The sequence below is a fragment of the Curcuma longa genome, chromosome 21, assembly GCF_044706935.1.
Source record: "Curcuma longa cultivar G26 ecotype Majalengka, Jawa Barat chromosome 21, ITB_CL_G26_1.1, whole genome shotgun sequence".
Lineage (NCBI taxonomy): Eukaryota > Viridiplantae > Streptophyta > Magnoliopsida > Zingiberales > Zingiberaceae > Curcuma > Curcuma longa.
In genome coordinates, this window is record NC_133881.1 from 13,161,362 (window position 1) to 13,301,071 (window position 139,710).

A 139,710-nucleotide genomic window follows, 5' to 3' on the forward strand; every position below is an offset into this window, starting at 1 on the left:
TCATATTTTTATTCTATCATTGTGAAATTTATTATAAGAGATTTATTATAAAAGGGAAAAGATTTAACAGTGAGGTGCATGTGTTATAGGTTTGCTAAGCTCCTTTTAAGTAAATATATTGTATAGAGAAAAAAAATAATTTATTAAGATCTTTTGCCTTCTTGGATGTGAAGTCTTATGTGCATGTGTTATAGGTTTGGACTAATTAAAAAGATTTTTAACTTAAATTTTAAATCCAATCCGATTTAATTTAAATTTTATAATCTCTAATTCTAATCTAATATTTTTTACAGTTGGGATCCTTGTCACAACAGATTCCTATCACAAATTTGTGACGAGAATCTGGACCGTTCGATTTTAAAATAGAAGATTAAATCCAGACTATCACAATCACTCATTTAATTTATGGTCTGGATTTAATCTTAATTTTAAAAACGAATGAGGCAGATTTTCGTCACAAATTTGACAGGAGTCTGATGTGACAAACAATTTTTTTTTTGTATTTTTTAATAGACTCGGAGCATACCTTACCTTTGAAGTATTAGTACTCATTTATCGAGGCCGAGGCCCATTAATTGTCCGTTAGTTCGTGGCCACGTAATCAGAAAATCCAAAAGATACGCCTCTTCTATTTATTTATTTTTTTAACAAAACAAATCCATTGGCTTTTAGAAAATCAAAACAATTACTAAAAAACATTAAACAAGCAAAAATTAAAAGAGCACGTACCATTACAAACGGTGTTTTTTTTATTTTGAAAACATTAAAATACGACCTTTATTCCCAAAATATTCATATATCAAACCTATTATAGAGAGCCTAGATATAAAAATAAATTAATTCAATTCAATTAAAAAATTAATATATAAAACACTTTTATATATACAAAAATCAGACAATTTTAATCAATATATTTAAATTTAATTAAAATCATTTTAAAATAATCAGAATTAAAAATATTATAACAACCATTAAATTTAAATTTAGTTTTTATAGTAATTTTGATTTTTATAAAATAATTCTAATCAAAATTATTTAATACTGACTGTATAGTATTTTGACTAAATTATATGTTATAGTAGTTACTTTTGTAATTATCATATTATTGAAATAAGAGGTGTTGTGTTGGTTTGACATTTTAAAAAAGGAGAGCCACTTTTAATGATTAATAACTAACATAATAAAAAAAATAGCTCCAATTAAAAGAAACCACAAAAAATTCTGTCATTTCCATTTTTAGTACTATATTTTAGAAATTACACTCTTCAATAATTTTCTATCATAACCAACTCAATTATATCTAAAGGCTTTTTTGAAAATTACATTCACTCCTAAATCAGATTTCAGAGGCATTTTGCCTCATGTAATGAGATGAGTTTTTTAAATAATAAAAATTTAAATTTCATTTAATTATACTGTTTTTAAAAATCATCTATTATAATTTATTTATATTTTTAATTTATTTTAATGATCAATAAAAAAAATTTAATAGGACTGAATTAGCGACTTTAAAAAAAAAGTTAGATGTATTTTATATTTATTTTAAAAATTATAAAAAATATAATATTCAAAATTATAGGGTTTTAAAAATAAGTAAAGTATAAGGGGGGAAATGAATAGGCCAGCGATAGATAGTGGAGTAGAGAATAATTCAATGGCCGTCTCGATGCTCATCCTTAAGAAGGGGGATAGAAAAGTCATCGTGTCCGACAACGGCGGCTGCAGAGGGCCAAAGCGACGGTTGCAATCTGGATACCACGCTCGAGCTCATCGGCATCTGCTTCAGCGTCTTCGTCTTCCTCTACCTCGCCATCCACTTCTCCATCGCTCTGCTCGAGCGGTGGCGCGCAGCACCCTCCGGCGCTCGCGCCCGGAGGCAGAAGTCCGGGCTCGACCCCTCCGCCATCGCCGCGCTCCCCTCCTTCGCCTACCGGAAGGGCGCCGATGGTGGCGCCGAGAACGGCCAGGTGTCGGCGCCGGAGTGCGCGGTGTGCCTGAGCGCGCTGGAGGAGGGAGAGAAGGTGCGGGCGCTCCCGGGTTGCGCGCACGTGTTCCACGCCCCCTGCGTCGACCTGTGGCTGCAGAAGGACTCCACGTGCCCCGTGTGCCGGGCCGACGCCTGCCCGCCGCCGCCGCCGCCGATCCGAGGCGGCGCCGTTGTTCTGGACATAGGAGAGACGTCGGGAACGAACAAGGCCGAGATGGGATCCGCGGAGTCGATGTAATCCATGTGGTCAACGCTTCGCCATCTATAAGATTTCTGGAATTTAGTTCATAGCAAGTATAAAGTTCTTTGTACATTTTGTTTTAAACAAGCGATTCAATATTGAAGCTTAATCAGAATCTCCATTTGCCTGGAAAATGATGAACAAAACAAATTTCTACACCTTGTTTTAAGGGGCTCAGCTCAGTTGTTTCAAGAATACCAGGGCTCTTAAATTTCGACAAACAGTGTTTAACACTTCTAACCAAAGGTAGATCTCTCTGTTGTTTGGTCAAAATTTTACAAATCTATCAGCCATTTGCACAGTGCACTCTGTCTCTTGTTAAATTATTAACCTGATGATGATAAGAAAGAATTTCAGATTAGTTGATTTGTCTACATCATCTGTGATATATAATCTCATGAACTGAAGTGATGTAGACATTAGATCGTCAAATTTTCCTCTCTCATTCAAATTGGTGATGTGGCGTTGTTGGTAGCCAATTGGCAGATGATGTAGATGAACGAATAGAAAAGTTAACAGATAAAACAGAGGCATCAACAGATTATGCTGCATGAAAGGCTGAAGCATGGCGGGAAACTCATGATGCATGCACGTCTCAAAGATCTTTGGGGGTTTCAGCTTATCTAACTTCTCAATCTCGTTGGAAATTTGATGCCGTGCGAGTGGGATATGCTGATCCTCCTTTAATTTGTCCTTTTTTTGTTTTTTTTGCAAAAAATAGAAAATAACAAGTATCATGCAGGGACATAATTAGTAAGTGTTGTAAGTCGAGAAGGTGATCATCTAATGTAGCAGCTTGGATTTTGCTAAATCTATGGATTTGTGTGCGGTTACTTGCCTAGATTTCCAAACGAAGAAGATTTAGGCACTGCTCGATCAAAATATGCCAAAAAGGAAAAGAAAAAACGATCGAAGAAATGAAGGGGAGAAGATCGTAAGCCAAGATCCTCCTCATCTGCTCCGCCTACGTGCTTGCTTCCTCTCCGCAGTCATGGTGATGGAAGAACAGCACCCCAAAGTTGCGTGCGGCGGCGCTCCAGCGAGCCATTTGGCTGCTGCGGTGGCGGCGGTGTTCAAGTCGTCGAAGAAGGGAAAACCCAAGAAAACCCCGCAGCGCGGCTTCGGCGTCTCCGTCTCGCAGTTGGAGAAGCTTCGCTGTCTCGACGATCTGCAGACGAATGGCGGATCCGCCTCTTCCTCGATCCGATTTCCGCCTCCACCCGCCGCCGCCGCCGCTCCTCCGGTTCATGACTCCATAGCCTCTGTTTCCGCCATCAACGAGCAACAACAAGATCCACCGCCACCACTGCTGCCGCCGCCGCTGTTAGGTACTGATTTGTGATTTCCTCCATGATTTGTTGTCTACTATGTTCAGTCGAAGCTACCTTGTTTACTGAAACACTGCGTTTCATCTCTAGAGCAAACACTTCAACTTCATTTGTCGACTCGACAACTTCTGATCCATATCTCGAGAAAAGGAACAAAGAAAATGGCAGTTTTCTTAGCTTGGGTTCAGTTTCTGCACCAAGTCAGGCAAGAAGAGAATAAATGTCATCTAATCTTTGTTTCTCATGAACAATAGTTTGAGTAAACTGTCAATTTGCTGCAGAAAAACAAACGACCCTTTTATAATTTCTTGTTGCTCCCTAATCCACTTAGCAATGAGAAAATGTCACCTGAGAATAGAGAAGCAGCCGATAGGGAGGGACGTCGATCTCACTCTTAAACTTTAGAATCTCTTCTGGCTTTGGCTGAATCGATCCTTGGTGCATCCTACTGTTTCACCAATTGTTAGTTATTGCATCAAGATAATGGCAGCTGCTGTTGGTTTCATAATTTCTTTTGCTACTTCACACTAGTCTTTCTTTTGCACCAAGGTAATTGAAAGATCAAGTCACACCCTGTTGCTGAGTCAAATCTAATCCTGCTGAGAATTGCTACCAGTCACTAATAAGACTTTGCCATTGGCAATATGAGCCACGACCATACCTATCATTCACTCATGCTAACGCATGTGCACCAACCATGCTAATTCATGTGCATCAATTAGAATTTCAAGAATGTAATAATGATTCATAACTATCAATTAAAGTAAGATTATGTGAATCAGCTTTTTATTATGTCACGTGTGAAAAAAATATATATTATGTTATCCATAAATGGCCATTAAACAAACATTTATGGCAACAATTTAAGGGCATTATAAATGTTCGAAGCGATACGCCTCAATCTACTACGCATACGTCTGTCTAATTCAAAGCGCCGTTCATGCTACGCATCTTGAAACTTCAACAAAATGGACGAACCAATCGGTTTCCATCGAGCTCGATCGATTCAAATTAAACCTTAAAATTCCGAATCATTTACACTCGTTAGCTCTCTATATACGTAGTCAGTTAGCTGGCTCAACTAACTTTTTTAAACCAAATTATCGATCGACCGAACCAAACTTTCCAATGAGCTAGCAGTGTTAGTTAATACTAACTTGCCAACCTCTCTCCTTGCCTTGCCTGTTTTGTTGCACCTCTTAACCAACAGGACTCTGCCTCTATCTCCTCCATGTCCTCTAATGGATTCCTCGGCCTCCCTTCTCCTGCTCGTCTTCCTTCTGCTCCTCTCCTCTCTCCCTCAGCTCTCTGTGTCCGCCTCCTCCTCCTCCGACGTCCGAGCAGGCGCCGTAGACGACCCAGGCGGCCGCCGCCACGTCCATGTCCTGAAGCCACGGCCATGGCCGCACCGCACCCGGAGGGCGAGAAGGGAGACGAGCCGCATGCATGACGGCAGGTCGCGGAGCGGCGCGTTCTCAGCGATGCTACCTCGCGGCCTCGTTCCGCCGTCGGACTCTTCTTGGCGCCACAACGACTCGCCGGAGTCCGTCCGACTCTTCTATGCCGGCAAATCCACGTCGCCGGCGCCGCATCCGTAATCAACTACTGTAAGAAACGTCGACGGTGTTGACAAATTGGCACTGTTAGATTTTCCGGAGACATTCCTTGGCGTGCACTCCAGACGAGTGGCTCTCTGTTCTTGAGGAGTTCTTGTATAATTGAAAATATATTAGCTTAAACTTAATTTTGAGGTGTATTAGTTTTATTATTTTAATCTGATTTTAGTTCGTAATATTGCTGCAAACTTGGTAAAATTTTTGTGGGTTGGTAATTAACAAGTTACCTACTGTAGTAGTTCCAGTCAGTTTGGTGAATTGAGAAGAAGAGATCGGTTAACCAAACCGGACTCGAGTCAGGTAGGTTACGATCAATATTGTATTGTTTAGCCAGTGAACTACCGTTCAACTGATATTGTAGAAGTTTGAATTTTCTTATAAAATAAAAAGAATTTTATTTTAATCCGAAATTAATAGTGAAAAGTATTTAATGTTGGAAAAACTTGCTATTTATAGCGTCGTCTTCGGGGCTCAACCTCATCCTCTCTCTCTCTCTCCTTCTGTCAAATCTGCATCTCGCCCATCTTGAGAGCGAGAGTGGTCCCGGGCGATGGCGATCGAAAGCCAATTTTGATTCGACCGCTTCGATTTTTCGCTGCCGTCCGTCAGTCGAATTGGCGGAGGTTCGATCGGTTTCTTGCTCGTGTTTTCCGGTACTCAGAACAGGTAAAATGGCTGCGGTGGCGGAGAAGACGATCGGGGCGGATGATCCGTTCGTCGGACGCCAGCCGGAGGAATTGGCCGAGGCGGAATACCAGAGCGATGTGCGGAAGCTGGTTGATTTGCTTTCCACATTGAACCCGGCCGCGAAGGAGTTCTTCCCTTCCAAGTACGCTGCAGCCGATTCGGCCGGCTGCCAAAAACCCGACGGCCGGCTTTCGGCCGATGCGCCCAGTTTCGAGGCATCGGGTGGATTTTGTAATGGAAGCAGTAGGATGGACTCGAGCAGCGATGGATCGTCGAATAGTCAGCCAAATTATCGAGTAATTTCTTTTAATTTTGTTTTTCGTAGTTCCATTTATTTCTGATATGTACAATTGAATGGCTTTGTCATACGTCGAGGGTTTGGGTTAACACTTAAAATTTTGACTTCGTGCAATTGATATTTCGGCCCCTCCTGTTACATCCGCGATTGGGTGAACTTTCCTTTTTCTCCTAGTTCATTTTGTATAAAGCATAACAACGATGCTTAAGCAATTATTTTTAGTCTTTTATGGAAGTGTTCTGTCATCTTTGTTTCCCAGAGGTGGAATGTCTATAATCAGGGACGCAAGAAGAAGAATGATAGAGCTCGAAAAGATGGAAGGGAGGATAGCATTAGGCGTACTGTTTATGTATCCGACTTAGATCAGCATGTGAGTAATTTTACCAAAAAATGTCATATTCTTCTAGTTCATGCATTCTTATCACTTCAATCTATGTATTGGATTTTTTTTTTTTTTACATTCAGCGGGTGCTAATTATGTTAATGTTATGTATATCAGGTCACTGAAGAGAAGCTTGCTGAAATATTTGCTAACTATGGTCAGGTAAGTTTCTTGAATTGTCTATATGAAACATTTCTGACTTGCAGTACATGGGGGTTGATTCAAGTGACTACATTATTTGTTAATTATTTATCTATGTAGAAAATTGATGAACTCAAACTTTGCATGTCCATTTCTCTATCCCGATAGCAGCAGTGTTACTTGTTGAAGATAATGATGCATAATTATTTTATTAATCATTTAAAGACCATTTAAATTACCTCCTTTAAGATTGTCATGAAACAAATCTACTGAATAGACAGGAACCAGTATTCATGAAGGTATAATTAACCAGATAAAGATTCCACGGTTGTATTAGAGAGGAGTTTGTGAAGTCTTGTCTGATCATCGTATTTCCCTAATGTTGTATGCCCTACGGTATTTTATAAATCAAATTGTTGGGCTGTTAGCCTGGTAGGAAGCAAGTTATACATGGCAAAAAAATTTAATAAAGCATAAAAAAGTTAATGAAGTGGAGGTGTAATGCTAAAGTAAATGCGTTGAAGTCACTGTAAAGGATAAAATAAAAATTATATTCTAGAGTAAAAAGATGTAAATAAATGATAAAATGAGAGAAGATAGATTAAGATGATATACATATGTCCACAGATGACCAATAAATGTATAGTTAGACGTGTTGAATTAATTGGAAGAGAAAATGCAAAGTATCAATTAATGAATGATTACTTTGATTGATTTGAATATTATACATATTTGCATACTTGCATGGAGATCAATGGAGCGATGAGATTCATGTAGCCAACCCCAAATAGTTGGGATAAAATAGTTTATGTTGCCGTAGTTGATGGTATACATGAATAAACTAATTAAACTAAAGAGTAAAGACATTTTAAAAATTATTTGCAGAACCAAGGGGAGAGACAAAAACACTTTTTTATGATCAAAATAATCTAGGCAATAGTAGTGATACAAGCTAGTATAGAGATCAATTGTGGTATCACATCCGTAGGCATCTCTCTATAATTGCCTTGTATGGTTTTTGTCTTGTTTTTCAGTGATTTTTCTCTGAATATATTTTAGCTCTTGTTTCCAATGAGGGAAGGAGGTCGCTACAGTAACATTCCTCTGGAATTGTCTCCCTAGGTGGCCTTTCCCTTTGCTTCATTGGGAGGAAATGAGGGGAGCATGTGTTTTGGCTTCTGCCAAATTGAGCAAAAAGGCTGATTTGAGCAGAATACTAACCATTTTTGAAAAAAAAATAAGTTTAATTTGTTTTCTCTTTATCTTGATTTGAAATTAGTTCTAATACAATATGTCTTGAGAGTGTTATATAATCTGGGTCTTGGGAAAATTATGGACTTGAACTCACTAGGATGCTACAAGAACCAACATTCAATTTGGTATTAGTGAGGTGTTGTCATTACTTATTACGTTTTTGCAATTTGTTAATAGTTTTAATTCAATTTTCAGATTAGTGTAGACTAGGAAGGTAAACAACTAAGTGGAAGTGGACAAATAGTTTAAACCTTGGTTCTGCCAACTAATTCCTCTTTACATGAAATAACTTGCACTAGATTATTCAGCCTATAATTTAAAGTTGAATTTGCTTGTACATGGGAATTGTTAAGTCACAAAATAATATTCCAGAAATTATGGTACTTTTCATTCATTTTCATTCTAGGCAAAATAAGACGTAGGCATGATGCCATCTCTGTCACTAAATCAAAACTGTAGTAGATGCACTAAATAACATTATCTAGATGTTCACTGTTTGAGCTGTTTATACGGAGCAACTAAGAAACATTTGTAGTGTTGCTAATGTTATTCTGTATCTTGAACAGTTGATATAAGCTGTTCAGAAATATGTTTTCAATAGACTATTTTGCCCTTCAACAGCTATGGGTTGGTTTCACCTTCAAATTACTCATTAATGATGAACTCCCACTCTTTCTTATGCCAATCTTCTAATTTTTCCTACTCATTGGCTTTGCACCTCCTTAAGATGCTCTCTATACCTCAGACTTCAGAGGTATAGATCTTCCTGGAACATTTTCAACTTCTAAAATTTGCTGCCAAGGAATGTGTTCTGCTAAGTAATTTGTTTTTCCTTTGCTGCAAAATTTATATAATTTAATTTTTGAATGCTTTTAGATGCTGAATTGATCTAAAACTATAGTGAACCTACATATTCGCTAATCAGTGTGCGAAGTGAGATAAGAGAAACTGGTTTGGTTCCTATTAAAAAAGAAAGTGAGTGCTATCCATAATCTTAGTTTCTTATGTTATTGTTATTTTTTCAGTTGATGTCCCTTGTCTTGCTTTTTTTGTTTGGCAATGTAGAAATGCAGAGTAAAATGGCCAATCGTTTTATTGACCATCTTAAGACTGATGTGCCTCAGGTAGTTGATTGTCGTATTTGCAGTGATCCTCATTCAGTTCTGCGATTTGCCTTTATAGAGTTCTCAGACCGGGGTGCGTTAATTGAATTCAAGTTCTTTTCATGAAAATACATATGTCATGGAATTATGAAAACAATAGATATTTGCTTTAGCTGGTGCGAGGGCAGCTTTGAACCTTGGTGGTACCATGCTTGGTTACTATCCAATGAAAGTATTACCTTCAAAGACTGCTATTCTACCTGTGAATCCAAAGTTTCTTCCAAGGGTGAGCTATTCTTTCTATTTTTGTTCCATGCTTGGATGGCTACTGATTTTTATAAAGATTTTCCAATTTGCACCCAAATTGCAACTGTTTATTTAGATTGCTCTGAACATTATCAACTGTTGTGACATCTTGTAGTCCAAGGATGAAGAGGAAATGGTTGTTCGGACAGTTTACTGCACAAACATTGATAAAAGGGTAGGTCATTGTCTGTGCTCAGTATTTTGGTACCTATTTATCTTGATCTGCCATTACTACATTATGAAAAGAATATGTAGCAGAAAAATATTTGCCACCCTACAGTTTCAGTGGAATAATGTTTCATGAGCATTCTGTTATTTGCTACTGCAGTCAACTCAAACAGACGTGAAACTTTTGTTTGAGCAACTCTGTGGTGAGGTCAGTCTACGCCTACAAACTGGTATAAAGAATAATCATTGTAATTGTTACATTAATAGCGAATCATTCTGTTTTTGTTTAGGTTTCTCGTCTGAGACTCCTTGGTGATAATAGACACACAACCCACATAGCATTTGTTGAATTTGTTCAGGTAATATTTATGCATTCAGAATTCAAAGACTAATTTGATCGTTCACTCTGTTATATTATGTTTTTTCATAGTCAGTGGTTTTTCTTAGTTGCCTCATAGCTTCTTAAGTGAATCAGTTTCCTGTCATCAGTATCGAAAAGTTTACTCACATTACAGTTTGTTTGGTGTGATACCTACGCAACATGCAGGTTAGCATGGCTGTGTTTATATGATAGTTTGTAGAACTTAGCTACTAATAGAAGTATAAGGGGAATAATTGCACTTTGTCACTGTTGAAGCCACTGATCTATGGTGTAAACTTATTTACATATATAGTTAATATAAAATACTAATTAGTCTATTAAATATTTATTAGGATTTAAGAAACATATATCATATAATAATATTTATTCATTTTTTAGCTTTCTTATTAATTTTAAAGTATTTTTTAGAATGTACTTTAAATGTTTTGATAAAATGGACTTTATGGTCCCAAGCGAAGCTGAGCTTGACAAGACACCTCTGGGATGAAGGTTTGGGTTGAGTTGCCACTTGGGTAGCTCAACATTTGCCTGACACAACCCAAAATGGGGTGGGCCATGTATGGCCTGGCATGGCTCTTAAAAGGCTTAGTCAAGCACAGGCCCTGCTCGACATGGGCATGTCCCTTCCTTCAACACTCTAACCGTATGTCTTGTTTAAGTAACAGAGTTAAAGGTGAATGGGACAACCTGGATTTGGATGGACAATTTAAGATGGAATAAGCATATGGTTGTAACTTATAAGTGGTTTGAGGATATAGTAAAGCAGTCAAAGAAAAAACATATTATCAAAGGGCCAAGGGATAGGAGTAAATTAACTTTTAGGGTGGTCTGATTACTTAAATCGACGATATGAAGGAAAAAAGATATTTTCAAAAAATTACCTATATGGAGCTCCGTTATTTGAGTTTATCTTTAGAATTCTTTGCCTCCTATCCCTCATATCTTCCATCCAATTAATAGACTCTTAAAGTTTATATTGATTTACATTAGATCATAATTGTAGGATGAATATGCATGTGGTGAACAAGAATAGTTGGGAAATTAAAGCATTGCTTGTTCAGATGAAACACTACATCTCCAGAATTATCTTCTCTTGGAGTTCTTGTAACAAAATCTTTCCTTGATTTTTTTTCTCAACATCTAAACCTTTCGAAGTGTGTCAGACAATCTCTCGTATATGTAAAAATTTGGTGATTTCTGAAATGATGGTCTGATTTTGATACTGAATAACATCCCAATGGTGACAAAATTTAACAACATAATGGATTCAAGTACAGATGTTATTACATTTAGAGTTATATTTGTTCATCATTGTATTTTTGGATACCACTCCTGTTCATGGAACAGTGGCTGTCAATTTTATTGTGTGCCTGCTGTGTCTAAGTTTGTTCATGTTCTGTAAAATGTGTCAGGCCGAAAGTGCAATTTTAGCTCTGAACTGTAGTGGCATCATTTTGGGATCTTTGCCTATCAGGTATTTTTTTTCTTTTCCTGAATTTACTACTTGTTGCTGAAAAGCAGTTCTTCCAAACATCTTGCATATTTAGTCAGAATTGAGGGGTAATTTGATGTGCTACAGGGTGAGTCCTTCGAAGACACCAGTGAGGGCACGTGTGCCACGGCCGTCTTCCTCTTGTATCAGGCTTAATGACAATTCGTCCCTGCAATTCCTTGAATCTCATACGCTTCCCAATTAACTCCAAGAAAATCCTTGATGCTTGAACTAGGCTCCTTGTTCCTTCCATTTGTTCATCTAGGCTGTAAGTCGAAGCAGCTCGATTCTGAACAACTTAGTACTCCTTAGATCAACTTATTTATCTAAGTCTAACCAGTTGGCGCCTCTTTATTGAGCTAGATACTCTGATTTAATCCCTTACTGGTCCTCATCTATTAGCATCTTAGTTAGATGCTCAAGGCTGGTTATTTGTTTTGTTTTAATTATTGTGAAATAAATCTGTACGGTGGTGGCAAATGCCAATGCAGCCAGTACTTTTGTGAGTAAAAACTCAAGCTAAGTTCTTAAGTGATGGTAAAATGGAAAACGTCATGCATTTTCATTGATATTTTAAATGGTGTTTGTATGGTCTATAAGCTTAGGCTTTGTTGTTAATGTAGCAATCCATTAATTTGTTAGGCTCAAAAACTAAGTCAAGTTCACATTGGTTTATTCTTATAAATTTTCTTTATTAAATTCCCATTCACTTAAAGTTTGACATCCTTGTTGAAACAATGAAACTCAAAGTTGAACTCTTAAAATCTTACTTAATGGTGATTGTGAAACATATGAGTAAAATCATCTTGTCCCTAATTCATTAATTGGTTATTATCTATGTTTGATGGAACTTCCATGAAACATAACTTTTAACAAGTTCTCTATTTTGACTTATGATTGTTTTAAAGCTTCATTAGGGATGCACCATTGACAATTCTTCCAAGGAGAGTAATGATCACAGCCGTACGCGCGCGACTATAAGTAGCTAGAAATCTCATCTAATTAATTATACATCCCTTGAACTAAAATTATACGTACTTCAACTCCTATGTATTATATTTTGCATTCCAACCTGTTATTTGAAATTGTAAACTGCAAATATATATATATATATTCATGGTGGAAGGTGGAACAACCAGCAAGGAACCTCCATAATTATATACATTATTATATTGTCGATCAGTGTGGGAAGGGATATAAGTGAGTTGCACCCAATTCAACAGCTGTAGGACTCAAATTTCTCCATTATATCCAAGAATTTTCCCAAAAATTCATGACAGTTTCTCCAAGGTTTAATTCAATCGTCTCAATCATTAAAGCAAATTCAATCGACTCAATATATAGCCTCACCTTATCATCGAGGGAATTGTTGTATTGTACGGTTGAAGATCTATCTTGCTAAAAGGAATCAAGATCATCGTCTTGATTAACTATCAAGTTATTTATTTGTGTTACTGGAAAAACTTACATTAGTTACTTGAACATAATTAAATTCTATGGAGACCCGGCCCTCAATAAGATATTCTGAGTGTTTTGGAGGATGAAATTTTGGCCATTGATATGATGAATAAGAAATCATTGGCCAGTTTAGATACTGATGATGAATTAAGAAATCATTGAAATAATATCGACAAGGATAGTTTGCTTCCGACAGTCCTTAGATACTGCATGTGAAGCTGTAGATAAGGGGTACATATATGATCAAGTCCTCTGAATATATGGATTGTTTATAGAATTGATGATTTTAATTTAGATTGAATGATTAATTTGTGGCTTACAGGAATAACCTTCAAAAAGTAGCATTCATGATTCCTATTAAAGTATACTAACCGTTGAGTTTCGGATCATCCACTGTAAAATGTTGACTTCTTACATAATATCAACTCAATAAAGTAGCTAGTAAAGTGAATGCTCATATAGATTATAAAAGTGACGACAGTTGCCGTGAGAAAGATAATGACATTAATCACTAGGAACTACGTACTTATTCCTGCATTTGCAACACTAGTTTGACTTAATTGAGACTTGCAAATTTATTACGTATAGAAGGCTCATGCATGGCCTATATATATGTATATTATATATATAGCTTATTTAACCGTTGACTTTCCTGCAATTCACACGAATCTCTCCACTTGTTCCAGTGAGTGGGCTGATGTTGCCCATCTTGATCATGGCCGCCGTGAAGTCGCTGGAGAAGGCCGTGTTGTTGTTCCTGTACTGCCGCACCAGCGAATCCTGCGATCCGTTGTTGAAGAGCTCCTGGTCCGAGTGGAGGAGGCCTTTCCGCACCACCAGATTCTTGTAGTAGTCGTTGTCGAATACCACCGGCGTCTGGAGATCCAGCGGGGCCAAGTTGTCGTCGCCACTGCCCGAGGCCGACGGGCAGTTGCCCTGGCGTTGGGTGGCGAAGGCTGAGTCGATGTCGGTGTCGTTGTAGATGTGGTCCCGGAAGGTGACGCAGCGGGCCTGGCCGATGGTGTGGGCGCCGGAGAGCGCCGTCATGTCTTGGGCGGTGAGGCCCTTGTTAGAGAAGGCGGAGATGAGCTGGCTGAGGTTGGAGGCCGGGCTGGGGAGGTCGCTGTTGGCGGCGTTGAAGCTGGCTGTGGTGGCGTCCCGCCGCCCCAGTGGCACCGTCCACGTCGGTCCCCCGAGCTGTTAATTATAAATTGCAATTGGAACATCATGTAATTAATTTACTAAAATTGCCAAAGAAATTCATCTGCGCTTTTGTTTGCCGTTCGCTCAAAATTTTACATTTTTGGTATTGTCTAAGGAATGATCAAGGGTTGACTCGACAGGTTTGACTTTTTTTTAGCATGGAAATGGAAGGAAACAAAACTCCGAAACAGGAAACCGGCGATACTGGAAAAATCTAATTGGACAAACGAATCCAGTCGAACTGATCGAATCAAAAACAATTTTATAAATATAGTTACTATTTTTATGCATTATGTGTAGTGCATGTGTATTATATATATATAAGAACTGACCAAGACTACGCTGTCTCGGGCAGCAAGAGCAACAATGTCAGCGCACGAGACAGCGGAAGGGCAAGCGGATTCGACGTTCGTTTTGATTGTGTCGATGACGTCGTAGCCACGGACAGAGTTGTTATTTGGGCCGGCGGTCTTCTCTCCGATGAAATTCGACGTGGCGTCGTCCAACAGAATCGAGCCGTCACAGCCCTAAATACAGAAAATAGTTCGTTTTCCCATGTAACAAAAACACCTTTTTTTTTAAAAAAAAATACTAATCATTAAATAAATATTGCATACATTGACAAAGCAGTCATGGAAGAAGAGGCGGACGATGGATGCTCCCATCCTCTGCTCACTGTTGACGGCCTGCCTCATGGCCGACCGGACGATGCTCTGCAGATTAGGGCACGTGCTGCTATAGAACGTGGAGGAGAGCTGCCCGTTCGCAGCACGCGAAAGCAGAGCGAGGAAACAGATCAGCGCGACGACCAGGCAGCCGTTGGAGAACTTGGCCATGGCGCCCTGCAAGTGCAATGCGAGATCGATCGACGTCTCTTAATTAAGAGGAAAGAATTGAAGAGCTCGGCGATGCTCTTAAAAGGGCACTCTGGCCGCTCTATATATAGTGCTATCAATGCTCGATCGATCGTCATGCATGCCTCTGCATGGTGCAGTAAATTACGTGGCAAAAATCTAAGGAATTTTGACACAGGGCTGATTTTTTGACTTAATTGGTTTGTGGAAAACTTGCGTACTGTAAGGTCATCGATTGGAATCGTCGTTACAGGTCGACATCTTGGAACCATCGATCGGTAGTGGAGAAATCTGACTTCTTCGATATTGGTGATGAACAAATTAAAGTGCATGCAAAAATGAACATGGTGCATGGTGGGCATGCACGAACCATGATACCCTTGAAAATTAGCTAGTCAGCTAGCATTAAAATTCAATGTCGTTTTTAGCATCTAATGGTTGCATACTTTTAGTTGACAATGTGATTAGGATCAGATGTGACTTATAGCTAGCTTTAACAATGTTTTTAATTCTAATTAAAGGATAACTACTAGAATTTTCTTAAGTACTATTCAAAGTTGGAATCCAAAACTAACTTGGAGTCATAATCCTTTGGTTCACACACATTTAGTGAAGAGGAGACTTTTATACACAATATATGTTATGCATATATTTTAAACTTATACTTGAAATGTGATACTTAATTATGTTAAAGCATGCATGATATTTAATTTGTAAGTACTAATTAAAAGGTTTAGTGTCTGTGTTCAAGTAAATAATGATATCATCATATTATTAAAGTGTGGTACCTATATAGTTGCACTAAAGAATAATATCTACATCCACTATAGTGTAACACATGTAAATTTTAAAATTGATCTTCATTTTAATTTTATTTTTTTAATTATGGATAACTAGCTATAATGCAAGCCTACCTTTACCATGCATTTTTTTTAAAGATGTGTGACACGTATTATTATGAATTTTTAAAGTTTGCATATGTCACACTTCAAAGGTGCAAATTGACACACTTTAGTAAATATTATTGTAGGTGACACACTTCGATGTAACTAAGTGTCGATATTTTGTAAGTACCATGATTTAATATTAACTACTGTATAATAAAGTATGACATTTTAGAAAATCTAATTGACAGGTTCTGCCACTACAGTGTCATAGTTTATCTAGATAGAATGCCATGCTTAATCAGTATTAACAGTACTGCTATATTTTAGTTTTACTAAATATCTTACTTTACTAAGAATGAAATTAAGCTTCCAAACACTATCATTTTTCTTATAAATATGAATGAAATTAAGCTAGGAAGATTACTAAGAATTTAAGTACGTTGAAGCCTTAAATTTTGATTAAGCCCTTGGAGAGCTTTGAGCAGTACTTGATTAAGCATTTGATGGTAAAACAAAATTTTGTTAGTATTTTTTGAGTGCCCAAAAGCTTATATAATTAATAACTATGCACTCCATTAAATGGTATAATTCAATGACCTCCAATTGACTCAAAAATACCTCTAGTCTACTAAATGACCAGTTGTTGAAAGCTAATCAACCCCATCCAATCGACTACTCAAGCCTCTAGTTGATTACAATTAATTATATTATATATGATTAGTCAAATATTTCTAGAATAAATCGATCAACTAGACATGTTTTAGTCAAATGAAGGTGATTGTGATCACCTCCAACTAACTAGCAACTTGCACGTACAATCTCCTGTTACTTGGCTAACAACTCGTCATGAGCCTAAATAAAGGTCTGAGAATGAGCTAGCTAGTCAATCGACAATCCCCTAATCAAAGACTCTTACATAACAATTAGACATCAATGCATGCACCAAGCTATCTAATTAAGCTAATGTCCTATATATTTTAATTAATCTTTATATATAATACACTTAATACATAAATAAAAACACAAATAAAATCTAAATTAAATTTTACTATAACACATTGAAATAATACGGTGAAACTCGATCCAAAATTGCCATTTGATTTGTTAAGCGTTGGGAAAAAAAACAGTCGAATTTTGGCGAGCAATCATGCGCCAAATACGTCAAGGCTTCCATTAATTTAATTTCTCCAATTATTAGCACATTGTTCTTGCTCGACGGTAGGACAAAATTCAGACAGCCCAGTTTCAACCTTTTAGTCGACCATTAATCACGCCTAGCTAGATATCGACCTGCACCAGCTAATTATCATTATTATTAAGATTTGTCGTGGCGACAAAAAACAATACAGATAAACTTAATTAATTAGCTGGAAGAAGCATGAAGCGATCTACATCAGTACGTGGGATTGCAAAACTCTTAGTCATCACAAAGCAGCAGATACATGCCAAAGTAGCTTTCTAACACCTTGACTAACGCAGCATGCACGTGCTTTGGATGGATGCAGCAAGTGGCTAGCTAGTGCTGCTGCTGCTGCTGCTGCTGAAGAAGAAGAACAAGAGTCAGTTTGTTTGTTTTGTGCATGACCGCGAAAGTGATATATACTTTGTGTTTTCTCTCATCTCCGTAGACTAAATGCGGACGTAGTGTTCAATTTGTGTGGGCTGAACAAATCGAAGCTGTCCTTTTTTTTTTAATAATTCAGGTAGTTAGGTATATGACACATAAAAGCTCTAGAAGACATCTCATATTTTTGTATGAATTTCAACTGATATGGAGGAAAGCTACTGCCTCCACATGTCACGTGGCAGTTGAAATCGTGCCGAGCTATCAATCAAGCTAAGGCAAGCTAGACGAGGCTCAGAGATAATAGACTTAAACCTGCCGTGAACCCACACCTAGTCGAATTAACCAATTCGGAGACACATCACTAATCCATCTTGAACATAACCTAGGCCTCGACCAGTGACCTCTGCCTTAGTGATTGACCTCATATCCAGTTCGATTTCAGTGGCCATCCTCATATGCAGTTTGGTCTCAATGGCCGACCTCATATTCAGCTCGATCTCGATTGTCAACCTTCTCTCAATCTTGGATGTCAAACTCGGCTCGGTCTTGACAGCCAACGTCACTCGATCTCAAGTTGCCGACCTTAGCTAAGTCTCGGTTGCAGAGCTCAACCTTAGCTCGGTCTCAATGGTTGTTCGTATATCCAGCTCGGTCTCAATGGCATGATCTCATATCTAGCTCGGTCTCAATTGCTGACCTCCTTTCAGTCTTGATTGTCAACCTCAACTCGGTTGCGATTGCTGACCTTAGCTCGGTCTTAATTGTAGACCTCAACCTCAATTCAGTCTTGATTGTCAACCTCCATTTTTTTCTTCCGTCTTTACCTAGGCCCGCTTGACTAGTTCATCCGTAAAGACTGGTTCTCCCTAAAAAAGGAAAACATTAACACATATCCCGAAAGATGTGAGCAGCAGGAGCGGGTATCTCTGAACAGACCATATACGATCATGCGTATTTCGGAACATGCCGAAAAGGGAGGTGCGTGCTTTGGAGAATGGGCGCAAGAATCACTCTTTAAAAGTTCGCCTAAGCCTGTGGGAACAAGTATGCGCACATGAAACTTTAATTCTCCCCTAACCATTATTCTCCTTCTCATAAAATTCTAACTTGAGCATCAGAGTGACTTATCAGGATTCATTTTCGGTGTCATTCTAATCATCTTTTGGAGTACTTTTTAGATCTCTTCATCTCTTTTAGTAGTTTTCTCTGAGGAGCATGGATGTCAACTCATTCATTGATTGATAACTAGACTATCCACAGAAATTTGATCAAAACATCAACTATTAATATGCTTTTATTGGGAACGAATTATAGGACAAACCATATATTATTAGAAAGCCATGAATGTCTAATTATATTTCTAATAAAAAAATGATGCTTAAAAATAATATTCCTATGGGAAGTTAAGACCATTTTGATTGAAATCTATTAGACTGGAAATGCTATTCGGGAAACCTCATAATAGTGCTTAAGAAAGATTCATAATGGTGCTATGGAAAGTGTACTTAATGATGCTCGAGAAAGTGTACCTAATGGTGCTTTTGGTATTCAAGCGTGAATCAACAGATTCGATAGTTTTTTGCTGTATCAATTGGTATCAGAGCAAGGTTGATATTATGGAATCATGCCTCCAAGAAGACAACAACACGTCGATAACATTTTTAATCATGCTATGGAGTAGCGATTTTGAGAGATGGTTGACAGAAAGTTTGACTTGGTTATGGATCGGCTAAAAGAGAGGATGATAGCGATGTTGGAAAGCCAAAATAAAGGAAATCTGATCCAACATAATAATAATCACCGGGCAAACTCGGATGTGGAGGCTGTTTATGATGAGGAGGTTCTTGGTAGGCATTGCAGAGCAATCATGGAGGAGGATCATAGGCGTTGGGAAGAAGAAAATCAGAGACACTTCTTTTTAGCCTATTTCGGTTGTTCAGACACCCATTTCATCTATTTTAGAGAAGATCAGGCTCAAAAAAAAAAAATAGAGGTCTTCAAAAAATCTAGTGTCGTCAATCATTTTGAATCTATTGATGACACCACAAATTGCAAGGCTGATATCTACCATGATGGTGAAGTCACAATGCAGAGAGTAAGAAGGAATATGATGCATGTTTGGAAGAGAATAAACTTCCACATGATAAAGAATATCTGGAAACAGAAGGTGGAGGAATCACAACACAAGGCAGATATGGTCATAATAAGGTTTCTAATCTCAACTCCAAGGTGGCAAACAAAACTTTAGGTAAGCTGACGAGGATTCTAGTGAATCCAATGAAGCTGAGAAAGACCACAAGATAGATTATAGCACAAAAGATGCAACAAGAAGTGCCTTATCAGCGTTGTCAACCTCATTCTCTGAGCTTGCACCTATGGATATTGTGTTGGAAATGTGAATGGAAACAAGGCCCTCATATGGAGGGGTTTTAGTCCCACATTGATAGTTGAGGGGCAACTTGGTTGGTTTATAATGTATCACAAGCATTAATGTTATGAACAAATGCATGGGGAGAGGCTCTCTCTCATGCGTGGGTGCGCAGGAGGGGTGCAAATTTAGGGCTTGGATTGTACTACTCGCAAGACAACTTGTGCGAGCGCGACTTGCGCGCGTCAAATGTCGGACCCGTCAAGGCATAATTTGCCCAAGCAGATCAACCAACATTTTGTCATCCCGTTCCATTTTTTATAACGGTGGTTGTGGTGAAACGGTCGAGAGTTATTACTTGGCGTTGAAACGGCCAGAGTTAATTACCTACCGTTTCAAATCAAGCCATCAATTATACCATTAATCTCCAATTAATGGTAGATATGGTGCGAGGTTATAAAAGAGGAAGCGATGGGAGACCACAGAAGAGCATTCTCGATCCCTCGCTTCCTTTTCCTCTGCTTCCCCCACTGATAGCTTTTGGGTGTAATCGGTTCGCCAGTAACGATCTGTGCTTGATTGTTTTGTCGGTCCAGTCGTTATATTCTGGGAAACAGACGTTCGTCGTGACCTCTAAGCAACGCCGAAGGGGACGAATCTGTTTTAAAGAAATTGCGTTGAACGCAGGCCTCGACCACTCGGCGTCTCGGCAGTCGCCACTCGGCTCTCGGCACTCGGTAGTCGCCAACTCAGTGTCTCAGCAATTAGCCACTCGGCGTCTCGGCATCTCGGTAGTCGCCACTCACCACTCGGCTCTCGGCACTCGGCCATCGCCACTCAGCCACTCGGCAGTCAGCCACTCGGCACGACCACTCGTCTTGGCAGTCGGCCACTCGGCTCGATAACTCGAACTCGGCAATTCGGCGACTCGTCTCGGCAGTCGGCCACTCGGCTCGGTAACTCGACACTCGGCTCTCGCGACTCATCTCGGCAGTCGGCCACTCGGCTCGGCTTGGCACTCGGCAGTCGGCTCTCGGCTTGGCACTCGACGACAGTCGACCACTTGAAACTCGGTCACTTGGCACGGTAGTTGGTGACTCGACCACTCTGTTCCCTCCGACAAAAATTGACAAACATATATTGTCGGCCCTATTTCAAAATCGTTAAAAGGTGATGACAATGAAAATGTTGGTAGTCAACTTCACAAAGCTTTTAATATGGTGCACTTGCCAAAGCCTTTCTTGAAGTTGAGGTTGAAGAAGAAGATGACAGCGACCACGATTTAATAATAATGATAATTAGCTGGTGCAGGTCGATATATATCTAGGCGTGATTAATGGTCGACTAAAAGGTTGAAACTGGGCTGTTTGAATTTTGTCCTACTGTCGAGCAAGGACAATAATGTGTTAATAATTGGAGAACTTAAATTAATGGAAGCCTTGACGTATTTGGCGCATGATTGCTCACCAAAATTTCGACTGTTTTTTTCCCAACGCTTAACAAATCAAATGGCAATTGGATCGAGTTTCACCGTATTATTTTAATGTGTTATAGTAAAATTTAATTTAGATTTAATTTGTGTTTTTATTTATGTATTATGTGTATTGTAAAGATTCAAAATATATTAGGCATTAATTAGCTTAGATTGCTTGGTGCATGCATTGATGTCTAATTGTTAGGTAAGAGTCAACTACATAATGGCCTATAGTTGTGGAGCCTTTGATTAGGGGATTGTCGATTGACTAGCTAGCTCATTCTCGGACCTTTATTTAAGCTCATGCATGACGAGTTGTTAGCCAAGTAACAGGAGATTGTACGTGCAAGTTGCTAGTTAGTTGGAGGTGATCACAATCACCTTCATTTGACTAAAAAATGTCTAGTTGATCTATTTATTCGAGAAATATTTGACTAATTAATTAATCATAATATAATTATTTGTAATCAACTAGAGGCTTGTGTAATCGATCGGATGGAGGTGATTAGCTTTCAACAACTGGTCATTTAGTAGACTAGAGCCATTTTTGAGTCAATTGGAGGACATTGAATTATTCCATTAATGGAGTCGTTATTAATTATATATATAAGCTTTTACTGAGTTTTGGCACTCAAAAAATACTAACAAGATATTTTGTTTTACCATCAAATGCTTCAGCTGGTACTGCTCAAAGCTCTCCAAGGGCTTAATCAAAATTTAAGGTTTCAACGTAAATTCTTAGTAATTGATCTTCCTAGCTAGCTTAATTTCATTCATATTTATAAGAACAGTGATAGTGTTTGAAAGCATCCCATTAGTTTAATTAGATTGTTATACTCACGCTATTAATTAATTTAGGTGTATTGATGCATTTTATATATTTTTTTAATCTGGATGTTCCAATTTGGGTGTGCTATTTATCTTAATCCAGTACAATGAATTCTTAGCCAAGATTGACCAAATTCGAATATGAATTGAGTTAGAATTTGATTTTGAAAAAGTTAAAATAGGACTAATAGTCGATTGCTAGGTAATAGCAATCGACTGATCCTAAACATTGAATTTTGAGTCAGGAGGTTCAAACGCCTGAAAATGTATTTGAGTTGCTCGGGGTCGATTTGCAGATAATTCAACACGAGAGGGTTTCTTCCGTTCGCTGCGATTTGTGTGGACATCTTGAACTTCTTTCCTTCCTATATGAAGCAGATCAACCACCAATGAAGTAGATCTAGGTGAAAGAAAGAAAGAAATTGAGAAAATGTATTTGGGGTGCTCGGGGTCTGATTTGGCCGGATTCTTAAATCCGTCCGTCTATTATTTTGTAATAAGTAAAAGGATAAATAATCCTTCCTTTACAAAGTAAACAGTGAAATTTTTTTTTTCAGTTTTTTAAATCCGTTCTCCCAAGTAAACAGAGCAAACATCGCGCTGAAACCCTTCCACTTCCTCATTGAGCTCTGAAATCCTAAACTTGTCCCTGGGGCCATGGTGCCGCGGTAGGACATCCAGGTTGTCACTCAGGCACCCGCGGTTCGATCCCCAGCTATGGCGTATTTGCAGGAATTTTCCTCCAAATGGGGATCGCAATCAAAGGATGCTGGACATTTGGGTTGGCCGCTGTATGCGCTTTCCGATTTACCCTGGTGGCCAGTGGGAAGCTTCCGTGGGACCGAGCCAGTCACCTAGGGATCGAGTTAATGCGACTAACTGGGATTATCATTTTTTTTCTGAAATCCTAAACTTCACGCTCAAAAAACCATTCCTTTTCTTCTATTCGGCTCTATTCATCCTCATCCTCCGTTCGATTTCGAATCAATAAGGAGCAGCGACATCCTCTGTTCGACATTCATCCTCCGTCCGGTGCCTTCTTCTTCCTCCCTTCACCAAAGAAAACAGTAAATGGTACTCTTTTCCTTTTTTTTTTTATCTTATTAATATAGTGCATGCATTTCCTCTTGTTTTCTTCTTGTGATAGAATCCTGTTCTTACAATTTTGAACAGGAACCACTAAACTGATAGTGGTTGCCATTTTTTTTCTCCTGGTACAAACTTTCCATAAAGAATTTCCTAATAATTCCTTGTCTATATTGATTCTTATTTATAAAATCTCTGTTCTGCAGATCGAAGGATCATCTATATCGATCGTCAAATATACACTTGCATTTAATGTGTAAATGCAAATTTTAGTCCAATTCAAATCCTAGCTAGTTATTATTATTTTTGGTTTCATTTCAGTTTAAGATTTTATTTAGATGTAAGAATTAATATTGAAAATGATAATGAGATAAATGAAGTGGAACATGAGGATTCAGAATTTATTAATATGTTGAATAAGTTACTTGACTTAGAATGAGTTATATATGCAAGAGAATCGACAAATTGACATGGATAATAATAACAATAATGCAACATCCAAGGTGTTTAAATCATTGTTTGAAGAAACCAACTAAGATTTGTATTCAAGAGTAAATAAGATGAAGACATTTAGCTTCTTGGTAAACTTAATACAAATTAAAGTACTCAATTATTGGTCTAATCATTCTTTTGATATGCTATTAAAGTTTTTCCAAAGTTAAATAATGGAGTGAAATAAAATTAGTCGGAGGTATAAAAATAGAGTTCATGAATTTATAGATTTTACAGCTTATCACATAGCGGGTTATTAGATATTCTTGAATTTTATATCAAAATTTAAAGTTTAGAGATCTTGAAATAGTAAAGACTCATTCATCTACATGAATTTGATCAAACTTATTTGATATGAACTAATCATGATGAAGAGATTGTAGATCTATTTGAGAATACAGATGTAAGAATTAATATTGACAATGATTATGAGATAAATGAAATGAGACCTGAGGATCCAAAAGTTGTTGGTATGTTAAACAATTTACTTGACTTAGAATGAGTTATGCAAGAAAGTAAACAAATTTATATGGATAATGGTAACAATAATATTGCAACATCCGAAATTATTGTTTGAAGAAGCCAACTAAGATTTGTATTCAGGAGCAAAAAAGATGAAGATATTTAGCTTCTTGGTAAACTTAATGCACAATTAAAGTACTCAATTGTTGGTCTAATCATCTTTTTGATTTGCTATTAAAGTTTCACCAAAGTTGGATAATGGAGTGGAATAGAATTATGCAAATGTATAAAAATGAAATTAAGGATATTCTTGAAATTATCTAGAAGTACTTGATAATGATGACTCTGAGCATCAATTACAATTAGAAAATAGTATACTTATTGTTCATGATACTATTATGGATTCAGCCAATCAACAACCTCGTAGAATTAAATTGAATTCGGTAGAGATTCCAATAACAAAATTATAAGTTAATGAGAATAAGACTAGACATTCATATAATATTGTTGATAATGGTGATGATCCATTTGATGTCAACTTAAATTGTATTGCAAAAATTATTCTCACACTCATATAATATCTATTCGTGAAATTATTTAATTTTTAATAAGTTGGCTATTACATTATTGGTACAATACGTCCTTGTTATAAATTATGAAATTGTTGATACATTAGACAACTTACTTGACTTAGAATGAGTTATGCAAGAAAGTAGACAAATTGACATGGATAATAGTAACAATAATGTAACATTCGAAATCATTATTTGAAGAAGCCAACTAAGATTTGTATTCAGGAGCAAATAAGATGAAGACATTTAGCTTAATCTTGGTAAACTTAATGCAAATTAAAGTACTTAATTGTTAGTCTAATCATTTTTGTGATATGCTATTAAAGTTTCTCCAAAGTTGGATAATAGAGTGGAATAGAATTATGCAGAGGTATAAAAATAAAATTAAAGATTTTTTTAGAATTATTCAAAAGTACTTAATGATGACACTGAACATCAATTACAATTTTAAAAAAAGTACACTCATTGTTCATGATAGTACTATTATGGATTCGGCCAATCAACAATCTGATAGAACTGAATTGAATTCAATAAATATTCTAATAATAGAATTACAATTCAATGAGAACAACATTAGACATTCATATAATATTGTTGATGATGGTTGATCCATTTGATGTCAACTTAAATTGTATTGCAGAAAATTATTCTAACACTCAAATAATATCTATTCATGAAATTATTAGGTTTTTAATAAGTTGGCTATTACATTATTGGTACAATACGTCCTTGTTATAAATTATGAAATTGATTACAAGCTAAAACAAAAGTGCATAATTTTGTATTTTAGGCTTCTATATTATATATATATATGCTTGGACACTCTCGTCTGTCATCCATTTTCATCTTTTTTTTTTCTTATTCGTTTGAATGGTTAATTTCTAATCTGAATATAATAAATATTACTGAGCTTGATGGTATTGATGCAATTACTTTTGATATGCTCATGGTCAACTTAGTCTTTATCCCTTCACACACCCTCCTGCATTTAGAATGTGACCAAGGGGATTATATTTTTCTCATCGTTCATTGACTTGACAAATTAAATAAAGTCGGCATGATTTTTGCATGTAGCTAGACAGTACAAATGGGTTGCAATAGCCATTCATGTGGTTAAGAGAATTTGTTAACGGTTTATCAAATATCAGTAATTCTAGTAATTGCTATTTTCAATTCCAGAATGATAATGCTTCTTATAATTAATGACAATCTCGATCCCTAATTTATTATCCCCAAGTATTTGTAGTATGAGAAGGTTGCAATATCAATCTGGAGTAAAAATGATCCACCAATAGTTCTAGCTAATTAAGGTTGATGCAAATGATGTTGTAAAAGAGGATGCTTGCATCAAAATATATATGAAATCAAGGGCTTCCCTCCATTCAACTGCAGCAGGAATAGAGGTGATGTTTTCCTTCATCGTGGACTCTGAAGATTATCGTCTAAATAGTTTTTGATCTTTTATTGTAGTATTTTTTTATTAGTTATTTGACATTTAGTTTCTTTTATATATCATTTTTGTATAATTTAATATTGTGTGAAATTCACTTCTTATTAATTATTTAAGTAGTTTTTTTATTTTATGTTTTATTAAAATGATTGATAAATTGATAAAAATAATTTAACATTTTAAAAAATAATTTAATAGCTAAATGTATTTTCGCCGATAACTCAATTGAAAATACTAACTAAATATATATTAGCTAGTAAAATTTCTAAAAAATTACCAGCCAAATACATATTTAATTTGTATTTTTTAAATATTTACCTTTCATTTACTTTAAAAAATTATCGGCCAAATATATCTTTTAAAGAAGATATATTGGTCATTTATTTGGCCGATAATATTTTTTAAAAATAATGGTCAAAATAATAGTCGGGGAATAAAATTTATCGATCATAGATTACCGGTTAAGTCTCGACCAAATAAGAATTACCAGCTAAAAAAATCATTTTTATTGATCATTTTTCCCACAGTGAGTACTTGATCATTAATTAAAATCATTAAAGCAAATACAAATGACTCAATAGTCTCACCTTGCTAAAAGGAATCAAGATGATCTAGATTAACTATGAAGTTAATTATTGTGTTACGGGAAAAACATAACCTCAGCCCTTGGGATCCATGCAAAACACAATATAATTTTTCTACAAGTTTACAAATTTATAAAGTACTTGAAGAAGGGGTGTCCAAAGTAACATGCCCCCTACAGACTGATCATACTTAAGAGAAAAGATATATATTAGTATATGTATATATGTTTTGACTGTGGCTATCTAGTGATTTAAACCTTAATTTTTCTAATGCATATTTACGAGGATCACTTCCATTAGATACTTGAACATAATTAAATTCTATGGAGACCCGACCCTCAATAAGATATTCGAGTGTTGTGGAGGATGAAATTTTGGCCATTGATGATGAATTAAGAAATCAGTGATACCGCATGTCAAGCTGTAGATAAGGGGTACATGATGCTCCGTGATTGGAGGCAATTTAATTTCGTCCTTATCTGTGGAGAGAGTTTTGGACCTAATCCGATCAGGAGTCCAATTTGATCCGATCTGCTCCATCAATAAATTACAGATTAAGATGGACGGTGCTGTTATGATATAATTGTCTTGGATTGTTTATAGAATTAATGATTAAAATTTAGATGGAATGATTAATTTGTGGCTTACAGGATTTGTTGTTTCCGGTAGTTCCGGGAGTACGCAAACTGATACGGATCGTCGAAGTTAGTGTTCAATACTATCTCCGTAAACGATATTGCTCCGCTATGGTGCTAACGGATAGTAGCAATTCGTTCCCAAGATACAACGACAAATGTCTCGGAATAGTAGCACTCCAAATTTCGAGACCGACGAACCTTCTCGTAGGCTTTTTGGACTCCTAATGCACTAGATGAGATAAATATACAAGGAAGAGTAGAATCGATGAATTGATCGATGAAATTTCCAATCTGAAAGGATTTATTTATACCAAATGAAGAGGTTGAATACCCTTTGGGTGAGAGGATGTGTTCTTTGGGCTGGATCGATCTGGATCGTCCAATCTGGAGGATTGTAACCGTTCACATAACCCATGTTAATCTCATCCATCAGTGGCGGAATCTGGAGGATTGTAACCGTTCACATAACCCATGTTAATCTCATCCATCAGTGGCGGAGCTAGCCCCACTTTAATCTCATCCATCAGTGTCACAACCCTTCAGATCTCTCTTTTTGTCATCGGATCTGGATCTAATGATCCATTCGATCTGATGCTTCAGATCAAGTCTCATCCCAAGCGGTCAGATCGTGACTTTTCGCAATCCAACACTTTAGATTGAATCACATACAATCCATTACACCTCTTTGATCAACGGTTGCCATCCGTTGGCCCAGTCAGCAGTCCAGTTATCTCTCTTAGCCCACGCGGATGCCACATCACATGTGAACCTAACACGTTATCCGAGTGCCACATATGCACTGTAATGTTATCTGGAACATAAATTTAAGCTCCTCACGACGACGCGTACGAAGTGCAAAGTACGCCTACAAAGTGCCCATTGCGCACATGGCGAGTGGCGGGCTCACAGGTGCGTGCACCTGCTCGCCTCTGAAAAGAGAGCACATGATTTTTTTATGTAAACTTCATTAACACAGCATCATTAATAAGGTAACACAGCATCATTAATAAGGAAAGGAAACCCATCAAAAATTTTCAATGTGGGACTATTCCTCGTGCATTTCCTTATATATAATATTAATTAACAATTAATGTTATTTTGAGTTTGACTTTAAACAATTAATTTCTCATTCACCTTTAATCGATTTTGAGCAAATTAATAGTCTAAATCTATTTATGTAAAACGTAGATTTCGATTTTGAAATCAATTACGACTTTCATCAATTGATGGTATTCTGATTTTTCTATAAAATTGTATTAGTCCGTTAAGGCTCCAATATCCAACAAGATCAACCTCCAAAAAGTAGCATTTCATGATTCCTTTTAAAGTTTACTAACCGTTGATTTTCGTATCATCCACTTAAAATGTTGACTTCTTCCATAATATCAACTCAATAAAGTAGTAAAGTGGATCTTCATATAGATAATAAGAGTGACAGTTGCACTGAGAAAGATAATGACATCAATCATTAGGAACTCCGTACTTATTCCTGCATTTGCAATACTAGTTTGACTTAGTTGAGACTCGCTAATTGATTACGTACGTATAGAAGACGCATGCATGGCCTATATATAGCTTATTTAACCGTTGACTTTCCTGCAATTCACACGAATCTCTCCACTTGTTCCAGTGAGTGGGCTGATGTTGCCCATCTTGATCATGGCCGCCGTGAAGTCGCTGGAGAAGGCCGTGTTGTTGTTGCTGTACTGCCGCACCAGCGAGTCCTGCGACCCGTTGTTGAAGAGCTCCTGGTCCGAGTGGAGGAGGCCTTTCTGCGCCACCAGATTCTCGTAGTAGTCGTTGCCGAATGCCACCGGCGTCTGGCGATCCAGCGGGGCCAAGTTGTCATCGCCGCTGCCCGAGGCCGACGGGCAGTTGCGCTGGCGTTGGGTGGCGAAGCCTGAGTCGATGTCGGTGTCGTTGTAGATGTGGTCCCGGAAGGTGACGCAGCGGGCCTGGCCAATGGTGTGCGCGCCGGAGAGCGCCGTCATGTCGCGGGCGTTGAGGCCCTTGTTAGAGTAGGCGGAGATGAGCTGGCTGAGGTTGGAGGCCGGGCTGGGGAGGTCGCTGTTGGCAGTGCTGAAGCTGGCGGTGGTGGCGTCCCGCCGCCCCAGCTGCACCGTCCACGTCGGTCCCCCGAGCTGTTAATTATAAATTGCAATTGGAACATCATGTAATTTACTAAAATTGTCAAAGAAATTCATCTGTTTTGTCGTTCGGTCAAAATTTTACATTTTTGGTATTGTCTAAGGAATGAATGGTTGACTCGACAGGTTTGACTTTTTTTATCATGGAAATGGAAAGAAACAAAACTCCGAAACAGGAATACCGGCGATACTGGAAAAATCTAATTGGGCAAACGAATCCAGTCGAACTGATCGATCCAAAAACAATTTTATAAATATAGTTACTATTTATGCATTATGTGTAGCATGTGTATATATATATATATACATACGAACTGACCAAGACTACGCCGTCTCGGGCAGCAACAGCAAGAATGTCAGCGCACGAGACAGTGGAAGGGCAAGCGGATTCGACGTTCGTTTTGATTGTGTCGATGACGTCGTAGCCACGGACAGAGTTGTTATTTGGGCCGGCGGTCTTCTCTCCGGTGAAATTCGACGTGTCGTCCAACAGAATCGAGCCGTCACAGCCCTAAATACAGAAAGTAGTTCTTTTTTCCATGTAACAAAACACCTTTTTTTTTAAAAGAAAAATACTAATCATTAAATAAATATTGCATACATTGACAAAGCAGTCATGGAAGAAGAGGCGGAGGATGGATGCTCCCATCCTCCTCTCTCTGTTGACGGCCTGCCTCATGGCCGATCGGACGATGCTCTGCAGATTAGGGCACGAGCTGCTATAGAACGTGGAGGAGAGCTGCCCGTTCCCAGTACGCGAAAGCAGAGCGAGGAGACAGATCAGCGCGACGACCACGCAGCCGTTTGAGAACTTGGCCATGGCGCCCTACAAATGCAACGCTAGCTAGTTAGCTAGATGTCTCTTAATTAAGAGGAAGAAGAGCTTGGTGATGCTCTTGAAAAGGCAGTCTGGCGCTCTATATATAGTGCTCCGTGCTCACCATGCCTCTGCATGGTGATGTGCAGTAAATTACGTTGCAAAATTCTAAGGATTCTTGAGTCATGCGTGCAGCTGATTTTTTTACTTGGTTTTTGGAAAAATTGCGTGTAAGGTCATCGATTGGAATCTTCGTTAACTGTCAACATCGGTAGTGGGGAAAGCTGACTTCTTCATTGGTGATGGAGAAAGCTCACTTCTTCTTCATTGGTGATGAACAAAGGCATGCAATAATGAAGATGGTTCATAGTGGACCGGCACATACGAAGGTATTCTAAACATTCCAAGCTCCATCACACGCTTAAAAATTAGTAGTCGGCATTAATAATTCAATGTCGTTTTTAGCATCTAATGGTTGCATATATACTTTTAGTTGACAATGTGATTAGGATCAGATGTGACTTACAGCTAGTTTGGTCCATGCTGATAATTAATAATGTTTTTAATTCTAAAGGATAACCACTAGAATTTTCTTAAGCACTATGCAAAGTTGGAATCCAAAACTTTCGTAATAATTGGGAGTCATAATCTTTGGATAAAGCTACTGTTCATGAAGATTTCCATTCACCCAATCTCGGGTCGGCTTCGGTTGGCGATCATAATCGAAGATTTCTATTCACTCGACTATGAGTCAATGATGATGATGTAAGAGGATTTGAAAATTATTATTATTATTATTGATAATTTTTAAAATTATTTAATATTTAAAATATTTTTAATAATATTTTATCTTTATCTTTTATCAGATAGGATTATTTAGTTGATGTTAGCTTTTTATGATGTTAGAAAGTTATTGATAGATAATATTTTCAACAATGTCATTTATTTTCTCATTTTTTGATATTTTTTGAATTAATAGATTTTAGAAAATTAATTTCGACGTTCGTAGTCAAACTAACAGAATTAATACAGCTGGTACGATAATTATATTGTTATTCCGTCAGACATTAGTTAGTATCAGAGTTCTTAGATCCCATAAATGGTCGTTATGGTCATGATCATGATAGATAGAAAATCTCACATTATAATCGTAGCACCCGAGATAATATATTTTGAAGATCTACAGAGATAAGTTACGGAGTTATCCAAGCGTCTAACAACGCGAGATCTTGAAGATCGTGAGGTACGTGGTCGAAATCGTGACAGACAAGTTCCAACTGAGGAAGTTTCATACTGTGATCATAATACCCGAGATCTTAAAAGGTCGTAAGTTCTTTTATTTTAATTTGAATAAAAATTTTCTTAAGAAAGATATGAACGATAAGATTGACATAGTTGATGATCCAATTTATGACAATGATGAAGTGGATGATGTTGTCGATGAAGTTGGTGCCTGACATGTTGTAAATTTTGAAAACTGAGAATTCCCTCGATGAAATTGGCATCACAATACAACCCTAGAGCCAACAAGCAAGCTATGCAATTGTAGAACCACTATTTTTGCCCAATAGAGGAAAGCAATCCAATCTAACAGTTGTAATAGTAGGATCTCACTAAAAAATAATCATATTTAGCGATCGAAATTTTGGTCACTAATCAATTGTTAAACTCGCGTTAACGATCGAACAACAATCAAAAAAAAAATCACAAAAAAAATTCATTGTAATTGGATTTAGCGACCAATTTTGAATTCGGTCACTAATTAGTAACTGAATTTGAAATCGATTATTAAAATTAGCGATTGAATTCAAAATCGATTATTAAAATTAGCGATGGAATTTGACTTCGATCGCTAATTTTAATGACCGAATTCAAATTGGTAGTTAAAATTAGCGACCAAATATAAATTCGATCGTTAAAATTAACGATAGAATTCAAATTCGATTGTTAATGTTAGTGAAATCCATGATAGTCATCGTTAAATTTAGTGACCAAATTTGAACTCGGTCGTTAATGTTAGCGACCACCATGGATTTCGATCGCTAATATTAACGACCGAATTTGAATTCGATCGCTAATTTTAGCGATCGAAGTCGAATTTGATCGATAACTACGTCATTAATATTTTAAAAATTTCACCAACATCTCTTTATTTTTTATATTATATTTACATACCATTCATATCAAAACTCTATCACAAACAATCCATATTTACAATCCACATTCAAAATACATATCACAAACTTATCATACACAATCAATATATAAATGATATAAAGAAAAAAAGTTCTTATCGAAAGACTTAAACTTTTCATACATAAAATTAAATTGTGGCAGGAATAGTCATTGAAATACAAAGATCAAATAGAAAATAACAATGTTGTTTTCTTCATACTCAACTCTAGCAAAATAAACCAATGATAAACAACAACCACAACAACTTCACAGATAAGCAACTACATGAAACTGCACCTTGTCATCCCCTTAGTTGAAGCATGGTTAATTGAGGTTTGAGGAGATTGAGGTGTCTCATCTTTTGTTATTTTGTCTTCGAACACTTGAGGATTGTCGAATGACGGATCATCGATCATATGTTCAGTTGCTTCTTTACTGCAAGACTCGAGATGGAACTTAGGGCCTGTATGACCATTCTCATGCATCTGATGAATTTGCATTTGAAAGAGGAGCATCATCCAAAGTTGGATGTTGTCTCTCTTTCAGTGTCTAAAATTAGCATCCTTAAAGGATCGACCATCTAGAATTGATGATTAAGAATGTGATTGTTTGTTGTGCCCTTCTGTATAATGAAAATCAAGTTTCATGGCGAACTTGAATTCTCATAAAATTGTCACTCTTTGGTCCGGAAAATTTAGAAAAGTCAGGAAGATACTATACAATGAAAATTTAAGGCCAAATTTGTATGATTATGACTTTGTATGTAGAGTGAAAATAATCTCTATTGTTGGTGTCCTATTGTCTTTGTTAATCAAACAACCATCTGTTAACTAACTTGTGCCACATCAATCAAACAAACAACATCAAGACATAAGTTTCAATACTTAAACTATGCTCATGTTGATACTTTAATGTGTTGATAAAATTACAGCAATTGGGTTCATAACTCATCAGTAAAGAATTTCAAAATGTAACATGAGAATGAAAATTAGACAGACATCATGATGCAGATATTACAGGTCACAAAGAAAATTAATTGCTTAAATCATAATAGCAGAGAAAAACAAAATAACAACAACAATAATGATAATCTGACAAGGGAACTGAGGTAGAGCAATTTGCACTTTGATTATCCAAAGATGCTTCTAATCTCTACACGTTGCTCCGGTGTCAACCTAGAATGAAACTTCACATCGAACTTGATGATCAACTTCCCCTTCTTGCCAGGCTCTCGTGCAATGGGCATTCCTTCATTTTCAATCACCAATTCATAGTTAGGCTTGATTACATCAGTCATGTCAATCACTAAATTACGCCCATCAAGGGTTACCAGGTTTATTGTAGTCCCTGCTAGTGCATCGACCAGTGAGATCTTTTGATGAACAACAAGATCGTTGCCCTCCCTCTTGTAAACTTCATGAGGCTTCTCGTCGATGATAAAGACTAGGTCTGCAGGAATTTGGTTTAGTTCTTCATTCAATTCCCTTTCTCTGAAAATGTTACTTTTGTACCTTTTCTCCACCCGGGCGTGACTTCGATTGTCAATATTTCATGTTCTGCTACTGTTTGCCTATTTGCATGAATAGGAAAAGGAAAGGACTAGAAAACTGAATGAGGAGAAGATCTATCAAAATGTCATTATGGATCAACAGGCTGTAAAGAGTATCATTGCGATATATGTTGCATGTATTCGGTATACCAATGCGATCAAATTGAAAGCATATTTCAAGTATACAAGTGGAAGAAAATTGACATATAAATACACTCTACACTATATATGGTAGAAATATTGGTAATAGATTTGCATCCAAATGATTTTTGATCTAGCTACATGTATATGGTGCTCTCCAGTTCTAGCAAAATGTGGCATCTGAGAACCTCACCCTGAAGCACTAGGTTTGAGCATTTTATAGAGGGGGCACTGGCCAAGAATAAACAAGAGCATTTGGTGAGGTGATGGGATCGATTTCTTAAACCACCAGCTAGCATTAATATCACTGGTTACCAAACAAGTTCTCATGCACAATAAGTACACATTTTAGAGATGTCTAGTAAATTATGTCAAACATTAGACGCATGGGCATCATTGTGTAGAGCTTCTCCAATATTAGGCATGCTATCAGACATCCATTTGATCAGATTGCTTTCTTGATCTACATTGTGTGAATCTAGACAGTAATATTCTATCGAACTATTCAGTTAATGCCAAGTTGTAAAAGAGGGGGAAAGTTTTCTACCCATTAGGAGTTCTGACTTCTCTAGAGATCTTCATCTTCCTCTTTGTAGCAGTATAGAGTTCCTCAAGGTTTGCAGCAAAAACTATCATCAATTACCTGAATCATGTTTGGAGCAAAAACTGTGGCAATGTTGCTTGCATTCATCTTGTTTATTTGTTCTTCCTGAACAACGTCGACCATCAAATTGATAGCCCAATCCAATAGAGCAGCCTCTGCATGTCTAGCAGCAAACTCACAAGTCAGGCACAATCTTCCTCAATTTATACAAAATTTACGTCCCCCATTTCAAATTTTCTACTTGTAATTAGAATTTCTATGTAAACTACAGAGGAATGATAGATTAAACCACAATAGTATGTCAAAGTCTCTACGTATATGAAATCAATATAACAATAAAGGAAGGAGTGGATGTAATATAAAACCTTTACAAACGTGTGCTGGGAGCCAAGATGGAAGTAGTTGCAGTCTCAAGCATGGCAAGCGCATAACTAAAAACAGAGTGATGTAAATCTACAGGATTAAAATAGATGCTTACATTACATATCTGATCAAATAAAAACTAAAACTCAAGTTCAATGTGTTCCTTGGATTGTCACGATTACAGGTTAAAACTAAAGAAGTAAAATATAAATGTAGATATTAATCCATGAGGCTCGTTGATGGTAATCCTTTTTCTAGTAGAGCATCTAAAAGATTGTTGTAGTAGCTTATTCCTTCCTGATTAGGTCCTCCGATTTCACCTACGAACAGTGAAGCCTTAGTGTTCATGGACAAAATTTATTGACAAAAACAAACGTCATATATAAATAGTTTATCTATCGACAATTAAAAGTTACACAGTGGGCTCACTTTAAGTAGTACCAATTATTATTTTTAATGAACCATAAGTATAAAAATAAAATTAAAAATTAACATATCTCAATATATCTATTTATTAGGAGCATTTGGGTCTTGAGTCTCTTGTGAATCAAAACGATGCGACGTGGGAAAAGCAAAAGAGGACTTATGCCTGAATAACGATCAAAAAATTCTCGCATTTAATGATCGATTGTCATCCTAACCTGATTATCCATCGATCGCTCTGACTGCTCTACAGCTGTCCCGACCCGATCATCGATGTGTTAAGACCTTATGAGCTAGAACGGGGGTTGAATAGCTCAACTCGCTTTGACTTGATTTATGACAATGGAAATTTCTTGTGAACCAGCCATACTACGAACACAACGCTAACTCCAATAATTTTACTTGGTATCAATCTCCTTGAGGCGACTAATCCAAGGATCCACTCTCAGCTCATCACTTTTACTAAATGTTCTCTTTCTAAGATAAATCCCGAAGGTGGAGAAACCCTCTTATAGTAGGATTACAATATTTTGCAAGAACAATTAGAAAACACAAAGAAGAAGAAAAGAAGTTTTATAATGATCTTGATAGATTTGATTTTTCTTCTTTTAGGGATTGCTCTAAGTTGTGTAGTTGAATACCAGATGAATTCTTTAGCACATCAACAAGAAAACTTGGAGCAAGATGACATGAATAGTGCCCATAAACGGCTAACTCTCACCATTTAAACATATTCAACTTTTTTTGGGACCAGTTGATTGATTTTTCATACCAGTCAACTGATTTAATCAACGACTAATAATGACTTCTGAACCTTCTGAAATGGTATCTAGTTTTATCGAATTTTAAATGTCAGTCTATTAATTTTATGCATCAGTCGACTGTTATGGATAATCGAATCATCAGTTGAATTGATTTTTTTCTGTTTGCATCCGAAATATAATCAGTCAATTGATGTGAAGAATCAGTCAAATCAATTCTATTATGTTTGCTTCCGGAATAGACTTGATTGACTGATGTGAATAATTAGTCGAATCGATTCTATTCTGTTTGCTTCCGAAACAGACTCAGTCGACTGATATAGAGTATCAGTCGAATCAATTTTATTCTGTTTGCTTCTGAAACAAACTCAGTTGATTGATATGGAGAATCAGTTGAATCAATTCTATTATGTTTACTTCTAAAACAGAATTAGTTGACTGAAGTTACTTATCAATCAAATCAATCTTCAAATCAATTCGACTGACATGGGTATTAGTCGACTGGTATTTAGAATCAAACCTAAAAATTCAATATCAATCGATTGATTAATACCTTCCAGTCGACTAGCTAATATATTATTATCAATCAATTGATGGAAGGTTTTACTGAATTCGTTTAAATTACCTTCCGCGCATCTAATCCGTGATGCGCTCGATCTTTCTTCTCTTGCAAAGAGTCTGGTCATCGACCTTCTTGGACTTCATTTGCCTCATATCCAACCTTTTGACCTGTAAAGACTTTCTCTTGTCAAAAGTTCACTTCTCGACTTTCTTGAACTTTCCTTTACGATGTATTTTTTTACCTGTAAGGACTTTCCTGCACGCTTGATGCACAAGTGAGATTTTTAATACTTTGCTTTAAACTTTACTGATGTCAACCATCAAAACTATAACTCATGGGCACAATTGCATCAACATGATGGACTGGTCGGACTGAAGGAAAATAATGAAAATTTATGATATTAATTAAGAAAGAAAATAAAAGACGAATGATATGAAAAAATGATAAATGATGTTATTGCCTCTTTAATACTATTTTTCATGCATGTCTATTGTATCTCCACTTTGCACTTTATGTTCACTTTCTTTTTCCCTTGACCTCTAGATTCACAGACTTGAGGCGAATTTCGAGGTTTGATCAATAAAGTCAAACTATTATTCAGAGATATTCATCGATAGTTATGGAGACGATTTCTACAAAGTCCATTAAGTTTGTTTTATTTGCATAGTTGGCTACTTATACATTTTGTTATTTTAGCATTGTTCATTTCATTATCTACACGAGATCAGTTGTCAAGTCATGTCATGATATATTTGAGTCGCAGGTTTTGAAGTCGAACATTATATGCATCATTGAATAAAGTATTGTATATTTATGTTCGTACAGCTTGTATATCGTTGTTGGATATTATTTATGAATTTTTGATGTAGGAATGAATATTAATCTGAGCAAAGAGACTAACTTCCATAAAAGGATGGATTTTTAAGATCGAACAAACCCATCGTATTCATATATATATATATATCCCACCCACGTCCACTGCTGCCGCGATTTCATCGCCGTTCGGCCATCTCCAGCCGTCGGACCGGGCCCGATCGACGCGCCACTCGTCGACGCGTCGATCAGCGTCGGTCCTGCGGCCGGAGATGGCCGGACGGCGGTGAATTTGGTCGGAATCCGAGACCACAGTGATTGGCGTGGATTCCGACCAAATCGCTGTCGGAATCCGACCAAATTCCGGTCGGAGATCGGTCGGGGAAGGACCAGCGACGTCACTATGGTCTCGGATTTCGACCAAATTCGCCGCCGTCCGACCATCTCCAGCCACCGGACCGACGCCGATCGATGCGTCGACGAGTGGCGCGTCGATCGGGCCCGGTCCGACGGCCGGAGGTGGCTAGACGGTGAAACGGGAGCGGCGGCAGTGGGCATGGGTCGAGTGGTGCTCACGGGTCGCGGATGGGGATGTCGCGCAGTATATCATTTTTCTCTCTCTCTCTATATATATATATATAGCCTCACCTTATCATTGAGGGAATTGTTGTATTATTGTAGTTAAAGATCTATCTTGCTAAAAGGAATCAAGATCATCTTGATTAACTATCAAGTTATTTATTTGTGTTATAGGAAAAACTTCCATTAGATACTTGAACATAATTAAATTCTATGAAGACCTGGTCCTCAATAAGATATTGAATGTTGTGGAGGATGAAATTTTGGCCATTGATGATGAATTAGGAAGTCATTGATCGACAGTCTAGATACCGCATGTAAGCTGTAGATAAGGGGTACATGATCAAGTCTTATGTGGAATATACCATCTTATTATATATATATATATAGAGAGAGAGAATAAGATTAGAAGCATAATTAGAGCTTTAATATATAGGCAAATAATATTGACAAGGATAGTTTGCTCCGTGATTGGAGGCAACTTCGTCCTTATCTGTGGAGAGAGTTTTGCGCCTAATCCGATCAGGTGTCCTTTGATCCGATCTGCTCCATCAATAAATTATAGATTAAGATGGGCCGTACTGTTATGATCTAATTATCTTGGATTGTTTATAGAATTAATGATTAAAATTTAGATGAAATGATTAATTTGTGGCTTACAGGATTAACCTTAACCTGTTATCATCCACTGTAAAATGTTGACTTCTTCCATAATATCAACTCAAAAAAGCAGTAAAGTGGATCTTCATATAGATAATAAGAGTGACAGTTGCACTGAGAAAGATAATGACATGAATCATTAGGAACTCCGTACTTATTCTTGCATTTGCAATACTAGTTTGACTTAGTTGAGACTCGCTAATTGATTACGTACGTATAGAAGACGCATGCATGGCCTATATATAGCTTATTTAACCGTTGACTTTCCTGCAATTCACACGAATCTCACCACTAGTTCCAGTGAGTGGGCTGATGTTGCCCATCTTGATCATGGCCGCCGTGAAGTCGCTGGAGAAGGCCGCGTTGTTGTTGCTGTACTGCCGCACCAGCGAGTCCTGCGACCCGTTGTTGAAGAGCTCCTGGTCCGAGTGGAGGAGGCCTCTCCGCACCACCAGATTCTTGTAGTAGTCGTTGTCGAATACCACCGGCGTCTGGAGATCCAGCGGGGCCAAGTTATCGTCGCCGCTGCCCGAGGCCGACGGGCAGTTGCGCTGGCGTTGGGTGGCGAAGGCTGAGTCGATGTCGGTGTCGTTGTAGATGTGGGCCCGGAAGGTGACGCAGCGGGCCTGGCCGATGGTGTGCGAGCCGGAGAGCGCCGTCATGTCGCGGGCGTTGAGGCCCTTGTTAGAGAAGGCGGAGATGAGCTGGCTGAGGCTGGAGGCCGGGCTGGGGAGGTCGCTGTTGGCGGTGCTGAAGCTGGCGGTGGTGGCGTCCCGCCGCCCCAGTTGCACCGTCCACGTCGGTCCCCCGAGCTGTCAATTATAAATTGCAATTGGAACATCATGTAATTAATTTACTAAAATTGCCAAAGAAATTCATCTGCGCTTTTGTTTGCCGTTCGGTCAAAATTTTACATTTTTGGTATTGTCTAAGGAATGAATAGTTGACTCGACAGGTTTGACTTTTTTTTAGCATGGAAATGGAAGGAAACAAAACTCCGAAACAGGAATACCGGCGATACTGGAAAAATCTAATTGGACAAACGAATCCAGTCGAACTGATCGAATCAAACGCAATTTTATAAATATAGTTACTATTTTTATGCATTATGTGTAGTGCATGTGTATTATATATATATAATATAAGAACTGACCAAGACTACGCTGTCTCGGGCAGCAAGAGCAACAATGTCAGCGCACGAGACAACGGAAGGGCAAGCGGATTCGACGTTCGTTTTGATTGTGTCGATGACGTCGTAGCCACGGACAGAGTTGTTATTTGGGCCGGCGGTCTTCTCTCCGGTGAAACTCGACGTGTCGTCCAACAGAATCGAGCCGTCACAGCCCTAAATACAGAAAATAGTTCTTTTTTTTCATGTAACAAAAACACCTTTTTTTTAAAGAAAAATACTAATCATTAAATAAATATTGCATACGTTGACAAAGCAGTCGTGGAAGAAGAGGCGAAGGATGGATGCTCCCATCCTCTTCTCTCTGTTGACGGCCTGCCTCATGGCCGATCGGACGATGCTCTGCAGATTAGGGCACGTGCTGCTGTAGAACGTGGAGGAGAGCTGCCCGTCCGCAGTACGCGAAAGCAGCGCAAGGAAACAGATCAGCGCGACGACCACGCAGCCGTTTGAGAACTTGGCCATGGCTCCCTACAAGTGCAACGCTAGCTAGCTATCTTCTCTTAAGAGGGAAGAAGAGCTCGGTGATGCTCTTGAAACGGCAGTCTGGCGCTCTATATATAGTGCTCCGTGCTCGCCATGCCTCTGCATGGTGCAGTGCATTATACGTTGCAAAATTCTAAGGATTGTTGACACAGGCTTGCAGCTGATTTTTTTACTTGGTTTGTGGAAAAATTGCGTGCAAGGTCATCGATTGGAATCGTCGTTACGAGTCTACATCCGTAGTGGAGAAATCTGACTTCTTCATTGGTGATGAACAACGTGCATGCAATAATGAACATGGTTCATGGTGGGCACGAAAGAAGGTATTCTAAAAATTTCAAGCTCCATCACACGCTTGAAAATTAGTAGTCGGCATTAATAATTCAAGGTCGTTTTTAGCTTCTAATGGTTGCATACTTTTAGTTGACAATGTGATTAGGATCAGATGTGACTTATATAGTTATATAGCTAGCTCTAACAATGTTTTTAATTCTAATTAAAGGATAACAATGTTTTTAATAATTCAATGTCGTTTTTAGCTTCTAATGGTTGCATACTTTTAGTTGACAATGTGATTAGGATCAGATGTGACTTATATATATAGTTATATAGCTAGCTCTAACAATGTTTTTAATTCTAATTAAAGGATAACAATGTTTTTAATAATTCAATGTCGTTTTTAGCTTCTAATGGTTGCATACTTTTAGTTGACAATGTGATTAGGATCAGATGTGACTTATATAGTTATATAGCTAGCTCTAACAATGTTTTTAATTCTAATTAATGGATAACAATGTTTTTAATAATTCAATGTCGTTTTTAGCTTCTAATGGTTGCATACTTTTAGTTGACAATGTGATTAGGATCAGATGTGACTTACAGCTAGGTTGGTCCATGCTTATTAATAATGTTTGTAATTCTAAAGGATAACCACTAGAATTTTCTTAAGCACTATGCAAAGTTGGAATCCAAAACTTTCATAATAATTGGGAGTCATAATCCTTTGGATAAAGCTACGGTACTTGAAGATTGCTGTTCACTCTACCCCAGGCCGGATCCGAATCAGATCTGGCCCAGATCCGTAATCAGGTCAATGGGATCGATTATCCGTTGACCAGATTACACGGGCTTGAATCAAAACCGATTCAGTTCTGATTCAGGCCCCAAATAATTATTGTTCCAGTGGTTCAAATTGTCTGTTCAAATGGTCGATTCTTTTTTTCTTCTCTGTTTTCCCCTTGAATTTCATTTCCATCACCTTTCTTTGGGATTTTTTTCCCATCATGAGCCATTGCAAACCATGAACCATTGTAAATCATTAACTAAATAGTAATCAGTAGTAATTGTAACCATTTTAGACGGTTAAATTAAGAGTTGACATTTTAAGAATTCTCGAACCGAAGGTTTTGAACCGTTAATTCTGAATCGTGGTTGGGTCTACGTTCACACACATGTTGTGAAGAGGAGAATTTTATACACAATATAATATATATTGTTATGTTAGGACCCGTGTGAGTTAGAAGGGAAGTAAATAGCTCGGATTACTTCACCTCGATTTTGTGCTCGTCATTTAAATGGCAAAAAATTTGAATCAAACTTAATTAATGCCACATACACAATACCAAGATTTTACTTGGTTCACTACCTCCCAAGACGACTACTTAAGGTCTAGTCTTAGCAATCTATCACTACTGTTCTTTCTCCTTCTCGAATATTTTTTGGAGATGAAAAAAATCTCTTACAACAGCAAATGAATGTAAACCACTTTACAATTTGAGAAAATTTTACTTTGGATGATTTGTTGTTATTTTGGATTGTCTCTTGATGATAGAAATACAACATCAATTCATCCCTAAATTAAACAAGAACCAATATTCTTGATTTACCTCAAAATCCTCTTTTATAAGATATTGTTCAAGCTGATTTTTGCCTAACAGTCGATTGCTAGCCTTCACCAAAAGATTGCTTCATTGTAATTCGACCATTGACACCTACAGAGCGGCTCTTTCCACACAGTTTAATCACCATCAATTGATTACCGAGACACAACAATTGATTGATAGCCACTAGTCAAATGAACCAATCAATTTGAGAAGCTTATGTTTGTCCGACACAGTCTACCAATCGATTCCTATCACCTAACAATCGATTGGTAACTAAGCAGTTGAATAAACCATTCTGTTTGTTGCTACAGTTATCACACGTACAATCTGACCCGAGCCTGAGTGGGTTGAGGTTGTGGTCGACTGTCAATGCCTGAGCTCGAGTGGATTGGCGTTGTGGCTGACCATCAAAGCCTAAGCTCGAGTAGATTGACGCAGTGGTCGATTGTCATGTCCTAAGCCCGAGTGGATTGTGATTGACTATCGTGTCCCGAGCCTAAGTGGGTTGCAACCAATTACTATGTCCCAAGTCCAAGTGGGTCGTGGACGACTATCGTGTCTCGACTCAGAGTCCAGACCGAGTGCCTACTCGTCTGAACACTAACTCTGAGTCTTGAGCCTGAGTGGGTTCTCGAGTCCAACTCGATCGAACACCAACTCGAGTAGCCTAAGTGGGTTCTTGAGTTCCAACTTGGCGGACGTCGTGCCTGAGCTATCCTAGGGTTTGAGTTTGCTAGGCACGAAGGAGTCAGTACTTAGCATGTCTCTTGGCCGACCAAGCACCCCGAGCATTTTTTCGAGTATCTGAACCTCCTGACCACTCAGAATTTCATGTTTAGGGTTTGCAGTTTGTTTGCCAGTTAATCGCTACTACTTTATGCAACCTATCTTGCCCAACTTGATCTGCTAGAACTTCTATCCATGCCAAGCATCTGGTCTTCTTTGACCTATTTGGACTTCCAATCATCAAGTGCCCAGTCAAGTGTGATCCACTTGAACTTTTCGTTTCGTGTCAATTCTATATTGGACTTCCGATTACTGTGTCCATTCAATCATTATTGACTTGGATTTTTTTTCTCCTGTCAATTCTATGTTAGACTTTTAATCACTAAGTGTCTGATCAATCTTAACCCATTTAGACTTTCTACTTGTCAACTTCTTGTTGGACTTTTAATCACCAAGTGTTTAGTCAATCATATAATTCATTTGAATTTTTTATATCTTGTCAAGTATATGATCAATTTTACATTGAAAATCTTAAATTTTGATTAAGCCCTTGGAGAGCTTTGAGCAGACTTGAAGCTTTTGATGGTAAAACAAAATTTTGTTAATATTTTTGAGTGCCCAAAACTCACTAAAAGATTATATAATTAATAACCACTCCATTAATGGTATAATTCAAAGGCCTCCAATTGACTCAAAAATGCCTCTGGTCTACTAAATGACCAGTTGTTGAAAGCTAATCACCTCCATCCGATCGACTACTCAAGCCTCTAGTTGATCACCTCCATACAATTAATTAGTCAAATATTTCTCGAACAAATCGATCAACTAGACATTATTTTTAGTCAAATGAAGGTGATTGTGATCACCTCCAACTAACTAGTAACTATGTACAATCTCCTGTTACTTGGCTAACAACTCGTCATGAGCCTAGCTAAATAAAGGTCCGAAAATGAGCTAGCTAGTCAATCGGCAATGCCCTAATCAAAGGCTCCACAACTATAGGCCATTATGTAGTTGACTCTTACCTAACAATTAGACATCAATGCATGCACCAAGCTATATATCTAAGTAAGCTAATGTCCTATATATTTTAAATCTTTATAATACACTTAATACATAAATAAAAACACAAATAAAATAATACGGTGAAATTCGATCCAATTGCCATTGGATTTGTTAATCTAGCGTTGGAAAAAAAAACAGTCGAATTTTTGGCCAGCAATCATTCCCCAAATACGCCAAGGCTTCCATTAATTTACAGCCCAGTTCCAACCTTAGTCAACCATTAATCACGCCTAGCTAGATATCGACCTGCACCAGCTAATTATCATTATAATTAAGATTTGTTGTGGCGACAACAAACAATACAGATAAACTTAATTCATTAGCTGGAAGAAGCATCAGTACGTGAGATTGCAAAACTCTGTATAAACTCAATTAGCTAGCTGGAGCAGCAGATACATGCCAAAGTAGTTTTCTACCACCTTGACTAACGCAGCATGCACGTTCTTTGGATGGATGCAGCAAGTGGCTAGCTAGTGATGATGCTGCTGCTGCTGAAGAAGAAGAACAAAAGTCAGCTTGTTTTGTTTTGTGCATGACTGCGAAAGTGATTCATTGTGTTTTCTCTCATCTCCGTAGACTTAAAGCGTACGTAGTCATTGTGTGGAGATAAGCCATGCTAGTGTTCAATCTGTGTGGGCTGGACAAATCGAAGCTGTCCTTGTTTGCCAAATAATTTAATTATTGGTTCAACGATCCGTGGAAAATGTTGGACATGCATTTCGGCGTCTCTTCCAAAAACATTATTATTTGATTTGATTTGATCGTTGAATTAATTGTTTCTGCAGCAATATTAATCCTCGATGTAAGACATTAACCAACTATTCAAGATCGATCAAATGGAACAGGACCAGGAGCTAGGTTATATTTAATTTGCAGTTAGGTACGTTGGGAGCTATTATATACTTCTATAATATTTTCTTCCAGAATTAAGATCTAGTTTTTACAGAATTGTGCATTAATTAATTAATTAATTAGCTGGTCTGACCCTATATATATGTGGCTTGAGCTGACCGGCTAGGCTTGACACTGACCCATGCATGTTGGTGTTGACATTGTACTGTTGATCATCTTTGACTTTTTGCAGATGATTAATTCTGAAAAATTAAATAAAAAAGGCTCATATTAACTGTGATATTTTTGAAATTAATAATACCTAAAAGGATATTAATTATTGCTTGGCCAGATTAATTAAAAATCATAAAATTTAAATATTTCAAAATTTATGAATAAAAATCAGAAAACACACTACTTGCAATAACTATTGTCCTTCAAATTCTCACCTAATTAATTAGGCACACCATGATAAATTAATATCAGTCCTTCAATTAATCGCTCCTAAGTAACTCTTCAACAAGCTTAATAATTAATTAATTAAACAACAATTTGTGTCAATGAGTGAGTGATTTACAATACCCTTCAAACAGCTAGCCCCCGGGGATAGCTGAGTTGATTATGATGTAGTAGAGTTGCAGAAGAGGGCAACGGTTCGAATCCTGGCGAAGTCAGGCAATACCCTCCTGCGTCGCGACCAACTACAGTTTTTCGATTTACCTCCTCACAGATGGTCGTGGGGCCGACCGTGTGGGGTCGCTAAGGTGACGGATTCCACCTTTTGCAAAAATGATTTACAATACTCTTCAAATAGACTTGGCTTACACATACAAGGTTTTAGGAGTGTGCAAATTAAACTCGGGAATGCTTCTTTTGTAGTGTTGAAGATTCCAACTAAATTAATAAGATTTTGTCAAGCTAATTAAAATTAAAGTGTGGCGATTTGGACTGTTTCAACGATGGTATATATATATATATATATGTTGTTGCTTGTGAAGGGAGGAAAGAGTAAACTTTGAAAACTCTTTTAAAGAGAGAGGTTCAAAGTTTCAACTGCCCTGGAAACCATGACTGGGAAAATTAATTATATATGTGTAAGAACTTTATTAAATTTTATATTAGAATCCAATGGGAACTCACGTTATTGGTGTTGGATCCTTCTACTGTCGGGTGAAAATATTATTGGATATATTTGTCGAAGATAATAACAATTACACAATTTAAAATTGTAAAATATATATAAAAGATTTAGCTAGTCTTATAGTAAAAAAAGGGTTTGCAAATTAATCTTATATTGGATTGATTGTCTTACTCGATATGTAAAGTCACATGAAACTAAGATTGCTTCTACTCCCTATATATCATTTAATTTGTTGGCACCCAGCTTTCAAGTTTTATATATTTTACATGATGATCGGAAGTGATAAAGTATTTTGTAAAATATACTCTTAAATCTCGGTTGTCATTCTTAATATATAGCTAACTCGATCGAGAGACTTTAGATATTTTATAAAATTTTATCTACAACTTCAATACAAGAATCTATTAGGAACACAGTGCATTTCAGAAGTAATTTAAATATTTAAAGATGAATCACAAAATTTATTTAATAGTTTTATATTTCATAGATATAAAATAATAACACTAATTTTTTTCATAGATATAAAAAATAACATTAATTTTAGACACTTAAATCTAAAATTGTTTGATAAATTTTTGTCATAATATAGCAAAAAAAACAATTTAATTACATTGTTTGGTAATGAATCAAGATGTTCCAATTATAAATAGTCCTTAAATCTTAAAAAATATTAACTGTTATTTCAAATATTTATTGTAGCTCCACATATATATAATTGCTTGCATTACATAAATATATAAAATTATAGCATCCTATATAGGAATATTAGTATATAGAATTGTAATAAATGATAAATTGTTCAAGATTAATATTATACATCTCGTTTTAGTTGATACAAAAATATTTATTTATTAAAAAAATTATACATATTGTGATTCTCAAAGTGGATTGGAATTAAACTTCAGGATTTTTTTTGCTAAACAGTGAAACAAAATTATTAATAACATAATTTAAACACCTTCAAAGAAATATTACTCATTAATCAGTTGACCCTCCGGCAGTTTAATCTGATCTGCCCACTCGGCCACGTCAGCGGCCCCATCCCTCCCATCTTCTCCATCGCCGCCGCGAAATCAACCCTGAACGCCGCCGCGTTGTTGCTGTACGTCATCACCACCGAGTCCTGCGACCCGCCGTTGAAGAGCTCCTGGTCGGACCTGAGCAGCCCGCGCCGCAGCATCAGGTTCTGGTAGTACGCGTTGTCGAACTCGGCCGGGCTCGTAGGGTCCAGCGGCGCCAAGTTATCGTCGCCGGTTCCGCTGGCGACGGGGCAGCCCTGCCGGCGCTGGGCGGCGAAGGCGGGGTCGATGTCGGCGTCGGAGTAGATGTGTTGGCGGAAGTTGACGCAGCGCGAGAAGCCGAGGGTGTGGGCCCCGGAGAGCGTCGTCATTTCCCGCGCGCTGAAGCCCTTGGAGACGAAGAGGGAGATGAGGACGTCGAGGGTGCCGTTGGGCGGTGGGAGGTTGGTGTTTGCCGCGTTCAGGCTCGCCGTCGTCGCGTCCCGCCGCCCGAGTTGCACCGTCCAACTCGGCCCGCCGAGCTACACGTATACCAAACCTAGCTCCGTCAGCAAATGCAATGCAATGTTCACGGTGTATATTCTTCCAAAATGTCACAAACAAAACAAAAAACTTCTAAAATCATCAAAAGATTTTCTTTCAGGATCTTAAACTCTTATCATTTGCTCAATATTTAACGGATAATGATACGAAATATGCAATGCATATATAAAAACTAACTAATTACCAGAGTGGTGCCTTCCCGCGCGGCGAGGGCGAGGATGTCAGCGCAGGAGACAGTGGCGGCGCACGCTGCTTCCACTCTCGCCTTGATGCCATCGATCACTTGGTCGCCTCGCAACGACCCAGCGTTGGGAATCGCGTTCTTCTCGCCGATGAACATCCCAGTGTCGTCCAAGAGCACTGACGCGTCACAGCCCTAATCACATCCACACGACGGTCGATATGCATGTGCAACTAATTAATGAAGCCAGTGATCTGAGTTTCGCATGAACTTACATTGACGAAGCAATCATGGAAGAAGAGTCGCAGAATGGAGGCGCCCATCCTGCTCTCCGCCGCCACCGCCCTCCTCATCTCCGACTGCACAATGCTCAGCAGGTCCGGGCAGCTGCTACTGTAAAAGTTGGGCGACAGCTGCTGCCCATTACTGGCGAGCAGCACACTGCAGAACATGAACAAACCAAGCAATCTGCCAACCTCCTGCAAAGCCATCTCCGATCCTACAAAGCTTAATCAATCAAACACTAATTTGCAATACTCGATCTAAACAGACTTGGTTTATATATATCTGCCTTTAGGAGACGAGAATGGACTGTGACAAACTAGGGAATGCTTCTCTGGCCGTGTTGAAGGTTTCAACTACGATGGATATGTTTCTGTCAAGTAAATAATATTAATGCAGTGGACTGCTTCAATGATGATGTATAGTTTGCTTGTGAAGGGAGGAAAGCGTGGGCTTGGAAAGGTCTTCACTTTAGGTTGAAAGTTTCATCAACTGCCCTCGAAACAGTAGTGGTTGTTCATAGGAGAAGATTAAATGTATGTATGTATGGGAACTTTCTTAAATGTTGGCATGGCTTTGACTCGATCAAATGGCTTAATATATACACACACAACGAAATTATGAAGGAAAGAGATATTGGAAGGAAAATTTATTATCAAAGGAGAACAGCTATGATCTGAAAGTAACACCCAACCTAAAATTTATGAACTTGCAATTGAATTGTGAGACTTGACATTAAAAAAATCTTCTATATATTGACTTAACAATATAAAAGATCTTCCTAGTAGAAGATTCCCTTTATGATCTAGATAACATCAATTTAAAGAACATTCAAGGACATTACAAATGTCTTCGTATTGTCCAAAATAGAAAATGGAACAAAACAAAGAATAATGAGATAAGAATGCAAGACATCACTTTAAAGAATGCAAGACTCCACCAAAAGCTAAGCACTCATTATGCAATTCATTACTGTGAGAAATATTGATTTAATTATATTGCTTACTTTTTAATTTATTAATTATATAAACATTAATTATCTCAATTTTTAAATTAGAGAGTAAGCTAAATTACTGAGAGATATTCAAGTCTCTATCTTTTATGTTGATTTTATTGTAGAAGGGCTAGATCATATTATATTATTGTCTTACTCATTGGAAGTGGCAACAAAAAAAAAAAGAGAAAAAAATTAAAATCAAATGTAACTCATCGAGCACATAATGAGATGGAAAATGTAATTATTTCTTGATAATAAAGATTAACAAGCTTTTCACTCGTTAATTGAAGAGACCTTAACCCAAATAAGACCAAAGAAACCATGACGAATAATTAAACTTTGCTTAGAGTCAACTTCTTAGCTGGGAAGAATGGCATTATTCACTCGATATATCATTATGATATTGGTCCCACTTGAAATATGTGACCGAGATTAAGGATCGTATGAATGCTCAAGCAGCAATCTTAAGCCTTAAGCTTCCCCTCTATTGCTGCCAGTGTTACATGACAAAGGAAATTAAAATAATAATAATAATAATAAAGCTTAAGAGTCGACAGTGATTGAAACCTTCTGCAAGTGATCAATAGAGACAGATAGTAGTTGGAGATTGATTAATGAGGGAGGATAGGTTACAATGAATCGGCATAACTCTATCAATCAATTCACTAATTATTATTTTTTTCAAAAAAAAATAGTTCACTTAATTAGGCCCATTTTCTATATGATTGGTAGAGAGCTTTAGATAGAAGACTTCTAATAATTGTTCATCGTGTTTATCTCGGTCATATACCTGCCTGATGCTAATTCATTAACATTGCAATATGGTTTTCATCCAAGTTAAGCATGACCCTGCATTAATTATCTGCTTAACCTTAAATCTTCAAAGTGTAACATGTTTGAGTTACACTCCTGCCCATTTAGTTTAGTTTAACTAGCTAGCTAGATATCTTTATTTAATAAATAGTTTAATTTAGTTCAACCAATACCTCTATTTCATTTATTTATAAGTTTCATATTAGATTAAAGCATTTTAATCAAAATATACTTTATAAAAGGGACCTTTACTAGATTCGCGGCTAATTAAGGGCTCTCCATCTTATCCTTGTTCGCCCTTATTCTGTTCATACTTTTCTACAAAATTCCACTATTTACATTAACGTAATGTGGAAATGATTCCGTTTTCAAGATTTGAGATGAGGATATACAAACATGAAGATGGATATCGATCATTTTGAGACGAATTCCACAACTTAAATGACGTTGCAATATCATGATATCGATCTTTTCATTTATCCTCCTAGCTAGTAACTTCTGCCACACTGCAATATCATTTCCTGTTCATGATTCAGAAGGCAAGGGATCGTCAACCTCTCCATCCATTAGATATCTAGAAATTAAAATCGTGGGGAGCTCATGCATTTAGCTTTATCTTTCGCCTCTCCCCACGTCGATGGTACAGATCGATTTAATTAGATTCGATTTCTCCATCAATCTATTCACTTTACAGCAATCTTATCTTAATTTGCTAAATTAATGCGCCAGCTGAACAATAAAATCAAGCATAATTGACTTCCAAGTGCTGCTAATTAACTGATATATTCAGAGCTATTTGTGCATGTCCTCATCCTCTCATTGCTGTCTCTCATAGCCACGGAATGAAATCTTTGTCCTATTTTGTAAGAAAAATAACAGTAGTTGACCTCGAGTTGACTGTTATTTTGACCTTTCTACTAGTTAACATTTCTTTGATCTATCTAATTAAGCCAATCAATCGTGTCTCGGTTATTCTCACTGGCAACTACTCGTCAAAACAATTTAATCATTTAAACTTCCTGTCTTCCGAGAATGGTAGGGTAAGCCTGGTACTTATGTTCGCAGTGGCATCCATGGCAAGAACGTGGCCAGTTAATTACATGCACGGGCCTACACGGAGCCGTCGATATCCGGCACCAGCAGGCAATCTAGCAAAGTTGAAGCCGCAACCTCTTTTCAACCAGCTGCTGTTGCAAGATACAGCACTATGATACATAATTAAGTAGTCCACACTGTTCTTACTTTAGGATGTCTTTCAGTTTACACTAAGTCAGCATATGTTCAACTTAATGATGAAGCTAACAGTATATAAATAGCGGCCATGGCGAGTCCTCTGAGCTCATCTTAATTGTGGTGCTTGATTTGAAAGCCATGGCATCAGCCTCAGGCTTGCTCAAGATTTCTTTCTTCTTGGTGCTGTTGTTCTCGACTGGGAGAGGACAACTCTCCCCGTCGTTCTACAGCCAAACGTGTCCGACTCTGGCCGCCACTGTGAACTTACTGATGAGGACGGCTGTGCTTCTGGATCGCAGGATGGGAGCGTCCATTCTTCGACTCTTCTTCCATGACTGCTTTGTTAATGTAAAATTAGGAATAGCCTGCGTGTTTTCTTCAAGATTTGGTTACTGGTCGAACATGATGATCAGGGAATTATAAGTGTTTGAATTGCAAATTAACTGCAGGGTTGCGATGCGTCGGTTTTGTTGGACGACGCGGGGAGTTTTGTGGGGGAGAAGGGCGCCGGGCCAAACGCGAACTCGCTGCGCGGCTTCAACGTCATCGACACGATCAAGACGGCGGTGGAGCTGCTGTGCCCCAGGACCGTCTCCTGCGCCGACATCCTCGCGCTCGCTGCTCGCGACGGCGTTGTTCTGGTAAAATTCCCAATTAGGAAGGCGATGTTATTTTAATTTTTTTAAAAATGTTTTTTATATATAAAAATTATTTTTTTAAAAAAAAACATGCCTTTTCTGGTAGCTTGGTGGGCCATCATGGACGGTACCGCTGGGCCGCCGCGACTCCACCACCGCCAGTCTCAGCGCCGCCAACAGCAACCTCCCCGGTCCGGCCTCCAGCCTTTCTCAGCTCATTTCCGCCTTCGCCGCCAAAGGGCTCAACGCCCGCGACATGACCGCGCTCTCCGGCGCCCACACCATCGGCCAGGCCCGCTGCGTCAACTTCCGCTCTCACATCTACAACGACGCCAACATCGACGCCGCCTTCGCAACCCAGAGGCAGGGCACCTGCCCTTCCTCCGGCGGCGACAACAACCTCGCGCCGCTGGACGCGCAGACCGCCAACGCCTTCGACAACGCCTACTTCCAGAACCTTCTCTCCTCCAGGGGGCTCCTCCACTCCGACCAGGAGCTGTTCAACAACGGCACCCAGGATTCGCTGGTGCGGCAGTACGCCACCAACCCGTCGGCCTTCGCGGCCGACTTCGCCGCCGCCATGGTCAAGATGAGCAACATCGGCCCGCTGACAGGAAGCAGCGGAGAGATCCGAACCAATTGCAGAAGGGTCAACTGATGATCTGTCATGCAATAAAGATTTTTTGTTGTATGTGTTTTGTATCGCGACAAGTAATAAGGCTACGTGAGCTCTCCTTTTTTAAATAAAAAAAAGGAGCACCCATGAAGCTTGTTCCGTGATAAAGAAATTAATTAAAGGCAGAGTAATTGGGGAAAGTTGTTTGATTTAAGAGCTATATATATATATTATGATCAGCATTCAACTTTGAGTACTTGGATTTCTACTTCACGAGTAAATACAGATGAAGAGGTTGAGATTTGTCATTGTCGACACTTTAGTTCATTCAAGTATGATCTTAGTCACACGATATGATTAATTAGATTTATTGTTATCTGTCAAATCATTACACGTAAGATAAGTATGGAGGAGGAGGATGGAAGCATCCAACCCATTGCCACTGCAGCATGTTCCGCACGTTTACTGGGGCCCACTAGTTAATTAATGCAAATAATTTGACTTTTCTGTGGAATTATTTTAATGATTTGAAATTTGTTTCTTTAGTTTCTTGTCTTTAAAACTTAAAAAAACAAAAATAATATTAGTAACTTGTCAAACTTTGATAATACAAAATTGTATTTAATGTTTGGTGTTGATTAAGTTGAGGTAATATCTGAAATTTAAGCAGCAGAATTAAGTAGAATCCTAGCATAATAATGTTATGTTTAGATGGGGTGAGAAAAGTTTTATTAACAAGAGAGAAGAAGGAAAAGAAAGGGAAGGAAGGGAAAGAGAAGAAAAGAGAGGGGAATTAAAATATTTAGGTTTATGAAAGTAATATATATTATATTGTTTGAGAGGAAAGGAAGAAAAATGAAGATTAAATATATAAAGTTATAATAATACTTTCACTTTTTTAAAAAGACAACTTATGAAGACGGATAAAAAATTATAAAATTCTGTCAATATTATATATAAAAGTTGGGATATAAAATATTTTAAAATATATATAATATGTACTTTTTAGATAAAAGAAGAAAATTAGAATTATTTATCTTTGTTCTCTTCAGTCTTATCCTTGAAAAGATTTACGGTGAGGGTCAACATTGATGCCTACATCCTAGAGTACGAGCAGTTGGACATTTAAGGGTGATGACGCACGTTGTATAAGGAGCAACGATGCAAAGACAAAATATCTAAATAGATTAGTTAATTTAAAAATTAATATTTTAAAATAGAGATAAAATTAAAATAAAATATTTTTAAATTCTCCTTATCCTTCTTTATATCCCAAATTGAAGTGTAAAAAATTTTAACAATTCATGAGAAAGGGTACGTAGAATGTAGCATTTTCTCCCCTTCCTCTCCTTAACTCAATTCATCCCAAATAAAAATTAAAATTCTTCTTTTTCTTATTATACCCTCTCCTCTCAAATAAAGCACAAAACTTTCGATATGTTACTTCAGAAAACAAAAAAACTTGAAAGGTTTATTATTATCATTAAAATCTGCAATATTTTCTTTGAAGGAATAAGAAAGTTTAAGAAAAGTTTTTCCTTCTGTCTATAATTTTACACCATTGAAATCTGCAATATGTTCTACGTGTTGATCTCCCGGGCCGCCTTGTCGCTTACGCGAAGGAGGTTGTAAGCCGCCGCTCCGGCGATCGTGCCGGCGGTCGGCCCCAGAATGTACACCCATGTCCCCCTCCACTGGTCCAACACGATCGCCGGTCCGAGGGTCCTCGCCGGATTCATCGACGCCCCCGACGTCGGCCTGCAGCACCCAACACGCCGATCGATCGATCGACACCATTTCATTCAAGAACAGTCTTTGATTTTGATGGTTAGGGGGGGTCAGATACTCACCCTGCGATGAGCACGTTCAACAAGACGGTTGCTCCGACCACGATCCCGGAAAAGCCTCCGATCTGCAGAGCAAAGATCAATTTGAGACCTAGACATGGATTCGATCGAGTTCGAATGTAATTCTGCGGCGGAAGTGGTTGCGGGTGCTCACTGCTCTGTGATCCGTGGCGACGCCGGAGATGACGAACATGAGGGCGAATGAGATGATGAACTCGAGAACCAGAGACTGCAGGTCGGAGCCGGCGGGGACGGTGCCGTAGAAGAGCTCGCGCTTGTTCCCGCCGAACAAGAGCTTCAGCGTGCCGCTCGCCAGCGTCGACGCCAACACCTGAGCCGAGACGTAAGCAGGCACCTACGAGATTCGGATGCGTCAGTGAAATCTACCAATTTTTTCGTCCATGGATATTTATAGCTAGCAGAGTAGGACGCCGGCGGACATTTTTCCAGGGGAAGCGGCCGGAGGCGGCGAAGGCGACGGTGACGGCGGGGTTGAAGTGGGCGCCGGATACGTGGCCGAGGGAGTAGACCAAGGCGGTGACGGCGAGGCCCCAGACGACGCAGATGCCCGGGAAGGTGACGGCGCCTTTGGTGGTCAGATTCACGACGACGGAGGCGCAGCCGGCGAAGATTAAGAAGTAGGTGCCAAAGATCTCGGCGAGGACCTAAATTAGAAGGAATACGGCACACTTTTTTCTCCAAAAATGAGAAGGAACGATTTCCAAAAATGACAAGGATTTGCACCTTTTGGTAGAAAAGAACAGAGAAGGCGCGGTCTTTGTCTGAAGAACTGAGAGGAGTCTCACGCTGTTCTCCGGCGTTCTCCGCTCGAGCGGCTCCTTCCTCCATGGAGCTCGTTGCTTCCTCCATGGAACCAATCATCTGCGATGCCATACAAGAGACGAATGGGAGGTGATCTGATCCAACAACCGACCAACAAAAATGTTTAAAAAAACAAGAAGATTCGCTTACTTGTTTTGAGGATTATTAGGTGAATCCTTGCTCGATGATCTTAAGACTTCGATCAATGCATTGTTATTAACGCTTCGTTTGGAGAAGGCGAGAGAAATGAGAGGGGAGGGTCAATAGGGTGAAGAAGAATTTTAATTTTTATTTAAGATTGAGTGAGGGAAGGGAAAAAGAAAGGTAAATTTTATTTTTTCATGTTTATATGAATCCATTTGAGAATTTTTTATACTTTCATTTGAGAGATAAAAAAAAAAGAAAATTAAAAAATTTAAATTTTATTTTTATTTTAAAATATTAATTTTTAAATTAACTTATCTATTTAGATATCTTATCTTTACGTCGTTATTCTTCACACAACATGCGTTGTCACTATTTAATATACAACCGCTCGATACACTTTACAATGTTAACGTCGTCATAAATCTTCGAGGACAAGACTCAAAAGGATAGAGATAGATAAACTTAATCTTTTTATTTTTCTCCTCCAATGATTGAGAGACTTAATCAAAGAGCATGCGTTGTCTATTTTAAAATAATTTATATCCCAACTTCTACATGTAATATTGATAAAATTTTATAGTTTCTTATCCGTCCTCTATTGTCTTTTTTAAGAAGTGATGATATTTTTATAAATTTATATATTTAATCTTCATTTCTCTTTCTTTCTCTCCCAAATAAAATAACACACGTTATGTTAATAAACCTTCATCCCTTTCCAAATAAAGGGAATATAAATATTTTATTTTTCCTCCCTTTTCTTTTCTTTCCTTCTCCTTATAAACCTTCTTTCACCCACTCTAAATAGAGCGTAAAAAAAATATGAGTGATGAACCGTTAATGTAACTTGATCAACTTGTGGTTTAGGGAAGAGGAAACAACCGATTTCCTAAAGAAATCAATCGTTAATGTGTTTTTGCATAGCCCACAATCAAATATTTTCTTAAAAATTCATGATTTGACATTCACTCCATTATGCATCTCCTATTTATGTACTCCATCTGCAATATTACTTTTCTCTATATCCGTGAAGCGATTCTAGACTGTTAATGTGACACTTCTATTTTTTTTAATGTGTTCTTGCATGGTCTATTTTAATTTCATGATTTACCTCTCTATATATGATTATGAAATCGTGTGAAACCAGGCATATGACCTTTTAATGTTCTTGCCGACAATAACCGCAATCCCTTTCTATCTTAAAACAAAGGGAAGTATTCAACTGTTTGAGTGATAATGCATAAGATATTTTATCTTAATTTAATCACGAAGTTAATTACAAGAGAAGAATTAATGCATATAATGTTCAATCCTAACTTGTACATCCTGGAAGCCATCTACATATATCTACTCAAACATTCAAAACAGTTAGGTAAGATAGTTAGGACTACTGATTCCAAGGGTTATTGCTTCAAATTATACAGTTGGTGAAAAAGAATTGGCATATGACCAAGTATTCTATGTATTTTATTAACAATTTATATATCAACATCTTTAAGTGATGATAAGTGGGATATGAGATACTTACTTCTATTAAATTTCATCAAGTTTGGTCAGCTTCTTCAAATCAATTTCGGATGAGACTTTTCTTTGTAATGTAGTCGATTCCTATGGAGAATAACATACATCATAGAACTTACCGAGTGTCACTCTAGTAAGATCCTTTGATGTCTAAATCATATATACACGTGTGTGTGGGAGCGCACACTTACATATTAAATTGGCTTGATGAAAGTTGGTTAATTAAAATAAGGTATAAAGATACCTAAGTTAGAGGTGTTAAGATGGATTGATTACCCTCGGAACATAGTTGAGTTAGTTATGACAGAGCAGACTTGCTGAAGTAAGTAATCTTAACGAAGCTAAGACAATGCCCTTCTCCATCGTGACCAACTGCAGCTTCTCGATTTACCTCCTCATATATGATCGTGGAATCAACTGTGTGAAACCGTTGGAGTGGCGGATTCTACCTTTTGTTGAAATTAAGATAGATTGATTGAATAATGTAAAACAAGTTGCAAACCCAGTCATAATTTTCTGAACCCAGGAATGTAAATTCGAGTTGTTGAAACACCAATACGATTTGAAAACATATCTACCTTTTCGAATTGCTGAATTACTAGGTCAGTTGATCAACATATACAGTGAGTTCGAAGATGCACTGGATGCCTGGAAAACAAAGACAAGCCCTTCAGTACCAAAGAAATCAGAGTAATTATTATGTATTTCAACAGTCTTGATTCCCCTGATATGCTATGCAAGTGACTTTATCACTTACTACTCATGAGAAGATCCTACAAAACAACTAACCAATTTTTCTCTGGTTACTACTACAGTGCAGCTTCATGCTGCAAGGCAGTTATCTAAAGGCAGACACAAGCAGCCATTTGCACCATTGAGTACCATTTCACAGACTTAGCAGCAAAACAGGTGACACCAGCAACTAGAGACTCATAAAGAATTATTTACAAGCTGAACGTTTTTTTGACGAAATAGTCTTGCAATCATTGTCTTGCATTGCTCCTACTAGTTGAACTTTAGAGCTCTTTGGATTTCGAGCTTTCTTTAATTGTCCAGGAGAATGAATTACAGTTTGTAAGCTTCTGGACGTGTCCCTTATTGGACTTTCTTGTTTGGATTCTACCTGTGATGCTTTCGTATCGAGTAGATTTTGGCATGACCATCCTAGGCCAGGCTGTTTTTTCGCCTGATCAACTGTTTCTTGTCTTACTGACATTGGTTGATATGAATGATCCAAGTTACAATTGCCTTGGTTATTGTCCCACACTGGAGCAGAAGCTAGAAGTTCCTGCAAGAAGAAACACGCGTCATGATGGCAATTAAATTGCAGAAGATGCAAATTAGTTGTATGAGTCCATAATGGTAATTGCTTCAACTCATTACTCATAACATGCGCAGTGGATCAAAGTCAAATTCATTTTATTCTTCAGTATGATCCATGATAAGCAAGGTAAACATAAAACACAAGAATAAAGCTATCAAATAGTAGAGCAGAGAAATGAATTCAAAACAGGGAAATTATCAATCATATTCAACACAAAGAACTTGAATCTTAAAATTTCTCAGAAATATACAGTAGATGATACCTTACTAGGTGTTTCTCTAGATCGAACATATTCAGATTCATCCTCTTCTGAGTCATCGATTTCTTCACATTCAAACTCAACATTTGCACTTTCATCATCTGAGTCACTTAATTCTTCATGTTCCATTATGATATCTAAATTAGATTCATCTAAATCATTTGTGCACTGGACTCGAGAAACATCAGATATCCGTGTAACTCGTAGTGACTTGGCATCTTTTCCACAGCATCCTCTTGAACGGACTGAAGTATCAGGTGAAGCTGCAACTTCAGAACTTTTTTTGTTATAGAGGTGGATTGACATGTCCACATCTGAGCCTTTCTGCATGGCTGCGGACTGTGTCCTTGCACTTCCTAGCTCATCATATTGAAGCAAACTAGCATCTCTAGCCTTTCTTGTCTTTTCTGTTTCTGACACTGAATACAGGTGTATGTTCAAATCAAGATTGTTTTCCTTTTCCCGATGGCCTGGAGATGCTCCACCAGCTGAAAGTTGTCGATTACCAACCAAATGTTCTCTCAGTTCACAATGAGATTCATTGAGGAGCCTACTAGATGAATGGTCAGCTGAAGATTCAATATCAAGACCAGCACTTGCATCACCAGCTTTCTGCAGAAGTGGATGGAAGTCAACTGAAAATAAATCTCCTGGTGCTTCTCTAGAACTTCGAATTTTACTGTTATTGTCTTTCGTTGCAACTAAATGTTCAGATTTTGAGAGTATGGACTCTTTCTGAATTTGACAGCCAAGGAGATAAGTATTAGAAGCGGCAGGGTACTTGTTCATCGAGTAATATGATGAAAACCCATCTTCAGATGCATGAAATAGCAATGGATGCATATGAAGATCTGTTTGGGAGACGTTTTCTTCAGTGACAGATTGATCTGAAGCAGATCCATCTCGCCGATGTCTAGCTTCTAAACAATCTCCCAGTATCATATTTGATTTTTCTCCTAGCAATGTTACATTACTTTCTCCTTTCACAGCTCCAGGAGACTTTGATGCCTTCATACTTCCATTCTTACTTATATGAGAATGCGAAGAACCATTAGGATGATTTTGGAGCGTTGACTGAGATATGACACGAACAGAAGGAGGAAGATTTATAGGAGGCAAGCCAGGTGCCAACTTGACCACCCGTGCACCTTTGAATTTCCTCCTTGGACCATGCAAGGATCCCAAGTGACTTTGGGGTGCCCCAAGGTTTGAAATAAGAGAGTGATTATCTAACTGTAGATTGTTTGATGAAGTGTATCTGAGATCACCACAATTAGATAATGGATTCATGATTCCTGTGGGCTTTTCTGAGTTGGAAGCAGATTTCCCACTAGCATAGGCACCATCATAGAGCACCATGTTAGTAAATTGTATGCTACTCCTGCAAAAGCCTGAAGGAGAAATCTCATACGACATGTTGTTAGAGCACCCAGTTTCTGAGTCCGCCAGGAATGCTTCATGTACATAAGCTTCATTTTCATTGTCCATGTCTTCTCCACTATTGTCATCTTCATTATCATCAGACTGAATGTAATGAAGAGAAAGAAAAAAAATAAAAAAAAAGTTGTTTAGAAAAAAATTCAGTATTCAAGGACTTAAAACCATCTTAAGCCTGCTCACTGTGCAAAACTAACCTCCTTTTCAGCTGTTGCATGCTTATCGTTCATTGAAGCCTTCAATTTTCTTCGTTTTGCTTCATATAATCTCCTTTTTTCCTTAATAGCTTCACTTTTTCTATAAGACTTCTGAGTTCCAGTAGCAATTCTCCATTGCCGTGGTAGCAAAGAAGGATCCCTATGTGGAACAAAAAATTTCCAAACTGACAACCAGTCCTGTTTAAAGAGTTTGAGTCCCTGGTTTAAACAAACAATCAACAATATAAGAAAGCACGACAATTGTACTGTTTCTTATAGTGACCAAAAGTTATAATTATTTAATTGAATCACCTCGTGGATGCGGGCTTTCTCATCTGCAGTCAATTCAGAGGTCTTCATCCGCCGCACAGCCTAAGTAAAATTCAGACATGAAGCAACCCATAGAAAACCCTCAAAACAACTAACAAACCCAAATGATATGGCATTATGCATCTAACAGATCTAAACCACATATCTGCACATGCCATCCCTAACCTAAATCCTTAAAGATCAGAACATACAATCATAAGAAACAACAATTTAATTGAAATAATCTAAAATCATATTTGACTTGTAAAATTTATCATATGTGTTTTCCTACATAATCCTATGAATATTTTAAATAATATTATTCCAATATCCAGAGGTATAAATACAATTATTCAATAGTAAATATATAAATAAAATAAACTTCAAAGTTTTTTAAATTATAATTACATTTTGAAACTTTTCAAAAAGTGTGATTAATTTTCAAAATTATTTAAAGTTAATTTATAAAATTGATTTTAAGATCCTAAATTACTTTTCTAGACTATTTTGACCATCCTAACAATAATTATTAAGATCATTTGGTAAGTTCAAAGATAATATTGGAAATTATTCATGCATATATGAAATTATTTAAAATTTATTTGGAAATTTCCAATATATTTTTGAAATTTTAAAATTAATTTGAGGAATTATTTGTCAAATTTCAGATAATTTTAAAACTTATAGATTAATTTTAAAAATAATAATAATTTTTTGAAATAATAGGTGTGGTTAATATTTGAAATGGATTCAAAGTTGGCTCAATCACAGACTAATCAAGCACAAGTCGAACGTAGCTCGCTCAAACTCAAAGCATTCTAAATGGCTAAATGGGTACTCAAGTTAGACCTAATTGAAAGAGTATCCCCATATTTCCTCCATCATTTTTTCTTACACATAACACATACCAAAGAAAAATATAAATAAATTCTTTATCCACTACACCTACCCTCCCACTCCTTAACTTTCCATGTATGTCTAAACAAAGGGAGCCTAACTGCTAGGCCTCCAACCACACATCTATCCACCTAGTTGGATCATCCATCCTCAAGGTCTCCCTTGTGCCAAGCTCCTTCAATTCAACACCTAAAATGTTGTCTTCACTTGCGACCATCACTAATCTCATCTCCCCCTCTTCTTTGGCCAAACCCACAAGCTTTGTAGTCGCCCATCTCTTCTTGCAAAGAAATAACACTTTCTCTGCTGCCACTAAACCAAAACGTCATAGCAAGGAAAACTCAATCTTTACCCTCCTAAGCCAATAAATTTTTCAAAATACTCTTACCTCAGGGTTTTGATAAATCAAATTCCCTCAAAATCTAACTTCAAGTCACTATATAATTTCCAAAGAAATCCATTAAATCTAACTCCTTAAAATTACCTAAATCAGCATGGAAAAGGGAAAATTTCCCAAAATACTTTAAAGTTTTCTCAATATAAAATATAAATTCCACAAGATCAAATTCTAAGTCCCTACATGACTCAAAATTTCAAATTTGATAAATTTGAGCTTCAAGTCATAGCTAGAATTATCACTAATCAACAATATGTGAGGCTCAATGGTGACTCCACTATCATATGAGCAACTCTTTCCAATACCTCATCATGTCTAAGACTAGGTCTACTGTAATACCAATTGTTTAAGACCTGCTTAGATGAGAGAATTGACCCATTAACTTAAAAGGCTCAACCACAAACCCAAAATGCCTAAGTCCAAATTAATAGTAGCTCATTCATCTATGTTTCTAGACCTCCTTTATTAGCCCACAACTCACCATATGGGACTAAATTAAGGTGTTGCACAAATTCTCAAATTCAAATTCTGTATCCAATAGTTGATCCTTTTGAGCACCTAGTTATTAAACTATTATAGGATCAGCATTGATATAAATATGATATCAATTCATCTTATTTCAAAATCAGATTTGAAATCTCACACTCTTCGTTCTCTAATTTCTGACAAGGCCAACTTTAGAACACCTCTTACTAAAATGCCCTCTAAATTACAACAAGCTCTGAACTAGCTAAACAACCTGTGCTTTGGTTGAAACAAATGCTATTGGTTTGGAATCTTATTCATTTCAAATGAATATCAAATCTATTGAGTTCTGCATTGATCAATTTTGCATGGTCAAAATAACTGGATGGTCCTCAAATTAGGATGCTCTCAAAATCAGTCAAATAAATTTGTTTTAGTCAAAAAAAATTTCATTTCACTATCTCAAGTTATACTATACAAGATGAAAATTTTCAAATTCAACCAATTCAACTCAAATGAAATCGAAATTCCTTAGAGATTTCTCACAAGAAATTTTAAGTCTCCCCAAACAAAGTTGAAATTCCTAAAATACCCTTTAAGATTCTCTAGATATTAAAGCTAAATTCATTTAATCAAAAATCCAAGTCACAACGTGAATTTAGTTCCACGTCAAATCCTCACTTGACAAAATTCTCAAATCTGACCAAGTCAAATCCGAAGAGGTTAAAATTACCAAACCATACCTACTTCAGAATTCTTTCAAAATCATGTTCAAGCTCCCTCAAAATTTAGTTCCAAGTCACTTTGTAACTTTCAAATTCAAAGTTTACTTGACCAAATTTCAAAAACCAAATCAACTTCGACAAGATCAATATTACCAAAAGATAATTATCTTAGGGTCCCTTTTGATTGTCCATTTACATAAAATCAATCCCTTGAATATAAAATTGTAAACCCTAAGCAAATAATCTAATTGTTTGGTGCCCCTTTTAACAATTATACGCATTAGGTCACTTATTATTATTCTTCATATATTGTAAGTTTATTATTATTCTTCATATATTATAAGTTTATTATTATTTCCATGTGTTATAAGCTTACTGTTATTTAAAGATACTGTAGATAAAGTCAATTTTCATCAATAAAAATATTTGACATGTTTGGCACCATGTTCGACTCTTTAATCTAAGGTTATATTCCAGATTTCAAAGGAGTTATATTTGAGAAATTGCAAACTTTTTAACTTTCTCCTTCATAAAAGAGATAGGAGAATGGATTATTTTTCTCTTGTAAAATTAAGAAAAGTGAGTAAGAAACGCAACACAATAAGTAACTTGTAATGAGCTATGAAAAGTATTCTAAATGCGTACCTTGATTGGATTATCAGGTGCCTTAGAAGAACTGCGATTTTTTTGCCTCACAAATATCTACAAGATCAAAGAGAAATTAAAATTTTTATTTAATGGAGGTTGCAAAGAACTAATAAGAAAAATTCAATGGTCCAATAGGAATTCTCTTAGCCTACATTTTCTTCAAAGGAAAGAAAAAAGAAGAGAGAGGATGGGACATAGGTAAATAAAATTTGATTGTTCCTTTTGGAAGAGAGAAATGAAGAGTAAAAAGTAGAGAAATTTGTTACTTTCTTCCCTAATGCTTCCACCTTATCGAGACGGAAAGCACATCTCCCCTCACATATGAACTTAATGTGTCATTCATTTGTCTCCCATCTCTTTGTAGTTATTACATCTTCCTCTTTATAATCGCAGAAACCCCCACACCACCTTCACTATGCCCTCCACCTCTTCCTCTCCTTCAAAGAAGTTTTTCTTTACTTCTTCTTTCTCTTGTTTCCATATTCAAAAAAATAAATAAATTGGATTATAAGTTCCAAGAGGTGCATCAATCTAATCCCCAAAAAACACTAATGATATCTCAATTTTGTTTTCATAGAATAATCAACAGTTGAAACTCCAATCACAAATGTATATTTTTAACCCTATATATTCAATTCATTTACACAACAAAGTATTTAAAATAAAGCTGGTCCAAGATTGTCAACTCAATATTCTCTTTCTTAGAAGATATTGAAATATTACTCTTGCATAGAAGTGTCAATCATAATTGTTAGATATTTGGACTGCTTCAATTAAATGAGAGCATTAATTATTTGAATTTTCCAGTGAAGCATTCAGATTTCTAGCAGCAAAAATGTTGCATGAGGACTTCAAAGCCACAGTAGCAAGAACTTGGTCTGAGGAGGTCTAACTGACAGAGAATCTGAAGAAGCTTCAGTCAGTCCTTTCTAGCTGGAACATACAAGATTTTGGAAACATCCATACAAGAGCACTTCAATACCAAGCTGAGCCCATATTTGGATGACCTGGAGATCGGACTACAAGGAGAGTTGGATAGAGTACTAGCTGAAGAGGAATTATTAGGGTTTCAGAAGGCAAGATCAGATTGGATTCAATGGGATGACAGAAATACAAGCTATTTCCATTCAAGGGCACTGATGAGAACGAATAGACATGGAATACTTGGAGTGAAGAACCAAGAAGGGGTGTGGGAAAGTGATCAAGGGACTAAAAGATATGACAGTACAGTTTCTCAGTAACCTTTATAAGTTGGAGATTACACATCCTGGTAAGCGGCTGGTGGGTGTCTTTCCCTCATGGAACAGCAGAAATTACCTATGGCTTGAAGATCCAATCCAGCAGGAAGAGGTGATGCAGCTTTCCTAGAACAAAACTGAAATATTGTAGGGTAAAGTATCCAGATTCATTAGAAAGGCATTTGAGCACAAAGGAGAACTAAGAAATGTGAGCCACACCTTTCTAGTTCTGATTCCCTAGGTGAAGCATCCATACTAGGTCAGTCAATTCAGAATGAAAAGTCTTTGTGATGTTTCTTACAAGTTAGCAACAAAGACAGTGGACGACAGAATCAGTCTGATCCTACAGTAATTAATCTCTCCTTTCCAAGCAAGATGTGTACCTAGCCAAAACATTCAAGATAATATAATACTGGCCCAAGAAGCCATGCATAACTTTAGGAATTCTAGAGACAACAGAGGATACATAATGGCAAAGGTTGATCTAAAAAGCCTATGAGAGAATAAACTGGGAGTTCATTAATGACAGGAAGGCAAATCTACCACCCACACTCCACGGTCTATGGTGGACTATGTAACAACACATTAGTTTCAAGTTCCGTTGAATGAGAAGTGACTGAAAACTTTAAGGGTACGTTTGGTTCAAATTATCATGTATAATCTTGATTATGTGATTATCAAGTGATCACATAATTAAGGTTATATGATTATCAAGTAATCACATAACCAAGGTTATGGGGAATAAAATATAACCTAATGTTATTTGGTTCAACCCTAGATAATGCTATAACCTAATTTAAAATTTACTGTATTACCCTATAATTACGTAATAGTTATGATTTTAGAGAAAAGTACTTTAGAAAACAAAACTTGAGGGAATGTTCTTTTCACATATATTTTTTATAATAAACAATGCTCAAATTTATTTTTTGCCCTATTAATTTATTAATTTGGAATCAACGATGTTTCTCTTCCAAGTCCTTCATTCCCTTCTCCTTCAGTTCCATAATCCAAATCCCTAATTTTCGATTCCTCTTCTTCCTAAATCTCTCGATTTCTCCTTCTCAATCGGCAACCATGGCGTTGGCTCCCTCATTCCGCCCCTCTTTCTCTTACGTTGTCGCTGCCGCCTTCATCTCTATTGATCGAGTCCGCCTCTATCCATACTCCGGCATCGCCAAGGTTTCGCCTTTCCGTCGACTTACGCCATGTTTGATCGCCTATGCCGCCTGTGCCGCCGTCGTTGCCATCAACGGAGGTGTCATCCCTATGGTCAACAATCGCGCTTGGATCAATGGATTTGAGTCCACTAGCCTAGGAGTCACCTTCTAGGATGCCCCCTGCGTGGAGGGTAATTTTGAAGAAAATTTTTTGTTAACCCTCGGAATCGTGGAAAACCTCACACTTCCAAGGTAATCACATTCCGGGTTATATCCCTCGTTTGCTAACATGGCGGGCATGCTCCATTACTAGGAATCGCTCATTACCTAAACCAAACAAGGTTTTTGTTGATAACCTTGGATAGATAACCAAGGTTATCAACAATAACTTTGAACCAAACGCACCCTAAAAGCTCTACAGGACTCAGATAAAGATGCCCGCTATCGCCTTATGAGATTATACTATAAATAGAGAGATCATCGCAATTAACCCAAGCTGAAGCTGATCAGAGTATCAGAGTAATTGAAAGGGCCTACGTTTTGGCAAAAGGGGCCCAACCACTCACCTATTCTCCGCAGGCAAACTAATGATATTCACTAAAGTGGCAATTGTTAAGATGAAAATAATCTTCCCTAAGGAGAATCAGGTTTCAAAGAAGTTAGAAGCATAGTGAAATATCTGGGCACATACTTGCAGAGAGGCAGGCCCACCAAAGCCCAACAGTTGGAGGTGGTAGAGACAATGAGAAGGAAATTATCAAGGTGGTCAGCCTAAAAGCTTTCAGTGGAATGGTGGGTAACACTGACTCAATCAGTCTTAATAGCCATCCCTAAGTACAAAAGGAAAGCCTGAAAACTCCCTAGCTCTGTGGGCGAAGAAATGAAGGAGATGTGCATGAGAATCATCTAAAGAGATATGCTAGAAAAGACAAGTTGCCACACAGTCAATAGGCATCAGATCAAGAAACTGAAGGGAGAAGGGGGCCTTGGCATAAGGAGCGCAAACGAGCAAAACATAGCAATATTGGGAAGTTTTGTGATGTCAGAGTGACAGGGAGAAACCATTTTTGGTAAATGCTCTGGAAGGAATATATGGTGGAGAGAGAGGATGCAGCAGGTGGGACTTTGTAGCAAAAAGATTGGATTCAGCCTTATGGAGGAGTATTTGTGACCTTTGGAGCTATATCAAAGATGGTTATGCATGGAAAGTGGGTAATCGCAGAACTATCAAATTTCAAATTCTGGGATGACATGTGGAATAACTCAATGAGCCTGCTGCAAGGGAAACTCTAACAGAAGAGCAAAAAAGTTTTGTACTAGCGGGCATTGCAGGTGGCAATTGGAAATGGAAATGGCATAGAACAAACTCCTGGCCTAGGTCTTGTTGATAATTGCAGATATCAAAACCCACCTGGATAGTCCAGAAAAAAAAACAATTTTATTTGGCAGAAAACAACAAATGGTGCTACAATCTGAAGCGTTGCTATAAGTTTCTTATCCAATAGGAGGGGGATGGAGGCTAGCGCGCAGTTAGAATGGAGGATTGTCAGGAAGAAAATATAGAACTGACAAGTACCACAGAGAATCTGGCTCTTCCTGTGGGAGACACTAAACAACAGCCTATTAACAAGAAGGAAAAAAAGACATGAGAGAACGTAAGATTGGACCATGTGCCTGCGTCAGCCAGAAGCATCAATCTATATCCTCCGCAACTGTCTAACCATATAGTTCTTTCAAGATAGGAATCCCATCAAATGATTTCTAACAAATCTCAAGTCGAAGGAGGCGAGTATTCATGGTAGTCACTGGTGCACAATGTTTAGTACGAATTGCTGGTCAATCTGGAGATAGAGAAACCAATTCCTGTTTGCTGGGGAAGAATAGAAACCACAGATAGCCCACAACCTATAACCAAATGGGCACAGGAGTATGAGACAGTGTGAAAGAATGCAAACAAATAGGAAGGGAAGGTATTCAAGTGTTTCAGCAGCTGGATGGAGATGACTGGGGAAGATAGAGGTGGATGTTGCAATAGATCTAGGACTTGGCCCAGTGGGAATAGGTAGACCACTAACAAATTAGGAGGGGGGAGGGGGCATTCTTCATGGCGCCCATCAAACCCACCTTTGCGTTTGTACCTCGAACTATATGAAGTCAAGAGGGAGTATGGATGTAGCATGAGACAGAAGAGCAACGAAGTTTCTTATCCTCACTGATAGCTTAGAAGCTTGGGGAAGACAACCATATCCGCTAGTATGCAATCATAGGATGAATGAGATTGGCAAAAAAGAGAAGACTGGAAGACAGCCATAAACCCCAGGCCTTGAGAGTTACATAGGGTTGAGGTGTGGTTGGCCAAGGAAGTGAAGAGAAGGAGATGTGGGTGGGTTGTTATGGATAGACCCCCTCCAGGCCTATTAGCTGGTGAGGAGACTGCAAACATAAGTATGGAATATAATGGATAGTTGTAAGTGAGATTTAAAGCAATAAGTGTGAGTTGCACTACCTCTTTCCCAACAGGGAAAAGAAGAGATAACAGAAAAAAGGTAACCACAAAAGAACAACCTTAACAAAAACTTCAAAAAAATGGCAAAAGCACATTTTGTTATAATTTGCAAACTTATCATAAAGAAAAAAGAACAAAGTTTGATCTCTTGGTCAATGCAAGAATATGGGATAATTCATTCCTTCATTTGAAAAACTGTAGCCATCACAGGTTAACTTTATCAGCACTCAGTAATGAGTCCAAGCATGCTCGACATCAAATAAAAAGGCAATTAACTTAGATCTAATCTCTATTGGATCCATCAAAAGAACAGAAGCAAGGACTAAAAGATAAGTTATTAGACACTATAAAGTCAAGAAACCATGCAATCCTGCACTCATTTACTTCAAGATTTTGATTCTCCTTTTATTACCATCGCATATCAAGGAGTTAGCATATGAATATCATATACAAGTCGTGGCATCCCATACATGAGCACAAAAATGACATATCATTATACAAGAAAAACAAAGATCAAATGACCTATGGGCACCAACAAAGAAAACAGAAGCATGACAACCTACCAATTAAATGAATTCCTACAGCAAACACTGATTTATTCGTCAATTTCTCTCCAAAAAATTATCATCAAATTTTGCTCATTAGTTACAATCCTACCAGACAGTCATTTTTATCTAATTTAATATGTTAGAACAGCCATAAAATGAGAAAACTGACAATGAACCCAACAAATTTTGGACAGCAGGAAAATCCATTTTCAAGGAAAATGTCACCAGAAAAATTGCCTGTCACTAATTATGTTGAAAACCAGTTCTGTAAACATCATTGAGACAACAAATAGGACTAACCTGATGCTTCGATTTACAAGGTAGAAAATATTTTTGTATGGATTCCCAGTCACTGTTGTATTTCATCAGCCCCATTGCTAACAATCTGTGTGATATCTCCATATTAGAACATAGAATACTAAACCAAATGAACTATATAGAAGTACTATGCATAAAAGAATATGATGGATCATAAAGCTCAAAGCATGGGTATCAGCAAGTGATATTCCTCAAACAAAAAGGCAACTAGTACCAACATTTCAAATTATCTAGATTAAGTGTTTCTTCGATAATTATTCTTGGTTAAGTATTCCTTGCAGTTCATTATTCATTTCCAAAAACATGCCAATATAACAAACTGACAGTTCTAAAGTTCCTAAAGCATTCAGGAGCATGATCAAGTTCTATGTTCAACTTTCAGCATATGAATATGCATGTTGGTGTGTATTTATGTGTGTATGTATGAATTGTGTATCTCCACAAAAATGTATTGGAATCTGTTAATTGGTTAATCAATAAGTGTGACAATGCCTATCGAAAAGAAATGACATCTCTAAGCTGTCCTCAATTTTGAAATAGAATATTTCCTGAATCAAACCATGCAATGCAGTTATTTTTTTTTCATAAAATCTATGCCTTGGGGATGAGTGCTGCCATTTGATATAAAATCAAATGTCAGGAAAGTAATACAGGGAAAATACTTGAGTGGCTCACAAAACTGTCGAAAGCACTAAAAATAAGATGCTAAACATAATATGATCTTTTTACAATGATACAGAAACAAAAATATGGCCCTAGACACCAACCACTTTGCTTAACAAAATATCAAACAGAAAACCATTCAAAAAAACCACAGCTTTATGAGGATTGTTTCAGAAATAAATGCAGTATATGACAACTATTGGGCATGCCTCATCAAAACACTGGGAAACAGACAGATGCTAAACATAATAATATTATCTTTAACAAACACCTAGAACAACAGTATGGTTCCAGACATTAACTATTCTGCTCAAGTAAAATGTCAAAAAGTGAACCATACAACAAAATATACAGGTTTATCAGGAATACTCAAAGACAAAGTAAACTACGATAAGTGCAGTAAATAACCATTCTGGATTGAGTTTATGGGAACCATTCTGGACTTATTTTAGAATCTGGCCAGACTAATTATCAGATTCTTAAGTGTGTCTAATAGTAAAAAATCTGTGTTATAATAGATCTAACACCTAGATAAGCTCCCTATGCTTTCAACAGCTAACAAAAAGTTATTAGCATGCAGTACACAGAAAACACATAAGAGATGTAAATTGATGTAAATATCAGCCTTGCCTTCATCTCTACAATCCATTACTAGGAAAGGCCATCCCCATATAGCTTTATCCTAATAGCATAACTAGTTAATGAGCCTAAGATTTTTTTTCCTTACCACTGAGAATAATCTAATACACTGACATCAACCCATATTTTATGAACCAATAGATGGAAGTATCGAGAAATACAGGCATTCCCAGTCCCTTCAATTGCAATGCTTTATTGTTTGCAACATGCAAAATAAGTATTAGGTTGAGCACAATAATACCAACTAACACTTGAAATGGATACAATGAAAAGTTATGATCAAATAGTCACTAAAGTTTCACAGAAGGGTTGCAGCACTAGCACATTTTTAATTTGTTTCCACTGAATGAGGGATCATGTGGCAAACAAGAAAAAGTGATTAGAAAAAAAAAGGAACTAACCCATCTTCTGCATCAGTGAAGAGCACGCGATTAGCAACAGCTGCAATGGGAGGCTTGTGAGGAAATAAAGATAAATTAAATAGAGGATAAAACCTCTGTGCTAATTTGGCAATGTCCATGGGAACAAGAGCAACTGTTTGCTTCTTGGTATTTTCCACAAGAGTAGCTGCTAAAGACTTTCTGGGTGGTAATTGACCAGATGAAAGTGTAGAAGTGCTCCTTGAGGACATAGCACTTGACTCACCAATAAAAGAGTCATCTGTTCCCATCTGAGATGTATGCACAGGAAATGGGAAAAGAGGTTCCCTTTTTAAGTGATTCTTGTCAAGGGGGTCCTCCAAATGACTTTGTCTATACCTTGAAACAGCTGAAATTAGCAAGAACCCACGTTAAAGCATACAGAAAAGCAAAAAACAGATGAACGCACCACAAGATAAATGATATCCTGATCACTTACTAGATGAAACATCAGCCATATAACTCTTAACCATCCTAAGGGGAGCAACATCAAGAATGGAAAATATGGGATTATCTATGGAAGGAATCCAGTGAGAAAATTCAGAACTCTCACTAGAATCAATCTGCACTGATGCATGGAGATAAGTGGGCTGAAAACAGGATACATCATGTGGTATTTTTCTCCAAGCCAATGCTTCTTCATGTCTGGCAATCATCTCCATGATCAACTCTTGAATGTCCATCACTACCTTTTGGCGGGAAGGATCAAGCACACTGACAGAGAATATCTGTACAAGGAGTTGAATATGCTCATGTATCTGACAGTATAGCTGTCCTAATTGTTGAAATGTAAAACCATGGGATAATTCAACACCAGAAGGGGAAAATGAACATGAGAAGGTTTCAGGAGAAGGAAAATGCAATGCAAGGGCAGGCACTGGAGCTATTTGTCCACTTGAGATATATGGTAAAATAGGGCGAAGTGGTATCTTCTCCAGCCCCATAAAGTATTTCTTCTTTTCAGCAGTCTCCCTCAACCGTTTCTTCTGCCGAGTTTCTGGCCGATGAGTGTTTTCCTCAATTTGCTCAGTTGCTCTCTTGTCATCATCAAAGCTTTCTTCAACATCACTTTCTAGTGCCTCCTCAATTTCTATTGCAAAGTCAACATCATCTTCATCATCATCATCCAAAATTTCATCATCCTGTCCCATTTGTCCATTATCATCTCCTTCTAGCAAAACAGCAGCAAGAAACTTACGGTACTCCTCTTCCTCATCGACATTTTGAAAGTCATCATTATCATCAGATTCCTGAAGAAAATCCTCCAATTCTTCTAGTGTATAATTTGCTAGAGAATGGCGGGCTCTAGTGCGCTTGCAAATTGCATCTTCATCATCTATCTCAATAGCTGGTCTCTTGGATATTAATGGATGTGAAGAACTTGTACCGGTTTGTTGCAACTCTTCTCTGTTCAGTTCTTCAGTAGCATCATTTTCTTTCTCAGGTGCAACTTTGTAATTACTTCCTTCAAGACAACCTGATTCATTTGCCTTACTCATTAGCATATCTGATTGATTAGGCTTAGGCTTTTCTAGAACACTATCATTCTTCTCGGTTAAGTATCGATCCGCCAGCTGATTGCTCATGACCCTCTCTTCATCTTCAGCACCAGACTGTAGATTGTGGCAGAGAGTGCTAGCTGATGCACCATCATCATGGTGCTTTAAAGAACTTGCGCAGTCTTCACTAACATCATCACCATGAAATTCATTGTCTGAACTTAAGCCAGAAGAGGCTTCTGACAGAGTTTCTCCTCTACGTGTGGGATTGAAGTCCACATCATCTTCATCCTCATCTTCTTCAACTTCCATATTCACATTGTCATCCATCAACAAATTGGCGATAGAAGATTGACTGTCAGCTGTGCCAAGAATAACGCCAGCAAAGTAAATCACTAGGCAAATTGAACCATGTCCACCTCGAAAGAATAATCAAGAAATAATAGAAATTGACCAATGCACCACAAGCTCAATTAGGGTTACCATTAAATGTAAACTACCACTTTTACAATAATCGCTAGGTGACCCAAAAAAGGAATGGGGTTGATGAAAATTGATAAAAAAAAAAATCCTTTATTTTCAATATGATCTGCACATACCCAGCAATCTTCCTGTTCAGCTCTGTCGGGAAATCCGTGGGAACAGCTTTCGCCCGACTTCTGAGCGCCCCCACAGATTAGTCGACCAGATTAACCACGACGTGTGACGATTTTCTCCTCCACAGACAGGTGAGATTACGAGCGGAGGAGGAGGGAGAGTGCGAAGGAAGCAGGGGTGGTGGAGCCAGAGGCGGGAAAAGGGAAGAAAGGGCGGAGAGATTGGGAGGCGCAGCAAGGAGCCGGCGGCGAAAAACAGCGGAGGGCTCGAGTTTTCCGTTGCTCGTCCGGAGGAGAAGGAGGCGGAGGCACATCCGCAAGGAGAAAAGTTATTTTCAGTTTAGCCCTAGATCTTTTTCAGTTTAACCCTAACTTCTTGTTTATATTATTTTAATTCAGAGGCTAATAAAGGGGCCACTAAATGACAATTCATAAACATCTCGTGCCAATTAGTTAATATATAAAATTATATATATATAAATGATAAAAAAACAAAAATGGTTTTTTTTACAGAAATATTTTTACAGACATATGAAAAAACAATTATCTGTCTAATTTATTTTTTAAACAAACTGTTAAACATTTACATTTCTATTTAAAAAATAGATCAATCACTATCAATCTAAAAAAATAGATATACTTCTGAGCAATCATGTCATAGTTTTTATATTTTTGAAAAAAATTAATATTTTTTAAACAATAAATGCCCTTTTAATAATTTTTCCCCCATAAACAATAAATGTCCTCTTAAATCCTCTTAAATCTAAACAAATTATAGGCAAAAAATTTTATCTATATTTTAAGTTTGATTTTTTTTTGTGAATAGTGTAATAAAGAAGTAGTGTGAAAAATAACCTCCCATAAAGATAAGTTTGCATAAATGAAAAATCTCATAGATTAAAGAGGATAGAAGAATCATTTGGATAAATTTGAAAGTGATCATGTTTTAGAAATTTTTATTTGGTGAGATTTTTTTTTATAAAATTCAAAAATAAAAATCATAAAAATTTAAATCTAAAGTAAAAAATATCATATTATTATAAAAATATATTAATTCCGAACTATATTTATCCCAGTTGGGATGTCACAACAAATTTCTATCACAAATTTGTCACAACAAATCTGGACCGTTAGATTTTAAAATAGAAGATTAAATCTAAACCATCACAATCACCCATTCAATCTACGGTCTGAATTTAATCTTAACTTTAAAATCGAACGGTCCTCTGTCTTAACAGTAAAGGCATATAAATAAAGTTGTATTCGAACTAGCTTTTTATTCATATAAATTTCATTATTGAATAACAAAATTCCGATTTTGCAAAATAAAAAAGTTATAATGTGAGAAATAAAACAATAATTATCATAAGAGAAAAATATGTTCCTTTGCGTTTCTGTTTCAAAAAGCACTTTGATAGTCTTGATAAAACATTGACACTCCATTGACTTTTGCTCTTATTGATTAATTTATTTCTTTACACGTGAAAAAATATTTATTTCTTCAAATATTCTAAATTTCCCAAGAGGTACAATATTTGACTTTCTCTTTAAATCATATAACTTTAGAATATAACAAACACACAGTGTGTGTATTGCAATACTAAAATGAAATCGATCAATGCATAAGCCTAACTAATGCAATTAAAATTAATTATAGGGATCTATCTCAAAATGATATTGATTAATGCATAGGGTTAACTAATATGAATTTAGTTATGTCAAAATAAGATATTTGGTATATCATGAAGCTAAGGTCACATGAACTATTTTACAAAATAGTTTATGAATAATTTGATAAAAAAAAACTTTCTAGGTTAGTGGATTTGACTTGTTCTCGTTGGAAAATTGATTTTGAACAAACATTTTGATCAATTATTAAAAAAAATAGATTTTATTCAAATAAAATAGTTATAAAGCTAGTAGTCTAAACTCTTAAAAGATTTATGATTTTTTTGGTTCATCTTTTATCCATTTTATTCAAACTATTCAAAATAAATATTAAATTGAAGTATTGCACATTCAGCGGTATTTTTTTTTAATATTTCCTTTTTAAATAAAAAAGAAGTATCGCGTATTTACGTGGCATCAATGCGGACCGTTGACTTTGTCTCGATGAATCAATGTTCAGCCGTGCATTCGCGATCACGTTACCTGACGATGTGTAGTGACGAAACTACCCTCTACGTGTCCACGGAACGGAAGGTAATATTGGAAAATTGGGCATGAAGTTAGTTCGGACTACCGAAAATACCCCTCAATAATGGCGCGGTGCGGAGCGGGCGCCGCCTTCCACGATGACGGCGTTTATGTTTTTTCCACGCGAAATCGGAACGTGGAAATTAATTTAATCGCCTCACGTCACGCATCTCTCGATTTGGAAAACCCGACACACGCAGCCAGCCACCGGTTGGAAGTCATAAGAGGAAAGGGAAGCAACAGCGTCGCCAGGAAAATAATAATAATAATAATAATAATAATAATAATCCCCCGATCCATTCACACCAGCCATCCGCGGAGGAAGAACCCTAATCGGCCCCAATCCGATCGTGGAATTCGATCGCCGTGGGCGCGGGGGATCTGCCATGACCTCTCCCTTCGCTTACCTCTCCGTGCGGCGCCGTCGGTTCCCCCTCGCCGGCGCGTTCTTCTCCCCCAGCGGGCTTTCTGGAGCCGCTCTAATCCACGCCCTCGCCGCCCTCTGCTCAGATGTCGTGGCCGCCTCGACCCGCTGCAGCTTTCGGTTCCAGGGCTGCAACGCCCGATCCCTCGTCCGCAGGCTCCGGGTTCTCGTCTTCCTCTTCGAGTACCTCAAGGAATCCTTCGGTCCGGTGGCTTCGTCTTCCCTCCCGCCCTCCACGGTGCTCTGTCTCCGCGAGCTATACATCTTTGTCTACCGCGCCAAGCTCTTGCTGGAGTACTGCTCCCAGTCGAGCCGGCTCTGGCTTTTGCTGAGGAATCCTCAGATATCCGGGAATTTCCACGACATCGCCCAGGAGTTGGCCACCGCGCTCGACGTCCTCCCGCTCAACAGTCTTCGGCTCGCCGCTGACGTCCGGGAACAGATTGATCTCCTCCGTCTGCAGTGCAGGCGATCCAAGTTCTTCGTCGACCCTGAGGAGGAAGAGCTACGGCACAAGATCCACTCTTTCTTGGCACGGTTCGAGACTGGCGGTGTGCCGGATCCGGAGGAGCTACGGAACACGTTCGTCGATCTTTTGGGGATCCAGGATGCTGGGGTTTGCCGGACGGAAATCGAGTTTTTGGAGGAACAGATGCTTAGTCAAGATGAAGACATCGATCTTTCCGTCGTGAGCGGGGTCATCGCGCTTACCCGGTATTCTAGATTCTTTCTGTTTGGATTCCACGAAGTGGAAGCCGATAAGCCCTTCATCGATGTGTATAAGTTCTCGAGGAAAAGATTGTTGAGTCAGGGGAGTAGCTTGCGTGAAGGAAGTAGTGATTTCTCCTTGACAATCCCGAAGGACTTTTGCTGCACAATTTCACTTGACCTGATGAAAGATCCGGTTGTCGTTTCCACTGGGCAGACCTATGATCGCGCTTCCATTACCCAATGGATAGAAGAGGGACATCGAACTTGCCCTAATTCAGGCCAGACTCTTACAAATAGCAGGCTTGTGCCAAACCGAGCCCTCAGAAACTTGATTTCTCAATGGTGTGCTGCTTACAGCCTTCCAAATGAAACCCCTGATGGCGCCGGAGTTTCAATTGATAGCATTACTGCAGCATGCGCCAGTGAGGCAGCAATTGAAGCTAACCGAATCACAGCGTTAATGCTGGTAGAGCAGTTATCAGCTGGTTCGCAGGAAGTGAAAGCCGTTGCAGCCCGTGAACTCCGATTAATGGCAAAAACTGGGAAGGAGAATAGGTCGTTCATTGCAGAGGCTGGAGCAATCCCAGCTCTCTACCGGCTTTTCCGGTCTACAAATCCAGTTGCTCAAGAGAATGCCCTGACTGCAATATTGAACATATCTATTCACGATGAAAACAAGAAAAAGATTATGGAGGAGAATGGTTGTTTGGAATTAATAGTATATGTTCTGAGATATGGGTTAACTACCGAGGCAAGGGAGAATGCAGCTGCTACATTGTTTAGCCTCTCTGCTGTCCATGACTTCAAGAAGATGATTGCGGATGAGCATGGTGCTGTTGCAGCACTAGCTGATTTGCTGATGCAAGGTAGCCCAAGAGGAAAGAAAGATGCAGTGATGGCCTTGTTTAATCTTTCGACCCATCCTGAGAGCTGGTCTCACATGTTGAATATGGGAGCAGTTTCAGCCTTGGCGGGAGCTTTGAGAGATGAAATTGTTGCTGAGGAGGCTGCTGGAGCTCTGACATTGCTTATGAGGCATCACATTCTGGCGCAGACAATTGGAAGTGAGGATACTGCAATCACAAATCTGGTAGGGTTAATGAAAAGGGGAACCCCCAAGGCGAAGGAGAATGCAATTGCAGCTTTGCAAGAAATGTGCAGACGTGGAGGATCAAATGTGATACAGAATGTAGCTAAGATGCCAATGCTTGGTGGTTTAATTCAGACCATCTTGTTCACTGGCACAAAGAGAGCTAGAAGAAAGGCTGCTTTGCTTGTTAGAATGTGCCAGAGATGTGAGTCATCAACAGCAACACATGGGAATGATTGGAGTATAAATAATACATTGGTGAGAAATAATGCCTTGAGGGGTTCAAATTACCAGAGTGGAGATGTATCTGTCTCCATGCCCATGACAATACAAGTACCTGTGCTATGACCTTGATGTTCATTTTGCTCTTGTCATGTACATCACTCTTGGTAAGTTTGTTGGGAAAAGATTCTTTTGTTTATGCTCGAGTGAATGAATTCGTTGGGTAAAGATGAGCCAATACTGTTTTACAGAACATGCCGGGTGTAAATAACGGCGAAATTTCTTACATGTTTAGGTTTTGTAATGATTTTTAATATATGGTTGCAAGGATTGGTATCAGTAGTCTGCAGTGGAAGCTAAATCACTATCTTGATTCAGTATATCTCAAGCTTAATGCCAATTGTATTCATCTTTTGCAAACACTTCTGTGACAGAATGTGAGTTTGGTTGTTCTGTATACTGCTAAGTTAAACAAATGAAAATACTTAGTCTTTGTCCTTTTAGAGTTGCCAGTCAGCATGACTTGTAACACATTAGCATGATACAGTAATGTGACAGTAGAATCTCTTCCTAAAAAGTAATGAACGTTTCTTTGTGGCACATTTGGAAAAGTTCTTATTGTTTGGATTCTCACCTTTTCTAGAGTAGAGACTATAAGGAGCAAATCATGTGAATGCAAAACCCAAGCAGTAGGCTGAGGCTATTTTACAGGATGTATTTTTTTTTGGTACAAAAATAATTTCCCAAGTAATTTTGTGTATTTATCTTTGATGTTTATGCTTGTTTAGAAGAGACTTATTTGAACATATGGGCCTAAAGGGGACTCTCCTACTCTCTTAACAGTGACAGTAAAAGGAGAGAGATTAAATTTGTACTGCCTTTTTTATGCTATATTACTTTTCAATCCTGATGTTTTCTCTTCAATTTTTTCCTTGTCGTCAAAATTGAAGGTTTTTGTTAGTCAACTTCAGTTTGATGCTGATAGTAGTGTTTGTTAGATTTAGCCATGCACACAAGAGGGCAGATGACCTAATCAATATGCATTTCCAATAAGAGTATTGTCTTTAGTTCCACAGGTTGTTCCAAATTTGTCATTCTTAGTAAAACTTAGGCTTTGCTTTGATTGAGATGAACTTTTGAAGACGTATGGCATGTGCTAGTGTGCTGCCATGCTTGTTTAGTTTTGCTGTGTGCGCTCACTAAACTTCTTGTCAAATTCATGGGTATCATCATGTTTTGTCAATGCTTTTAGAAGCATGGAGCCGAGGCAGAGTCAATTGGGATTGTCAATGTTATTTTCGGGACATAGTTGAGTTGGTTATGACGGAGAAGATTTATTGAAGTGGACAAGAGTCGAATCTCGACGAAATTGAGATAATATCCTCTTCCGTTATAGTCACTGCAGTTTCTCGATTTACCTCCGCACAGATGGTCGTAGGATCGATCATATATGACTGTTGGGGTGGCGGTGGATTTCACTTTTTGTTGAAGGGATTGTCCATGCTTGAACAATTACTAGCAGCAGCCATACCAATATCAGAATCACCCAGAGCTTGTTAAATTTTCGATATTATATGTTTATTTTGTTAACTTCAACAAACTTTAGTAACAGATGAAATTCACTATTCTAGTGGTCTTATACGATCGGCTCCACGACCATCTATGAAGAGATAAATCGAAAAGTTACAGTTGACCACGGTGGAGAGAGGATATTATCTCAGTTTTGTTGAGATTCAACTTTTGTCCATTTCAATAAGAAGTAATGATAGATTATGAAAATAGCATGAAAGACACCCTTGAGGACTATGCTCGTTAACTGTTAACGACAACCTTTTAATTACTCTAAATTTTAAATCCACTATTTCAGTCCCTATGTAGACGGCTACTCTATCTTCCACTATACGCAACTAGTTTTTACTAAGAAGCAAGGAATCAATGGTGCAAAAACACAAGACAAACCTCTCGTTAGATACACTAATTATAATGCCTATTTTGTTTTAAACTACCAATGTTTTAAGAAAAATAGACCAAAAAGAATGATCTTTTATTAGTTTCATAAAGTTTTTAATTAAGGTTTTGTTATGCATCAATTGATTTGCTTTAAATAGCTAGTTTGGGCTTCTTCCCCAACGAACGGGCATCCGCTCAGACGTGAGACGCCCCCCGTCCAATGCGCCATTGGAATCCACCTCCACCGCTCGTTCCCCCTCCATATTCTTCTTCTCCTCCTCCTCCTCTCCCTCCCTGCACCGGAAGGGAAAGCGACGACCAAGCTACAAATTCACTGCGCTCCCCCCTCTAGAACCAATCCCGCCACTGACCGCCGCGTTCGTCCCGCGATCCGCATGGCTCTTCACCTTCGCCTCGCCTTCCTCCTCCTCCTCCTCCTGGCCGCGGCCGCCACGGCATCAGTCGTCGCCTCCGTTGACTCCGGCGTCGGCCTTGCCCGCATCGGCGACGCGGCCGCCACGCGCACGTGCGACGCGCTCACGGGCGAGTGCGGCGAGGAGGAGGAGGGCGACGACGAGATGGATGTGGAGGGAGAGGAGGACACCCGGAGGTTCCTCTACGGCTTAGCCCGCGGCGGCCGGCCCAAATTCATAAGCTACGCTGCCCTGAAGCGGAACCGCGTCCCCTGCGACCGCCGCGGCAACTCCTACTACAACTGCCAGAGGAGCGGGCGGGCCAACCCCTACCGCCGTGGCTGCACCATCATCACCCACTGCGCCAGGATACTCCATTGATCAACTCGAAGCGGAGGCGAGCGATGAGCAAGAAGATGTGTAACAATTAAATTTATGATAAATAAAAGAGACTTCCTTTGGCAATTTCTTTTCATATTCAAATCTATGTCTTTTTTGTTGACAATAAATCTAAATCCATGATGGTCAACGTGCCCAAAAGTAGAACTTGTCGTACAATATTAAATTTAGTAATAATAATAATCTTGGTCAAATCCATGCTTCTCCTCCAACCTCAATAATTGTCAAAGTTTATTGTTTGAAAGAGATTGTTGCGGCCCCGCTCTGCAACTTTTTTCTCGTTTCGTCGTCGCCCTTTCCGCAACAGCAAACGCGTGGGCGAGCGATGGACGACTTGACTAGTAGTAAAGCAACATTCTTCCCGATGTGGCAAATGACGGAGCAATAATGGATTGAATTTCAAAGAGGAAAGGGGCCGCGTATCGTGGGCGACTTCGCCTCCGCCTCGTCCTCGTCCTCCTCCTGTTCGATGCTCTTCTACAACTTTGCCTTTCCGGTGCATCCTCCAGCAGGTTGAGACCGAGGCCTAGGCGGTTGTCGACTTGTACGCGCTGCCGTCTCTGACTCTGCAGGTCGGTCAACCCTTTGCCTGTGTGTTATATCTCATCGCCTCCATGGTTCGAAGCTTTTCCCTGTTTTTGGTTCTAAAATACCCTAGCATACCTGCTTCAGTCGAGGATTGGGGAAAGCCGGTTTTTTTATATATAGTTTTTCTCCTTTGCGAAAGGTGCGATTTTGATGCTCTATCCGACTTTGGTGGAAAATTTAGATGATGATTCGAGTTTTGTTTCCTGCAATTCTTTTTTTTTTCTCCAGAAGACTTTGGTTTCTTTTGCATCTCTTTAGGGCACGAATGCTACACCGCATCTTCCAATTTTTTGTTAAAGATAGTTATTTGTTTAGATTTACTCATGGATTGAGGCACCTTTGATTGCTTTACTTGTTCATACTTTTAACTGACTCTAGTGTTCTTTTTGGTAATGGTTAAAGGTAACAAAATTTAAAGTTATTGTTTAATACTGAGACCTATTGCTGATGATGCTGATTTGTTAGATTTTGCTCTAAATGAGGTGGCTTCTTTTCTATTTCTTGTAAAATTATCACTTTGTTTAGTTTAGCTTTTTTGTAAAATATGATTTCTGAAAGGTCTATGAGAGGTGGGGATTGCTGCTTCCCTCTTTTTCATATTAGTTTTTTCACTTTTGTGTCACTATGGTTGGATTCATCTGATGCAGGAACCGTCACAGATGCTGCTTTTATTTTATATTCTGAATCGGATTGGCTGGCAGAAAAGTTTGCTTAATTATTAGAAGAAACTGGCGATCTTGAACTGCTTCATTTCATTGTTTGATGAGATTTCAAAGCTTTGCTGCTGGAATTTGATTGATAAGGTGCTTTTCTTGCTGGGAAGTAATGGCAGAAGAGGAAAGCTCTTGGTTGAGGAGGGCAAATTTCTCTCACACTGTTTACCACAGGTTAGCATTGGCTCGCCTATCTTCAGTCCCTTTGCTCATGCAACCTGAAAGCCGTCTGGAATTGAAACCGAAAAGGACTGCAGAAGTGTTACAATTGGCATCAATCTCACTGCCTGCCCATCGAGCCACTGAATCAAAAGCTGCAAGCTCTTTGTCTCATTCTGCTAGTTTGCCATCATTGCGGTCGTTGTTGCAGGATAGCCGTGAGCTAGAACTTATATCAGAAGTGTCAAATTTGACTCCTTCAGCTTCTTGCTCTCCTCTGAAGACTGATAAGCATATTAGTTTCAAGTCAAAGGGATTACATGATGTAGAATCTTCTGGTCCTTTCTGTTAGTACTGATCGACAGGCTCTACTGGGTCTGAAGAACATAAGTTTGGGATCTTCTTTGTCCATTACTCATGATCAAGATTCTAGATTGAAGCCAGGGGCCTCAAACCGCAGCATGAATAAACCTTCAGTTCGGTTTTACCTGGATTCTGATTCTCAGAGTTTTACCCAATTTTCTTTCAGGGAAGGACACAATTCTAAACCAAAGCAGAGATCTGCTTCTCCTCTTCCTACAACCCGCCTTTCAGACACCTTTAAGGAAGCAATGGTTAGCAAGAAGCGGTTCTCGACCCCACCACCTAGGAGGAAAGGGTCAGACAAGAATGTCTTAAGCAAGTTGTTTCTGAAAGAAGGCCATTCACGAGTTCATTCATCAAGGCATGCAGCAGACCATCTGCACACCTTCCCAAGGAAGGGGACAGATAAGCATAACAGAAGTCGCAGGGATGCTTCATGGACTAGATACTTTGAACATGGTGTCGAGAAGGTAAATGCTATAGAAACTTCTGAAGAATGGATGGTCGATTTATCCCAATTGTACCTCGGGAATAGGTTTGCTTCAGGAGCTCATAGCAAGTTATATCATGGAATCTATAAAAATCAGCCTGTTGCAGTTAAGATCATCAGACAGCCTGATGATGATGACGATGACGATGACGAAAATGGCCTCATGGCTGCACGTTTGGAGAAACAGTTTACAAGGGAAGTCACACTCCTTGCCCATCTTTATCATCGAAATGTAATAAAGGTACTGGCTGATCTTATGTCGAGCGTTCAGAGAGGTTAGGTTTATTCAAAATTAGTCAATGCACATCTTTCTTTGTATACATAAATGTACACAATTGGAGTTAGTCATGAATGTCATGCAAGATGAAACTGAAACAAACCCTAGACAGTTGCTGACCAAGTTCCTAATAATCCAAATTTTGTTTTCATAGTCTAGATGAATGATTCTCATCCCAAAACCCTTGATTGTTTTTCCTATGGCATTCAATTTACTTTTCATGGTTGACCAAAGAACACTCTAGTTAACGCAATGAAAACTGTATATTACTAGTGCTATAACATTGCATAGAGATCACTGACTAAATAAGATCACAGAGCTCATCCCAAATGGTTGAGACTAACATGATTTGTTATTACATTGTTGGTTGACCATAATTGCAAGACTGCAATTGCAACTTGACCAACCATCCTTTTTGTTTACTCTGATAATCATACTACTTTGATATAGTTGATCCTTGCACTTTTGCTTTGATAACATAGTTTTTGTGCCATTAATGTACCCTTTTTGGCATTATAGGCTCTGTGATTTTTATATGCATTATATATGGCTTGAAATACCTTCTAGTTAGTTGCCTAATAATTGTCCTAAACCATCTTCCTTTCATTGTATTGTGTCTCTATTCCAAGAGTATCGTTGATTGATGACGACAATTTTAGGGAACAAAATCCTGTATTATACAAGTAGACTTTGCCTTGTATTTTTTTACTTTTTGATATTGAAGATTCTTTTATGATGTCAGTTAGTCAAAAAAAATTGTTTTTGATAAAGGTTACCAATGCTTGTGGATATCTTTTTCCTCTCAAACTTCATTACTTGATGCAGTTGATAGCAGCAAGCAAAAAGCCTCCAGTCTTTTGCATTATCACTGAATATCTGTCAGGAGGATCCTTGAGAGCTTTTCTTCACAAACTCGAACAAAAACCTCTCCCTCTGCAGAAACTTATTGCATTTGCACTTGATATTGCCAAAGGAATGGAATATATTCACTCACAAGGAGTCATTCATAGGGATTTGAAGCCTGAGAATATTCTTTTTGATCAAAACTTTTGTATAAAAATTGCTGACTTTGGAATAGCCTGTGAGGTCGCATACTGCGATACTTTGGCCGAGGATCCTGGGACATTTAGATGGATGGCACCTGAGATGATTAAACACAAACCTTATGGGCAAAAGGTTGATGTTTACAGTTTTGGACTAGTGCTGTGGGAGATGCTAACCGGAAGGGTCCCTTACGAGGAAATGACTCCTATTCAGGCTGCTTTTGCAGTGGTTGATAAGGTATGTTGAGAATTGATTCCATATACTAAATTCTTCTATGAAATTGCAAATTTCTTCTAGTTACTATTTATATTGTATGGACTGATGTTTCTTTCTTGCTATCAGTCTTCTTCTATTTACCATGAATCCATTTCGTTCAGCTAGTTTCACAAAACTGAGTTTCTTTAGGGATATTCTTCCAATTGCATTTGACATCAATACATTATAGGAAGCTGTATATTTGCTACATGAACTTGCAGACTGTTATCTGATAAATTATAGGATCTCGCAGAACTTACGACCTGCTGTGCCTCCTGAGTGCCCTGCAGCCCTTCGAGCATTGATCGAACAGTGCTGGACACTCCATCCAGACAAGAGACCTGACTTTTGGCAAATAGTGAAGGTTTTGGAACAGTTTGAATCTGCTCTTGCACAAAATGGCACACTTGATATGGCCACAAACATGAATTGCCAAGATCACAAGAACCGACTTCTTCAATGGATCCAAAAGCTCAAGCCAGCACATGCCAACGACTCAAGTTCTCCAACACTTCCCAAACATCTGCATTCAATGCCCAAACTTCTGTAGCTTTCTCTTTGTTTTTGATCCGTCTGGTTACTTGGCTCTGTAACTGTTTTGTATAAAGCTAGGAGTCGATAAGTTAATCCTTTTCCTCTCGTTCATTCTCTGTCCATGTACAAGTAAATCTTCATATGCTGTCACCGATAAACACAATAGATGGATGACTTGTCGACAAGGATCCCACATTTTTTTGGGCTCTGGCATCTGATTAATATCAAGAACAATTCATGTAATTTCTTTTTCATTATTCAGCTCTTGTTATTTGTATCTTGTTGTTCTTGACATCTGCAAAATGTGGCCATTGTTGCTCCAAAGATTGATGAGCATAATTATGCAATTTTACTGAAAATTGCAATAGAATGTAGAATCATGCCCCTTAGAGCATAGCATAGACGGTGGGTGCATAACATTTTTGATGTAACAATCAGGGGGTCATGAATCTCGCAGAAACCTCACGATTTGGAATTCACATTCACTATGTGCACCTCTTTGTTTGTGTATCTTTTTGAATTACTCCTTTAATACCCACATGACGTAGCGAGTTGGTTCCCAAGTGACAAATTTGTACCATTGGGCAAGGGTTGAATCGTAGGGTTGACAGTTGTGGAATATCCTCCCACTTTGGGGTCTGTTCGGTATTTGATTTACCTATCTGTATCTCGTTGTGGGACCGACGACATTGAAAAATCATCTTTTGTATCATTGAATTACTCATTTTATACTTAAGCTAGAGGCGGCGACAATCAAGGGTCGAATCTCCACCATGAATTTATCCCACCATGTACCTCCTGTTTGTGTATCTGAATTTACCTCCCTCCATCTCGTAGGGGCTGACTAAGTGGACCTTTGAGGTGACAGATTTATTTTTTTTTGAATTACTCCTTTGATGCCTACATGATGTAGCCGAGTTGATTTCCGGGTGATAGATTTGTACCATTGGGCAAGGGTTGAATCTCAAGGTCGACAATCATTGAATGTCCTCCCACTTGGGGTCTACTCAGTACTCCAATTTACCTATCTATATCTCGTTGTGGGACCCGACGATATTAGGAAATCATCTTTTATATCATTGAATTACTCATTTGATACTTAATCTAGAGATGACAATCGAGCAGGATCACCCGCGACTTCGCCCAGTTTAGGTCGAGCTCAGACTGGCTAAGCATGACCCCAATTAGAGGCTGTGCTAGCCCAACCCTACCATCACGAGTCGCGCCAAGTGTAGCCTATCGTTCTAGGTCGTGTCCGGTCTAGTTAGCCGGATTTTTTCCACTAATTTTCCGAACCAAATTCATGTGGCTTCATAACCGTCATTGTGCACGTTCTTTCGTAGGAAAATAACTACCAATTCAACGGACACGATCCGCCGCTTCTTCTCCTCCGAATGAACCGCAGCGTCGCCTGATCGATCTCCTTCCTTAATTTAACGTCTCCTCCTCCCTTCAATTCGTCCCTACGCCGCTTAACATCGAGCGAAATGGCATCCCTTAACTCCCTCCTCTGCGCGCTCCTCGTGACGGCCACCGTGAGTTCCCTCGCCGCGGCGGCGGCAAACCTCTACAAGGTCGGCGACGCCGACGGCTGGCGAGTCCCGGAGCAGAACAACTCCGACATGTACGCGGCCTGGGCCGACAAGTACCTCTTCCACGTCGGCGACTCCATCGGTCAGTCCATTCGCTTGATTCTTCACTACTCATTCTCTAATCTGACAATCTAATAGCCTCCCTGCGTGCGTAAATCGTTCAGTTTTCGAGTACAAGAACGACTCGGTGTTGAGGGCGAGCAAAACAGGGTACTACCACTGCAACGAGACGTCGGCGACGGCGACGGCGACGGGCCGACGCCGAAGGACGGGGCCACCGTCTTCGTACTCGACCAACCGGGGTTCTACTACTACGTCAGCAGCAACGTCGAGCACTGCAAGAGAGGGCAGAGGGTGATGATACGGGCCGCGGACGGCGGCAATAGTCCGTCCACTGATATCGATGCGGCGCCGGCGCCGGCGCCGGCTGCGAGTTCGACGGTGTCGTGGAGAATGGCACCGATTCATGAGTTGGCAGCAGTAATTGGCGCCTTGCTCTTCGTGGCTTGCTCTTAGATCTTGCAGTATCTTAATTTCCTTCTACAGATGTCGTCAACAGTTTGAACTATTTCCTTTTTTATTTTATGAATGTTAATTATCGTTCGATCGTTCGTGATATGAATATTTTTTATGCTAATAATTTTCTTATGTTTTTCTCGTAGATAATTTATTTTTGATTTTCTTAGAGATATCATAATTGTAAGAACAAATTGTAGCATGATACTAATTTTGAGCTATTTAATTTTAAAAATTATAATTATAAAGTTAATTACTTGTATTAAATATATAAGGAAGGGCTTTTGCGGCCCTCGTCTAGGAACCGACCTTCGAAAACCGCTCGATGATCCGCTCCGGCCGCCGCCTGTGGCGGCGCTGCTTCGCGAGCGACGCTGCCGCCCACTCCTCCGCTCGCGTATTGCCTCCGGCACCAGTTGCCTCCGCCTCTCCGACGGATGTGGTGTCGGATTCCATCGAACTCGATGCGGATGCCATCGCGGCCTCCGTGCGCAACTCGCTCTGGCCGTCCGTCGATCCCTTCCTGCCCCGCCTCTCCCATCCGCTCCTCCCCGAAGTCCTCCACCGCCTCCGATCCCATCCCGCTCTCATCCTAAGCTTGCTCGAACGCATCGGCTACCAACGCCTCGACCTCCGCTCCCTTGCCACCGCCACCGCGATACTGTCCCCGGACCCCGCTCTTCGCGTTCTCAAGCAAGCCATCGCTTCCGGCTGCGTGGAATCTTCAGAGCATGTCTTCCATGCGCTCCTTGAAGCCCACCGGGAACTCGAGCACTCCCAGCCGCCGACCGTACTCGATCTCCTTCTCAGGGCCTTCGCCGATTCTGGAAAACCGGATACCGCCCTGGAAGTGTTCTATCTCATGAAAGATGCATCCTTTGTCCCAAAGATTGTGTCTTGCAACACTCTGTTGAGCGCGTTCTTGAAGTCGAACCAGTTGGGGAAAGCATGGATGTTGTATGCTGAAATGTTCCGGATGAGGATTCCATCAAATGTTGTGACCTTCAACATTATGATCAATCTGCTGTGCAAGGAAAAGAAGCTCAAAAAGGCGGAGACCTTCATACAATACATGGAGAACTCTGGGATCAAGCCGACAGTCATCACCTACAACACCATTCTTCATGCGCACTGCTCGAGCGGCAAAGTCCAGTCTGCTTTACAGATTCTAGACTCGATGAGGGAGAAGGGAATCGAGCCCGATTCCTACAGCTACAGCACGCTTATATCTGGCCTTTCCAAGTTAGGTAGAACTGAAGACGCGTCCTTGATGTTCGTCGAAATGGCTGACAGAGGCTTGGTCCCAAATGCTGTAACCTACAATGCACTGATTGATGGCCTCTGCAACAAGGGAGATTTGCAGGGTGCACTTGGATACCTGGACAAGATGGTGCAGGGTGGAATCGAGCCTACTGTGACAACCTACAATTTGCTCGTGCACGCTTTGTTCATGCAAGGGAAGAAAAAGAGGTTGATGCTTTGATCAAGGAGATGGAGCAAAAAGGAATGGTGCCCAATGCGATCACATTTAACATTTTGATCAATGGGCACTGCAAGGAAGGCAACGTACATCAAGCGCTCGAACTGTTTGAAGAAATGACAAGGAAAGGGATTCAACCAACTAAAATGACCTACACTTCCTTAATTTACGGCCTCTGCAAGAGAAACCGGCTGAACGACGCAAACACATTATTCAAAGCTGCCATGGACAAGGGTTTACTGCCAGATCTGGTGATGTATAATGCATTGATCGACGGGCACTGTGGCTGTGGGAAAATTTGGCAAGCTTTCGAGCTTTTGAAGGAGATGCAGACGAAAAAGATATCCCCGGATGAAGTCACATACAATTCCTTGATGAGGGGCCTCTGTTTGCAAGGGAAAGTAGACGAGGCTAGCCGACTGATCGACGTGATGAACAAAATGGGGCTCATGCCCGACCTTGTCAGTTACAATACGTTGATCAGTGGTTATAGCAGGAGAGGCGACATGAAAGGTGCCTTAGGAATGCGAGATGAGATGTTGAACAAGGGTTTCAATCCGACACTGATAACCTATAATGCCCTGATACAAGGTTTGTGTAAGAACGGAGAAGGCGAAAATGCCGAAGAGCTGCTCAAAGAGATGGTGAGCAAAGGTATAACTCCTGATGATACTACTTACATTGCTCTAATTGAAGGACTCAACAACACTGAAACTGTGATCAAGGATAAGGAATCATAAGTCCTCGGGACATAACTGAGTTGGTTACGACGGAACAGAAGTTGCAGAAGGATAAGAAATCATAACTTAACGTGACAAAGCTTAATGTTTGAGCTATGTCAAACGTTGGTTTCTCCTCATTGTTGTATCCATGTCTTGACAAAAGTTGAACCGTACAACGGTCTTAGTTTTATTTTTCTATAAATTCAGACCGGTTCAACAAATACCGGTCATTCGTACCAATTCAACGTTTGAAAGTCGTCGAGTGCCATCGTCACGTTACGGTTTTACTGGTTCAAAGAGTTGGCGCTCTTGCAGCTGGTCAACGCACATCCTTATAAATAGATTTCATCCATCTCTCGTCGTAGCACACAAAATCCGGCATCGTTTCAAATCTAGCTTCGAGATTCAGGAAGATCAACGAGAATATAACAGGAAAGAGAAAGAAGTTGCAGAATCTATAAATGGCTGCCCTGCAAGCCCAGGCCTTTTCCTCTCGTCCTCTTCTTCGAGCCACCACAAGGTCCGTGCTGTTCTTAGAATTCCTGCCGATCTTGGAAGACTTGGGGTCTCCCTGCCCAGACTTCCACAGATCGCCAAGCGGCAAGAAGGTCGAATTAGCCTCGGAGAACTCGATAAGATTGACGCCGATAGCAGCCGATCGCCGGCACCTGCAATGGCCGACGAGCTCGTGCTCTCGAAGATGTACGCCGTACTGGAAGCAATCGCCGACCGAGCCGAGATGCACGCCATCATCGGAGAGCAGAGGAACAACTGGAACCACCTCTTCACCAGCTCCGTCAACTCCATCACCCTCGCCGCCTCCTTGATGGCCGGTGTCGCATCTATCTCCTCGGCCGGCGACCCTTTGGCCTTCAAGCTGTCGTCGGCCATCCTGTTCGCGGCCGCCGCGGGGATCATGATGATCACGAGCAAGATTCAGCCCTCACAGTTGGCCGAGGAGCAAAGAAACGCGACGCGGTTGTGGAGGCAGCTCGGGAGGTCCATCGAAACAAGTCTCGGCCACCGCTTCCCGACCGATCGCGACGTCTCGGAGGCTGTAGAGAAAATGCTGGCGCTTGATAAGGCCTACCCGCTTCCTCTGGTCCCCGGGATGCTGGAGAAGTTCCCGACGGTCGTCGAGCCCACTCGGTGGTGGCCTAAAATTCAACCGAAGAGATCACGAGCAGCGCACGCCAGCAATGGCTGGAGCAAAGAACTCGAAGAGGAGATGAAGGGAGCGCTCAGAGTGCTCAGAGTAAAAGACGAGGACGAGTACATTAAGTTGAGTAACTTGGCGCTGAACGTCAACAAGGCCTTGGCCACCGCCGGACCTCTTCTCGCCGGCGCCGCCGCGATGAGCTCCGCCTTGATAGGTTCCCCTGCGCTCGGTCCGTTGCCGGCATTTGTGAGCGTCGTCGGCGGCGTGCTTGCGGCGACAGTGAACACGTTGGAGCACGGCGGTCAAGTGGGGATGGTGTTCGAGCTGTTCCGCAACTGCGCAGGGTTCTACCGGAGGTTGCAGAAGGAGATCGAGAGCAACCTGGAGGAGGAGGAGGCGGATAGGAGGGAGAACGGCGAGGTGTTTGAGATGAAGATAGCGCTGCAGTTGGGAAGAAGCGTGTCTGAGCTCAGAGAACTCGCAGCCTATGCGTCTCCTTCGTGCGAAGATGCAGAAGACATCAAGGAGTGCGCTGGGAAGCTGTTTTGAGTTTTGATCAAGCAAACACTGTGCATAGCTAACGCTAATTTGTACACAGAAACTATAATTTCATTCATTAATTCGTTAAAACCAAACTGTTCATACAACAGAAATGGAGTTGGATAGACCAATTCATGGGCAGCATGCAATTTAAAATGATGCTAAAGCTCCACGATTCAGCCTTGCATTCACAAAAACTCCAAGTCATCATTCTGATCTTCAACAACGATTATGGCATGAGCACGCCTATAAGCTGTAGATCTCATATTTCGGACAAATATCAATATTTTGGAATCTGTTATCCGGGCAACAGATGACTGTTGTTCTCTCAGTGCTGCAAGGAGTCTGGCTTCACAGTAAGCCACCGCTACCGGATTGGAACTGTGAAAACAAAAATTAGTAGACAGAATTTACAGACAATTAATCATCATTAAGCCGCTAATAACCGAGAAGTGATGGAATACCTCCCATGTACGAAACCAGTTGTAACAAATCCGATGGGCCACCTAAATGTTGGCATAGTTGAACATTCTTCAGGATCAAGCAGCTCCCATTTGCCAGATTCTTGCTCTGTGAAGCAGGATTGCACAAAAGATTGAGGGACTTTAAGCTCTTGATCATCCATTTCCTCTGATCTGCATGAAGAAAAATCACTGTGGTTGATATCTATGAAGATGATCATATAAAAGGTTTTTTTTTTCGTTTACTTGAATGTGCATGTTCATATTTGACAAACAAACTCAGGCTGCATTATGAACTCCAAAATTAATTGCTTAGAAATAAAAGCACAATGCATCTCGTGTATATATATGGATCCACCCAAATGCACATCAACTCGTCTTCTCAAACGACAACTAAAGAATGTTTTTGGAACAGATAATTTGGAGAGTATTGGAAAGGATGGAAGGGTGCCAAACTCTTGCTTAGGTGAATATTTTAGAGAGAAGGAAACTTATTCCATCCTTGCCCTCCATCTCATTTACTTTCTTATCCTCCATCGCAAAGGAATTTCTCTCCTATGAAAGGAATTTTAGTCATATATGAAAAATCTTTATCTTACCCTTAAGCAATATCCAGTAATTCCTCTCAGCTTCAGTGATATATTTCAACAAAAACACTTTCTCCTTTCCATCTCTCTCCTCTCTCCCACTCCCCCTCCTCACCTGTCTCCCTTACTAAAAATAGAAATAACTAATATCATCCACAGAGCACGATAACTAAAATCGATATTCAAATCCATATTGCTGCTTTTCCACAAAACCCTTCTAATTACAGTCTAACATCGATGACCTCTAATATTTGTTGCAATTACTTAGTTAATTTCTACTAAAACTAATGTATATTACTAGCTAATAAGAAACAACATGAAATAAGTTTTGTAAATGAGCAAACCTGGATGTCCATTGTGAAAGGTCTCCTGAAAGTGGTGCGCAAATCATTGCTCCTTCTTCAAAAACACCCTCCTTGAATGCATGAAGCAGAACTCGTACAAAGCAGAGTTTTTTGTCAATATGTCTTGAATTGGTACTGCTTTTAACCCAGCCAATCGTACAATTTTTCCCTGTATGAATCTTAGGTAACAGATGCAAATCTTGACTACGAATGTTTTCAAAGTACCAGTTCAAAACTTCGGATGTCCTAGGAACAACATTCGAAAAGCTTCCAGCAACTTGGCACGTAGATGATGAAGCCATATCTTCGGAGTCCAAGCATACAATTGGCTCTTCTGAAACAACTCTGGAAGAGGTCTGGAATTGCTGCTCCTGACAAGCTCTTACTGTGTCCGGTCCTTCTACAAAAGTAGAGGATAAAAATTTACATGGACGGGGTATAAGTCCTTTTAAAGGTCTCAGAGCAGGAAGTAGTTCAGATGCTCTATCAAATGCAGTAGCTATGCAGTTCCAAGGAGGGGGGATTGGCACTTTTATAGCTCTCGCAGCAGGAGGCCGGAGCTCAGATGCTTTATTAATTGCAGCAGCTTCATCCACCATGAAAGACGAGTAAGCTTTGCAATCAGGAAAATCAAACGGAAAAGATGGTAAGCCACTCTGCAAGATGTTTTATAATGCTTAGTTGGAAAATAATATAAGATAAAAAATGTAAAAATGTAAAAAAATACTATAAAAAACTTGGGAAATGAAAATTCAAAAACTGAGCTCATATATGGAAAGAAATAGAAGATAACCAAGGTTCCCTAATTCACCATCCAAATTATTATACCAAATAATAACTTACAAATAAACTTAATATGTTGACTTTTGACTAGTTTCTTCAAGATAGTCAAGCTGATCATCAATCTTGAATATGATTTGTCTACAAATGATACATCAATTACTAATAGCTGAAGTGTATCATTTGTAGACAATATTGTGCTGATCGATGGGATGGCAATGGGATTAAATTCAAGATTTTATTGTGTACAATACTTTACAAACTAAAGGTTTTAAGGTAAGCAAGAAAATAATCAAAATAGGAAATGTAATTTGAGTAATAACAAAAGAATTGATTAAATAATTAAGAAGGCTGGATATGAAATCCTTGTAAGAGTAATATTTGTAGATATTTTATTTTAGTTTAAAAGAAAGGGATATTGATGAAAATAATCCATAGGATAAAGAAAAATAGTTCGGCCTAGATAGCTGGGACAGAAGAAAGGGATATTTGTTTTTTGAATAACTAATGATATAACTTGTGTAGAGCTAATGGATTGATGTAGTTCATCGTAGATAGTTGGACAAACACGGTTTGAATATGATTTGTTAGTTCATCAATTACTAAAGTAAAGAAATAAGCACTTAGAGATTACTCTTGATGTACACCTATATATACATAGGAAATAATTTGTCATTTTCAGTAGCTCTGAGACTATTAACAACATTCTTGTACATATATTTATTGCATTTATATTACTAGATATTCCTTTCTTCTCCAATAATTGTCAACTGAGCGTATCTTGTGTGTTCTTTTTTTTCAAGTCAATAAAAATCATATGCAAATCTTTTTCTCTATATTTTTTTCATTAGTTGTCTTGTAAATAAAAAGAATCTATGGTTGACCTTCTAGACATAGGGCCTAATTGCTTCACAGAAATTTTTATTTCACCTCTTTTCTTCTCAGTAACTCTTTCCACATAATGCATGGTATGACTCATCAACTTGATCCTTCTATAATTAGAAAGATTATATATCATCTTTACTTTTATAAACTGCACTATAAAATTATCAATCTCAAAGTCAATAAACGAAATATACTTCATTTACAATAATCGTTATCCATAATCAACAATAACCATCCATGAATTAAAATTAATTACACAGTGGCAATTTACTTACATTACAGGCAATCCACCGTCTTTCTCTCAAACCAATCGCATGAAACCCATGTGAGACCAAGGGTACCCAGAAAGCCTTGACCCAGCAAAGTGGTAGAATAATAGACCACCTGAGAGTAAAAATTTTAGTTGCAGGATCAATACATAGAGTTTAAGCCAAATAATTTCACAGCTCCGTCAAGATGACAAGGTATTTAAAAAACAATCAATAGCAAAAGATGTGAAAACTAAACAAATGGCATGCATTTATGAAACCATAAAACTAGCAGCCCCTGAACAGGCAAATGCGGTGAAGAAAATACTATCTTGTCCCACAATGTTGACATCCCTATGAACAGAACACTCAATACTAATCATAAACAGCAGTTTGATATACAAGAAAACAAACAACAAAATAGAATCTCACCCCATATGGAGACTCCCATGCTTGTTATGTTTAAGAAGCAAAAGAGGGCAGTATCGGTGTGGATCATCTTTTACTTCAAGTGCTTCTCCTCTACCAGACGGCTCAAGGAAGAAGTTATACAAGCGTTTATCATGTCTCTCTTTGCAAAGAATGCTTTCAGGAATAGGTGGGAATAAGTTATCAGCAAAATCCCACAGACTTTTGGAACCAGAATGAAACTTTTCATTGATATCAGGGTAATCTTTTTGCAAAAAATCATTGTCAAGGCTGGGGATATGTTCACTAACTTGAACCACATTTCCACTAGATGGCAAATCCCGTGGATCATGAGTGGTTAAAGATACAACTGCACGAGATGGAAGGTTTTCCAAATGATCAAGGAAAACCAATTTCTGATCGTTTGAGTTGATACAAGGAGTATTACACGATTGGTTTAACATAGAATTATCTTCAGTTGCACCTGAACTGAAAAGAATAGATAACTATTATTCACTGAAAACTTTTATTTAATTCATGCAGTTTAAACTCTCATTTACTATCACTAAAAACGTACAGGGAGACAGGATGTAAAATCTTCTCTAGCATTTGTGTTGCCTTGGATCCCATAACATCTAACCTTGCAACTTGCCCCTCAATGTTAAAACATCTGACATCTGAACCAAACTCATGCATCTGAACAATCAAAACAAACAAGTGTCGTTAGTTCCACAAACACTACTTAAAATATAAATTCAAATTTTGGAATTTCATTGCAAGTTGATCTATGGTGTTCACAAATATTGATAAGCTCATAATGCTTTTTTAGAAAAGAAAAAAACTGCATAGATAAGGAAACCAAAAAGTATAAGATCCTGCTACACAAACATAACAAAAAGGATATTTAGTTATAGCATATGCATCGACAACAGATGGAAAAACAACTAAGAGGAAAAAAGGGTGCAGCAATGCATCATTTATGGGGGATGAGGAAGAGGAAACCAGAACCAATAAGAAAAAAGGATTAATGTACCTGCTTTTGGCATGCATTATTTAGTACATCAAATCCTTCATCAATTGCAGCAGCGTGTATCCATATCCACAATTTTCTATTTGAAGAAATGCATTCACCTTTATGTGAGCTTCCAGAAATGTTTGAATTACCATGTTGCCCCAGACTATTGTTATCGTTACCAGTTGGTAAGGGGCTCCACATGTAAATTACAGGAGCTATCAATTTGGAAATTGGTGCTCCAAAATGATGAAGCTGAAGGAAAGGCAATATCGTGATTTTGTTTTTCAAGAATGGACCTTTTGATAAATCATCTTGACAAAGTAAACAACCTACCGTAGCATTTCCATAGCAAACTCCCTGAGCTACCCATTTTGATTGCATCTCTAGTGCATTTGCAGGTAAAGTAGGTGATGGGAATAAAACCATCTGTAATATTGCCACTATAGATTCCTAAAGAAACACAGAATAGAAGTCCCAATGAATTTGTGATGAAAATGTTGTACAAACTGAAAATAGAAATAAACAGATGGAAGGATTTAAGTCCCAAAATTCACAAGGGGGAAGAAGATGCCTGCCTCTGCACCCTCTAATTGGATGGGAATGTTATAACTAGAATCATGTACAAGGGCACCATTTTTACACCGCCTTAAGACAGCTCTTGAGCCTCTTCCTCTGCAAGAATCAATAACATCGAATGTCAGAAGATAATAATAATAATTAACTTCAAAGGAGCAATGTCACTGCAAGTTCATCAGACAATATCAATAGCAAGAATGATAAACATGCTTAAACTTGATACGAGATTAGCTCTATGTGGTTTAAATTTGCACAAATTATTAGCTGAAATTCAGACAAAAGTTGCATCAACTTGCTTAAACAAAGGCGTATCTGAAAAAAAACGTATTTCACAAAAATATCACTGAAACTTTCCTAGACAAAGGCATATAACCTACTAAGAACCTATGAATTTTCTCTCTGAACCTGTATCAGGTGTTCTTCTACTGATATATAATTTTTCCCCCTCTCTCCATAAAACGTAAGACTTCAAATGGGCGCAGCAGAAGAATTAATTCACACGTTGGAAATTTCCATCTGATATATTTGAAAACAAATGAGTTACAATGAAAAATCTAGCATCCTGACCTGCCATGAAGTCCCAGCGGAAGGTAAAATCCCCAACGCTTGACCATTGTGAATCGCTTGGCATGCCAGAGGTGCGTTCTCAGCCTCTTTGTTCCGTCCCCCGAGGTGCCAAACCCAGAAATCGGGTTATCTAGAAACTCCATTCTCCGACGAGTTTTCCGGGATACCTTCTTGGTTTTTTGATCCTTCTCCCCGTCCTCACCATGGATTCCATTGTCTCCCTGTATCTTTCTTCTCTTCGAGCGACGGCGGTGGTTGTCGGTAGTCCGATGCCCGGTGGTTCTTCTCCTCTTGTCGCGGCGGATGCGGAAGTCACCGTTCAACCTTGTGGATATGATGTTGTGGAGCGAAACGAGCTCGGCTGCTCGGGATTCAGTGAAACTGTGCACGTTTAGGGTTCGGGGAAGAGTAGGAGCAGAGGAAATCGACAAGGAATTGGCGTTCTTGCTATCCATAGTCATCGGAGAAATCAGGATTGCCCTTCGAATTGCCAAGTTGCCCTGGTTTCTCCAATGCGTCCCTTTGGTAGCCAAGCAGTGTTCGTGCTACTCGCAAGTAGAGGTGTCCTGGATGGTGGCCACGACCTCGAAGGAGTTCCACCCTATTAAATACGGCGAAGGAACTCGAACAAAGCACCGGCGTCCTGCTCCCCTCCGGTCGCCGACGGCCTGCTCTCTTCTGGTCGCCGACGTAGGAAGCAGAGGCGAAGTAGCAGAGTAGGGTTTATTAGTCGGGTTTAGGAGACTAACCTACCCAGCGAAACATATGCGCCGCTATTTAAAGAGAAACTTTTCACATGCACCCATAAAATTTACTGATTTATATGTTGATCCTTCCGATTCATAAAATTAGATTTAAATTTTCCTAAAAGTATAGTTTTAATAAATATATAAATAATATTTTTATAAATATATTATGCAATTTTTTTAATCATAGAAGAGAAGATATGTTCCATTTTGTTGTTTATTCTTTGCATTGCATTTTCTTGGCTAAATTTAAATATTAATATTAAATTAATTAAAATTTTATATATAAACAATGTGCTTACAAATAGATTTAATCCGAGTATTATCTCCTTGGCCAACTAAATAAATACATAAACTATTTTCTCTGTCAATTTATTAGCCATAAATATATTTTACTACTAATTTAACTACGATATAAATCTATTTTTTTATATCTCTATATAAAAGATGATTGGCTTTTTGTTTAATAGTTAATACTACACGTTCTTCATGGGAAACCTCAGCAATCCCTTTCGGTGGGAATTAAACGTTCATTAATAGGACTTTAGCACTATCATAAGCTGTTCTAATAATTTATGATATTTTAATGTATGTAATTTAATAGATATCAGCGGGGATAGCTCAGTTGGGAGAGCGTCAGACTGAAGATCTGAAGGTCGCGTGTTCGATCCACGCTCACCGCATTTGATATTTTTGTTACACATTGCGAGTTCAAAACTTTCCTTGTTTAAATAGATCATGCTATTGTTAACTAGTTTCTTAATTTAAAATAATTTTTATAAAATTTAAATTAATCAATTTAAAATGTAATAGCTACAATAATAAAATATCTGATAAAATCCCTTTTTTATTATTATTTTTAAATATATTTTTTTATTAATTTAAAATAATTTTTATGAAATTTAAATAAATTTTGATTAAATTAATAAAAAAGTATTTTAATATAATAATATTTAGAATTTAAAATTTAATAGCTACGATAACTGCAACAATATTATAAATAAATAATATTTAAAAAAATATCTGATAAAATTTCTTTTTCATTATTATTTTTAAAGATGTTTTTTTAATAATTTATATAATTTAAGATGTCTTTCGATTTTTATTCTCAAAGGCTCGAATGACAATTCTGAAAAAACTAATATATAGCCTTAAAAAACTAAACAACCGAATCCCGGACCTCATATGAGAACACCACAAATTTGATGAATAACTCAATATAAAACACATTAAAAATCATAAAAAATATTGTATGAAAGGTAACGACGATAAATACATCGGAGAAATAAAAAGAGAGATCAATAATAGTCTTAAAGGAAAATGATAGAGAAATGAAACACTCTTGTAAGAAGATAAAATAATATTGTTTTGATAGGATAACGATGTGGGTATGAGTTTGGAGTTTATTGTCTCTGAGACATAACTGAGTTGATTACGATAAAGTAAAGTTATAGAAGTTGGTAAGAGTTCGAATTTTGACGAAACTGAGATAATGTCCTTCTCCATCGTAATCTACTTCTGTGAAGCCGATTGGGTGAATTTCATCTTTTATAAAAATGAGGTTGATTGATTTTTATCAGTTTTTTTTATTTTTATGACATGATTAAATTAATTATTATGAAATAAATATATTATACGGATAAGTATTGAATGTCGTCGAAATTGAAATAATACACATCCGCCGAATCCAGGAGTTAATTGATTTTTTATTTTTTTTAAAAAAATTTTAAAAATATTTTATGGCTGAGTTTGAGCGCAACGATGCTGCCAAAATTTAGGAGGCGTCTTTTAAAAATAAATAAAAAAATTATATAAAAAAGAACATCCTCATATTTTTTGCTAAATATTTTGATGATTAAATAGATAAAAAGTTTTTTTTGATAAATGGAAAAAAGTCAACAAAAAATAGATAAATCTATCTACGCATGAAGAGATAAAACCGAAAGCAGACCGCAGACGGAAAGCTAGTGTTAAATTTCCTCTTCCTCTGTTCTGTGGGATGACAAGCTTCCGCCGATGGCGGCGCCGGAATCAGTAGCAGCCCCATCCTTCCCCTTCTTCCCCCTCTTCCTTTCCTCCCTCTCGTTTCTCATCGTACTCTTCCTTTGGGCCAAGAGGCGCAGTAGTTCACGGACCAGATGCGGAGAAAAGAACCACCTTGGCCTGCGTTGCGACCTCCCGGCGTGGGACTCTCCGCCGCCACCTCAACGTCTTGACGAAGGCAGGGATGAAGAGGCGTCCTCGGGCTCTGAGGAGAAGGGCCGGAGGAAAAGGTCGAGGAAGAAGAGAGTAGAGTCTCGCGGAGGGTCGGACGGCGCCGATGAGGAGAGGAACGCCGCGTCGGTGGACACACATAGGATAGGAGAGCTGGGATTCGGGAAGATCGAGTGCATATACCCCTTCTCCTCGTTCGCCAGCTGTACGCAGAGGAAGATCAAGATGCAGTACGATGAGATCGTGAAGTCGAATAAAGAGAAGACCTTGACAATGGCTCAGGTTATTTTCCTTCTTCCTTAAAACCTTTTACCTTTTTAATACGCTATTTGAGGGAAGTTTGGGTCAGTGTTTTGGTCGAGTTCGTAAATCAATGTTCGAATTGGAGAAATGAAATCAAAGATGTGTTTTTTATGACTCGATGATTTCTACAACAAAAGGAAAACTTGAAATGTAGGGTTTGTCGCGCCATGAAGGTTTATCCCACTGATGATGTTAGCTTGTAGGGGCGTGCTCGTTTACTTTCTTTTCTGCGTAATCTAGGAATTTTTCTTTGCTTCCCGATTGCTTTGATTGCTGCTGTTTATCTTCTGTCTCTTGATTGGAACAAGGAACAGAAGAGGCTGTAGGGATTATAAAAGGCTGCTAAGAACTTGGAAATTTGGAGTCTGAAATATTTGCTAAATAAGGTCATTATCATGCCCCAACTCTAGTACATAACAGAATGCTGGAAAGCTCAATAGATAGCAATACGTAAGGCAATAGACAAACAAGTATCAGATAAAATATTCATTTCATAAACCAAACTTACTGCAACTTTACATACAGGTTTCTATACAAGTCAAGCAAAAAGTTTTAGTAGATAATTAAGGAACACTCTTTTTCAAAACCCTTTTAGCCCAGTGGCATTTGAAGCATGGATGTCTTTACCTGAAAATAAATTATTACTGCATATAATTAGTACACACCAAATAACAGTTAAAATGACATGTGTATAATACTATATACACAGTTGAATTAGCATTTTAAACATTTGCAAATATCTAAAATAGGAAGTGATCACATCATGTATGTGGACTTAATTTTATAAAGAAAACAAATTGAAAAATGAGTTGTGAAACAACTTGCATATTATCTTAAGTTTAGGCTACAATCACAATTACCCTGGTGGTACAGTTTCAAACTTGCTCTAGTGACTCAGGTCCAGAAAGAGCATATAGCTTGAATAGAACTAGTTTCATATAACAAAACCATATTAACATGTCCAATCTATAATCCTCATTGGTAGGCTAGACCATAGCATTCACTTTAATACTGGTTAATTAGTCACATATATATTTGAACTTAAGTTTCAATATCACAATTATGCCAACAATAAAAAATTGCAGAGTTATTCAAGTTGTCCTGCAAAATAAATACAAGAACTAACTTTTTTAAAAAAAAATACAATGATATAGGGAAAACATTATTGTCAACCTACTAACCCATGATTCCAAGGTTAGCGAGGAGATTCACTTTAGGATAAGCAAGATAAATTCTATACCCCTTCTCTTGAAAATTCAAAGAATAACCTGTATTGTTCTAAAGCCTTAGTTTCTTCTTCAAAATTCAAAATCCTAACCTTTTCCCTCTTTTATTTATTCTCTTCTTCTTTTTTCTTTTTCTTTTTCTTTCCTCTTTCTTCATTCTGTTACCTTCTAAACAGCAGCAACCAATAACCGTTTCTAATGAGCAACAACCAGCAACTAATGCAATAAGAGGAAGAACTTGTTTCTCTTTATATATTTAAAGGAAGAGAGGTTGTTTGGTTGCTGGTCTTCATTGAAAGCTACACTTGGTTTTTATTGAAGGTTGCAGCTGGCCTTTAAAGGCCAGTTGTCTCCTCTCTTTTTTTTGTAGGTTGTTAATGGAAAACTATGGGCTGGTCTTTAAAATCTGTGGAATGATCTCATAGGAAAACTGTGAACAAATGATGACTCCGTGGTATTTTTGCATATGGAATAGTTCTTCTCTGTAAAATTTTCTCTTTTTTGTCCATAATGCAAGATACTTTCCTTCATATGTTGTGTCATTTGTAATTCTACAGCATCTCAATTACATGATTTGGATCATAGATATATTTCCTTAACATGGAAAACATCATGAATGCCTGCTAAGGGGGCAATGCCAACTTGTAAGCTACCCTACAAATTTCTCCAAAATTTCAATTGGACCAATGAAATGGGGGACTGGCCTTGTGTTTTCTTCCAAATCTCTTAATTCCTGTAGTTGGTGATACTTTTAAAAATACATGGTTCCCTACTTGGAATTTGAATTCTCACCTTTTTATACCAGCATAACTCTTTTGTCTACATTAAGTAATATGGTGATGATCTCTTACTAACTTAAATTTTCAATTGATTCTGGGATCATATCAGGGCCTTCTAATTTCCTTGACTGATTCTGGGTTCATTTGAACGTATCATCCGTTCAAGGATGAAAAGCAGTACTAGAAGTAAGAATGGTCCCTAAAGCTTTGTGCTAACTTCTTAAAAAAAAGTGCAATAACTTTGCAATCTCAATTGGATGTAATAGAGATTGGCATTGCATGATATTTAACAACTTGACCTATAGAGCTGCTAATCTTTGTGTAGCCTTTCTAATTTGCACAGGAATAAAATGTGCTGATTTAGTCTGTAAATTACTCTTTTTTTTTGTGCTTGTGTTATTCTACCTAAGGAGACAAAAATTCCACACATTCTAAAGATGAATTTTGATTTACAAGTTTATGGTATAAAGCGATGGATTACAGCAGGTGGTGTTCGAGTAACCTTTCGATCTTATCCGTGGTATTAGAGGCACTTGTGAGCCCAATAAATGGTATTAAAGCTAAAAAGTTATCAAATCAGTGATATCAGAGGCAATTATGAGCCCAAAAAATGGATGAAACAATTATTATTGGAGACACATAATTATTTGAATTGAAGGAATTTCAGTGAACATCAAAGGATTTCATGTTTAAAGGATTGATTGGAAATCTAGTTTTCTTTCCCTCATGACAATAGAGGATATTAATTTTTTTTATGCAACAAGTTCTATGGGGTAATCTACTCTGCAACAAGAAGGCAAAGACATTAGATGTTAGAGAATAATTAGAAGATGATGGAGGCAAAAACAGTTACTACTATGCCTTGTAGATAATGCCATTCATATGGTCTGTAGTGAGAATATAACATTGTGTATTATGTAAAACTTAGGGGTGAGTTACATGAAGGACAGTGTCATCGATCAATTTCCTCTCATGAAGTGGTTGTGTAGAAAATGACAGATTTATGTAACAATAAACACAAGGCTTTGTGAAAGTTAGAGGATAGATCTCAGATGATAACACAAATATTCATAAAAACTCCACTGCCTAATTTGTTGAATTCTTCTGTAGAGTTCTTTTAGTTGGCAACATAGACAATGTTATTCTACTAGAGCTAATTAATGAAGCTATTGCATATGTTTCTTAAAGATTATTTAAATTTGAATGAGAGTGCATCAGTGCACTAAGAACAGAAGCCGTAATTAACTGTCAGAGAGGCAAAAATCATAGTAGCACAAATCTAGAGCTGGAGCTAGATTTCCAGAATAGTTGTAACAACATAAATGATCTTTTCTTTTACATATTTAATTCAATATATAATGAGTTGGAAGGATTAAAAAGTCCAAAAATTTTAAAGGTCAAGGGCCAGGCAAGTAGCTCCATGGTGTGCAAGGGCCAACCAATGACGCCGGATGCAGGCTACTTCAAGTAGCGGTGTCGGGACATGCACAATTGTGGTGACGGCACAAGGGAGCAACTCTGGAGCATGCGAGCATTGATGTCATGCACTTTGGCGTGTGCAAGGGGAGAGGTTACTAATAGTGACAGCTTGTCCTTGGTCCCAAATGGTGGTGGCAGTGCATTGCAATAGGGACATGAGAGAGAGTTCGAGAAAGATTGAGGGAGAGAGAGACCCACCAACAACGGTAGCTTGGGTTGGGGCGGTGATGTGTGCGCACAATGGAAGGAGTGAGTGAGTGGCGGTGTCACATGTAGAGGAAGAGAGGAGAATGATGGGGATAAGAGGGGAAAAAATACATGGAGAGAGAGGGAGGAAATATAAATAAGTCCTAATCCCTGAAAAGCTCTACTAAAAGTCCACTAACCACAGAAACTATTTCAAGTATAAACTTGGTTCAATCGTAAATTGGCCAAAATGAGTCCAAATCGAGCCCATTTCAAGCACATAATCACTACTTGATGAACCGATTTCAACTCAATCCACAAAACCTAAAATGTCAATTTGATTCAACATAATCTGCTGTCTATAAATTTGAAAAAATAATTTAAAATGTGATAAAATTTAGGATCTAACAATTTGTGTAAAACTAACAATTGTATGTACCAGTTTTATGAGCAATGCTATCTTTAGTTAAAAGGGTACTGCTGTGTTTCCTTGTTAATGTTTAGATTTTCTGCATAGTTTGCTTTTAGTGGGAAATAGGAATGATTTGTGTTTCTTGAATTTTAATTTAGAAATTGTAATTGTTAAGTTTATGTGCTTAGATAAAATTTGCTATTCTTCAAAATACAGGCTTGCATGACCAAACCTTGTGATACAACATAATTTGGAAAAACTATTGTGAGGCAATAAAATTCTCAATTATGAAGGTTATTGACAAAATATATAGTTTCTAATGTGGGAGTCATGTTTTAAGAAGGTCAAAATCCTTAGAAGTGTTGGAATCATGATTGTAATTGAGACAAAATCCTAAGTTGGTGTTGGAGTCATGCTTATAATTTCTTAGTTATTAAGTTTAGTTTCTCCTAAGTTTCTTGGCTCCAAATTTGCTTAGCCCTTAATTATATTGAGCTGACTAAGAAAACTCCCCTTTGTATCACACTTTTTGAATAATGAATAATGGTCAAAAGTTTTAGTTTGTGGCATGATTGCCAACCTCTCCTTAGTGTTTTGCAAATTTAATTTTCTTGTATTCCCTATTTCTATCTAGCAGTCTTGATTGTTGGTATGTTACATTTATTGTTCTTCTCTGGAAATTTTTCAAAAACCAACATTTATCTTTAGGTTACTAATCAACATCCTGAAGCCTTTAGAGCGTAACTCAAAGCTTACATATTGCAGGTAGGGCAGTTTATCAACTGCCTGGTTGACGCAAGAACTGAATTGCAGCGCAAGTATGTATTCGCTCGACAGGGATTTAAATAGCTCTCTGTTCTCCTTTATCAGTGTCCAATCGCATGCATTCTTCTGTGCCTTTTCAGGTCCGAGATCATTCAGAGGAGTTTTAAGATAAAAAAGGCCTTGTTGTGCAAAGCTAACAGATCTTCTATTGATCGTCTTTGCCAACAGGTGCGAACAACTATTGCTCAATCTCAGCTACTCACTGTCTTGCCTATTGACTAAAAGATGAGATTTTGTTTGGATGCAGATATGCAAACTGGAGATGGAGCACAAGAGATTAGAGGAAGATGCAATCGTCTATAATCTACTTCAGGAGCAGCTTAAGCTCTCGCCGGCATATAAAATGGTATAAAATACTAGGGCAATTTCAGCAATAGTGTAACTGTAATCTGCATAAGGATTACACAACTGTAATCTCCATCCATTATGTTGTTCCAGTTGCTTGAGGCTAGCGAAAACACGGAGGATAAAGTCGATTCTGACCATGAAACAGAACCTCCTGATATCTCATTTGAGGAGCTGTTAGCTCAGGAAAAGAAGGATATGTTTTGGTTAGTACCTAATACATCCTTGCAAATTCTGGATATTTGCTGGCTACATATTCATCTACTCAAGCATTTTGCAGGCAAAAAAATCGAAAGCTGCGATAAATGTGGAAGATAGAAAACTAAATACGTTTCTGATGAACATATGATGCCCGGAGCTGAGTCTATATATTGACAACAGCTGAGACTTAATCTTTTGGGTGGTTGACTTGTATGCCGCCTCTCATTGTGATCTTTTAACTTGTTTTGCAAATCACTCACTGGATGTAGAGCTTTTGAACTCGATCAAGTATAGAAAAGATACTACTGATAGCCTTCCACTGTGTTTGTTGATATCGTTGCTTGCTAATACTCTCTTGTTACCTGTTGCATTGGAAGTTTAGTTGGTTAAACAGTAGAAAAGATACTCTCTTGTTACCTGTTGCTTGGACCTTCATCGTCTTCACTGTTGCCACTCCTGTGGAGATTAACAGAGCTAAATAAAATGTTCAGAAAACACTATGATATAATGTAGAATTAGAAACAATCGAGTCTATAGTTGTTCATGTAATCAGATCCATCCAAATGTCTCCTGCCTGAGCAGCAAGCAGCACCACCGCAGCTATCCAGAAGCAGCAGGACACCAGTGGCAAACCAGGCTCTTCAAGCCTCTTCCTTCTCCTCCTCAACCTCCCGACGACCGAGCCCCACCGGCGAGGGGGGAGAAGAAGTCGTGCAGACAATTGAAGACCTGGTTTGCGTCTAATGCCCCTGCATGGATTGCAACACTGATGCGACTTGGTGTTCAGGCTGGAACTTAACTGCGATTGCTACAGAACATGTTCTCCTCGTACTGCTGCTGTTTTATAGAGAACAGGGACGTGCCCCAGGGGAGGCGCAGGGGAGCCAGCCCGCGTCGCCGCCGCGTCGAGAGCGCGGCCGCGTCGCGGAGTACGCGGACGCCGAAGGATTCAAAGACTTGAGGAAGACGAAGTCATCCGACAATACGGTTGACTTTGGCTTGTGTATTGGTTTCTTCGGTTGGTAGAGTGGGCATGTGGACTGTGGAATATATGACTTGATATTGCGCTGACTTAGTCTCATCATTGTGGTTGACATCAGATTTTAGTTCGTAAGCAATTATATATTTTTTTAATCTATTTTTTACTATTCTATTTATTATGGGTTGGTATGATTGAATCTAGAAGGTTAAGATTTGATTCGATATAATGACACATTAGAAAGAAGATATGATTTCAGAGTTGACTGACTTGGTCAAGTGCCTCGACTCAGCAACCATGACTCAGTATTCCGTTCAACTCGAGTTGACGAGCTTGACTCAGGGAGCAGCTTAGGTCGGAGTCCCATATCGAACTTGGCATTCGACTCAGTTTGGGTCTTACACCTGACCTTTCTTAAAGCTTCACTTCATTTCAACAACCGACTCCTGAGCTCCAAGCCACGCCACTGAGTCTCCTCCCGGTTGCATCAAGTCCTCACCCTCAAGGCCCGTCTCAACCGACCTCGGCTCGGGCTCTCTCTGCTTCGCCTCCTCAGTGTCATACGACTCACTCAACCAACTTCGTTCTGATCAGCCCCTGATCAGGCTGCCGCCAAAAAGACACATGCAATCATATGATATATCAGACAGCTTATAACCAGCTCATCACCCCATTAATACAGCATGTCGTATTGGTATGGATGATACGACTTTTCACTATGGTGGCAGTGATGAGATATTCTCCTTACCTAGATGGGACAGCTCTTTTGACAAAATCTCCACTCGAAGATATTCTCCTTAATTGAGATAAGATATTTCGCTACTATTCTCTTTCATATGTCTACATATTTTCCCCTCCTCACACGAACACAGGTACACACACTAATAGACTTAAACATGCTCATTCTCTTTGCAGTCCCTTCTCCTTCTCCGGTTAAGAAATTGACTTGAGCATCGAAGCGGTTGAGTCAGGGCATCTTGATCTCCGTTCTTATCTCTTTTTTCTCATGCTGCGTAGATTTTAGTGGCGCCTTAAAATCCCCTAGCCTCATCCTTCACTGCTCGTGAGTACTATCTTGACCGTCAACTTCCAAACTAGGTGGTCACGACTCAGTCCGATTGCGATCTCAAGAGTCATACTATTCATTTTAAAGATGATCGAACCATTCTCATGAAAATTTTTGGAGTGATATTTTTATTTTATTGATTTATGACGTTTGACTATAATAAAAGATAATTTTTATTTTTTAAGTTTATTATTCATATTAATTAGCCAATTATTATTTGTATGGAAGTCAACGAAGCTGACGCCTTCGTGCTCAACTTGAGTGACTGCCAGCTGTCAATTCTCGAAGAAAGAGCACAGCCGTCGTCTTCCTGGTCGCCGGCGACAACCCAATACATGAGCAACCCATTGAACCCGCCGACGACAACGACCCCAACCATCATCCGCACAACCACCGCCAGCGGCATCATCCCTGCTACTCGCCACGCGAAAGGCCCAAACGACAGCCTTCAGCCGCCGCATGGCTTCCGGTGCGATGTCTGGTCCCATTTTCTCGAGCCTCTTGAGGCGAACACGAAGAGGGCCAAACTCCGGCGTGCCGTGGCGCGCGCGGTAGGCAAGGTCGGTGGCGTTGACAGTGACGAGGAGGAGGCCGGCGGCGGGGAGCAAGCGGGCATTTTTTTTTCCATAAAAATTCACTTTTTTTTTTGTTTTCATGTTTTCCAATCATTTAGCTCCTTTAGGCCGAATTATGGCCCAGCCCAAGACTTCTTCCCCTTTGTCTCTTTCTTGGATCCCCAGTCTCCGGACATGGCGATTGTTTTGTGACGTTTCTAGCAAACCCTAGCATGCCCAACCAGGCCTGATCCAACGCTCCACGAGATCGAGGTCGCCATGGATGAATTTTGGAGGTTCCGGCCGCCTCAGGATCGCCTTTGTCCCGTCTGTTCGGTCCACCACTTCCCGTTCTGCCAAATGCCGACGCCACCGCCGCCCCATGGATTCGATCATTATCGTCCTGAATTTCGCCGATTCACTTCAGGTCCCTCCCCGCCGTTCCCTCACCAGCCTCCTTTCTGGGACCACCGACCTCCGCCGCGGCCTCCGATGCTACACCCGCCAGAATCCTGGGGCATGAATCATGCTCTGGAGAGGGAGATATTCCGTCCTTTTATCCATCCGACGCAGCGTTTTCCCCAAGATGAGTTTTTGGGAGAAGCCTCCTGTAAAAGGATGCGAGTCGAAGAGCCACCAGTGGGAACTCTCCATCCCCACCCCTATCCGTCATTCGATCGCAATGAGTTTGTTCCAGGGAGAATATCGACGGAGGATGAACGCAGGCTTAATCTGATTCGAGATCATGGGAAGATGAATGATGGGAGGGTGCAATTTAAAGCCGAATTCCTATCCGATCCATTCACCCGTGATGGATCTCATAGTCAACCAGGGGATGTCAGGGTAGATCGTAACTCTGATGTCTCGAAGTTTAACTCTGTTGGAAAAAGTGGTTCAAGTTTACCTCCAGAAACAACATTTGTCACCCCAAATCAAGCATCGCTGTCAAATGTATTTGAGGAGCATCAGAGTTTTGCAGGAACTCTGACTTCTTATGGGGATGAGCAGTATCCATTCCGTGAAAGAATGGATTTTGAAAGAGTAGAGGCCTATGATGCACATTTGGGTGAGAACAGGATTGGCCGTTATGAAAACAGATATTCTGTAGGAGGTTCAGACGTTGAAAACTACCCAAATGCAAGACGTAACCAGTCCAATGTTTTCTTTCAGCAGAATGGCAGCTATAGGGATGACTGCTCTGTGCCGAATCCTAGGTACAATGTACCTCCTGCCATTGATGAACTACCTTTTTCTGTGAAGGGACAGCAAGCTACACACAATACATTAGACTGTGTACCACGATGTCAATTTGAGCAGAATGATTGCCTTGATGTTCGAGAGATGCATGCACCAAAAGATTACCATTATGGGCTTCCAAATACTGAACATCCAGAACAAGGAAGTTATCTTCTTGGACGAGAGAAAAGTTCGTATCGAGCATTTGGGGACCCTACAGAAAGCAGATTTAAGCTACCCATCCAACAGACAGAGGCACTTACATTTCCCTCTGAAACTAAAATCCCAGATATTAGTGATACTCAGAGACCACTAAAACCAGTAAATTATCCATTGTCAGAAGACTCAAGTTCAGAGAGTTTTGTTTTGCAAGGAGGTCTCTCTAACTTTCCCACTATGAATAATGATAATGGCATGGCAAAAGATATGGGTCGAATGCACACAACTGGAGTACATCTTTCTTTACCACCATCTCTTCCAGCTGCTCATGTTCCAGTGATGTCTTCATCACCTAGTGTGCCACCGCCAGCATTGTTTCCTGTCCTAGCAAATGCTTCGGCAATGACATCCATTCCAACTAATAAAAAGTATCCTGACCCGCATATTTTACGACATTCTAGTGGCTATATACAGCAGCCTCTTTTGGTTGAGACTGCACAGGTTCTCTGCATGATTCATATGCATTTACAATTAGCTTTTCTTGAACGTACTTGTTTTTGTTTTGAATACAGGTTCTATATATTTTGAGTTATTTATTTAGCTGCTAATTGCTAACTGTGCCTTGGAGGATGGATGATGAATTGCAAAGGTTGATACATATTAGGATTGAACAATGGATGAGAAAGAATTGCCCTTCAAGTTCTTTCCTTTATGAGCATACATATATAGAGGATAAATAATTTTCTATGTTCAAGTAATGTTATTTAGTTATCTGTCTGGAGTCAAATCAAACTAATCTTGAGATAACTAAATGAATTCTAACGATCTAAGGCAAATTTTAAATAAAATTTGGACTTTCTGTTCATCATATAATATTTCTAGACCCCAATAAGCCTAAATGCACTATAGCTGTCAAGAAGCACAAGATGAAAAGCATAATAAGTACCCTGACACACAATCATACCTCGTAAATCTGGATTTGAGTTTCTCCTGAAATACATCAATCATGCCATAAATTGGTATTCCCATGAGTCATAAAGTGTAGGACAGATGACTTATGATTGAAAAATTTTCAATTCATCCTTGGAAGTATCCATCTTCCCTCTTCATTCATCAAAGGGTTGTACATGTGGTATTGTATGGTGTTGTATGCTATCTTAGAACCTTGTGGTGCCAATTTGCGACCAGGGGACAACATAGGAACCATGTGATGTAAGGCATGCAATGGAAGAGAAGAGAAGGTCATGAGGAGAAGAGGTCTTTAAACTTGTATGGTGTGCCATGTCGTGAGCAGTGGTGGCGAAAGCTTGTGGTGAGGATTTGTTGGAATGTGTGTAGAAGAGAGGAAGCTAGGCTATGGGTAGCATTGTGAAAGAGAAGGGTAACGTTTATGACTGGGTGGTGGATTGGGGTTAATTAAGATAATATAAATCACTTATATGGATGAATTCGCCATTGGGTGAGTAGTTAGGTAATAGATATTAATAACGTGTTATAGGTGTGAGAACAGTTAGTCAGTTGGAGGAATTAAGTGAAAATTTGAACAAAGATAAGTTATTAATAATGATAAGTTAAACTATTACTAATTTTTTTCTTAAATTAATGCTTGATAGTATGGGTGTGATTAGAAAGATAGCTCTTTCTTCTGTTAGTAAATATAAGTTATATAATTTTTATTCTAAAATAAAAAATGATCTTGATTATGTCATAACTGTATATATACCTTGGTTGATTAGATTTTATTGTCATGGATTATTATTTTATTGTTGTAAATATGTTCAAACATAAAGTTAATTAAATATAATAGATTTTGAATTCTAATGTAGATAAAATAATATAGTTATTATTAATTAGTATATTATGTATAACACATGTTAAATATATAGTATTGATGTGCATATATTAAATTTAAAAGTTTTTTAAAATTAACTTTAAAAGTTAAATTTCCTTAAATTTAATACCAATATATTATGTATTTATAATATATTACGTTTGGCATAATCGCATATGTCTCCTTGTGAATATATTGTTTTGCATATTTTCTTCTTCAAAATTACATACTATAAGATTTATATTCATTTGAATTTATTTCGGCACTGCATGGTACCTAATCTGTGTCATCTCGTCCAGAGACCAAAAGTCTAGCACTGAACAATATTTTAAACCTTGTTCTGAAAACTTCAATCTCCTTGGTTAACTCCCCTTAAATTGAAGATTTCATAGAACTGTAAAGTTTGTGAAAGATCTATGAAAAGTATGACAGATTGCAACTGAGAGACATCTTTGGAATCCACATTGCTCTTTAAAAAGATAAAAAAGGGGAAAAAAGTAAGGAGGAAACATGAATATAATTATTACTACTAATCCTATAAAGGTATATATGTCGAAAGAGTGGTGCTTACTCAAGAGAAGAGGAACAAATCCGCATGTAATCTTTAAATTTATGGTGAGAGATTTGATTATGGAGTTTAACTGATGAAAAAGAGATTGGGGTTCTAACAACTTCTCTTGATATCTACATTCGGAGGAAAAAAGGACAAATTGCTATGTCATAGAATAAATTTTTGGTATATACCCCTAAAAGAGATAGAAAAAAAGATGTTAGTGCTTAAAGTTTTCATTTCTGCTTTGAGGATAGGCTGACTGCGAAAGAGTGTTGAATAATTTACCTTGTGATAGTGGAATACACTAATTATTTTTTATTTTGTTCTTCTTTCATTCATTTGGGAAAGAACCTTGCTTTCTTCTTAAATTGACTTTGATGCCAATTCTTGATATTTCTCTTTCGTTGGCTTCAACCACATCACTGACTAGGAACATACTATCGAATCATGAAGAAAAGTTGGACCTAGATGGGCCTAGCTGAAGTTTTGTTTGAATCTAGAATATATTCTCATCTCATAACTTAAATTTGGAGGTGGAAAGGAAGATGCCAGTGGTTAGGTCACTAGAGCAAGAGGGATAGTTGGGTGACTGGGACTTAGGGCTATTGGCTCTATAAGTTTATATTATGTATATATTTTATTCTAAATCAAAGTTAATTAAGATTATTTGAAAAATAGGTCTAAAACTTGAAATCGACTGGAGAACTGAATCCCACTCAAGGCCCCAACCCAGTTCCAGCAAAAAAGTATTAATTTTTGTATACTAAATTTCACTAGTTTTATGTCAGCTACCTAGGTTCTTGTCATTTTTGTCTGGCCCGATTGTTTTGAGTTAATGTGAAAAGTCTGATTACCTTATGCTAATCTCTTTTATTTTGGCCAATATTATTTGTTATTTAATTAGGTATGGGCAAGTTTATTGCACATCTTGGTTCTGTATTAAATCCTGTGGATTTCCCATCTTTCTGCATTTTGTATTGTTTTGGCTTATATTATATTAGACTTTTTGCAAGATTCTCTAAGAGATTCTAGGTGTTTGTCCTCATGGAATCATCAAACAATGTAGGATTTACCTCTCATCCATCAAGCACCACTGAAACATTATCCTGACGGAGTGCTAAGAGTTTCGATCAATCATGCTTTCAATGCTAAGCCAACAGTTATCAATGCTTGTGACTTGTTTAAGCAACCTCTTCGTGCATCTCTACCTGATCATATTGTCATCATCCTACGTGGACTCCCAGGTTTAACTTTTTTTAACAGTGTTTTTGTTTCTGTGTTAAAATAAGAACTATGAATAGTTTTCTTATGATGGATTTTTATAAAATTGTCAAGTGTAGACAACTTAAGCAAGGTGCCTCTTGCATTTTACTATTTTCCCAAGTTATGTTTCCTTCTCTTGAAAATTTGTTGATATTTTTTTGGCTTCAAATTTGATGATCTTGTGTCGCTTGCCGACTATCAATTTCTACAGGTCTCTTTTCCTTTCACATAAACATTGAGGCTAGGTGGATATAAATCGCCTTCTTAACTTTATAAAAAAAGGAGAGTGGGCCTTTGACAGTCTCTGAAAAGTTTTTTTTTCTTGCTTTTAAGTTTGGTTTGTGTTAACAACTTATCATGCTAAGGTGAAAATCAAAATTGTGGTTGCTTTAATGAAACTTACCCACATCATGATTTCTCTTTCAGTAGAACTAAATCATGTACTTTAGGGACGTATAACAAGATATGACATGCTCAAGGACGAAATTAAGTGGTTTCAGGTTTTTGTTTGACTAATAGGTGGCCCATTGATTAATTGCCTGGTCAAAAGTTTATCCATAGTAAAACCATAGACATGTGTTTCCTATGAGGGAAGGGTACACTAATGGAAAAGAGGCGATAGAAAGATTTTCCCAATGACACTGATAGAAAGAAAGATGGGGAAAGAACTAGAAGAGAATAGGAAAAAATTAGTATTTTCTTTAGTGGTGTTGCCTTGAAGGGATAGAAAGAAGGAAAAAAAAATTCATTATATTTTATTTCTCCTCAAAATGAGCGATCTGATTTGTACAGAGAAATTAAGGGAAAGGACCAGAAGACTTTCCTCTTATTTTCTGTCCTACCCTACTTGCCCTCCCAATAAATGCCCATTTTCTCTCTCCTCGCTCATTTCTTCTCTCCTTTCTTTCTCTCATGGGACACAAAACCTATCTGTTAAATTTATTGTTACTTATAATAAATTTATTAGCCGATCCCACTTAGTAGGATAAAGGCTCGGTTGTTATTGTTATAATAAGTTTATTGATTTTGTGTATATTAATACTAAAAAAAAGATTTTACTCAGGCTGTTATTTTTTATTCTTTATTTCTAGTAATCTGTCATTTTATATTCTTAAAGTCAATTGTAAATATCACTTTCTCCTTTGCTAGGAGAATTTTGTTTATTAAACTATGAAAATATATTAACTATTCAATTATGTTGCATTTGTGCTAGTAGATGACCTATTACCTGATGTGTGCTAACCGCAAGTGCACGGTCATCGTCAAGTAGTAAAAATATCGTCCTCTGGGTCCGTGTTGTTGACTATTAGTTTATGTGCAATGGAGGTTATCTAGACAAATCGAAATAAGGGAATTATTGTGAAGTCAAAGCAAACTAAGAAAAATTGAATGAAAGTGATAGGAAAATCAAATCTTAAGACTATTCTAGGGTTTTGATTTCACCATGATGAATGTTGACAATATCATTATGACTCCTTTCTTATAATGTCAGATTATTCTTGAAGGTGGTTTATCCTAAGGTAACCAATGTTTCCTCTCCAAATACATCGATGTATCTACCCTAACGCGACTCCTATTCTCATGGTAATCGAATTATGATAGACTCTTTTATGCTTTGTGATAACCAATGTTATCCTCGAGAGAATTCAAACCTTTCATGATAAAAAAGTCAAGTTCAGTTTTATAGATCCGAAATTAGAGTTCACCTCTCGATTCGTACCCTAATCTCTAATAATTGCAAACATACATTAATATTAGCAATTACCAACGTTTTATTAAGCACGCTAAAATTGAAGAAAATCACAAGTTCAATGCAAATATGTCATCAGGCCATGACCGTGGTGGCTACCACGGCCTGACCATGGATCTTGTTGCTTCCTCCGGTTGATGCTCGTCGGGCAAATCTGACTTCCTAGACGATCCACAATTGTGGTGGCTACCACGGTCTGGTCGTGGATCATGTTGTAATGTTGTTTCTTTAACTTTGCGTCTCTAAACTTGCTCTAATGCCAAAATCTCCACTTTTTATCAATATAAAACACAAATCGCAGTCATCCGAACTAAAGAGATGAAATGGATGCACATGCTAAAAGTTAACACAAATTATACTTATGTAATGCAATAAATGTATGCTAAATAAGATCGAAAATATATGCATGATTCACACACATCATTGGTTATCTAAGATTGAAATCCTACCAAGCAACAAAGAGTTCATAAGTTTTGAATGTAGGATTGTAAGATCCTACAATTTAATTAAGATAATCTTTAGAACTATTTGAAAATTATAATTTATCATATATAGTACTTTTCATTATACAGTATTGATGTCAACATTTAAAAATTTGTCACTCTAATAGCATAAAGCACAATTAAAATTACCGATATAGGAAATATATGAACAATAAAATATAATTTTTAAAGTCCTGCACAATTTTATATAGCAAACATCAACTTTTATTAGATGGATGATATTTTTATGATGTATGGCAATGGCAAAAATTAAAAAGAATATCATATAATTGAAGATTTTCTCAGAAGATACATTACGAAACAGATTAATTAGTTCCAGTAAATGTCAAGTTATAAAAATGCCTGTGAATGTAGTGTTAGATCTAGGGAAGAATATTGGATCAAGATCCTACATAGGAATGATGAGGATGCATTCGATTGGATCATAAGTTTGTAAGATCGATTGATTCAGATCTTACTTGGGATTTGGATTGTTTAGTCAAATTTGTGTTGTAAAATCATACAATACTAAGGCCTGGATCAATCTTAACTACCATGGCCCCTTATTCAAATGACTAGGCCTTTCAGTTGACTTAATGTTGTGTCATAACTCCAATACAAGGTTGCTCTAGCTTCTGCATCCTATTTTGCCTCCTTCATTTACTTCATTGTCCTTTCTTCTTTATATTTTCATCAAATCTAATGAAGACATTGGTTCACTGTCTAATGAAGACATTGGTTCACTGTCAAGATGGGGACATAAATAACAACTAGTTTTACATAAATCACTTGAGACCATCTCCTAATCCTTAACTCAGTTTGCTTTTCTGATCATTATCATGTTCATGCTGATTGATATGATATCTATTTGGCTGATATTTTAGGTAGCGGAAAGAGCTATTTAGCTAAAGCATTGCGTGATATTGAGATCGAGAATGGTGGAAATGCTCCGAGAATTCATGCAATGGATGACTATTTCATGGTTGAAGTTGAGAAGGTGACTTTACCATTAACTAATTTTTAGGTGACTATGTTGAAGGTAATATTGCTAATTTTCTTGTTTTCTTGTCTTTTAGAATATTGATGACAATGAAGGTTCCAAATCCACTGGTTCATCCAGAGCCAAAAAACAGGCCACTAAGAAAGTGATTGAGTTTTGTTATGAGTCAGAAATGGAAGAGGTGATGCATTAACAAACCACTTAGATTATTATTTTGTTTGTACTACCAAAATATCACTCTTATCTTGTGGCTTGCTATGACTTTGGGTGGTCTCACAGAGTTTTAAAGTAAAAAGGAAGGTATTAGTATTTACTGACATTTGTATACCAATCCTTCTATTAGAAGTGAGTTACAAATATGGATCTATCTAGTCACCCACACTACGTAGATAAAAGAATTCTATCATACCTACTTAATTTCATGCATAGATTTTCAATGGGTCTGTCTGAAGGGGAGTCTTGGCGTAATGGTAAAGTTCTTGTTGTATGACCTTGAGGTCACGGGTTCGAGTCGCGAAAATAGCCTCTTGAAATACATGATAAGACTGCATACAATAGACCCAATATGATCCAACCCTTCTTCGGGACTCCACATTGGCGGGAGTTTCATGCACCAGGTTGCCCTTATTGTCAATGGGTCTATCCTAGCCTGTGTGAGCTATGTCGGACTGGGCATGGTACAATTAAGGTTGTTCCAACCTGAATTACCATCCAATGTGAGCTTGGGCCCGAGCTAATTTGTCTTGGGCTTGATTTTTTTAATATTTAAAATTTTATTTAAAAATACTAAAAATTAATAAAATAGAATATATACTATTAAAATTGGAAATTGATATTTTTATCATGTATTATTAAATTATTTGATGTTAAAAACTAACACATATATAAATCTTGTAAGCTAGGCTTCGTCTGTGGGCTATGTAGTTGCAACTTAGCCTAACCCATATGCAATTGGGTTGTGCTTGGCGTGATCTGTATTGTGTCAGGTCACAAGCTGCTTGATCTAGTTGACTAATATTTATACCATGTCAACATGAGTAAATGTTACTATGCCGCTTGTGTTGACAAAATTTTGACAGTATCAATTGAGTTTTTCTTTCTATAACTAATCCTTTAATTCCATCTGGTGGTGCTTGTCCCATATATGGTTGGATAATGCCTGGCACAAGCTGTACTGTGCTGGTCATGGGTTGTCTGACCTAGTCGACTAGTACTAAATATCATGTGGAGATGAGTAAATGTCACTATGCCACCATGTTGACACAATTTTGATGGTCTCGAATCTTTTCTCTATGTAGCCTTTTGGTCTACACAACTTCTGAGTAAATGTTACTATGCCACTTGTGTTGACAAAATTTTGACAGACTCAATTGAGTTTTTCTTTCTATAACTAATCCTTTAATTCTATCTGGTGGTGCTTGACTGATATATGGTTGGGTAATGCCTGGCACAACCTGTACTGTGCTGGTCATGGGCTGTCTGACCTAATTGACTAGTACTAAATATCACGTTGACATGAGTAAATGTCACTATGCCACCCGTGTTGACACAATTTTGACGGTCTTGAATCTTTTCTCTATGTAGTCTTGTGGTCTACACAACTTCTTTGCCTGGCCAGTCATTATGCTCAATTTTTATTCTTTTAAAATTGATTTCAATCTGGTTGTCTGTTGTCTAAATTAATTCTCAACTTTTGAGGCTGATGTTTGTTGTTTTTGGATTACAAATGGTGATAACCTTGAGCCATTCCTTATTGAGGTGTACAACAACATTTCATTGAATTAACTGAGTTATGAGATATTTTGAACTGATCTGCTCTTTCATTATAGTCATAGACATTATAATTCAAATTGGTAGTCTGTTTCTTTCTTGGTCATGCAGACACTTCCCTGAATTTTGAGCATGTTTCTTGTTGTTATTCTATGTACATACACACACCTTTTTGTGTGTGTGTGTGTGTATTGTTGTTTTAACCCCAGTATAATGTATTTGTTATTAGTTTGATTATTGAGAGCTCAAGTGATTGGCCATTTGCTAGGCATATCGGTCAAGCATGTTAAAGGCATTTAAGAAGACACTCGAAGAAGGGATATTCACATTTATAATTGGTATGAATTGACTGCTGAAGTGCTGCTTTTGTTTCTTTGAGTCCAGGTTCTATTTGTCTTTCAAGCTTTATTCTTTTTAACTTGGTTATAAGTATTGTTTTACCATAGTTATTGACATTTTTACTGCTTTCCTATCAACCCTCAAAGGTTGTGCTCCTTGCATTTCTTTGCTTCATTAACTGCAACCTGATATTGCTATGGATTGTTTGGCACAGTCGTTTTGTTTGTGTGCTGTTTGTTATACAAGTGTTGGGAACATGTTATGTGCTTGAATGTTGAAAGAATTGAGGGACTATGAAAGAAGTGACTGAACTAGGTGCTCCAGTGTTTTGGTACTGTGGATACAATAAGGCATTTTCTTTGGTATTAGATGAACTGGTGGATGCTGTGCTAAGCATTCGAAGCTGCCTTCAATTTTTGCTAATCACTAATGCAGTATTGTCTGGCAACTGACCCATTTATTGCTGGTATGTTTGCCTCATTTAGTGGATGACCGCAATCTGCGGGTAGCTGATTTTGCTCAGTTTTGGGCAATTGCAAAGGTATATTCTCTTTCTTTAGGCAAACTCTATGATGTTTATGTTTGAGATTTTTATGCTGGTCAAGGGATTGTTGGCAATTTGCCTAGTAACTATAACGTTAATATAGTGGAATTTTCACGAACTCCTTAGTGATTCCTTTATAACTGGATTTACACAACACTTATGTATATAACCCTTATTGAACACTTTGCAATCCTGCACATGCTGTTCTTTTATATCCGTACAATATTTATGGCTACATGCTTCTTTTCTGTTTCCTATTTGGGAGATGTTGAAATTCTCAAGTACTGTTCATTTGACAACTTGTGCATGTTTGCTTGTCAGTTATACCTACAAATTCATCAAACACCTTAATAGTTAAGTCTCTTGCATTGGTTTTTGCAGCAAAATCATCCTTGATCATATACAAGAAAATGACCATTTTATTTATTCCGATCATTTTATTTAATGCTGTTAATTATTAGTATTGCTGTTAAATATTTAAGGTTGAGTTTCATTTAATATGAGGTAGTGCTAGAGTAATGCTAAATTTCAGCAGGCTTTCATGAACTTACCATCTAGGATTCCACTTCTGTCTGGCTTTTGTAAATCATTGCTCTAATTGTACATATTTAAAAGGACCTAGTCTATGTTTCTTATTTATGTGGGGTTGAATTATGGTGACAATTTATTATTCCTTATGCAAAATGTGTTGTCATTTATATAGCTTTCAATCTGAGTCAATTTTGATATGTATTTGTAAACTTGGATTTTGATAGACTGAGAACTTGAAACAAAATTATAAATATGCTGGAAGTTGAACATAATTGTTAGGAATTAGTCACATTTACAGATTCTGAGGAAAAAGTAGAAATTGCTCAGTTATTAGTCAATCCCCCGCTGTAGTAAGAAGAGGGTTGCAGAAGGGAGTATGACAAATGTTTAGTTCACATGAGGTGCTGTGTATGAGAAATTTTTTTTTCAAATAGTCACTTTTTTCCCCTGTATTTGATTGTTGTCATAGTCACTTATTTTCTTGTTTTATATGTTTGATTGATATTAAAATAATTTAGTGACACAGAGCAATCATGATTCAACTTGTGGGCTATCCTCAAGTCTGTTCCATTTTAATTTAGTCTTGTTACTTCTTATATGATATTCGTGACCAGTGGACCTACATATCCCCACCAGGACTTCCTGCCCCTCGGTCCACCCTGACCTACTAGGACTTCCTGCCCAGCCGCAACCAGGACTTCATGCCCCTCGGTCTACCCGACCTACTAGGACTTCTTGCCCAGCCGCAACCAGGACTTCATGCCCCTCGGTCTACCCGACCTACTAGGACTTCCTGCCTAGCCGCAACCAGGACTTCATGCCCCTCGGTCTACTCGACCTACTAGGACTTCCTGCCCGGTGTCTGGTCCTCTTGATTCAAACACGGGAGCCCCTACTTCCTTTGTTTTTTAAGGTTCAACCCACATGGTTAGATCTGGATCATGGCTCATCCGGCGGTTAGTCCGGTGAAGAGCGGCCTCGCTTTGATACCAATTGTTGGGTCCAAAAGTATGTTCGTAACTCCACAATGGCATGATATTGTCCACTTTGGGCCTAAGCCCTTATGGCTTTGTTCTTGGGCTCTCCCCAAAAGGCCTCATACCAATGGAGATACTTTCCATCATTTTATGTTCTGTTATATTGGATTTTATGACTATTAAATATTATATAAATTATCTTAGCTTAAACATTTTATTCTTAAAATATGTAATTCCTTCAGTTTTATCCAGCATAGTTAAAATTGGCTAACTTGGACTTATGGTTATGTTCCTTATTCTTACCGTATTTTATATAATGTTTAGATTTAAAATATGGTTTGCAACTTAAGGCTGAGGCTAAGGATAATAAGTTACTAAGCATGGGTAGTATATATTTTTTAGGGAAAAATCATTCATTTTTCATGTTACAATTAGGTTTGGTTTATTATTAATTTATTTGAGAATATAATTTAATAATCTATCCATGTTTACATTATATTGTGGGTCAATTTGTAAATTTAAATTTAAAATGTGTGATCCATCTTGATCTTATGTTAGATAAAATTGACTATGGATATTATTGAATTCAATCATCAACAAGGTCAAATTGGGGCTACTTGTGGTCAAACTAGTGTTGGGGTGTTGGGTCAAATCAAGTTTATGGTAGGACACAATAAGTCAGTATAAAGTATGAGAAAACTAAGCTTGAGGTTGATTTGATTTCAAATTTATGCTTTACTTTTGTTGTTTAATTTAGAGGTTTATTGGATTTAGTTCATTCAGAGGTTGAGCAAAATAATAGTTAAACCTATGACTTTCTTGGTTGTTCTCTTGAAATTGTGAGAGGTGTAGATTGCCTCCAACAAAGATTTGAGCATGTAACATGAGGGCTTCTGTCAATGCCACGAGTGGAGGGTTGGACCTGTGTGTATATAAGGAGGGGAGGGAGAGGAAGTGCACACAGTGGCTAGTCCCTTACCTTCTCAGCTTCTCCCTTTCCTCAGGTGGATGAGCGATGGAGTAGGGCATTGACAAGGTGAGCAACTGATGACTTTGACCAGAGTGCAAGTTGGAATGGTCTTGGGGTTTGAAGGAGACGAAGGATGTTGCACAATAGCTCAACCCTCTCCTCCAGCAGTTAGGTTTAGGTGTAGGGAGGCAACCAATAGGGAGTTGTGGATGAGTAGAGTCACAAAGGCTGACCTCCATGATAAGGGTTGAGTAGTGGTGATTTATTGATGAACTTAATAACACGAGATAGAGTCCACAAAACTGCTGACACCAAAACAATACAAATAGAGTGATAAAAAATGATAATCACAATTCAAAATAACAACATAAATACACTAGTGATTTGGTAGTTCAAGAAACCTTGAAACCCTTGGTGTGAACACTAGTGACTTTGACTTTGTAGCACTTACCAAAACTACTATACTCGACAAATGGCCTATCTGCACAAATTTGAAGCAACAAGGAAATCAATCCAAACATACTGTGTGGAATGCACCAAATATAAAATGTATGCTTAAGAACATCAGGTTGCAAAATCAATCAAACTTATCAACTGCTGCAAACAAATGTAACTGCAATAACAAGTAATTTAATCATGTCTAGGATATGAGAGTGTTCAAAGTGGTATCGTGTCTCTGCTCAAATTTTGGTGGATGAAAGTGAATAGCTCACTAGGCACTACAACTTTCCATGTCTAATGAAGAAATCTAGGCTAACATAGAAGTCTATTTAATTGATGAAACACCTATGGTTTGAAGTTCTTGGTATGCCAAATATTGTTTGTCTGAACAGAATTTTGTTTTATAATTGCCAGTAGTAAGTTTAATATCCTTGGTGATTTCATGCTTCTCATTGTTGTCATTTTTCTTGAGCAGAGATCTGGGTATGAGGTATATTTGCTGGAAGCTCCATACAAGGATCCCATGGTGAGATAGCAACTAGCGTTCTTATTTGTATAGGTCAAGCAAACTATATTTTTTCATTCTCTAAATGTTTACTGAAAAATCCAATTATTGTCCTTAGGATTCTCATGTATGTAACAGCCTCAATACATACTTTTCTAACTTTGTTAGAGATCACCATGTCAATTTTGTGCTTGTCAATTTTCTGCCTGTTATCCATTTTAAATTGATTGCTTCACTATTTTGTCTGTGAAGAAATTTTCTACTGCGTTTCTAGCTATTTTCTGAAACAATAAGTCATTTAAGCATGAGTATGTGCCTTAAGAAGTTTCAAAAGATTATGCTCTCATTCATATGAGTGCCCCTTTGATAACCTCATCATTTTTATTTGAATCTCCTACATAATTTTGTTAATAAGAGTATTTTCATCTCCCTTTATTCCTCACACCTTTTCATTTATCAACTTGTCTAACATAACAAGTGATTTCTGTCATCTCCGCACTTCGTATTCTTCATTAATATTTAATAATCACCATGACATGTAGGAACTCGAAGTGGTCTGGATTTAAATTTAAGGGTTTTTGCAAATTACAACGTGAAGATTCATACCCTGCTCATTTATATTGTTTCCTTTTATTTTAAACATCGAATTACATGATCTTGTTCTCACTATTGTATAGAAGTCTGCTGACTTTATTTTCTAATTAGCAATTCAACAAATAGGATTTTGGAACATTACTAGACTGTTTGATGTCGAACTAGTATAGAGTTAATGATGTTGCATGGTGTGCAACATTGCCACATTGGAATAATGTATCATAAGAAATATTCTGTCAATAATTATATGCTTTTGATGCTTGTTACAACTGTTAGTTCCAAAATGAGTGGAAACGAAGGGGACTTACGATTCATGTACACCATGTTCATTGTAACTTTGCCATATATGTGATAAATTAAGGTGCTGCATTAAACCAGTTAACATCCTATGGATGGATGCCTATATTATGAGGGGACCATAGAAATAGTTGATCTTTATTATTATCTAACATGTCGGTGTAGGTGAGTTATCTCTGTTTCATTTGATTTTCTCATTCTCAAATCAGAGAATTTTGAATCTTTGATAGCTCATGTTTGTGTGCATCATTATAAGTTGTTTTTTTTAATGTTTATACCCTTTTTTATTCATGTGTGTGCAAACGACAGGGTTGTGCGGCTAGGAATGTGCATGGTTTTACACTAGAGGACGTGCAGAAGATGGCAGAAAAATGGGAAGAATCTCCACCTTTATACTTGCAAATTGATATTCAGGTCTCACAATGCCATGGATCAAATGATTTTGTTTCTACTAATTTCATTTAAAGGTCTTTTTAGTAAATAAAATATCATTTGCGATTATTTATTACTGTATCTTGAATCTGCAGTCATTATTTCATGGGGATGATTTGAATGAGCACTCCATTCAAGAGGTAAATTAGCATGGGAATCAGCTTTCGATGTATCTGTGTGCATGATTTTTAACTTGCAATGCTAAGATCCTGTTCCTATAAATTTTAATAAAATTGCCTTTCAGGTTGACATGGACATCAATGACTCAGACTGTGACAACAGTAATGCTAAGTTGGAGGAGGAAAGCCTCAAGCTTACAGAACCAACAACTGTGGATTTTGTGCAGAAACAAGGTATTGGACGGACCTTTTTCTTTGTTTTATACATATCATGTAAAAGCATTTTGTGCTCCACTATAGTGGATACTTAAAGGGCAGTCTGATGCACGAAGCTCCCGCCAATGCGAGGTCTCGGAGAATGATCGGACCACATTGGGTCTATTGTATATAGCCTTTCCCTGCATTGCAAGAGACTATTTTTTGACTCGAACCTGTGACCACAAGGTCACACGGCAACAACTTTACTATTGCACTAAGGCTCTCCTTCACTACAATGGTTATTTAAAGCTGAATATTACCCACAAAAGTTGAACTTACTTGATTGCCATTTTTGAAGATTATATTTGACTTCTTGTTTCGCAATTATATTGTACATTTTCCCCATATCTGGCGTATAATGCCAAACTGGATTTTCCACCTTTGACTTCAAAATAATTCACTGGATGTTTACTTTCTAGCAAGTTGGTTGAAGATGGAGTGGTTACAAAAATCTATATTTGGATGATGTGACATCAGAGTCAAGATTTATGTCTGTGTTTAAGAAGTGCTGCTATATCCAATTTTTTAGGCAGGTGTGGCAGCTGCCTAAAAGTAAATGGAAATTGTGTAGGAAAGTAAGGCAGAGTGCTTTTCCTTGTATTCTCTGTGCATGGATGAATGGTTAATGATCAAGAAAGGTGCCTTCCTTGCATCTTTAATACATTTACAGTGCATTTTTCAATGATAAATATGTCACCAGTCATCATACAAGCAATAATATAGCCTAATTCAGGATTCAACTTTTACAGTATTGATACCATGGCCACTGATTGGACTCATGGTTGAGGACAATGACACATGGTGTAGGTTGATGCCTAATTACCTATCAGGCGGTAGTGGTAGTGATGGTTTAGTTTCTGGATAGTGAAGGAGGTTATAATTGGAATCAGCACGGGAAGAAAATAAACCTTATAATTCAGAAAATACTTTTCAGACACCTAAACTGTACTCAATAAAGTTGGACAATGAGTTTGGATGAAATGGATCTGGTGGTCCACAAGAATGATTAGTGAATGCTTTGTAGTTAGGAGTGTGTTGAGAATTTCCTTTCATAATAAAAACTGACATGAACTTAACCATATTTAGTTTAATTTAAATGATGGACAAACAAATGATGCATGTTAAAATTGGAAAATAGTTATGTCGGGATGTTTTTTTCGTTCATGAGAATGGTATTTGTGAATGTTTTTAAGTTTATGAATCCTATGATTTTTTCCCCATTTAATTCTCAGTTATCCATGGATTGCGATTGGATCCTTCCTTGCTATTACTAATATAATGTGTGGTTGATATTTCTTTTTTAATCCTTATTTATCTAGATTTATCAAAACTTGGAGAGGAAAAGTGGGAATCTGATGAAGAGGAAGAGGAGCAGACAAGAATCAAAGAATTGGGTTGTAGTAAATGGTCGAAGAACTTAGAGGAGGAGGAATATGAAAAGCCTGGAGGTGTCCGAAAAAATTTAAATGCACTTTCTGGTCTTATGCATGCTTATACTAAGGGTGGAAAATCAGTTCACTGGGGTGATCAGGTAAGTGATCTTTATTTGATTTTGCTGCCAAAAAGGCAATGAAGTATCCAAATTATGTTAGTTGCTTAAAATAGCTTTGAGATTCTTCTGTCATCAAATTGTAAAGGCGTCATTCATAATTTAATTTCCCTTCGTAACATATCTTTTCATTGTTTTTATCATCTAAGTTATACGTGGTCAGCAATGCAATCAAATCATATTGTCCTAGTATATGAAATCAAACCTAGATCATCAGTTATTAGTATTGTTTATGTTATGGCTTGTCGTGGTATTCCTATGTAACTAGGGATAACTACTAACTCACTAGTATATTTGTAAGCCATCCTTGGGATACTTTTGTACTTGCTGTGAGTGATTTGTGATATTCCCATTTCTTTTGTATTTAATCATAGTCTTTCCATCCGTTCAGTTAAAAGAACAAATGCAATTGGTAAGAGAATACCTACTTGTTTTTTTTGCATGACATTTGCATTTATGGATTTAGCTATTGTGTTTTAGCTCTTGCAAGAAATATCTAAGTTGTTTTATTTCCTTTTTTACAGCTTAACAAAAGTGGTTTTTCAATTAGTGCTGTGAAGAAACACTCTTTGATCATTGGCCCAGGATCAGGATACAATTTGGTATGAATTTCTATTTGCTTGCTATCTTTGAACTAAAATTGAATGATTCTTTTATCTATATGATAAATAAAATTTAAAAAATCCTTCTTTTTTTTACTTTTTTTTTGCATCCAGTACAAGGAATTCCTGACATGATTACATAGGTTATTCTATCCTATGAGATTTAGTTTTCTAGGATAAATGTTCTTGCTGTATATTTGTAGAGCATATTATGTTTATTTATGAGAGTGTAATTACATTAATTTAAAGCTTGAATTGTGGACAAAATTTTTCTAAATTAAAAATTGTAAAATAAGATTAATGACAGTAACAAGAAAAGGATCTATGGAATAGTTGAGATGAATGAATATGAACTCCTTGCAATTTTAGGTAACTTAGAATTGCTATTCAACAAGAACGGAAGATTGACGAAGATATCATTAATTAAAAGGGACAAAAAGTGCGTGACCAACATGTAGAGGAACTTTTGGAGTCATTGTAAAGAGAGAAAATAGGTTGAGATGCTATCGACATGTTCAAAGACAATTAATTCTATAGTTAGCGGGGTTAGGTCTATTAGGGTGGATTATGTGCATGGGAAAAGAAAGGTAGATTCAAGGAAAATATTAGTTGGTGTGAGAAAAAAATAATTTAATTCATTTGAATGCTACTAGTGATATAGCCTTGCATATAGTTAAATAAAAGTATAAGATTCATATAGGTAACCTCAAGTAGTTTGAGAAAAGACAGCTTGATGACAACAATGATGACTATTACGATGGTTATTCCGTCCCATTTGATTTAGTTCGTCAGTTGTTTTTGCATGGGACAAGGAAGGTTGTTATGATACCATCTGATTGTTTTCCTTGGTAACTAGGGTTTATACTTAAATCTGCCATATTCAGTCTTGAATTTTGTTATCAAATGCCTCTTTTTTTCTTTGTCCAGTTTTCCAAAATGAGAAGTTTGGGAAATATAGTCTTCAAGGTTTTTCTACTACCACATTCTCTGGATATTTCATGCATTTAACTAGAAACATAATGAAAATGGTGCACCTTTATAATCCTTTGTCCAGTTTTAATGAACGCTGGCTATTTATGGAACGATTTTTTTGTGCGGTTAAATGGTTTGCTGGAACGATAAGCAAGGAACAGTGTGTGTCTTTCTGGCAGGCATCAAATCCAGTAGTCGAAAACCAGGACTCTGCAGAGGCAACTAAGAACAGCAGTACGAGTGAAACCAAGAGGCAGTTCAGCGAAAAACTTCGCGCTGAGCATGAGTCAATCAGAGCCGTTCTAAACAAAAGGCGGCAACGAATTGGAGGATTTTTTAACACTGAAGATGATTAGTTCAGTCCTGCTGGTGTTCCCGATCCTCTACGATCATGGTTCTTCGAATGGCATCTGATCTCGAGAGGAAACATTGAGACAGCATCTGCGTTGATGTACCTGAAAAATGATCGTATTCGACTCCAGATTCAGGCTAGGCGAAGCCAGTGATAACCTTGTGTTATATAGCATGGAAGGCAGCTGATTTTGATGGTCATTTTTCTTTTCTGTTTCATCTTAGAGAGAAATTTGCATTGTATTTAAACAGAAAACAAAAAACTTTCATGTGTATAGGATTTCAGTACAACATCCATAGACATGCATGGTTGTCTTCTGTGCGAAATAAAAAAAATCTTGAAACTTTCAGAGGTGAGAATCTTCAGGTGAGCTCCATGAAAGTTTTGATCGATCGATCTCTCACAACTGATGTTGAATTCATGTGATAAAATTAATGATAAATTTCAATTAGTCTCATGGACTCAATCTCTGAGGGTGATCGGTCCGGTCCCATAGAAGTTTTCTACCGACCATCCGGATAAATCGGGTGCATACGGAGGCCAATCCAGATGTCCATCATCCTTTGATTGCGTTTTCTATTTGAAAGAAAATTCTTACAAATATGTTGTAGTTGGGGATCGAACCACGGATCCCTGGATCATAATCCATGTGATAAAATTAATGATTCTTATAGGGATGAAGTGAAATATATTTGAAAACTGAGTGATAAAAATGATTCAAACGTGCAAGTTAAAATTTCGACAAAGTTTAGTTAAAAGATAGAATTGATGAACTTGGGCCACCTTCTAAGCTCGACACGTGTCTCGTGTGGCGTTTTACTTCCTCGCCAACGTACCGTAACGTAATTGGCCCATGCACGAAACCTTTTGAAACGGGTGGCGATGTTTAATTAACTTGGCCATGTAGTACGTGGACATGCATGGCAATTCGGTCTACGTACGTGACTAAAGGGACAAAACTAAAGTCACTTTAGTCCTGCTCTCTCATCTTCTTAGAAAAAAAACTCCTAAAGCTTAACAAAATAAAACAGTAGATTAAGAGTATTGATCTTCCACTACAAAAGAGGATAATATAAAAGATTGTTTTTTTAAAAAAATCTTTTTGAACTATCCTTTCTTTTTGACTGAAATAAGATCTTATCGTGTTGGATGCTTTCGATTGGCCATGGTAAAAGAGAGAGCACTAAAAAAGGATGATAGATGAATTTGATCACTCAATTTTCTCATTTTTTTAAAGAAGATATATATATAATAAATGAACAATGATTCGACATCTTTGGAGTCAAAATATCACAAAAATATGCAGATCAAAGAAATTTTTCTATTTATATTTGCATGGAAAGTCTAATCAGTATCTTGATTTGCAATTTTAAAAAAATTCTCATATATTAGTTTCAAAAAATAATCATTTTTTAAAGAGAAACAAGGGAAATTAGAAAGCAAGAAATTGTAAAAACAAGATCATAATAAAAGAGAAAATCATTTTCTATATATAATTATTTGAGAAGACTATTTTATCTAAGTGGACGATCTCACTCATTAAACCTCTACGAGGTACACAAATGTCTCATAATTTCTTTTTTAAAAAATTACTTGAAATCGTTTTCTACACCATATATTTAATATATATATGGTGGAGTGGAATGAAGTGTAAATGAATCATTATTCCTTGAATTCATTTAGAGTACTGAATGAATCATCCAAATCATTAATTAAGAAAAAGACTAATGATAATGACAATGACAAAGTGGACGGTATAAGTGGATTACATTATCTAGGTTAATAAAAAATTATATAAGATAATATACATGTTTTTTAAGGTATATGAATGAATAAAGTGGGTAAACTTTTAACTTAATATTTAATATTTCTTTACATTTATTTAAAGTAAATTTCTTTAGAAACATGTCAACTTTTGTTTGCTCATTTGTAAAAAAAAATTTGAACAAATGGAATGCACGTATCTCTATAATTATATATATATATATATATATATATATATATATATATATATATATATATATATATATATATATATATATATATATATATGATATTATACACTTTAGGCTTAAGTCCTTATTATTTATTTTTGGATTCTAACCAAAAAATATTATACTAATGGAGATATCTTTTAGTTTGTAATTAATTATATGATCTTTTTTCATGTATTTTCAATGTAAAATTTTAATTGCAATCCCAACATAAGACAAACTCTAAAGCCATTTTGATTGACTTCCATTTTGATAAAATGACAAAAATGCCCTTCAACTTAGAATACTTTGTAAAACTCAATAAAAATGACCACTGTTTTAGTCAAAATGAACTTCTTCTTGTTCCTTCATCAATCGATTTCGATCACTCCAAATGGAACTTGCTCGATCATGTAATCTTGGACTCGGTCAAACTTACAAAAAAAAAAAGAATACTCCTACTTTGGGCATAACTCAACTTGAATTCAAATCAAATTTTGAAATCCAAATCAACTTGGTGAGCCTTTGAACACATCTTGAAGCATTTGTATGAATTCAACTAATATTCAACCAAGTCTAATCTAATTTGTATTCGATTTCCTATTTACAAGTAGCTAGCTAGTATTATTAATAATTCTTCAACACCAAGATTTCTTTTTTATTTTGAAATATTTTATTTTTTATTTACAAGTACAATCTAATATTAATTTCTTCAACATTAAGGCTTCTAATCATCATAAACAAACTGAAATTCCTTCTAAACCATTAATTCCACAAGATCATTGCTTAAAAGCTTGTCCCTTGAATTTAGTGTTCTATCTCTTTCCACATGTCACCTAGCTATTCTTCCAAATTAATTGTGCAAGTCATGACTCATCTTTCTCCTTTGACTTGGTCAATCATTCAATGATGGATGAACATTCCATTCTCTTTATCTTATTAATTATCTTCCAAATATTAATTGTATTTTCAAATGAACAAGCAAACAAAAAAAGTAGATGAGGCATTAAGTGTGATGCCTTTGCTAGCTCTCAAAGAACTTAATTTTACACAAGGCAAATTGCTCACTTTAGGGCCAATGAAATAATGAAATTAAACCACCAATACTATATTTATTTTTGACTAGGTCAAGAAAGGTTAGAGAGAAAGCAAGGATGCTTTCTATCTGATAATATTGTAATTTAATTTACTCCTCATTATTTTGTATATTAAACAGAGATTATTCTAGTGTGTTTTTTTTAATTAATTTTTTGTTTTTCAAAAGCGACAAGTGTGTAAATACTGTTGATGGTGGTGGAGCACAAGGGGTGCCACTTTAGACAGATCATTAAAAGTGGTCCATTATGAATATTCAGAAATTAAAATATAATAGTCAATATTATTAATTTATTTTAAAAATAAAACGGTAGAGGTATGGGTCCAAAATGTGTGATATCGATCATAACAATTGATATCAGAATCATGATTTATATAGAATTACGTGGAGAATTTCAAAAAAAATGAAAGAAATAGAGGAGGTCTTCACCATAAGGATAATAAAGGGAGTTCTTAATAAAATCCATGATAAACTTTCAAAATAGATAAGCCTCAGGAGGTCAGTTGGAGTGGATATTAAATAGTTTTGACGGATCAAGAGGATCAGACGTCTAGATAAGGAAGACATGATGAATCAAGAGATCAAACGTCAAATTGATCTCGATTTGAAAGAAGGATTATTAAGATTACAATTAAAGTCTAATATTAGAAATAATCATTGATTTATAAAGATCGAAGATATCCATAAGAAATTTTTTCAATAAAATCATTAAAATTTAAATAAGTAGATAATATCATAATCTCAAAACTTCAATTTAGACTCTGCTTCGCCTCATATGTGAGATATTTGTTAATATCTCCCGCGATATGCGACAGAGACAGAGGAATCGTTGGTACACAGCATTACTGCCATTCTAACGATTGAATAGTCTCGATTTGCATGTGGTTGAATATTCCTCTCCTAAATCTATTCTAATAATAATATTTATAGAAAAAACTTGTTTGTCTTTTATGTACGTTCGTTCTCTCGCAAGATTCATTATGGAAATTAAACTTGTTAGGAAAAAAAATCATGGCTAGCTGCAAAAGAAAGTTGACGTGCTCCTGTTGCTCGACAAAGCACACACCAACTTCTCTTCCTTGTTCTCTATATAAATCCTCAGACCTCACTCCTTACCAGAGAGAGAACAGAGAAGTAGAAGTTGAAGAAAGCAAGCAAAGACACACACGAGTATAAAGCCGATCGATCTCTTACTCTACCCTGTTTTGTTTCGTTTTAGCCTCTTCCTTAATTAAGCTTGATTTCTCCCAATCTGCGAGTCGTAGCGAAGGATATGGTGATGATCACCAGCTTCTTCCGCCACAAGTTGCTTTTTAATTAACCTTCCGGAGGAGATGTTTCCCTTATAAACAAGAGATTGTTTTCCTTTTCTTAACAAAAAATTAAACAAAAAAGAAGTTTTTGATTGGTGTTTTTGCGGGGGAAAAAAAAAGGAGGAGAAGAAAGAATGGAGGAAAGGAAGCTTCTGATTGAGAGCTCAAACTTAACAGTTCTGCTGCAGAACCAGGGGATGTACGCTGGAGCACACTTTCCAGGTATTTTTTTTTAGAAAAAAAATCTTCTTTGTTAGTTTCTTCTTTAATCTTTCTTGTTCTTTTGATTCATAAAGTTTCTGCGACAAATCAAGTTCAGCCAGCCTCATGGTCGCTTGCGGCCTTGGAAGGCCGAGCTCCGACGAACGTTTTCGACAGGCGGCCGTTGTTCAAGCCCGTCGAGTTGGACCGCATCGGGGACGATGACTCAGATGACTCCCTCCGCCGCCACGAAAGCAAGCGGCGGCTGACGAGGGATCAGGTTCGACTGCTCGAGGACAGCTTCGAGCTGGGCGACAAACTCGAGCCCCAAAGGAAAGCTCAGCTCGCAAAGGGTCTCGGACTGAAGCCCAGGCAGATCGCGGTATGGTTCCAGAACCGGCGCGCGCGGTGGAAGACGAAGCAGTTGGAGAAGGACTACGAGGCCTTGAGGTCTATCTACGAGAGTCTCAAGGTTGATCGCGAGTGCCTGATCAAGGAAAAGGAAGAACTGGAAGCAGAGGTGAAGATCAAATTAATTAAACTATATATATAAGAAATTATTATTCCTCTCAATAATCTGATGAATGATCAGGTTCTTTCCCTCACGAAAAAGCTCCTCCTAAAGGAGAGGACCATGGCATACAGCAAGCGAGAAGACATTAACAATATCATCATGAGCTCTGCCAACAGCACTCCTCGTGTTGATGAAGAGGGATATAACTCCATGCTGATGGAGCTCGCCGGCTCATCGAATGCCTTGGGACTCGACGACAACGTCGTCGACAACTCCGATCGGTCGCAGATCGGTGAGGTCGTCGACGATGCTAGTGGCTACGAGTACTTGAGTGTTGAGGATAACAACTCATGTGGCGGCTATGGACTGCTTTGGTAGTCATCACAACAATATATAGTTCTTCTTCTTTCTCTTCTATTCTATTTCTATGGTCTGGAACTTGATTAATTCTGAGCTCAATAATATAATTTCTTACGTTTAGAGTTTGCTAGCTGTTCTTCCGTGCATGCAAATTTATCCGATTCCATGGATAATTAATTGTTGCAAGTATTCCACTCTACTACTCTAGCTAGCTATTCTTTGTGACTGTGTTAGAGAATCTGAAGCAGTACAGTGAAGTTCTGCATGTCTGCTCTTTATTATTCTTCCTTGTTTTTTTCGTTGACAAATGGCTTAGATCCTCATGGTCCACCTCCCCTACCGTTCAGTATCCGATTTGGGTCGGACCTCCTTTGTCATTATCCTAATAGTTTGAGCCTTCCCTATCATCTACTATCTGATCCAACTGATTTATTAAGACTTAATTTCATCGAGAATTTATCATGAGTTTTACTAGCTAGGAGCCTCCTTATCATTATCTCCATGGTCTAGAACTCTCCTACCTCCATTATTTTTTGCTGAGATTTTCTACTTATCCGATTCATCTGTTCTATGAGGACTTATTTATCTCTAGAGTTTATCATAGATTTTACTACGAGTCCCTTATCATTATCTTCATTGTCTGGACCTCTCCTACCTCCTCTTTTTTTGCTTGAGATTCTCTACGTGATTCTATATAGATCATGACTCTGATACCAATTATTAATAATACTGATAGAATCAACATATGTTCATAATGGTATAATATTATTCACTTTAAATCTAAACCCTTATAATTTTACTTTTGGATTTTATCCAAAAGACATAATACCAATGAAGATATCTTTCATGTTATAAATTTATAATTTTCTTCGTACATTTCTAACGTGAAATTTTGATTGTAATCTCAACGTTACACACGAACATATTTACACATTAATAATCTTATTTTTCCTCCACTATTTTAATTCTTGTTTTAAAAATTATTAATTAATTGTGTGTAAATCTATGTATAGTGATCCTTAATTCAGCCAAAATTGAATAATAAAAAAATAGTAAGCTATCATATAAGCGTATCATATTATTTCTTGCATGCACTAAATAAGTTGACGAATTTAATAATTAAAGGGACCGGATAATTAAGAATAAAACAATAATAATTCTAGAGTGTCTTTTAATATTTTCAATATTTAGATATTTTAAAAAGTAGATAAATTTAGATAAGTGAATTTTTGATTAATTTATTTGAGGATATAAAGGATATCGCCCCATTCGTAGAATTTGAACTCACTTTTGTTAGTCCCACACTAAAGTCATTAATTTGCAAAAGGTAAAAAAGAAAAAAAGAGAAATTTTTTTGATAACATCCATAACACACACTTCCTTTTCTTTTATAAACCTATTATATATCACAATGAAAAGAAAAAGAAAAAAGAAAAAAGAAAAAAGAAAAAAAGAAAAGCAAAGAGGCCATGCATCTATATCAATTCAAGAAGAGTTCACCTACGGCACTCAAGCTGTGCAAGCACGTATTCATCGGTCACTTAATTAATTTATGAACAAAAACTTTAGACAAAATGAAAAGACAAACACACACACAAACTTAATATTGGACGTAGCGTCGTCAACTTGAGTTAAGCTGGTAAAATTGATCAGTCTCTTAAATAATTTTGAGTTGGATCGATATTTTATCAATCTATTTCAAAGTGAATCCAGGTGGATTGGCTCGTCTAAGCCTACTATCCGTGTGGGTTGATACGCAATGGACTTAAGTTGGCCCGTGAATTGAGAATTTTTTTTAATTTAAAATAAAAGTGAAAAAATTAATAGGCTCGTGGATTTAACCCACCTAATCCATAATCAAATTTAAAATTTTTAATATTATATATATATATATATATATATATATATATATATATATATATATATATATATATATATATATATATATATATATATATATATATATATATATATATATATATATATATATACGAGAATGCTATCCTGGGCGCCTCTCCTTACGCGACCCGTGAGCGTCTCCTCCGACACATCGCCGTTCCCGCCGGCATCGCGACGCCGTCCGGCCACCGATGGCCGCCGGACCGGACCCAATGGACGGCCAACTCACCGGCGGTCCGGATGGGTCCGGATTCCGGCCTCGATTTGGCCGGCGGCGGCCGGAATCTCGGCCGAAATCGCCGCCAGAATCGGGCGGCCGATTCCGGCCAAAATTCGGCCGGCCGCCGGCCGAATCGGGGCCGGACAAGTCACGGGAAGGACCGGCGGCCTTCCCGTGACTTGGCCGGCGGCCGGCCGAATTTTGGCCGGAATCGGCCGCCCGATTCTGGCGGCGATTTCGGCCGAGATTCCGGCCGCCGCCGGTCGAATCGGGGCCGGAATCCGGGCCCATCCAGACCGTCGGTGAGTTGGCCGTCCATCGGGCCTAGTCCGGCGGCCGTCGATGGTCGGACGGCGTCGCGATGCCGGCGGGAATAGCAACGGGTTCGGCGAAGACATTCCCAAAAATGGACGGTTCAGATTGGCGCGCGATCGAAATGGACGGTGTCGCGCACAGGCGCTCAGGGAGGAGGCGCCCAGGATAGCGTCTCTCTCTCTCTCTCTCTCTCTCTCTCTCTCTCTCTCTATATATATATATATATATATATATATATATATATATATATATATACTCGTAAATTTAATCCACCTAATCTGCAACACAAGTGTAAAAATTGGATTAGATTGAAGATTTTTTTTAACTTACCAAGATCCAAGATGATGGGTTGATCCTGTTGGGTTGCAAGGTTGCAAACATAGTCTCACATCTAAAGTACATGAAAAAGATCATGAGGTTAAAAGGATGGAAAATATCTCCATTGATATGAGACCTTTTGGGAAGAGCCCAAGAATAAAGTCATGAGGGCTTAGGCCCAAAATGGACAATATCATACCATTGTGGAGATATTTTGATACCATCGGTACTAACAAGTGGTATCAAAGCGAGACCACTCTTCACCGGACTAATCGTCGGATAAGTCATGATCCAGATCTAACCATGTGGTTTGAACCTTAAACAAAGGAAGTGGGTGCTCCCGTGTCTGAATCAAGAGGACCAGACACCAGGTGAGAAGTCCTAGTAGGTCAGGTGGACCGAGGGGCAAAAAGTTCTAGTTGTGACTAGGTGGAAAGTCCTAGTAGGTCGGATGGACCGAGGGGTAAAAAGTTCTAGTTGCGACTAGATGGAAAGTCCTAGTAGGTCGGATGGACCGAGAGGCAAAAAGTCCTGGTGGATCGAGGATTCAGACATCAAAAAATGACGTTGAAAGGGGCCTGTGGTCCTTTGTTTGAGGGGGGATTATTGGGTTGCAAGGGTGCAAACATAGTCCCACATCTAAAGTACATGGAAAAGATCATGGAGTTAAAAGGATAGAAAGTATCTCCATTGGTATAAGACCTTTTGGGAAGAGCCCAAGAACAAAGCCATGAGGACTTAGGCCCAAAGTGGACAATATCATACAATTGTGAAGATATTTTGATTCCATCGGTACTAATAGATCCACCCCACCCCATACTTCTTACTTGGTTACCAGATGTAATACCCGAATTTTCCTTCAATAAATTCTGGATAAATGGCTATGTAAATGATAGAATTATTAATGATAAAAATGAATAAACATTTAGGCAAAAAGAAATGGCCTAAAATATTTCTTGTATGGGGTTAAAGGGCTTTTGCTAAAGAAAAGAAGAAAAAGGAAAGAAATGTGGAGGTGCCAGGGATTGACCCTTGGACCTCCAATATGAAGCAAGCCAAGTTAACCATATGAGATAGCAATGAATTCATGTTAAAAGGGTAAGGGAAACGCTTGTTAAACCTGAGGGTTAATGAAATCTCATTAAACCCAACGGAGAGGCATTAGTGGGATGGCATCGTGGGTTTGTGGGCAGTTAAGAGATCTCGATAACTGATCCCTTCTCTTTATAAACCCTGCTCCTTGGCCGAAACAAGTTTTTCCCTTCGTCCTGTTTCCTTCTTCTCTGGCTGTCGGTGTTCTTCTTCTCTGGCCGCCGAAGGCTTTCGAGACTCTCAACCAGAGTTGCGAAGGAAGAGAGGTTAAGGAGAAGACTCCGTAGCATAACCTTTAGGAACTTCGGAAATTACAGTAAGTTCCCCTCACCTGCAAGATGATAGTTAACGTATGCTATGATGTTTTCCATGAACTGAGATGCAAAAACTGGAGTTATAATTCGTGTTAAAAGCTTTTGGATTTGCATGTTTATAATCTGCTTAGAGTTATAACCTGTGTTACGTTTGGTTACTGTATATATATTGCTTATCAGTTTGTTCTTCATGTATGTATCTGTTAAGTTTGTTCTTTATGTATGTATCTGTTAAATCGTGAAATCAGTAACGAGTATATGTCCTTGCATGGTTAATGTTTTGTTAAGATTTACAGTATGTGTAGTTAATTAGATTGTTACCGTATGATCATATGTTAGTTTAACAAGATTCAAGGATATCGTATGAGTAGTTAATGTTAAAGAAAAACTCGATATCATGTTAGTTAAGTTAGACAGAACTTAGAAATCCGAGAAACCGAGAGCAGAAACCCTGGTAATCGACTCGTTGGTCGATTACCAGAGGGTGTAATCGATCGCCTGATCGATTACACGCTTTAAAGAGAAACGGAATCCGCGACTCTTAATCGATCACCCGATCGATTAAGAGGCTGTAATCGATCGGCTGATCGATTACGAGGCTGTAATCGATCGGTTGATCGATTACCAAGCCTACTGTGAACTCCGAATTAAAGCAATCGATCTTCTGATCGATTAAACCCCTGTAATCGACCATGTGATCGATTACAGAGGCCTCTGTGATGAAACTCTTGAACCAAATCGACCCTAGATCGATTCAAGACCTATCAATCGACCTTCTGATCGATTGGAGGGTTATTGGTCCAATGTTTGGTCGGTTTAGGGTTAATAATGTCATGTTTTATGAAGAAAGTATAATCAAACCTAAAGTTAAGGTTTAAACGTTATTAACCACTATGTTATGACAAATGTTATGGATTGAATGACGTGAATGTTCATTATAAAGAAAAGAAAGATGCATGGAACATTCATACTATGATGGAAAGGAATGTATAAAAGTATTTTACTTTGAATGAATGGCTTGTACCGGAACCCGAAAGGGATTCCAGGGATGGGCTCCAAAAGTTGCCCCTAGGTCAAGACCTAGTAAACCGTGTAGTCGGGATTAGCTACCTCGTACTACTTGGTATGTGCGCGCAAAAGAAATGAATGGGTACAAGCCAGGGATCCCCAAAGATGTTGATGATTATGTTTAAATGTTTTCAAAAGGAAATGAATTTCATGCTTATATATGATGTGAATGTCCAATGATTGCTTATGCATGTTAGGAAATGTTGATATGCTTTTATGCTTTAATGTATGATGTTATGTAACGAATGGATTTTGTGAGTAGGAAAGGAACTTACTAAGCTTTATGCTTATAGATACCTTCCTTATCTTGCAGATCCCGTTAGCAGGTACTGAGCAAATGGGAGGCAGCAGGACAGGGCAGTGAAGATGTGTGTGGTGGTGACGTGATTAAGCCTTGGCCATGCAAACCATTTTCTATTTGCATGTTATTTTGGCGACGAATTTATTTTCGTCGCCAAATTTGTTGCCAATTGGCAACGAAAAGTTTTTTGGTCGCCAATCTGCAACGAAAATGCTATTTCGTTGCCAAATAGCGACGAATTTGGTGACGAAATTTAATTTGTTTCCAAATGTCAACTAAGCTACCCAATCATGTCTAAAATGCATTTTCCTTTATTTTTTAACGAATCTTGGCTATCATCTCCTCTACTAATATCGTATATACCATTCAGTATATAACTAGTTAGATTTCCTATCTTATATAGCAAAATAGGCTAAGATGTGTCAATACGTCATTTCTTGGATTGTAGCACTCGACTGACCCCAATCTCTTCAGAAACAACAAATAATCAAATCTGGTACGACATTGTAAAAGAAAAAGATTGTCCATGTGTGTATGTGTTATTCCATTAAGTGTCAGTTATAAATTAAGATATATATTGGATTCATAATGAATGATCGGTTTGGAGGCAAAAAATAGTCAAATTTGGCGACGAATTTATTTTCGTCGCCAAAATCGTCGCCAATCGGCGACGAATTACTTTTCGTCGCCAATTGGCGACGAACAAATTCATCGCCGATTGGCGACGATTATTTTTCGTCGCCATCGGCGACGAACTATGATTCGTCGTCAATCGGCGACAAATTTGTTCGTCGCCAATCGGCGACGAAAAGTAATTCGTCGCCGATTGGCGACAAATTAAATATTCGTCTCCAATATTGTTATATTTTGCGACGAACAGTTTTTTTGTTGCTAATCTGCGACAAACTTGTTATTCGTTGGAAATTTTTCGATGACTTTTGCAACGAAAATATTTTTTACAACGAATTTTGCGACGAAAATAATTTGTTGCTAATTCTGCAATGGATTATTTTTCATTGTTAATTTCGACACAAATTTGCGACAAATCTGTATTTCG

The 139,710-nt window shown here is 37.9% G+C and overlaps 17 protein-coding genes, 1 non-coding gene and 3 pseudogenes across 21 annotated transcripts in view; 13 read left to right on the top strand and 8 right to left on the bottom strand.

The window, feature by feature from the left end:
- LOC141815207 (E3 ubiquitin-protein ligase ATL23-like) overlaps window positions 1-2,393 on the top strand; it is a 3,398-nt gene extending 1,005 nt beyond the window's left edge. Inside the window, exon 2 of the mRNA XM_074703125.1 lies at window positions 1,644-2,393. Coding sequence (XP_074559226.1) covers window positions 1,644-2,225 — 582 coding nt within the window. The 3' untranslated portion in view covers window positions 2,226-2,393. The remainder of the gene's footprint in view (window positions 1-1,643) is intronic.
- Window positions 2,394-5,672: 3,279 nt separating this feature from the next.
- On the top strand, window positions 5,673-11,916 carry LOC141814436 (polyadenylate-binding protein-interacting protein 9-like). The gene is made up of 10 exons (XM_074702397.1): window positions 5,673-6,155; window positions 6,417-6,527; window positions 6,657-6,701; window positions 9,059-9,131; window positions 9,211-9,323; window positions 9,459-9,518; window positions 9,672-9,719; window positions 9,802-9,870; window positions 11,306-11,367; window positions 11,473-11,916. Exons 1-10 carry the CDS (start codon window positions 5,844-5,846, stop codon window positions 11,588-11,590), a joined length of 1,011 nt encoding a protein of 336 aa, XP_074558498.1. The 5' UTR covers window positions 5,673-5,843; the 3' UTR covers window positions 11,591-11,916.
- Window positions 11,917-13,370: 1,454 nt separating this feature from the next.
- LOC141814313 (peroxidase P7-like) lies at window positions 13,371-14,930 on the bottom strand. Its single transcript, XM_074702249.1, has 3 exons — window positions 14,664-14,930; window positions 14,379-14,573; window positions 13,371-14,040 (listed from the first exon to the last, which is right to left on the bottom strand). Exons 1-3 carry the CDS (start codon window positions 14,880-14,882, stop codon window positions 13,480-13,482), a joined length of 975 nt encoding a protein of 324 aa, XP_074558350.1. The 5' UTR covers window positions 14,883-14,930; the 3' UTR covers window positions 13,371-13,479.
- Window positions 14,931-28,702: 13,772 nt separating this feature from the next.
- On the bottom strand, window positions 28,703-30,328 carry LOC141814302 (peroxidase P7-like). Its single transcript, XM_074702238.1, has 3 exons — window positions 30,057-30,328; window positions 29,775-29,966; window positions 28,703-29,449 (listed from the first exon to the last, which is right to left on the bottom strand). Exons 1-3 carry the CDS (start codon window positions 30,273-30,275, stop codon window positions 28,889-28,891), a joined length of 972 nt encoding a protein of 323 aa, XP_074558339.1. The 5' UTR covers window positions 30,276-30,328; the 3' UTR covers window positions 28,703-28,888.
- A 3,248-nt stretch (window positions 30,329-33,576) lies between these two features.
- On the bottom strand, window positions 33,577-34,773 carry LOC141815208 (uncharacterized; annotated as a pseudogene).
- A 4,200-nt stretch (window positions 34,774-38,973) lies between these two features.
- Window positions 38,974-40,600, bottom strand: LOC141814252 (peroxidase P7-like). Its single transcript, XM_074702189.1, has 3 exons — window positions 40,338-40,600; window positions 40,056-40,247; window positions 38,974-39,714 (listed from the first exon to the last, which is right to left on the bottom strand). Exons 1-3 carry the CDS (start codon window positions 40,554-40,556, stop codon window positions 39,154-39,156), a joined length of 972 nt encoding a protein of 323 aa, XP_074558290.1. The 5' UTR covers window positions 40,557-40,600; the 3' UTR covers window positions 38,974-39,153.
- Window positions 40,601-47,095: 6,495 nt separating this feature from the next.
- Window positions 47,096-48,497, bottom strand: LOC141814241 (peroxidase P7-like). Its single transcript, XM_074702177.1, has 3 exons — window positions 48,239-48,497; window positions 47,967-48,158; window positions 47,096-47,760 (listed from the first exon to the last, which is right to left on the bottom strand). The coding sequence occupies exons 1-3, from the start codon at window positions 48,452-48,454 to the stop codon at window positions 47,203-47,205; spliced, it is 966 nt and encodes a 321-aa protein (XP_074558278.1). The 5' UTR covers window positions 48,455-48,497; the 3' UTR covers window positions 47,096-47,202.
- Window positions 48,498-51,366: 2,869 nt separating this feature from the next.
- On the top strand, window positions 51,367-52,756 carry LOC141814242 (peroxidase P7-like). Its single transcript, XM_074702178.1, has 3 exons — window positions 51,367-51,636; window positions 51,738-51,929; window positions 52,033-52,756. Exons 1-3 carry the CDS (start codon window positions 51,427-51,429, stop codon window positions 52,582-52,584), a joined length of 954 nt encoding a protein of 317 aa, XP_074558279.1. The 5' UTR covers window positions 51,367-51,426; the 3' UTR covers window positions 52,585-52,756.
- A 1,236-nt stretch (window positions 52,757-53,992) lies between these two features.
- On the bottom strand, window positions 53,993-55,453 carry LOC141814243 (aquaporin NIP1-3-like). Of its 2 annotated transcripts, XM_074702181.1 has the most exons (6): window positions 55,362-55,453; window positions 55,134-55,271; window positions 54,830-55,054; window positions 54,544-54,744; window positions 54,393-54,454; window positions 53,993-54,300 (listed from the first exon to the last, which is right to left on the bottom strand). In XM_074702181.1, the coding sequence occupies exons 2-6, from the start codon at window positions 55,269-55,271 to the stop codon at window positions 54,123-54,125; spliced, it is 804 nt and encodes a 267-aa protein (XP_074558282.1). In that variant the 5' UTR covers window positions 55,362-55,453; the 3' UTR covers window positions 53,993-54,122. The 2 variants fall into 2 exon arrangements, with proteins under 2 accessions (XP_074558282.1, XP_074558281.1); XM_074702180.1 differs by lacking the exon at window positions 55,362-55,453 and having other exon boundaries at window positions 55,134-55,283.
- Window positions 55,454-57,509: 2,056 nt separating this feature from the next.
- Window positions 57,510-73,393, bottom strand: LOC141814240 (uncharacterized). Of its 2 annotated transcripts, none has more exons than XM_074702176.1 (9): window positions 73,124-73,393; window positions 71,465-72,886; window positions 71,008-71,374; window positions 69,287-69,371; window positions 63,532-63,588; window positions 60,406-60,465; window positions 60,094-60,291; window positions 58,463-59,983; window positions 57,510-58,164 (listed from the first exon to the last, which is right to left on the bottom strand). In XM_074702176.1, the coding sequence occupies exons 2-9, from the start codon at window positions 72,852-72,854 to the stop codon at window positions 57,817-57,819; spliced, it is 4,026 nt and encodes a 1,341-aa protein (XP_074558277.1). In that variant the 5' UTR covers window positions 72,855-72,886; window positions 73,124-73,393; the 3' UTR covers window positions 57,510-57,816. The 2 variants fall into 2 exon arrangements, with proteins under 2 accessions (XP_074558277.1, XP_074558276.1); XM_074702175.1 differs by having other exon boundaries at window positions 60,094-60,312.
- A 2,220-nt stretch (window positions 73,394-75,613) lies between these two features.
- On the top strand, window positions 75,614-78,143 carry LOC141815632 (U-box domain-containing protein 17-like). The gene has a single exon (XM_074703581.1). The coding sequence runs from the start codon at window positions 75,703-75,705 to the stop codon at window positions 77,887-77,889; it is 2,187 nt and encodes a 728-aa protein (XP_074559682.1). The 5' UTR covers window positions 75,614-75,702; the 3' UTR covers window positions 77,890-78,143.
- Window positions 78,144-80,100: 1,957 nt separating this feature from the next.
- Window positions 80,101-80,507, top strand: LOC141814875 (protein RALF-like 19). Its single transcript, XM_074702830.1, has one exon. It carries the CDS (start codon window positions 80,109-80,111, stop codon window positions 80,505-80,507), a length of 399 nt encoding a protein of 132 aa, XP_074558931.1. The 5' UTR covers window positions 80,101-80,108.
- A 442-nt stretch (window positions 80,508-80,949) lies between these two features.
- LOC141814873 (serine/threonine/tyrosine-protein kinase HT1-like) lies at window positions 80,950-85,223 on the top strand (annotated as a pseudogene).
- A 1,212-nt stretch (window positions 85,224-86,435) lies between these two features.
- LOC141815209 (early nodulin-like protein 17) lies at window positions 86,436-87,056 on the top strand. Its single transcript, XM_074703126.1, is given in 3 exon segments — window positions 86,436-86,622; window positions 86,705-86,772; window positions 86,775-87,056. Coding segments are annotated over 3 exon segments (537 nt in total).
- Window positions 87,057-87,371: 315 nt separating this feature from the next.
- Window positions 87,372-89,304, top strand: LOC141815341 (uncharacterized; annotated as a pseudogene).
- A 67-nt stretch (window positions 89,305-89,371) lies between these two features.
- LOC141815210 (putative F-box protein At4g22030) lies at window positions 89,372-90,966 on the top strand. The gene is made up of 2 exons (XM_074703127.1): window positions 89,372-89,400; window positions 89,574-90,966. The coding sequence occupies exons 1-2, from the start codon at window positions 89,372-89,374 to the stop codon at window positions 90,964-90,966; spliced, it is 1,422 nt and encodes a 473-aa protein (XP_074559228.1).
- Window positions 90,967-91,004: 38 nt separating this feature from the next.
- On the bottom strand, window positions 91,005-97,544 carry LOC141814970 (ribonucleases P/MRP protein subunit POP1). The gene is made up of 10 exons (XM_074702931.1): window positions 96,829-97,544; window positions 96,261-96,357; window positions 96,019-96,135; window positions 95,704-95,937; window positions 95,248-95,366; window positions 94,695-95,159; window positions 94,290-94,398; window positions 92,350-93,005; window positions 91,422-91,592; window positions 91,005-91,338 (listed from the first exon to the last, which is right to left on the bottom strand). Exons 1-10 carry the CDS (start codon window positions 97,287-97,289, stop codon window positions 91,146-91,148), a joined length of 2,622 nt encoding a protein of 873 aa, XP_074559032.1. The 5' UTR covers window positions 97,290-97,544; the 3' UTR covers window positions 91,005-91,145.
- A 640-nt stretch (window positions 97,545-98,184) lies between these two features.
- On the top strand, window positions 98,185-98,257 carry TRNAF-GAA (transfer RNA phenylalanine (anticodon GAA)). The gene has a single exon. It is a non-coding gene; the product is annotated as a tRNA-Phe (tRNA).
- A 1,273-nt stretch (window positions 98,258-99,530) lies between these two features.
- Window positions 99,531-105,914, top strand: LOC141814830 (uncharacterized). Its single transcript, XM_074702779.1, has 6 exons — window positions 99,531-100,070; window positions 104,939-104,991; window positions 105,079-105,166; window positions 105,246-105,344; window positions 105,437-105,549; window positions 105,624-105,914. The coding sequence occupies exons 1-6, from the start codon at window positions 99,591-99,593 to the stop codon at window positions 105,646-105,648; spliced, it is 858 nt and encodes a 285-aa protein (XP_074558880.1). The 5' UTR covers window positions 99,531-99,590; the 3' UTR covers window positions 105,649-105,914.
- A 2,477-nt stretch (window positions 105,915-108,391) lies between these two features.
- Window positions 108,392-127,970, top strand: LOC141815454 (uncharacterized). The gene is made up of 13 exons (XM_074703398.1): window positions 108,392-110,039; window positions 112,989-113,166; window positions 116,302-116,414; window positions 116,494-116,598; window positions 118,456-118,525; window positions 119,012-119,067; window positions 122,465-122,515; window positions 123,695-123,799; window positions 123,913-123,957; window positions 124,062-124,170; window positions 125,514-125,725; window positions 126,268-126,345; window positions 127,497-127,970. The coding sequence occupies exons 1-13, from the start codon at window positions 108,423-108,425 to the stop codon at window positions 127,671-127,673; spliced, it is 2,916 nt and encodes a 971-aa protein (XP_074559499.1). The 5' UTR covers window positions 108,392-108,422; the 3' UTR covers window positions 127,674-127,970.
- A 3,838-nt stretch (window positions 127,971-131,808) lies between these two features.
- LOC141815543 (uncharacterized) lies at window positions 131,809-133,260 on the top strand. 2 transcript variants are annotated; one of them, XM_074703493.1, is made up of 3 exons: window positions 131,809-132,273; window positions 132,366-132,772; window positions 132,845-133,260. In XM_074703493.1, exons 1-3 carry the CDS (start codon window positions 132,186-132,188, stop codon window positions 133,142-133,144), a joined length of 795 nt encoding a protein of 264 aa, XP_074559594.1. In that variant the 5' UTR covers window positions 131,809-132,185; the 3' UTR covers window positions 133,145-133,260. The 2 variants fall into 2 exon arrangements, with proteins under 2 accessions (XP_074559594.1, XP_074559593.1); XM_074703492.1 differs by having other exon boundaries at window positions 132,348-132,772; window positions 132,845-133,259.
- The last annotated feature ends 6,450 nt before the right edge of the window (window positions 133,261-139,710 follow it).

Excerpts from the sequence above, each read along its gene's own strand:
- LOC141814436 (XM_074702397.1), top strand. The coding sequence starts at position 5,844 with ATGGCTGCGGTGGCGGAGAAGACGATCGGGGCGGATGATCCGTTCGTC. Across the intron at positions 9,132-9,210 it reads TATAGAGTTCTCAGACCGGG|CTGGTGCGAGGGCAGCTTTG; the intron begins GTGCGTTAATTG and ends TATTTGCTTTAG. Across the intron at positions 9,871-11,305 it reads CATTTGTTGAATTTGTTCAG|GCCGAAAGTGCAATTTTAGC; the intron begins GTAATATTTATG and ends AAAATGTGTCAG.
- LOC141814313 (XM_074702249.1), bottom strand. The coding sequence starts at position 14,882 with ATGGCCAAGTTCTCCAACGGCTGCCTGGTCGTCGCGCTGATCTGTTTC. Across the intron at positions 14,574-14,663 it reads TCCATGACTGCTTTGTCAAT|GGCTGTGACGGCTCGATTCT; the intron begins GTATGCAATATT and ends TTCTGTATTTAG. Across the intron at positions 14,041-14,378 it reads CCCGAGACAGCGTAGTCTTG|CTCGGGGGACCGACGTGGAC; the intron begins GTCAGTTCTTAT and ends TATAATTAACAG.
- LOC141814302 (XM_074702238.1), bottom strand. The coding sequence starts at position 30,275 with ATGGCCAAGTTCTCAAACGGCTGCGTGGTCGTCGCGCTGATCTGTCTC. Across the intron at positions 29,967-30,056 it reads TCCATGACTGCTTTGTCAAT|GGCTGTGACGGCTCGATTCT; the intron begins GTATGCAATATT and ends TTCTGTATTTAG. Across the intron at positions 29,450-29,774 it reads CCCGAGACGGCGTAGTCTTG|CTCGGGGGACCGACGTGGAC; the intron begins GTCAGTTCGTAT and ends TATAATTAACAG.
- LOC141814252 (XM_074702189.1), bottom strand. The coding sequence starts at position 40,556 with ATGGCCAAGTTCTCAAACGGCTGCGTGGTCGTCGCGCTGATCTGTTTC. Across the intron at positions 40,248-40,337 it reads TCCACGACTGCTTTGTCAAC|GGCTGTGACGGCTCGATTCT; the intron begins GTATGCAATATT and ends TTCTGTATTTAG. Across the intron at positions 39,715-40,055 it reads CCCGAGACAGCGTAGTCTTG|CTCGGGGGACCGACGTGGAC; the intron begins GTCAGTTCTTAT and ends TATAATTGACAG.
- LOC141814241 (XM_074702177.1), bottom strand. The coding sequence starts at position 48,454 with ATGGCTTTGCAGGAGGTTGGCAGATTGCTTGGTTTGTTCATGTTCTGC. Across the intron at positions 48,159-48,238 it reads TCCATGATTGCTTCGTCAAT|GGCTGTGACGCGTCAGTGCT; the intron begins GTAAGTTCATGC and ends GGATGTGATTAG. Across the intron at positions 47,761-47,966 it reads CGCGGGAAGGCACCACTCTG|CTCGGCGGGCCGAGTTGGAC; the intron begins GTAATTAGTTAG and ends GTATACGTGTAG.
- LOC141814242 (XM_074702178.1), top strand. The coding sequence starts at position 51,427 with ATGGCATCAGCCTCAGGCTTGCTCAAGATTTCTTTCTTCTTGGTGCTG. Across the intron at positions 51,637-51,737 it reads TCCATGACTGCTTTGTTAAT|GGTTGCGATGCGTCGGTTTT; the intron begins GTAAAATTAGGA and ends AATTAACTGCAG. Across the intron at positions 51,930-52,032 it reads CTCGCGACGGCGTTGTTCTG|CTTGGTGGGCCATCATGGAC; the intron begins GTAAAATTCCCA and ends CTTTTCTGGTAG.
- LOC141814243 (XM_074702180.1), bottom strand. The coding sequence starts at position 55,283 with ATGGCATCGCAGATGATTGGTTCCATGGAGGAAGCAACGAGCTCCATG. Across the intron at positions 54,455-54,543 it reads TCGCCACGGATCACAGAGCA|ATCGGAGGCTTTTCCGGGAT; the intron begins GTGAGCACCCGC and ends TTTGCTCTGCAG. Across the intron at positions 54,301-54,392 it reads TTGAACGTGCTCATCGCAGG|GCCGACGTCGGGGGCGTCGA; the intron begins GTGAGTATCTGA and ends TGGGTGCTGCAG.
- LOC141814240 (XM_074702175.1), bottom strand. The coding sequence starts at position 72,854 with ATGGATGACAATGTGAATATGGAAGTTGAAGAAGATGAGGATGAAGAT. Across the intron at positions 69,372-71,007 it reads TTCACTGATGCAGAAGATGG|ATTGTTAGCAATGGGGCTGA; the intron begins GTTAGTTCCTTT and ends GATATCACACAG. Across the intron at positions 58,165-58,462 it reads CTAGAGAAACACCTAGTAAG|GAACTTCTAGCTTCTGCTCC; the intron begins GTATCATCTACT and ends TTCTTCTTGCAG.
- LOC141815632 (XM_074703581.1), top strand. The coding sequence starts at position 75,703 with ATGACCTCTCCCTTCGCTTACCTCTCCGTGCGGCGCCGTCGGTTCCCC.
- LOC141814875 (XM_074702830.1), top strand. The coding sequence starts at position 80,109 with ATGGCTCTTCACCTTCGCCTCGCCTTCCTCCTCCTCCTCCTCCTGGCC.
- LOC141815210 (XM_074703127.1), top strand. The coding sequence starts at position 89,372 with ATGTCAAACGTTGGTTTCTCCTCATTGTT. Across the intron at positions 89,401-89,573 it reads GTTGGTTTCTCCTCATTGTT|CTGGTCAACGCACATCCTTA; the intron begins GTATCCATGTCT and ends GCGCTCTTGCAG.
- LOC141814970 (XM_074702931.1), bottom strand. The coding sequence starts at position 97,289 with ATGACTATGGATAGCAAGAACGCCAATTCCTTGTCGATTTCCTCTGCT. Across the intron at positions 95,367-95,703 it reads ATAATGCATGCCAAAAGCAG|ATGCATGAGTTTGGTTCAGA; the intron begins GTACATTAATCC and ends TTGATTGTTCAG. Across the intron at positions 94,399-94,694 it reads CATGGGAGTCTCCATATGGG|GTGGTCTATTATTCTACCAC; the intron begins GTGAGATTCTAT and ends TTTTACTCTCAG.
- LOC141814830 (XM_074702779.1), top strand. The coding sequence starts at position 99,591 with ATGGCGGCGCCGGAATCAGTAGCAGCCCCATCCTTCCCCTTCTTCCCC. Across the intron at positions 105,167-105,245 it reads TTGATCGTCTTTGCCAACAG|ATATGCAAACTGGAGATGGA; the intron begins GTGCGAACAACT and ends GTTTGGATGCAG. Across the intron at positions 105,550-105,623 it reads GAAAAGAAGGATATGTTTTG|GCAAAAAAATCGAAAGCTGC; the intron begins GTTAGTACCTAA and ends AGCATTTTGCAG.
- LOC141815454 (XM_074703398.1), top strand. The coding sequence starts at position 108,423 with ATGGATGAATTTTGGAGGTTCCGGCCGCCTCAGGATCGCCTTTGTCCC. Across the intron at positions 118,526-119,011 it reads GATATTCACATTTATAATTG|TGGATGACCGCAATCTGCGG; the intron begins GTATGAATTGAC and ends TGCCTCATTTAG. Across the intron at positions 124,171-125,513 it reads GGATTTTGTGCAGAAACAAG|ATTTATCAAAACTTGGAGAG; the intron begins GTATTGGACGGA and ends TTATTTATCTAG.
- LOC141815543 (XM_074703492.1), top strand. The coding sequence starts at position 132,186 with ATGGAGGAAAGGAAGCTTCTGATTGAGAGCTCAAACTTAACAGTTCTG. Across the intron at positions 132,274-132,347 it reads CGCTGGAGCACACTTTCCAG|TTTCTGCGACAAATCAAGTT; the intron begins GTATTTTTTTTT and ends TGATTCATAAAG. Across the intron at positions 132,773-132,844 it reads AGGAAGAACTGGAAGCAGAG|GTTCTTTCCCTCACGAAAAA; the intron begins GTGAAGATCAAA and ends ATGAATGATCAG.